Source organism: Phaseolus vulgaris, chromosome 5 (assembly GCF_051622355.1).
Source record: "Phaseolus vulgaris cultivar YP4 chromosome 5, ASM5162235v1, whole genome shotgun sequence".
Classification (NCBI taxonomy): Eukaryota; Viridiplantae; Streptophyta; class Magnoliopsida; order Fabales; family Fabaceae; genus Phaseolus; species Phaseolus vulgaris.
The window spans coordinates 36,035,993-36,180,171 of record NC_143502.1 but is presented as its reverse complement, the minus strand read 5'-3'; the positions used below and the strand labels follow the sequence as shown (position 1 = coordinate 36,180,171).

General features: G+C 33.0%; 12 protein-coding genes and 1 long non-coding RNA gene across 28 annotated transcripts; 4 read left to right on the top strand and 9 right to left on the bottom strand.

The window, feature by feature from the left end:
- Positions 1-4,732: 4,732 nt before the first annotated feature.
- Positions 4,733-5,293, bottom strand: LOC137834365 (late embryogenesis abundant protein At1g64065). The gene has a single exon (XM_068642421.1). It carries the CDS (start codon positions 5,291-5,293, stop codon positions 4,733-4,735), a length of 561 nt encoding a protein of 186 aa, XP_068498522.1.
- A 49,666-nt stretch (positions 5,294-54,959) lies between these two features.
- Positions 54,960-62,216, top strand: LOC137835540 (syntaxin-132). Of its 2 annotated transcripts, none has more exons than XM_068644090.1 (13): positions 54,960-55,180; positions 55,739-55,852; positions 56,046-56,102; positions 56,177-56,225; positions 56,777-56,865; positions 56,967-57,040; positions 57,126-57,168; positions 57,252-57,312; positions 57,443-57,468; positions 57,558-57,635; positions 57,958-58,038; positions 58,126-58,191; positions 58,305-58,721. In XM_068644090.1, exons 1-13 carry the CDS (start codon positions 55,163-55,165, stop codon positions 58,467-58,469), a joined length of 921 nt encoding a protein of 306 aa, XP_068500191.1. In that variant the 5' UTR covers positions 54,960-55,162; the 3' UTR covers positions 58,470-58,721. The 2 variants fall into 2 exon arrangements, with proteins under 2 accessions (XP_068500191.1, XP_090158326.1); XM_090302200.1 differs by lacking the exon at positions 58,305-58,721 and adding an exon at positions 61,859-62,216 and having other exon boundaries at positions 54,998-55,180.
- A 2,213-nt stretch (positions 62,217-64,429) lies between these two features.
- On the bottom strand, positions 64,430-65,231 carry LOC137835541 (uncharacterized). The gene is made up of 2 exons (XR_011085100.1): positions 65,044-65,231; positions 64,430-64,871 (listed from the first exon to the last, which is right to left on the bottom strand). It is a non-coding gene; the product is annotated as an uncharacterized LOC137835541 (long non-coding RNA).
- Positions 65,232-65,715: 484 nt separating this feature from the next.
- On the bottom strand, positions 65,716-67,059 carry LOC137835539 (transcription factor CPC). 3 transcript variants are annotated; one of them, XM_068644088.2, is made up of 3 exons: positions 66,878-67,059; positions 66,141-66,252; positions 65,716-66,052 (listed from the first exon to the last, which is right to left on the bottom strand). In XM_068644088.2, exons 1-3 carry the CDS (start codon positions 66,924-66,926, stop codon positions 65,962-65,964), a joined length of 252 nt encoding a protein of 83 aa, XP_068500189.1. In that variant the 5' UTR covers positions 66,927-67,059; the 3' UTR covers positions 65,716-65,961. The 3 variants fall into 3 exon arrangements, with proteins under 3 accessions (XP_068500189.1, XP_090158290.1, XP_068500190.1); XM_090302164.1 differs by having other exon boundaries at positions 66,141-66,222; positions 66,878-67,055; XM_068644089.2 differs by having other exon boundaries at positions 66,141-66,228; positions 66,878-67,054.
- A 12,446-nt stretch (positions 67,060-79,505) lies between these two features.
- Positions 79,506-82,373, top strand: APO4 (APO RNA-binding protein (DUF794)). The gene is made up of 3 exons (XM_068644087.1): positions 79,506-79,706; positions 79,798-80,047; positions 81,072-82,373. The coding sequence occupies exons 2-3, from the start codon at positions 79,803-79,805 to the stop codon at positions 81,832-81,834; spliced, it is 1,008 nt and encodes a 335-aa protein (XP_068500188.1). The 5' UTR covers positions 79,506-79,706; positions 79,798-79,802; the 3' UTR covers positions 81,835-82,373.
- Positions 82,374-89,262: 6,889 nt separating this feature from the next.
- Positions 89,263-90,012, bottom strand: LOC137834364 (Ubiquitin-like superfamily protein). The gene has a single exon (XM_068642420.1). The coding sequence runs from the start codon at positions 90,010-90,012 to the stop codon at positions 89,263-89,265; it is 750 nt and encodes a 249-aa protein (XP_068498521.1).
- Positions 90,013-105,948: 15,936 nt separating this feature from the next.
- LOC137835533 (peroxidase 39) lies at positions 105,949-108,060 on the top strand. The gene is made up of 4 exons (XM_068644079.2): positions 105,949-106,430; positions 106,524-106,712; positions 106,852-107,014; positions 107,310-108,060. The coding sequence occupies exons 1-4, from the start codon at positions 106,227-106,229 to the stop codon at positions 107,726-107,728; spliced, it is 975 nt and encodes a 324-aa protein (XP_068500180.1). The 5' UTR covers positions 105,949-106,226; the 3' UTR covers positions 107,729-108,060.
- A 658-nt stretch (positions 108,061-108,718) lies between these two features.
- ATXR2 (histone-lysine N-methyltransferase ATXR2) lies at positions 108,719-114,755 on the bottom strand. Of its 4 annotated transcripts, none has more exons than XR_016520897.1 (15): positions 114,518-114,724; positions 114,374-114,449; positions 114,000-114,085; positions 113,576-113,910; positions 112,533-112,645; positions 112,403-112,434; positions 111,835-111,986; positions 111,238-111,325; positions 111,102-111,141; positions 110,919-111,005; positions 110,657-110,726; positions 110,505-110,574; positions 110,081-110,157; positions 109,310-109,366; positions 108,719-109,092 (listed from the first exon to the last, which is right to left on the bottom strand). XR_016520897.1 is itself a non-coding variant. In XM_068644078.2 (15 exons), the coding sequence occupies exons 1-15, from the start codon at positions 114,599-114,601 to the stop codon at positions 108,982-108,984; spliced, it is 1,455 nt and encodes a 484-aa protein (XP_068500179.1). In that variant the 5' UTR covers positions 114,602-114,755; the 3' UTR covers positions 108,719-108,981. The 4 variants fall into 4 exon arrangements, 3 of the variants coding, with proteins under 3 accessions (XP_068500179.1, XP_090158288.1, XP_090158289.1); XM_068644078.2 differs by having other exon boundaries at positions 110,919-110,973; positions 111,093-111,141; positions 114,518-114,755; XM_090302162.1 differs by having other exon boundaries at positions 110,919-110,973; positions 111,093-111,141; positions 112,533-112,658; positions 114,518-114,752.
- A 4,600-nt stretch (positions 114,756-119,355) lies between these two features.
- On the bottom strand, positions 119,356-124,202 carry PEX22 (peroxin 22). Of its 4 annotated transcripts, none has more exons than XM_068644085.2 (9): positions 124,026-124,202; positions 123,796-123,935; positions 122,942-123,178; positions 122,804-122,851; positions 121,735-121,791; positions 121,543-121,644; positions 120,854-120,919; positions 119,994-120,095; positions 119,356-119,852 (listed from the first exon to the last, which is right to left on the bottom strand). In XM_068644085.2, the coding sequence occupies exons 2-9, from the start codon at positions 123,913-123,915 to the stop codon at positions 119,748-119,750; spliced, it is 837 nt and encodes a 278-aa protein (XP_068500186.1). In that variant the 5' UTR covers positions 123,916-123,935; positions 124,026-124,202; the 3' UTR covers positions 119,356-119,747. The 4 variants fall into 4 exon arrangements, with proteins under 4 accessions (XP_068500186.1, XP_068500185.1, XP_068500184.1 ...); XM_068644084.2 differs by having other exon boundaries at positions 124,082-124,199; XM_068644083.2 differs by having other exon boundaries at positions 123,796-124,074.
- Positions 124,203-126,638: 2,436 nt separating this feature from the next.
- Positions 126,639-128,205, bottom strand: CYCP2;1 (cyclin p2;1). The gene is made up of 2 exons (XM_068644082.2): positions 127,580-128,205; positions 126,639-127,223 (listed from the first exon to the last, which is right to left on the bottom strand). Exons 1-2 carry the CDS (start codon positions 128,002-128,004, stop codon positions 126,947-126,949), a joined length of 702 nt encoding a protein of 233 aa, XP_068500183.1. The 5' UTR covers positions 128,005-128,205; the 3' UTR covers positions 126,639-126,946.
- Positions 128,206-128,758: 553 nt separating this feature from the next.
- LOC137835535 (uncharacterized) lies at positions 128,759-136,955 on the bottom strand. 2 transcript variants are annotated; one of them, XM_068644080.1, is made up of 14 exons: positions 136,745-136,955; positions 136,327-136,472; positions 136,081-136,214; positions 135,725-135,763; positions 135,499-135,591; positions 135,247-135,363; positions 134,487-134,582; positions 133,409-133,522; positions 132,739-132,792; positions 132,413-132,460; positions 131,896-132,046; positions 129,943-130,108; positions 129,650-129,719; positions 128,759-129,187 (listed from the first exon to the last, which is right to left on the bottom strand). In XM_068644080.1, the coding sequence occupies exons 2-14, from the start codon at positions 136,403-136,405 to the stop codon at positions 128,930-128,932; spliced, it is 1,419 nt and encodes a 472-aa protein (XP_068500181.1). In that variant the 5' UTR covers positions 136,406-136,472; positions 136,745-136,955; the 3' UTR covers positions 128,759-128,929. The 2 variants fall into 2 exon arrangements, with proteins under 2 accessions (XP_068500181.1, XP_068500182.1); XM_068644081.1 differs by having other exon boundaries at positions 136,624-136,920.
- Positions 136,956-137,559: 604 nt separating this feature from the next.
- On the top strand, positions 137,560-142,049 carry BBX10 (B-box type zinc finger protein with CCT domain-containing protein). Of its 6 annotated transcripts, none has more exons than XM_068644074.1 (6): positions 137,560-138,038; positions 138,416-139,004; positions 139,558-139,779; positions 139,886-140,232; positions 140,651-140,815; positions 141,450-142,049. In XM_068644074.1, the coding sequence occupies exons 2-5, from the start codon at positions 138,420-138,422 to the stop codon at positions 140,775-140,777; spliced, it is 1,281 nt and encodes a 426-aa protein (XP_068500175.1). In that variant the 5' UTR covers positions 137,560-138,038; positions 138,416-138,419; the 3' UTR covers positions 140,778-140,815; positions 141,450-142,049. The 6 variants fall into 6 exon arrangements, with proteins under 6 accessions (XP_068500175.1, XP_068500178.1, XP_068500174.1 ...); XM_068644073.1 differs by having other exon boundaries at positions 137,745-138,038; positions 138,243-139,004; positions 140,651-141,172; XM_068644072.1 differs by having other exon boundaries at positions 137,852-138,038; positions 140,651-141,172.
- Positions 142,050-142,802: 753 nt separating this feature from the next.
- Positions 142,803-143,472, bottom strand: BBX31 (B-box type zinc finger family protein). Its single transcript, XM_090302522.1, has one exon. The coding sequence runs from the start codon at positions 143,363-143,365 to the stop codon at positions 142,991-142,993; it is 375 nt and encodes a 124-aa protein (XP_090158648.1). The 5' UTR covers positions 143,366-143,472; the 3' UTR covers positions 142,803-142,990.
- Positions 143,473-144,179: the final 707 nt, after the last annotated feature.

Genomic DNA, 144,179 nt, shown 5'->3' with positions numbered 1-144,179 from the left:
ATACATAATTTGGAAACTTTTTTTCACATGCATGATTAGTTTTTGGATTACATAATCATAATCCATAAGTTTCTTTTAACTTTCAGATTATGTAATTTGATTTTTTTTTTTAAACGTGTGTCCGGATTACATGATCCAGAAACTACTCTATGAATGTGGCATAAGAAGAATAAAAAGATATTTTCACATTTTGTATTTTGTATAGGGTGAAAGAATAACCGGAAGAAACAATCCTTTGAAGTTTTCACTTCAAGGTCTAATATTTTATATCCCATAAATATTTTTGTTTACAATCTTTTATTATTACGGAATGAATATTTTGAAATTCAAATCTAAATTTTGAAATATCTTTTTTCTGAAATGAGAATAAAATGGGCAAAAATATTTATAAGGCAAAAAATTACTCTTTTAATTGAAAGAAATGTCTACTAAATAGACTTTCAAACTCCACTGCGGATTGGGGGTTTTGGTTCCGTTTTCAATTCAAAATTCTAATTTTTAAACTAGTATAAATTTAATATATTTTATTTTTGGTTAATTTTGAATATTCCTCGTATACGTTACACATAATACTAGAAAATTGAAAAAAAAATCCTTATAAATTTATTTGCTTCTATTTTTTTAAAAAAATTCAAAGGTTTAAAATAATTTGGATCTCATCTTTACACATCAATGTAAAAAACTAATACATTATACTAAACCTATTTTTCAAGGTTAACAATGTTTTTCATCAGAATTTGATCCTTTTAGTTTAAAGCTTTAAAACCATAAAAAGAAGGCGGAAAGAATGATAATTAAATGAGTTCACTTAACAACAATAATAATAACTCAGCTATCAATTTCATGACATTGAATATGATATAAATATTAATTATTAAATGTAAAACTTATATGTAATATTAATTAAGTATATATTAACTTTCAGTAAAGTTAATCCTATCTAATTGACTGACAAAACTTAAAACATTACTCTTTACATTTTTTTATTAGATTTAAACGTAAGACTAATAAGTTACTTAGTAACTTATTTAACTAATTTATAAACAAAAGTATGTTGCAAGTACTTATTTGAGGTTTTTAATTTATAATGATTTATAGTGGATTACTTTTTAATTTTTTATAGTTCAAATTAAAAAAGATTTAATATTATGAATTGAAGTAATCAATATTTGATTACATGAAAATTAGATGTGAAAATTGTGAGAGAAAAAAAATTAGATGTAGCACTATTTTAAATTGAGAAATAAAAAATAAATAAAAAATAATTTTGATTAATACTCATTACATTAACTTATTTAAGATGACAATAAAAAATTATACAACTTTTAACAAATAAATAAAATTAATAAAAAAGTTTAACAAAAATGTACTAAATTAAAAATTCTAAAATTATAATTACTTAATAATATATTTTTATTTAAAACACACAAATTTTATTTATATAATAAAATTTATGTAATTATATCCTTATGCTATTTCACATTTTTCAGCATATATATTATATTATATATAATATCCTTATTCTATTTATATTATATTATCAAACACTCTTAATCTAATAAATTATTTTATGAACTCAAAATTTATATGTCAAAAACTTATTATCGATTAACTTATTAAGAAGTCTTTGTGAATCACAACATAGAATTTCTCTTCCGCAACATATATTAATATTCAATGAAAAAAACCTCAAATTTTAATTAAGAAGTATAATAAGTATTGATCCGACCTCAAGTTCCTTGGGCAGCATTACTAAGATCAATCACTGCATCTAAGGTATTGTCTGCTTTGAAGGTCGGTGTTCCGTCACGGTTTTGTTCTTAAAAGACACATTGGTGGGTTGAGGGAAGATGGAGTATATAAATTGTCATTGGCCTCGACTCCTGAGCGATGTGAGACTATATTGGCATACGAGAATAAGTATAACTTATACCAATACATTAAATAAAAATAAATTTTAGAGACAAAAAATGATTAATTACTATTGTGAAGTCATGGGCCGATCTGGTTGGGAAGGTCTGGTTGAGAAGGCCTTTTAGCTTCATGGGCTTACGCCTGAGGCTGAGGGGTTGTGAGGTCATGGGTCGATCTCATTAATAGGGCGAAACGGCTAGGAGGTCGATCTGGATAGTTAATGGAAGAATCTCATTTTAAAGAGGGAAGAACATTAACAAGGGCAATGGACTGGATACGCGAGATAGAGAATAATGAGGGAATAATGGTTGGAAAGAAGACTAGATACATGAAAGACTTAGTATAAGGGGGAGGAGAGGTTGGGCCAGAAACCACTGTTTCTAGTTAAATTTTATTATCTAAATTAAGAGACGCATCTCTTGATTAGAAAAACTATATTGACTAAATTAAATATTATTTATAAGCTAAAAAATTAGTAGTATCTAAATTAATTTTTATTATTAATAAAGAACTATAAACTAGTTTCTAAATTGGTATATGAGTAATTACCAAAATTTTAGTAATCAATTATTTTATATTCTAAAATTGGTAACTAAAATATTTAAAAACTAATTAAATATTAATTAATTAATTAGATACAAATTTAAAATTTAGTTTATAAATTATTATGAATAATACAAATTATTTTAGATATCAATAACTTTTTATTTATAAAATAATGTCTAATTTAGTTAATATATTAACTAATTATTTTTTATTTAATAATTTTTTAATTTTATAGTTTAAATTAAAAAAGATTTAATATTATGAATTGAAGTAACCAATATTTGATTACATGATGATATCATGTGAAAACTAAACACAGTGAAAATTGTGAGAAAAAAAAACAAATTGGATGTAATACTAGTTTAAATTGAGAAATAAAAAATAAATAAATTTCTAAAATAAGTAAAAATTAATTTTGTTTAATACTCATTACATTAACTTGTTTAAGATGACAATAAAAAATTATACAACTTTTAACAAATAAATAAAATTAATAAAAAGTTTAACAAAAATGTACTAATTTAAAAATTCTAAAATTATAATTACTTAATAATATATTTTTATTTAAAACACACAAATTTTATTTATATAATTATATCCTTATGCTATTTCACATTTCTCGACTTTTGAGGAGGGAAGTGGATCCCCCTTGCTAAGGAGCTTTTTCGGGCCTCACGGTGGGCGCCAATGTTCCGACCTCAAGTCCGTTGGGACGCATCGTTAAGGTCAATCACTGCATCCGAGATATTGTCCGTTTTGGAGGTCAGTGCTCTGTCATGATTTTGTCCTTAAAAGGCGCCTCAGTGGGTTGAGAGAGGAGGGAGTATATAAACTACCATTGACCTCGACTTCTGAGCGATGTGAGATAACTTATACCAATACAAGAAATTATTAAATAAAAATAAATTTTAGAGACAAAAAGTGATTAATTACTATTGTGAAGTCATGGGTTGATCTGGTTGGCAAGGTCTGGTTGTGAAGGCCTTTTAACTTCATGGGCTTACGCCCGAGACTGATGGATTTTGAGGTCATGGGTCGATCTCACTAATAGGACAAAACGGCTAGGAGGCTGATCAGGATAGTTAATGGAAGAATCTCATTTTAAAGAGGGAGGAACGTTAACAAAGGCAATTGACTGAATACGCAAGATAGAGAATAATGAAGGAATAAAGACTGGAAAGAAGACTAGATACAGGAAAGACTTAGTATGAGGGGGAGGAGAGGTTGAGCCGGAAACCACTGTTTCTAGTTAAACTTTATGCTCTAGATTAAGAGACATACCTCTTGATTAGATAACTATATATACTAAATTAAATATTATTTTATAAGCTAAAAAAGTTAGTAGTATCTAAATTAATTATTATTAATAAAAAATTATAAACTAGTTTCTAAATTGGTATCTGAGTAATTACCAAAATTTTAGTCATCAATTATTTTATATTCTAAGATTGGTAGCCAAAATATTAAAAACTAATTAAATATTAATTAATTAATTAGATACAAATTTAAAATTTAATTTATAAATTTTTATGAATAATAAAAATTACTTTGAATATCAATAATCCTTTATTTATAAAATAATGTCTAATTTAGTTAATATATTAACTAATTATTTTTTATTTAATAATATTTTTTAATATTATATTTTTTCTTTTAAGTTTTTTCCTTAAATATAATAATAACTCTATACTTTATTTGATAAGGTGTTACCGATAATTGAAGAAGTTTTTTTTAAAGTGTTTTGTCTTATATGGTATTAAAGAAACATTTTTCTTTTTTAAATTTGTATCAATCAATATCGGGAATTGTACTTCATTAAGCCGTTTAACTTTTAGATGAATAAAAAAATTGACATTAAATATATTTATTTTTATACTTATTACATATTTACTCTACAATTTCTATAATTTATTTGATATTTTAATATTTACTCTACAATTTCTATAATTTATTTAACATAAAATATCTACTTTCTTGTAATTTTACAACACCAGACACTTCTTGAAAGAGTTAAGAACAAAGTTAACATCAGTTTTCTTTAACAAACAAATTGTCCATGTTCCATGCCCTAATAATCAAGAACAACACAGCACAAGCACGTATGAATGTATTAGAGGCATATCTCGAATGCTAAAGTAAATATATAATCCAAACTAATCCCAAAAATAAAATAAAAAAAGACAAGAAGAAACAACATAAACAAAACTTTAGTTAAATGAATTGAAAAGAAGATCAATAGTACTTGTGCTGAAAAGCCCTTGACTATAACCAATCAAAACTTGATTTTGGATATGCAATTGCTATTAACATTACTAGAGGCTATATTCATGGAAAAGTAACAAGTGCAATAAACCGTCGCCTTCAATTTGAAAATCTTGAACATGCGAACTTTCCCTGGCATTGCAGCGGTTGATGTGAAATTCAACGATCCAGTTAGAACATCTGGAAAAAAATTGGAATCAGCGACCAACTTTTGTGGCATGAAATTGGCCGAAGTGGTGACAGTAATCTGCTCTCGTGCTGGCACCGACTCTCCCTGTATTGGAACTTCACCCACAACGGTATCGTGAAAATTCACATAACCAGTGGCTTTGGGGTATTCAAAGCTTCCATAGTTTGGATTCTCCATAGTGATCACCATTCCCAGACTCACATTTGAAGTCAAATTGCTCATAAGGGACAAGTCAAAATGTTCAAGACCAACAGGTTGGACGATGATGTCAGGATCCCTGGGTTTAAAAACTGTTAAAAATAAGGTTACAGTGGCAATTGCAACAATGATCAGAAGGACTAGAGACAAGGCCAAGCAAATCTTGAGACCTTTGTTAGCCATGGTTTATGATTCTGGCTGGCTAGATGGGTATTACTGAGTGAGGGACGAGAAAATTCAATTCATACAAGTTTGAGATTGTGTGTTGGATTATATAGTGAGTGGGTGGCTATTTTATAGATCTATAGAATGATTTGATTCAGGGAGATCCTAAAATTGATTTTTTTTTTCTCATGATTAAATTGGTATTTTATCAAAACAAATATTGGGTCAAAACGTTTGCACTTGATTCCTAATCTGAGAAACCTAACGCGTAAACAAACAAAAATCCATATTATATGTGATCGAGTTACATGATCAGTTTTTTGTACCATACAGTTCTTTTATTTTTATTATTCCGTATTTGGCGACTAGTTAATACATACGTTTTGCGTTTTGCGTTTTGCAGGCCAATACAAAATGAAGCATAATACAAAAATGCATTTATTTGACTATTATTGCAATACACAAATAGGTGGCGGAAACAATAAGAAAAATCCAAAACTGTGAAAAAGAAGAGAGCGTTACTCTCATTGCCTCAATCATGTTCTTTAATAAGGATTATCTAGTATTAAATATATAATTAATGCAGAAAGTCCTTAGATAATTGTTGAGTAACGGACTACTTCTAAATCTATTTGTTGATGTTTAGTTTTGTAAGATTGGTTTGAATCTATTTTAAGTGATGAACAAGATGTTTACGAGCATCTTAGTAGTAGATATAGTTGAATTTATTCTCGTTGTTATTTTCTTATAAGAAATCAAATTGATTTCTAAGTTTTGAGCTGAAAAGATGGATAAAGAGAAATCATTAACTGAAAATAATGAACTAGTTCAAATATCCTGCAGAACGTCCTTCTAAAGTTGAAGTGAACGTCAATAAGATGACCTCCAAAATAGGTTAACCTAATTAAAAATAATGATAGTAACGTACATCAATATAATAGATATATTTTATTACCACCGCTAAATACAAACAATGATTAATCTGATTGAATTTTTTAAATTTAATGCATGAGTTTGGTCTAATGTCCCATTCTTTTGTTTTCTTTATTTTATTTTTCATATGTGAGATGAAGGGAGTGTTAACTTAATATAGGATTTAGGAGTGATGGACAATAATCCTTACCATTATTTTTATTCATAATTTGTAAAATGTATTCTTATAATTGTTTTAATTTGAGAATATGTTTAGTAAGATTAATAAGGTAGCTAATAGTTTAATAATTTTATAAATTATTATTAATTTATAAACTAGTAAATATTTAATATTAAAGTAGTTTATTGAACAGAAAAATATAGTGTAGAGAAAAATAAAGCTAAGGCTGAAATTTTAATTTGTCTGATGAGAGAAATTTTTAAAAAAAAGTGACAAGATTATTTGATTTGAACCGTGGAAGGAAAAAAAATTAGACAAACTTTATTCTTCATAAACACAAACTTTTCATTTGGTTTTATGGTTTGGGTTGAAAGGAATTCATGCATCATATTAGAAACATGAGTTGTGCAACCATAATCAATCCACCAATAATTATGTGAAACTTAGTTTGATTCAAAACATACATAATAAGGATTATCTAGTATCAAATGTGTAATTAATGTAGGAAGTCCTGAAATAATTGTTGAGTAACGGATTACTTATATATCTATTTGTCCATGTTTAGTCTCGTAAGATTGTTTTGAATCTATTTTAAGTGATGAACAAGATTGTTTTGACTTAGGTCTCTCCTTTGAGGTTATTTTCATGTCGGGACTTAGACATAGTATTTGACCACAATACTCTTCATTTTTTAGTTCCATCAAGTAGTCTTTAGTAACATGAAAGATATGTTGCAATATTGCTGTTTTTATTTTCTATATTTATTTATTTTTACATTTTTCTTCTTCTCAATTTTAAGCATTAAGTGTAGCAATTACATTAGATTTTTTTTAGGATTTTGCATTTAGGCTAGATAGAAACTTCAATATTATTTGTGCGTTCAATATTAATTAATAATAATTGAATTTGATTTTTTTATAATTATGTCCTGTATTTTTTTTACTTGAAATTAAAATAATTACATCATCAATAATAATGAAAACAAATACTAATTTATGTTTATAGATTCAACTTTTATGTTGTTGTAGAGTTTAATTTTTTATTTTCTTCATTCTTAATTTTTTTTTTAAATTAAACATTTTTAATTTATTACTTTTTTATTTTTATTTTGTAAAAACTCATTTTTTATTCATTAATTATATTTCTAACTATTTTAAACATTAAAAATACTTATTTTTTAATATATTTAAAATTAAAATTATCAAATATATATATATATATTATTTATTTATTTTTGAAAAGGTGTTAGATAGGAAAATAAAAAATAAAAGGGTGTTAGATAGGGAAATAAAAACAAAAGGGTGCTAGATAGGGAAATAAAAACAAAAGGGTGCTAGATAGGGAAATAAAAGTGTAAATGATGCTAGATAAGGAAATAAAAGTTAAATGGTGCTAGATAGGGAATTGAGCCTACACTTTTAAGTGGGTTATTAACAAACAAAATGTACTTAACTATGCAATGCCACATCTACTTTCATTAAAAAAATTACATCAAAATAATAATAATAATAATAATTATAATAATTATAATAATTATAATAATAATAATAATAATTATAATAATAATAATAATAATAATAATAATAATAATAATAATCTTTGCTTAATTTTTTTTTTTTTTAAACTAGGATTCATAAGATTGAGGAAAAATATCTTTGATGGAGAATCATAAATTTGAGCAACCAACTCTAATACTACATGTAAAAAAATACATACATAATGCATAACAATACACATCATAAGGATATTTCAATTATGATTCTTACACATCATATTCAATTGTAATAGAGAGAGACACTTACCTCCACAATAGTCTCTATATGAGCAGTTTCTTTAATATCTTTTTCTCAATCTATCTTTTGCAATTCCTTTCTTTTCATGTTCTTGATTGATGGTCCGTCAACAACTTCCTTACAGAGACCGAACTCGTTTTTATTCTTTATCAATCTCCATTAGATTAGGTCATTATTTTTTTTTTTTTTTAGTAATGAGTTTGATTTTTATAAAAATAATTATTCTTATAAATGTTGAAATACTTGGTTTTACCTTATACAAATTTCCCATTTTTCCAACAGTTGTTTGATGAAAACAGGTTTGTAAAAGCACCCAACTATACATAAATGTTGAAATGCCTGTTTTTAACCTTTGTATTTCTTTTAATTCCTATAAAGTTCAAATCACAATTTTTAGTTTCTAATATTTATTTTTAAACAACAAATAATATTTATTTTATAAATCTTAAGAATATTTTTTAAACTATCACATAACATTACGTTGTAATATTATTACATGTCACTTTATCTTAATTTTTTTTTTTAAACACAAACGGTTATCATCATATAATAATACAGATAAACATATCAAAATTTTATTTTAGAGAGACAAAAATAAAAACAAATTACAAAACAAAAACCAAAACTAGTACGCATGGTAAAACCGTCTTTAAGTCTTTTATTTTTTTTTTAGTTGTTGTTCTAAAATAGAAAATACTATTTTTTTCAATTTATTCAAGTTAAATAAAGGAAAAAATAAATACAAACAAAAGAAGTAAATTTACTAATTTTTTATTTTTTCTCTATGACATCTAATCTTAATAAATTTTATTTCTTTCTTTTTTTCATATTGTTTAATATTTGGTATAGAAAATATTTATTACACGTTATATTAGAAGATGACGCAAAAGACTTAAAAGGATTTAAAATGTTACAATTAAACTCCGAATTAAAAATAAGGAACAATTTGTAAGTAAATAATCTAAATTTTTTAATTTTTAGATGCTGATATTCCTTTCTCAAGTGATCTACATACCATGGTATTTTTATATATCAATACATTATAACATTTATATTGAAAAAAATTACGATACGTAGAAGTTTGTTTTACTAGTTATGCTAATCTAATTATTAACTAAGAGTAAGTTAAATTCTTAATTTATATAAAAAAGATAAAGAATCAAAAATTGGAAAAAAGACCTTAAAAGATGAAGTTAAACTCATCATGAAAGCAGTATTTGAGTTTTAAAGTCAAATTTATCAGTCTTAACTTGTAGTAACATAAAACTTGAGCTAAGGGTAGTGCATGACATTTTTCTCAACTTAGAGAAATTTAAGATTGAATGTTTTGATGTGGCTTTAATTAATTAACATAAAATATTAAAGGGAGTTAGTGTCTTTTTGTTCAAATATAAGTTTTTCTTGAGTTAGTTGATGTTGTTTAAATGTTCTGATTTTTAAAAAAAATTAAGACTTTTGTTTATAATCTTAATTGTAATAGTACTCCTGGTCCGGATGGGTTTGGTGATGTTTGTTGGGATATTATTGGAACAAATGTTTGCAATGTTGTTCAATAATTTTTTAAACAAATATGCATTCTCCTTGGAATGAACAGTGATGTGATATATCTCTTATTCCTAAGATTCAGGATGCTGACTCCATTAAATATTACACGTCAATTGTTGTTGCTAATTTCAAATTTAAGATTATTTCCAAGATACTAGCGGATAGGCTTGCACTTGTGGTTGCTAGAATCATATCTCATAATCAATATGAGTTTGTGCAGGGTAGACAGATTCAAGATTGCATTGGTATTGCCTCTGAAGCTATTAACATGCTTTCTAAAAAGGTTAGAGGAGGTAATGTGGCTTACAAATTTGATATTCATAAAGCCTTTGACACTCTGAGTTGGAAGTTCTTATTATTAGTTTTAACACGCTTTGGTTTTCACCCCTCGTTTGTCGATTGGATTAGTACAATTCTTCATTCAACCATGCTTTCTATCAAAATAAATGGCAATTTGGTGGATTTTTTTTCCTTGCAGTAGAGGTGTCAGACAAGGTGATCCTTTGTCTCCTTTACTTTTCTGTCTTACAGAGGAAGTTCTTAGTAGATGTATCTCTAAGCTTGTGAATGATAAGAAAATTTTACATATGGCTAGTCCGCAAGGTTATCTCACTCTCTCTCATATTTTATATGTTGATGACATATTTGTTTTCTATAGGGGGATATTAAGTCTCTTAGAACTTTGAGTATTTTTCTTAAAACATATGGTGATTTTTCTGGTCAATATGTTAATAACTCTAAAAGTAGTTTTTTCAGCATGGATAATTCTGTAAGATTTGTCACCAAAATTCAATGTATTCTTTCTTGTAGTCATGGTTGTTTTCCTTTCAATTATTTAGGAATGCCTATCTTTGTTGGTGCTCCAAAGTGTCGATTTCTTCAACATTTGCCTAATAAAGTCAAATTGAAGCTAGCATCTTGGAAAGGTAAATCCCTTGGCATTATGGGTCAGATTCATTTGGTCAATATAGTGATTATTGGATTTCTAGCTTATAGCTTTAATATGTATAAATGGTCTATTTCACTTCTTAACCAAGTTGCGCAGTGGTGTCGAAATTTTATTTGAACTGGTGATATTCTGAAAAAAGGCATAGTCACCGTGAATTGATATACGATTTGTTTTCCACTTGATAATGGAGGTTTGAAGATTAATAATCTTCATCATGAAAATAATGCATATCTTTTTAAGTTTGCTCAAACTTTGCTTATAGCAACAGGTTTTGATATTTTCTCTTGAAAGTCAGGGTTCTTAAATCAAAATACGAGTTTAGAATGGTTTATAGATCTTGCATGAAGCACATTTCTTGCACCTCTACGTTTTTCTTCTTGCACCCCCACAACTTTCTATATCTCGAAATTGACCTTGACCTTTTATTTGAAAAAGGGCACTGTGGTTACCAGAAATCGAGATCTGGGAATGGGCTACGGATTCATCAATCGAAAACTGAATCATTTTTTTTTCGGATGAAGGGGTGTTCTGGAAGCAAATTTTGCATAAACTAATGATTTCTGGATTGTTGAATCCAGAAGCCTAATTCTGTTACGGATTGGTGGATCCGGAATGCATTTTTTTGAATTATGGATTTATGAATTCAGAATTGATGGATCCGGAATGTTTTTTTGAATGATAGATTTTTAAATGTGAAATGCATAATTTAAATTACGGATTGGTGAATCCAAAAGTTTACCGAAAGTGTCAATCCGAAATTTTTCCAGATTTCATAATTTGGAATGCAAAAAAAAAAAAAGAAGTTTAAGTGCATTTTATGGTTTTTAAAAAATAGTAAAGACAGAGTTTGGTCTTTGCATAACATTGTAGGGGTGTAGAAAGAGAAATGTAGAGATAAAAGAAGAAACTACCTTTTTATAATTACCAAAATGTCTATGTCACATAATCACTTAATTCATGTTTTAATTTGGAGCAAGCACTTGGATGACGAAATATCATTTTCCAAAAAGGATTTATCATTAAGATGACATTATCATTGAGATGACAACAATTGGCGGATTCATAAGGAAAATCCTTCTGGTGCTTCAGTTTGGCCCTCGATCGAAGGAACTTACGCGTGGAGGAATCGCTTCGTTGCACTCTCTGCCCCGTCTACGCGACTGTGTTATCTGCAAAATCACCCTCAAAACCTTCTCTAGGATCTCCAAACGCGACCTGCAAAACACACAGACGGCGCCTCTAGCGGCCGTTTGCACTCCGACGATCAAGTTAGATCACAAAACCACCAAATGAGAAAAACTAGTAGTGTGTGTGAAAACTCTTCCTCTCTCTTTTCTTTCTCTCCTGATTCTCTTTTATGCCTCTCTCTGTATCTGGGCCTAACATAATTCTGTTATGCCCCTCTGGCACGTGTCAGAACCCTGTTATGCTTTCTGAGACAACGTACCTCCAGAATCGGTAGAGTGTGAGTGTTTGTGCGTGTCCGCGTGTCTCTGTGCTTGGCTGCGCTTGTCTGTACCTTTAGCGGTACGGAGTGCACCTTTATCTGGACCGCGCCCTTCTCAGATGATGACACGTGGAGGCATGCGACTCACATCTGACCATACACGTGTCACTACTTGAAGGGCTCTAGCGCTTCTCTTTGTGTGCTAAGTCATTCCCTTGCGGAGTAACTTAGCATATTTCTTCCATCTGGGTAAATCGCATACTCTCAGGAGAACGCCAGGTGTGGCTGGTCTAGGCACACTCACCAAACGTTGCTCTCTGCGTAAACGGCTTACCCTTCACGGTGTCACGCACATAATGGGTTGAGGGAATAACCAATCACTGACCAGTTTGCTAGCTCCCTCAGGCCACTCTCGTGCACCATTTCCTGAGATGTGCTCATGCGAGGTCCATGCGTAACGCTCTTGCTGGAAACCTCAATCCCAGTTTAACTGCGTGTAACACGGGACCCCGATGACCATGCACCCGATGACTGATCAGTGCTCTATTGCTTCTCGCGTTCTGCCCCCAGGCGTTCATCTGGGAACTGGTCTGTTGGTGGCCACTTGGTTACTGACCACCGATCACCGTTCTGGGTGATCTGTCCCCTGACTTCTCTGCCGCCTGATCTGTCGGTGGTCACTTGGTTAGTGACAACCGATCACGTTCACCCTGATCTATCTGTCACCTGTTGCACGTGTCACCCTGCGAGTGGTCCACGTGGTTATCTTCTGCTGACGTCATCGACTACCGATGACCGACCGGATCACAAGCCCCCTAGTCTCGAGCTGTGAACTCGTTCTCAGCGAAGAGACTGAGTGGTCGTGCCCTCGGTCCACGTGGCATGTGGGACCACCTCACGTGCTGCTTCTTTAACGTTACAACTTCCTCCCTTAATCTTGCGACGCGTGGACGCATCAACGGTCAGCGTGGAGTGTCGCTAGCGCTTCTCTTTTTCAAATAGGCGCGCGCCTTCACTGTTTATTCATCTTCTTCAACCAACTCTTAGACTTTCTGCGAACTCTCTCTCTGCGCACCCATCTTTCTTCAAGTTTTCTGCTTCCAAACCTCTCGCGATCACCCAAAGGTATGGTTTTTCTTCTTCCTTGGTCCACTTAGGTTACTTTCACCGATTGCATTCATCTTTCTCGTTATCATGCATTCATCTTCTCTGTTTTCCCTCTCTCGACCCGCGCTAGGGTTTTTCGCGTTCTTGCTCTGATTTCTGCTTCTCCTTCTTCCTCTTTTCACCTGGGCATTTCTTTCTCCTTCCCCTTCTCTGTTTTCACCGAACCATTCATCATTTCCTCTTCTTCCATTCATTTTGACTTTCGTTTTTTTCTCCATTGCAGCTATCTCGCGATGGCTCGCTTGAAACAAACCGTTCGCATTATTGCCTCGTCTTCTGGTGCACAGCCTTCCGCAAGTGCGCCAGCTCCACCTCCACCCGTTGCAACCTCCTACCATGACAACGCCAGGGTCTACAACTGGGCCCCCCTGGCGTTGCTTGCTGAAACCTCCACCCTACTACCCCAGGGCCACCTCACATCCCTGCTGAGCAACAATCCCGATGAGCCTTCCTGTGCCATCGACAGGGAAAACGACTTTAACATCCAAATCCGCATTCCTCCTCGAGGGATGCCCATCTGCGCGGACGATAGGGCCACCAATGGGGTGCCCTTCGTCTTCGTCTACTCTGCCATCTTCAAAAGGTTGAAGCTACGCCTGCCATTCACCTTTTTCGAGAAGGAGCTGATGATGGAGTTGAACGTCGCGCCCTGCCAACTCCATTCAAATGCCTAGGCTTTCATCCGGGCATTTGAAATTCTCTGCAACTACTTCGGGCATAACGCCTCCGTGGACGTGTTCCTCTATTTTTTCGAGGCGAAGAACCTTGGGGACAAGTCCTGGGTTAGTCTGAACGGGGTTGCTGGACGGGTGCTCTTGGGCCTGTATCAGCAATCCTTCAAAGATTGGAAGGGCAGGTTCTACATGATATCTGCCACCCCACAAATTCCAACGTTGCTCGAGGGGTACCCCTCTACTACGTTCCTGCGGTTGAGTTCAAGAAACCCTGGGACCTCGAAGCCATGGCCCCCTACGAGCGCGAGCTATGTGGGCTGTTCCTGGGGGCCAAGTACAACTCTGCACGCCTCATTAAACATGAGTTCGATGTGTTGGCCCTGAAAAAATACATAGGTAGCTCTTCTTCTTCCACCTCTTAGGATACTTGCACATTCTCATGCATGATTGCGTACATTTTGACTTACTTGCATAACTAGGCCATCTAACTCTTCTTTTTCCTTTCGATGTAGATACCATGTCAGGGAAGGATAGGAGGAAAGCTTTGCTGGAGCTCGCCAAACTCCGGGGGGCCAAAGGGACTGGCTCCTCTTCTTCCACCACCGAGCCTATTGCAGCCCCTCCTCTCTCGGTCCACCAGCTGAAGGCCCCGAGCAAGGAAGGAAAAGAAGGAAGCTGGTGAAGGCTTTTCCTTCATCTGCTGCTGCTGCTCCCTCAACAGAAGAGGAGAGTTCTGGCTCTCCTCTTGTACACCGCAAGAGGAAACTGCCAGCGGTTGAGGGGGCCTCATCTCTTCAACCTGGGGAGATCGAGGTGGTGGAGGTAGAGGAAGGTTCACCCACTCCTCCCTTCACTCAACCTGCCCCAGTGCCTTCGTGCCTTCCCTCTCCCCGTCAACAACCCTCTCCAGTTCCTCGACCACCATCTCCCCCCCCAGCAGGCCAATCTCTTGGTCAATCTGCTCCTCCTGTTGGGGGCGCTTCTACTCATTCGGGGGGTCTCCCACCACCACTGCCAACCTCCTCTGCTGCTGCTGAATGTGGTGGGTCCAGCTCGCGACCAAGCGTCTCTGGGGCTAGCCACGAGAATTTCAGCCGGGTCATCACCTTGGTTCGACAGCTCATCAGCAACCGAGAGCTCGTCGAATGGAGCGGAGACAAGGTGGACATGCACCTGGCTAGGCAGATGGTGCTCTCTTTGGAATTTTCCACCCAGCACCGCAAGTAACTAGCCCTGGAGAAGAGGGTAAAGGAGCTTGAGCATGACAAGGAGTCACTGCAAAGTGACTTCGAAGCTGCCCAAGGGTCCGTAGATCTGATGCGGGGCATGGTGGAAAAAGCTAGGAGGGAGTACCTAGCGCAGGTCCAAGAGACCATCAAGACTGAGATCTTGATGGGGCAAGTCGTCAACTCACTGGACTGCGAGGTGGTGCAGCTGCGGGCCGAGACCTCCTCCCTACGCCAACTGAACTCTCAATTAGTGGGGGAGCTCGAGTCCACCAAGGAAGCGGCCGCTACTGGGGAGAAGAAACTTGAGGAGGTGGTGGGCAAACTGTCTGAAGCCAAGGGCCAATTGGAAGAAGCTACCTCTTCCCTTGCTGCCCTTACCACCGAGAAAAATGCTGCGGAGGCCTCAAAGCAAAAACTGGAGGCTGAGAAAGCCGATCTTATGAACGTGGGTGCTGACGCCCTTACTGACGGATTCGAGCTGGCGCTTGAGCAGATCCAATGCGTTCTCCCAGATTTGGACCTCTCGCAATTCAGCATTTATCACGAAGTGGTAGATGGAAAGCTCACCCCTCCTCCTTGAGCTCTTCTCTTTTTTGTAAATTTATACTTCTGCACAACTTTTTTAGTACTTGGAATTTGTATAAAACTTGGTGTGAATACATACTTGTTTCAGCTATAAGCTCCTTCTCTTGTACTTTCTTGAGCTTCACCTTTCTTTATGCACACGACTAACTGTTAGCTAGCTTAGGTTCAGCGCGATCTTGTACTCTTTGATCTTGGCCTCTACTTTGATCGCGACTAACGACTTCCTTAGCTTTGTCTTTAATAGCTATTGTGCGTTGCTTTGTACCACTAGCCAATCACTGACGACTCATCAGTCGTCATTCTTCGGTCTTCACTTAGCTTCTCTGTCGCTCTAGCGCTAAGTGCATAGAGGACTTTGACATCGATCGCTCGAGGTGATGCCTCGTTTTGGGGAAAGAAAAGTGTTTCTCGCTAACCCCTCTTACCTTCCCCAAGGTCATCACCCTTTGGCGGATTGGGTCGTTCATTCCCTGCCTCACTCCTGGGGTGAGAAGGGTTTCAAACTAAGAGCCTTACTGGGCCAATATTGGTGTATGCCAAGTGGGTAAGGACATTTGTCAAAATCTTTCCTTTCCCTCTCTTGGTCTTACTAGCACCCCTGGCTTTTCAAACCCTAGTCGCCTGCACTCACACCTGGGGTGAGGAAGACTTAGATCAGTGCCAGTACTCGCGCCTAGGGCGAGTAAGGTCTAACCGATCACCTGCACTTGCGCCTGGGGCAAGGAGGATTTTAACTTTAATACTTGCGCACACTTGATATGCTGGAAATCTTTTCATTGGGTGGCCTCGTCAAAAACCCTCCTTAGGGAAAAAAGTGCCCCCTTGTCTGTTCAACTGTTTCCACTATATACAAAGTATGTATCTTTAGCGCAAGAACGCAACTACTTTACAACTTAACTGAAGTAAAATTTTAAGTGGGTGGCATTCCACGTTCTGGGGATTGCTCCTCCCTCCAGAGTCTCTAGCCGATAAGCTCCGTTCTCCAACGTCTCAACCACTCTGTACGGGCCTGTCCACTTTGGAGACAACTTGTTCTCCATCTCCTTTTGATGCGCCTTTCTCATCACCAGGTCACCTTCCTGGAAGCGCCTGAGCCTCACCTTAGAGTTGTGCCTTCGTTCTATTCTTCTTTTTACGGCTTCAGCACTGACTCTGGCTTCTTCTCGCACTTCGTCCAGTAGGTCGAGATTCACCTTTCGCTCTTCATTGGACTCTTTAGCAATGAAATTCAAGAATCTGGGGGAGCTCTCCTGTATCTCCACGGGAATCATGGCGTCTGTCCCGTAGACAAGGCTGAAGGGTGTCTCATGGGTGTTGGACTGTGGGGTGGTATGATAAGACCATACGATTCTGGGGACCTCCTCTGCCCAGCCTCCTTTAGCCTTGTCTAGTCTTCGCTTCAGCCCCCTGAGCAGTACTCGGTTGGCCGACTCCACCTGCCCATTGGTTTGTGGGTGTTCCACTGAAGCGAAAACCTGCTGTATCTTTAACTCCTCACACATCTTCCTCAGCTGATGACTCGTGAACTGGGTGCCATTGTCGGAGACCAACCTCTTGGGTATTCCGAAGCGACAAATGATGTTCTTCTAGACAAAGTGCTCGACTTTCTGTGCGGTGATGTGTGCAACTGATTCTGCCTCCACCCACTTGGTGAAGTACTCGATAGCCACGATGAGAAACTTCATCTGCCTTATCGCCAGGGGGAAAGGTCCTAGGATGTTGATCCCCCATGTGTGAAATGGCCATGGGCTATGGATGGACCTCAACTCCTCAGGAGGTGCCTTATGCCAGTCTGCGTGAAGTTGACACTGTTTGCAACGCTGAGCAAACCTCACGCAGTCTTCCTTCAGCTTTGGCCAGTAGTACTCCGCGCAAAATATCCTACTTGCCAAAGCGCGACCACCTACATGGCTTCCGCACACCCCCACGTGCAGCTCAGACATGAGTCTGGTGCATTGCTCGCCGTGCACGCAGATCTGCACAGGGTGAGAGAATCCAAATCTAAAGAGGTTTCCATCAATTAGAGTAAACTTACTTGAGCTCCTCTTTATCCTTTTTGCCTCTGCCACGTCAAGTGGGAGTACACCATCTTCTAAGTACAACTGGTACGGCATTACCAACGTGTCGGGTTCCTTCACCGCGCAGACCTCCATCGACTCATCGATCTTCGACGGTCGCGCTCTCACCCTCGGCGCTTTCATCATTTCTTGAGTCAACGACCGATGACCGATCGTCAGACGCTCCATGGATTTGTACACATGAAGTACCTGGTTGTCTGACACGAACGCTCGCGGTACCTTCAAGGTCTCCTGAATGACGGTCCTCTGCTTCCCCCCCTTGCCTGAGCTGGCCAGCTTGGCAAGCAGGTCTGCTCTGGCATTTTGCTCTCTTGGCACGTGCACCAATTCAAACTCGGTGAAGGACGTCTTCAGGAGCTGTACATATTTCAGGTAGGCTGCCATCTGGGAATCTTTTGCCTGGAACTCCCCTGTAACCTGCCCGGTGACTAGCAAAGAGTCGCTTTTAGCCAGCAGGTTTCTAGCTCCCATTTCTCTTGCTAGCAACATTCCTGCGATCAGGGCTTCATACTCCGCCTGATTGTTGCTAGCCTTGAAGGCAAAGCGGAGGGACTGCTCGATCAGTACCCCGTTTGGGCCTTCCAAAATGACTCCAGCGCCGCTCCCCTGCTGATTAGAGGAGCCGTCCACCGATAACACCCATCGGAAATCTAAACCTTCTGCAGGTGTCGCGATCGACGACAGCTCGACCACAAAGTCCGCGAACACCTGCCCCTTGATCGGTCCTCGGGGCTCGTACTGAATGTCTAATTCTGACAATTCCACCGCCCACTTGACCATTCTTCCTGCTACGTCAGGTTTCTTCAGCACGTTTTGGATGGGCAGATCCGTCATTACCACCACTGTGAAGCTGTGGAAGTAATGCCTGAGTCTTCTTGCTGAAAATACCACCGCTAGGGCAGCCTTCTTGAGGGCCTGGTACCTTGTTTCAGGGCCTTGCAGTACCTTACTCACGAAGTACACAGGCCTCTAGGCCTGATCTTGCTCTTGCACCAGGACTGAGCTGACTGCTCTCTCCGTCACAGCGAAGTATAGACGAAGAGGGGTGCCTACCTGTGGTTTACACAAGACTGGTGGGCTTGCCAAATACTCCTTCAGCTTGATGAAGGCCTCCTCGCACTCCCGTGTCCAAAGGAATCTGCTGTTGCGTTTAAGACACTGGAAGTACGGATGACCTTTCTCCCCTCCAGCAGACATAAACCGGGATAAGGCTGCCAAGCGACCGGTGAGTTGCTGCACCTCCTTCACCGTCGTCGGGCTCCTCATTGCCACGATCGCTGCGCACTTCTCTGGGTTAGCTTCGATTCCCCGCTCTGTTAAGAGGAAACCCAAGAACTTCCCAGCCTCCACGCCAAAAATACACTTCTCAGGGTTGAGCTTCAGCCTGTACTTGGCGATGGTGGTGAATAGTTCCTCCAGATCGGCTGCATGGTACTTCTTCTCTTGGGACGTGACCACCATGTCATCTACATATGCATGTACATTCCTTCCCAGCATGGGCGAGAGCACCCTATCCATGAGTCGCTGGTAGGTAGCCCCTGCGTTCTTTAGTCCGAATGGCATGACCTTGTAACAATAGCAAGACCGTTCAGTCATGAACGTGGTCTTGCATTCATCCATCGGGTGCATTTTGATCTGGTTGTATCCTGAAAACGCATCCAAGAAGCTGAGCAGCTTCCCCCCTGACGCGCTATCCACTAGAGCATCTATACTGGGTAAGGGGTAAGAGTCTTTGGGGCATGCCTTGTTGAGGTCAGTGAAATCCACACACATCCTCCATTTGCCATTTGATTTCTGCACCAGCACCACGTTCGCTAGCCACTCTGGGTACTGGATCTCCCTGATGTGTCCTGCAGCAAGGAGCTTTTGCGCTTCGTCGTGGATCACTTTCCTCTTTTCCTCGTTGAATTTCTTTCGCCTCTGTCGCACAGGTCGAACCTTAGGATCCATTGACAGACGATGGCAAAGGAAATCGGGGTCGATTCCTGGCATGTCGGACGCTGACCATGCAAAGGCACTCATGTGCTTCTCGATAACACCGACAATTAGCTTTCGCTCTTCTTCAACGAGGGATTCCCCCAACTTGAACTTTTTCTCCCTTATGTCCACTTCAACCCATCCTTCAGCTGGGTGAGGCCTTCTCTCACTTGCGATGACCGCCCTCGCGATCCCTGACTCGCGAGGAGCGATCGCGCCTTCCTCTTCTTCTTCAACCTAAGCTACCTGGGAGCCCCTCATCGTAGCGTTCTCCATCCTCCGAGCGCCCTGCGTTTCCCTAACCACCGATCGCTCTTTGCGCACACCAGGTGGTGGTGTTGTGGTGATGTGACATACGCTTCTCTTATGCTTGAGGCTGTTCTCATAACAGCGTCTAACCTCAGCCTGATCCGACTTGATGGTTATTACGGTCCCCTCCATCGACGGCAGCTTCATGTGCCTCGTTGATGGTATTGCGCCCAATCTATTGAGTGTTGGCCTCCCCAACAAAATGTTGTACGCAAAAGGGGCGTTCACCACCAAGTACTTTATCCTTTCGGTGCGGGATGTCGTTCCATCAGTGAACGTTGTCCTCAGCTCCATGTACCCCCGCACCTCTACCTGATCCCCTGCGAAACCGTAGAGACACCCGGTATACGGCCTTAGTTGATCAGGGGACAACTGCAACTTGTTAAACGTCGGCCAGAACATGACGTCTGCCGAGCTTCCTTGATCTACGAGCACTCTGTGCACTCGTCTTCCTGCCGCGATGAGGGAAATGACCACAGGGTCGTTATCGTGCGGGACAACGTCCCGTAGGTCAGCTTTCCTGAAGACGATATCTACTTCAGGGTAATGGCTCTCGTCTACCGAGTTTACCGCCATAACCGATCGAGCGTACCTCCTTCTCTGTGACGCGGTGCATCCCCCACCAGAGAAGCCTCCCGCGATTGTTTGCACTTCCCCGTGCACAGGGACTTCATGCTGCTGTTCTCCAGCCTGGGATCCCGACGCGCGATCACCCTGCGGCTCGCGCAGGTAATCTGCCAGGAATTCGGATTTCACCAGCTCTGCCAGTTGATGTCCCAACGCCAAACAGGAGTGGAGTGTGTGGCCAAAGGCCTGGTGAAACTCACACCACTCATTCTTCTTCCTTCCAAGTACCTTATCTGTCTTCTCCGGCACTCGTAGTCTCGCTGCTACAGCAGGAAGGGCGATGAGATCCGCCAATCCCACCATGAAATTGTATCTTGGGGGTGTATTATTCTCCCTTGCACGCCCCCTGCCCTGGTCCTTGCCTGGCGGATAGGGACAAGGTTTTCCCTGCACCCTCTTCCCCTCCTTGGCCTCATGCACCCTTGCTTGCTGTTGCGGTTTCCCTTGCCCTCCACGCGGTCTTGGTGGCGCAGCACTTCCTCTTTTCTCAGAAACCTCTGTTTCTGCCACTATGTGCGCCACCGCGCGTCGTCGAATCTCTGCAAAGGTGCTGGGATGGCTCCTGATGAGGGACTCACTGAAGGGACCAGGCAACACTCCCTTCTTAAACGCGTGCACCAGCATGTCCTCATCCTTGCTGGGCAGTCTAACCACTTGTGCTCCAAAGCGGTTGAGGTAGTCCTTCAGCGACTCGCCTTGGTACTGTCGTACATCGAACAAATCATATGACACCACTGCGGGTGCTTTGTTAACGATGTACTGCTCAGTGAAAAGCTTTGAAAACTGAGGGAAAGAAGTGATATGTCCTTCTGGTAGGCTCACGAACCATTCCATGGTGATTCCGCTTAGTGTGCTCATGAACATTTTCAGTACACAGCGTCTGAGCCCCCAGACAACATCATCTGAGTGTGGAACGCCGTCAGATGCGCCTCCGGATCTTCTACCCCTGTGAACGACGCCTTCACTCCCACCAGGTTGGGAGGCACCATGGTTCCCATGACTTCAGGGGAGAATGGCATGGGGAACGCTCTTGGAGGCGACGGTGGCCTCGACACCCTTTCCTCAACCGCGCGTTCCTTCTGTGCCTGCAACGTCTTCCTAGCTCTTCATTGACGCGATTCAGCTCGTCGTTCCTACTCTGCGACGCAGCCAACTCCGTCTGCATCCTCTCTTGTTCAAATCTCGACGCCGCGGCGTTGTCCTGCAACGTGCGCACCATCTCCAGGACCTGCGCCATTGTCACAGTTTCTTCGTCAGCAGATGGCGCAGGTGATGGTTGTCTGTTTCTTGGCATCTTTCCCTAGCAAAGAACTTGGCAAAACTTTGGTAAGCTTCAAAAACTGTGGTGTATATGGGACCACGATTCACTCGGGCCCCACGGTGGGCGCCAAATGATCCTGTCGACAACTTGCGCGTGGAGGAATCGCTTCGTTGCACTCTCTGCCCCGTCTACGCGACTGTGTTATCTGCAAAATCACCCTCAAAACCTTCTCTAGGATCTCCAAATGCGACCTGCAAAACACACAGACGACGCCTCTAGCGGCCGTTTGCACTCCGACGATCAAGTTAGATCACAGAACCACCAAATGAGAAAAACTAGTAGTGTGTGTGAAAACTCTTCCTCTCTCTTTTCTTTCTCTCCTGATTCTCTTTTATGCCTCTCTCTATATCTGGGCCTAACAGAATTCTGTTATGCCCCTCTAGCACGTGTCAGAACCCTGTTATGCTTTCTGAGACAACGTACCTCCAGAATCAGTAGAGTGTGAGTGTCTGTGCGTGTCCGCGCGTCTCTTTGTACACGTGTCACTACTTGAAGGGCTCTAGCGCTTCTCTTTGTGTGCTAAGTCATTCCCTTGCGGAGTAACTTAGCATATTTCTTCCATCTGGGTAAATCGCATACTCTCAGGAGAACGCCAGGTGTGGCTGGTCTAGGCACACTCACCAAGCGTTGCTCTCTGCGTAAACGGCTTACCCTTCACGGTGTCACGCACGTAATGGGTTGAGGGAATAACCAATCACTGACCGGTTTGCTAGCTCCCTCAGGCCACTCTCGTGCACGATTTCCTGAGATGTGCTCATGCGAGGTCCATGCGTAACGCTCTCGCTGGAAACCTCAATCCCAGTTTAACTGCGTGTAACACGGGACCCCGATGACCATGCACCCGATGACTGATCAGTGCTCTATTGCTTCTCGCGTTCTGCCCCCAGGCGTTCATCTGGGAACTGGTCTGTTGGTGGCCACTTGGTTACTGACCACTGATCACCGTTCTGGGTGATCTGTCCCCTGACTTCTCTACCGCCTGATCTGTCGGTGGTCACTTGGTTAGTGACAACCGATCACGTTCACCCTGATCTATCTGTCACCTGTTGCACGTGTCACCCTGCGAGTGGTCCACGTGGTTATCTTCTGCTGACGTCATCGACTATCGATGACCGACCGGATCAAGATCCTCATCTCTTTGGCCTGAAATTAAACAGTTTTATTCTACTATACTTGATTATACTTCTTTGACTATTGGTACATGTTCTTTTATTAATTTCTGGAATGATAAATGGTGTTCTACTACTTTTTAACAAATATTGCAGGGTTATCTGATGGTGCTAGCATTTTGGATACAATATCTCATTTTTGAACAGGTTGTGATTGGAATACTCCCTTATCTTTACAACAGATGCCTCATTTTTTTAATCATAACATGGTTAGGGAGGAACAAAATATTCCTAATTGGATTCTAGACGAGTCTGGTCGTTTCACTCTTAAACCTGCTATGACTTTTTTCTTGGAACCAGGAGTTCTCTGTGGTTGGGGTAAATTCATTTGGTCTTCATCTATTCCGCCTTCCAAAACTCTAGTACTCTGGGAAGTTTTTCATGGGCGACTAACTACAGATCAACATATTCATAATAAAGGTTTGCATATATGTTCTATATGTACGCTTTGTGAAAAGCATGAGGAATCTATTCAACATTTATTTTTTGAATGTTCTAATGCTTTGCATATTTGAAGTTGGGTTCAACAGATTTTTCTTACTTCTCATTTCTCTAATAAGGATGATCTTCTTTCTTTTATTAAGAGTGATGATAGTCCTTTGGTTAAATTGATTAAGCTTGTTGTGATAACGTTTTCTATTTAGATGATATGACGTATGAGGAATTGTGCTAGATTTCAGGATAAGATTACGATTTCTAAGGCTATTTTGGTAATTAAAGATTTAACTTGTCCAGCGGAAAATTCGTCTAAAACTTCAATGAAAAAAGATATGTTGGATTTCAACGTGATTAATTTTTTTGGTATTAATACTCGTAGTGGTAAAGTTTTTTGTCCTCTTCTTGTTAGATGAATTTCCTTCACTAGACTGAGTTAAAATTAGCACTGATGGGCCTGTTAGGGGGTATCCTAGTCTTGCTACCTGTGGAGGTATATTCCGTGGGAGAATGGGGGAGTTTATTGGTGTTTTCTCTACGTTTCTTGAAGTTTAGACTGCTATGGTTGCTTAGGTTTATGGAGTTATACATGTTATGGAGGAAGCTCAAAAGATGGAGATTACTAATGTCTGACTTGAATGTGATTCTGCCTTGGTTTGTGTTGTGTTTACTGCTAGGACTAATGTTCTGTGGATGCTTCGTAATCGAAGGAATACTTGTCTTAATTACTGTGGGAAAATCAGGTTTAGGGTTACTCATATTTTTCACGAAAGGAATGTGTGTGCTGATAAGTTGGATAATTTAGGATTTATTCATAGAGAATCATTTCATTGGTATAATAGGTTTCCATCTAGTCTTTTCTTAGACTTCTTTATGAATTGGTATAATCTATCTTTGTATCGTTTTTGTTAACATATGAGTTTTGGTATAGTCTCCCCATATTTTTGTATTTTTTTTTCTTTTTTTTAATAATAATACTTTTTTCATGTGATGACAAATGATTGTTTTTACTTGAAGTGTCAGTCTAGCTGAGATGTCAAGTTGCATAGTGATGCCTAACATGAGATCTTTTATAAAAAAAAAAAAAAAAAGAGAGAAGAAGATGTGGTAAATGTAAAGCTTCATTTTTCCTTCCTTAACCTAGTTTCTTCATTTTTGTATTATTTTGTTTTTATATTGTGAGTAGCTAAATCCTTTTTAATTAGGATTAAATGTAACTACATTAAACTCTTTTGTATATTGTTGATATATATAATCTTATTTATCCTATTAGTTTTTTTTACATCAATTATATAAAATTCATTAGTTGTTATAAAAAGGATCAAACATCCAATGAATCATGTAATTAGGAATGAATTATTATCATTCCTTTAGTCATTGAGCTTAAAACAAGTTACTTTGATAAATTACTCAAGGATTATAGCTGAACAAATAAATTTACTCATTTTCACTCAGGGGTTGAGGTAAAGTTAATGATTTTCTTATAGTGCATGTTAACTCAACTATATCATATTTTTCAAATTAAATTCAAATTAATGATTCAATGTTTTTATTTCCATATGAAAAAAAAGGATAATTCATGTGATTGTTAACTAAACTCCACATTTGTTTTTCATATATTATCTCTTATTGGTAATATATTTTTGAACAATCTCTACATAAGAAAAAAAAACATTTATGAAAATTCTATTATCTCACACATTTTTAAAAATGTCATCCATCACTCCTATCAATCTACCTATTATCTCACTTTACTAAATTTATCATTTTTTTTCTTAAATAGAAAAAAAATTAATTGAACTTAGTATGTATTATTAGATCCAAAAAATACATATCAAATTGTATAATCTTATATTTATTTTCTAATAACATATAGTTGAAATGTAGAATTTAATATGTACATCTGATTCACATGTTGGGTATGAAGTTAGGACCAATTGGGTTGGACTGACAAGACACCATGTTTAGTGAGTGAACTTAATCATTGTGTCCCCTTTATGATTTTTATTTAAAGAGATCATTGTACTTGTAATTGCTGTGTAACAGGACAAAATGAAAACCTAATAGTCGCCCGTGTGGATGTAAGTTGCAGTTGGCGACCAAACCATGTTAAATCCTGTGTTGTTTATTTTCTGCAGTTGATTCGTGATTATGTGTATTGCTTCCGCGCGCGTTTTTTCCCATCAAGTGTCATCAGAGCTTGGTTCGTTTACATACTAGAGATCCGATCAGCATAAATTAATCGACTCGAGATGTGAAAATTGCGGTAGCAGCAACGTCCCAAAGCTAGGGTGTCGCAGGGGTTGCAGTAGTGTCGTAGAGCTAGGGTTTCGTAAAGGCAGTACCAACATCACAAAGCTATGGTTTCGCAGGGGTTGCAGCGGCGTCCCAAAGCTAGGGTTTCACAGTGGCCTAGAATTCGCGACAGCCCAAACCTGCGACTCGCAGCAGGCGCACACAGTAGGTGGTGCGACTTGCAGTGGTCTGGGTTGCGATGTTGTGCAGGTGGCTTTCTCGCAGTAAGGTCGTGTCCAAACAGTGCAGCGGAGTGTGCCAGTGCGGTGACGGATCGCGTTTCGAGGCGAACAGGTGCAGATGCTTGCGGTGAGCGAGACGGCACAGAGGTGCAGTGCGATGATAGTGACAGAAGACGTAGGGTGGCACGTGCATTTTTCTGCTGGTGCAACAGTGACAATGCAATGCTAGGCGCGGGGTATGGTTGTTTTTCGCTGCGATACGGAGTTATGACATTTCAGTTACTGAGCACATCAATATTCGATCTTAGCTAGACTTACGTCAGTGGGCATTCAGTTCGATGATGAAGTTCAAGGATGAAGTTCAAGCTTTACTACTGCTATTGTCTTTGCCTGACAGTTGATCCAGAACGGTTACAACAATTGTCAGTTCAGCAGGATTCGATGGATTCACTTTTGAGAAGATTCATGATATCATTCTTGGCGAGGATGTCCGAAGAAAGAATTTTGGGAAATTATCTAGTGAATCGCTATATGTCATCAGAGGTAAGAAAAATATCAAAGAAAGTGAGAGCAAGAACAAAAGAAGGAGTCAGTCAAAGACTCGGGATTGCCAGGTGTAACATGTTGGAACTACAAGGAGGTGGGGCATTTCAGGAATCAATGCCCAAATGATAAACAAGTCAACATTGCAGAAGACTTCGTGGACGAAGACCTTTTAGTCTGTTGCGCGGATAGTAGTGTGGATTCCTGGGTCATGTATTCTGGTGCTTCATTTCATGCTACCCACAACAGTGAAGCATTGCATAATCTACTTATTGGAGACTTTGGAAAGGTAAGACTAGCAGACAACAAAACTTTTGATGTTATGGGCATGTGTGACATAGTGTTGAAGATACCAGTTGGTTTCTGGACTTTGAAGGATGTCAAAGTTGTTCCAAGCTTGACGAAAAGTTTGATTTCTGTTAGGCAGTTGGACGAACTGGGACATGAAGTGAAGTTTATAAATAAGAAATCTTGTTATGGCTTGCGGGAGAAAGAGAGGTTCGTTGTATATGGTCGGATCACCGTTTGAGGGAGTGAGCATCACAGTTTAGAAGATAAACAAAGTCTAATTCACAAAATCTCGACAAGAGAGAAACCTAGAGCCAAAGGTCAGATTCAGGATGAACGAGCATGGAAAGGTTCAGGTAGACCAAGGAGAGGTACTTATGGCAGTGGGAGCACAGGTCGTGCTTCAGCTGAGGTTCCTAGACGACAGTGGGTTAAGAGAACCAGTATTTCAGCTGTTGAAACATCTCCAGAAAATTTCTTGTTGAGTATGGAGTATGTTTGTTCTCAGGCTATTCCAGGATCCGAAAATTCCTGTAAGTGGGAGCCGGTAGGAACAGAGAACGGGGTCAGTGACTGACGTGTTGAAAGGGGAGTTTTAAAGAAGTCTTCAAAATGATTAAGAAAGCTGGTGGCAACTAGAGGTGGAACATTGAGTTCCGTCGACAGATTACAAAAGTACATGTACACAGTTGAAGTGCAGGTGAACATTGTTCTGTGGCTTCAAGTGGGAGATTGTTGGGTATGAAGTCATAACCAATTGGGTTGGGCTGACTAGATACCATGTTTAGTGAGTGAACTTAATAATTATGTCCCCTTTATAATTTCTATTTAAAGATATCATTGTACTTGTAATTGGTGTGCAACAGGACAAAATGAAAACCTAATAATTGTTTGTGTGGATGTAGATTGCAGTTGGCGACCGAATCACGTTAAATTGTGTGTTGTTTATTTTTTGCAATTGATTCGTGATTATGTGTGTTGCTTTCGCGTGTATTTTTTCCTATCACATACATAACAAATTGTACCATAAAAGAGTACTTTGAGTTCAAAAGAGAAATAAGATTTTTAATAGAGAAAAATTTATATTTCACGTGGATGTATGGAGGTGCGGAATAACCCATTGAGGTTGGAGGGAGAATTTGCCTCTTTTTCTCGTCTTTCGGCCCTTCCATATTGGGTATTTTATGGATTTTGGGCTCAAGCACGTTACTTATCTCTTGGTCCAGATTTAGGTTTGTATTAACTTCATAAAGAAAATAGTTTCGGTAAGCAGAGGTTTCGTGACAAATTGAATACAAAATATCCTCCAGCTTGCATAAGGAGTTTCATGTGAGTATTTTTGTTCATAGGGTATGATTGTGATTTATATAAAAACAGACAAATAATAGAGTCTTAAATAATATTGTTCTTTATTTTTTAAAAATAAACATTGATTTTTTAATCTTTTTTATTTTCAATGAAATGACATTCATATATCTTATTTTATTTAAAATTAGCATATTCGTTAAAACATAAATATAAAATGATGAAAATTAAAAGTTAAGGTTTTAAAATATAAAAATCAAAAGTTAAATAATTATAAAATATAAAAAATCGAATAGTTAATTGTAGGAAAATTATTCTCTTCATTTCCTTGAAAATATAAAATTAAACTAATTTCAATTTTTGTTCATGTTTTTGTATTTTAAATTTTTGATAATTTATAATAATTTTTTTTCTTTTTTATAAAATAGTTATTGATTTTTATATTTTTTATATTTGAAATTTTAATTGTTTAATTTCTATAATATTTTATTTAACTTTATTAAGATATATTAGGCGAAATCTATTTATTAAAAGTATTAGGAAAAAATTACTTATTTAAAAAACAAAAATGATGGGAACTTTATTTTATTAAAAACATAATATATGTAAATGTTTATATTGTTATCACAAAGGTTGATATCATCGTAATATTTTCTTTCTTCCTAATAGTCGAATAGTAGTTATTGAAAATTTCCTTTTCATGCTTACGAAAATAAAATACGGTTTTAAATAACTAAGAAATGGATAAGATAATAAATATGTAAACATGACCTTCATCTCTTTATATTATTTTTAGTGTCTTAAAATAAACTTATATTATCATTAATTTTTAACTAATTGAGACATTGATAAGTTTACTTTATAATTGAACAATTTTTAATAAATGGAAATATTAATATTTTAATTTATAATTGAGTAATCTTCAACAAAATCGCATGTACAGAAATTTTTATCTATGTTACTTGATTCTTATAATAATTTATAGTGATACTTTAATATCTCTAATAAAGATACAATAAATTTACCATCATTTATATGTTACCTAATTGACGTTAAATAATATATTTAAAAAATTATCTTTACATTTTTTTTTTAAATAGATTGTAAAGTAGTAATAATTATCAAAAGAATATTTTTTTGATAATTTATAAAAAAAAAGACCAAAATAACAAAAATAATGTATTGACACCTCCAACAAACTCTAACAATAATTTAACATAGCTTTTTTTCTTTACCATTATGAAATTTATTTTTTTAATGATTATATTGCATAAAAAAACAGGTTGCGAAATGATTGTTTAGCTATTAAAGATTTTTTCTTGTTTGAAGAGGAGTAAGATATCTTGGAGTTAATGCGAATAAACTTATTTCTATTATTAGAAATTAATTAAGTTAAATTTCCTATAAAAAAATTACTTAACTTGAAACTAAAATTAACTTTTTATTTTAGCTGAAATTAAACTTAACTTTTTTTTCTCTCGTACGCGTAAACCGTAAGATTCAATTTCTTGTCTCAATCCATTTTTAAGTTATAATTATTTTATGTGATTTTATTTATTTATTTTATATGAAAATAAGACAATATGAAATAATTAAAATTATCAATATAAATAGTATAAATATTATATATATAATATGTTTTGAACTATAATTGGAGTTTTAACAGCAGTAGAAAAAAAAAAAACACCAGACCCCCACCATTCATCCTTTCTTCCTCTTTTCTCTCATCTTTTTTTTCTCTCTTATTTTTTTCTCTCATCTCTTCCTGATCACGTCATGCGGTAGTTGAGGAGTAAGCTACATTTCTAAAACATGATCATACACTTTCATCTCAACATAATTACTTGAGATAACACGATCATGATTCATACTCTGAACCAAAAAAAGATAACACTTGTTCAAAACCCAGTAAAAGCTTCCCTAATTGACTAACTAGAACCCCAAATTTTGATTATTATTATTATCATAGAAGGGAATGAAAGAGAGAGAAAAAAACATTGAAAAATTCTAATTAGCACCTCCATAAGTCTGAAGAGCTTCCCCACTTAATCTGCAAATCCTCCACTTGTTCAAGACATCAACACCCATCTCTTCATAAAACCTAATCGCATTCACATTTCAATCGAGCACCACCCACTCCACCCTTCCATACCCCATCTTCACTGCCTGTCTCGCCACCACCACCAACAACGTTCTCCCAAACCCCTTTCTTCCCAAGGTACATTTCTACCCAATTGGATTTTCAAACAGAGTAAATTCATTTTTACTCTAAAGATATTGTTATAAAGTGGACTTTAAGCCTAACTCAACCCCATAAAACCGACTCATAAGGTTGAGGTTTGCACCCACTTATATACAATGAATTGTCCTCATCTCTAGTCGATGTGGGATCTCCATCCTCACGCCGAGAGTGATAGATAGGAGCTCGTGCGTGGGATAACATATTATGGGTGGTGGCCTGATAAACCCAACAAATACTCGCTAGGATAGACCTGAAATGACTCTGATACCATATTACCGTTAATGAAGATGAATATTCCTTGTCTGATGTGGTGCATCAAATGGAGCACACGAAATCGCAATGGAGAAAGGGAGGTTCTGATGAACCCTAATTGCAAATGAAAAAGAGACAATGACTTAAGCATAAAAGAGGAAAAAGCAGAGAAAAGAAAATACAAAAGAAATTCTTATTTACTTGTATATTAGAGAGTAAAATACATGGTGTATATATAAGAAAAAGATTAAGACCTAGCTGAACAGAAAAGGAAAGTTGGGTCAAACAAACAAAGCCCAATAACTTAAAACAGACAAACTAAATATGTTAACACCCCCCTCAAGCTGGGGAGTAGATATTTGTCAGCCCAACTTGGATTTGAGAGTAGAGAATTGTGCGGAAGCAAGGGGCTTGGTGAATATGTCAGCAACTTGAAGTAATGGCCAGCAGTTTGAGGAGACCAGAGTTAAGTTTTTCACGAACTAGGTGACAATCAATTTCGATGTGCTTGGTGCGTTCATGAAAGACTTGATTGGACGCTATTTGAAGGGCAGATTTATTGTCACAATACAGGGTTGCAGGCTGGGAGAGAGGAAGATGTAAATCCTGAAGGAGGTAAGACAACCATTGTAGCTCACATGTGGTGGTGGCAAGGGCTCTATACTCGGCTTCGGAGGAGCTGCGGGAGATAGTTGGTTGTTTCTTTGATTTCCATGATAATAGGGAGTCTCCTAAGTAGATGGAATATCCAGTGACAGATTTGCGTGTGGTAGGACATGTTGCCCAGTCAGAGTCACTAAATCCACAGAGGTGAAGTGAACTAGTATGAGAAAAATATAGTCCTTCACCAGGGGTGCCCTTGAGGTAACGCAAAAGACGTGAGACAGCTTGTTGATGATGAGTTGTGGGTGCAGATATGAATTGGCTTAAATTATGGACAGCAAAGGCGGTGTCAGGTCGCGTGTTGGTTAAGTAGATTAGACGTCCAAGAAGTCTTCTGTATTGGAAAGTTGCATCATCATCAAGAAGGAAGCCTTGATCGGGAGAGAGACGGGAGGTATGAGTCATAGGAGTGGCCACAGGTGCAGAGTCAAGCATGCCAGTTTCGTGAAGAAGATCAAGAGTATACTTGCGTTGACTTAAATGAAGACCAGAACTATTGCGAGCAATTTCCAATCTCAAAAAGTAAGTGAGATGACCTAAATTTTTTTATCTTGAAGTGAAGGTGAAGGGATGCAGTAATTGTATTGATTTCCTCCGTGTCATCGTTAGTTAAGAGAAAATCATCAACATAAACAAGAATAACAGTGAGTTTATCGTTATTATATTTAAGAAAAAGAGAATGATCAGCAGCAGAAATAGAGTAATTATTTGATAAAAGAAAAGTAGAAAGTTTGGCGTACCATTGGCGACCAGCTTGACGAAGGCCATACAAAGACCGTTGAAGCTTGCAAACATGCTGGGGAGAAGGAAGAGAGAGGCCAGGTGGGGGGGGTCATGTATACCTCTTCATGGAGATCACCATGAAGAAAGGCATTATTGACATCAAGTTGTTTTAAAATCCAATTTTTGGTAGTGGCAATAGCAAGAAGAAGGCAAAGGGTAGTGAGTTTAGCAACAGGTGCAAAAGTGTCTAAGAAATCAAGTCCTTCAAGTTGGGTGAACCCTTTGGCAACAACTCTAGCTTTGTGGCGCTCAACAGTGCCATCAGAATGGTATTTGATTTTATATACCCATTTACAACCAATAGTTTTCTTTCCTGGAGGGAGAGGGGTAAGTTGCCAAGTATTGTTAGCAGGAAGAGCTTGAAGCTCATCTTGCATGGCAGATTGCCAAGAAGCATGTGTGGAGGCTTCGTTATATGTCTGAGGTTAAAGATGAGAATTGATAGAGGAAATAACATTTCTAAGATTGGAAGATAAGAAATTGTAAGACAAATAATTATGAATAGGATATCTACTACTTACAGTGTTGGTTGCAGTGTGGAAATCCGCAAGATAGGCAGGTTGTCGGTGAGGACGAGCTGATCTTCTTGGAAATTGGGGTGAGGTGCTTCCTGAAGATGCAAGCGGTGATAATTCTGGTGGAGGTGCAATGTTGGATGCAGGAGTAGAGGCACTATTTGTTGGAAGATCAGAGGATAATGAGGCTGGTGGAGGGACAATATTGGGTGCAGGAGTAGAAACACATGGCTCGACAGGAGGTGCAGTATTAGAAAAAAAAATCAAAAGCAGAATTATATAAGTGGGTGCAATCCTCAACCTTATGAGCCGGTTTTATGGGGTTGAGTTAGGCTTAAAGTTCACTTTGTAACATGGTATCAGAGCCATTTTTGAGCCTATCCTGGCGAGTATTTGTTGGGTTTATCAGGCCACCACCCATAATATGTTATCCCACGCACGAGCTGCTGTCACTCTCGGCGTGAGGGGGGTGTGATGGAGATCCCACATTGACTAGAGATGAGGACAATTCATTGTATATAAGTGGGTGCAAACCTCACCTCATTGAGCCGATTTTATGGGGTTGAGTTAGGCTTAAAGTCCACTTCTTAATAGATACCTTATTCTCTATTTTTCTCTATGATATAGTCATCAATCTTAGTGGGACCAATTGAGAAATGTGTTTTTCTCAACTTGATTAAGCTCATACTAAAATTTGATAATATTTGGATAACTTGCTCTAGGTTCCTAAATTTTGGAGTGGTTCGCTGTTTGAGGTAGAATTTCCATCAGTAGAATTCCAGTTAAAGGAAACTAACTTTAATTTTTTTATAGTACCCTAGGCTAGAAGATATGAATGTGGAGGGGACGTGGTCTCAATATTCAATTTCTCTTGTAGGGATGTTGTTTGTTTATATATTGTGTTGTTTGTTTATATATTATTTAAACTTGTATAAATATTAGATTTTGATAGTTTGGAATGTTAAATATTGTTTTTGATGTTGGAAAGGTTCTTGAATGTTATGAATTTTAAATGTTATGTTGAATGATATGTATTATATATGAATGATGGAAATTGTATGAAATTGATGTCATACATTTGGGAAAATGTATGAGTTGCTGTTTGATAGCATTAAGTATAAAAAACCTATGTTTAACAAAGACCCTCTAGCTTCACTAATTATCTAAGTCATATAGACTAAGATATTAGGTGGTGAGAGGGGGTTCATACACACCAGAACTTACCCTGATCCTTTCTCTTGGATTCGCTGGTAATCTTTGAATCAGGTGTTAGTCTCTGGTAGGGGCATACTTAATGAGTCTTCCGGAAGACGAAGTGGGATTGAAATGAAATCCAACGATTGTGATTGAAAATAGATCCATGTGTGGTCTATATGAATGATGAAATTGATATTGAAATTTTATATGACAACATTCAAAGAAATGTTTATAAATGATTAGTTTGATTGGTTCTTTTTGTGTGAATTAAATATGTTATGGAATTTCTTTTCATTAACTTACCCTTACTTTTCTTGTTGTGTTCTAAACTGCGATGATTGTACTATGTACACGAGCAGATGATCATACAGGTGTCGTAGGGTCTGGAGGGCTTTATGATGTAGTTTTGAACCTTATATTGTTAATATTTGTATTTCTATAAGTCATAATCTTGTAATAGAAATATTTTGAAAAACTCCAAGTCTGTATAGAAATCGATAGAACTTGTATTGTAATAGTCAGATGTATTTTCTGGGGTGTTACATTTAATGGTATCAGAATGGTTCATCCTTAAGATGACTTGAGGGTAGTGAGTTTATTTTGTTTCTCTTGCGTGTAGATTTTTGTTTAAGTATAGCTTCAAGACTTAATTAAAAGTTTCTAATAGGATGTTTAACAAGTTGTTGTTTGAAATCTTTTTGTGTTTGAGTCAAACTAGTTGTTATGAATATAGATGAAAGTATTAAGAATGAAAATAATCTTGATAAAGTAATGAGGGTGCACACTCATGACTAAATCAAGATGATTTCCTTTATTAATTCTAAAGTATAGTATAATTTATATATATATATATATATATATATATATTGGGATGGTTATTTCTATATTATGTGAAGTTGACATTGAACAAGGGTTTATTTTATGGAAATAAATTTAATCATGGTAAGTGTTTGGTTGTAAGTTTTAAAGCGATCTTTTCAGCTAATAGTTTTGCACCAACATTTATTTTAGTGTAGTATTTTATATATATATATATATATATATATATATATATAAATATACATGGCAGGTGGTTGTTATTACCGATGGACTCAAATTCTAAGTGAGTTTGAGACGTCTGTCTTTGAAGGATCTAGATATAATCTTTGGGAGATGAATTGACTTTATGTCGATCACATTCTTTTTAATTGTGATGAATAGAAATGCGACATCTTCAAATTGGAATAATATGGAATGAATAGTTGCATAACCAGTATGGAACGGGTCACAGATTAGGGTAACTTGTTCATAATCCAACTTCAAATAGAGATAAATAATACATGTTATTAGAGAAGTAGTACTTTGACAAAGTGGAGTTTTATATGTAGTTTTCTAGAGCAAGTGTCAAGGTTGTCTTCAAAGAAAAAAAAGTGGAATTTTCTTTGGTCTAGTGCTTGAACAGGGTTGGCGCTAATGACACATTATAAAAAATTATTTTGGAGAAAATAGATTGTTGGGTTGAGTATGCTACCATGAGGAATATCAATATTGTTGGTGAAAAAGAAGGATGAGGAATCTAGATTATGTGTGAATTTTTGAAAGATAAACGAGATTGTTGAGGGATGATGGTATGATGGATCAAGTTGCATGAAAAATCAATGTTTTTCATCCTTAAGATGACTTGAGGGTAGTGAGTTTATTTTGTTTCTCTTGCGTGTAGATTTTTGTTTAAGTATAGCTTCAAGACTTAATTAAAAGTTTCTAATAGGATGTTTAACAAAGTTGTTGTTTGAAATCTTTTTGTGTTTGAGTCAAACTAGTTGTTATGAATATAGATGAAAGTATTAAGAATGAAAAGAATCTTGATAAAGTAATGAGGGTGCACACTCATGACTAAATCAAGATGATTTCCTTTATTAATTCTAAAGTATAATATAATTTATATATATGTATATATATATATATATATATATATATATTGGGATGGTTATTTCTATATTATGTGAAGTTGACATTGAACAAGGGTTTATTTTATGGAAATAAATTTAATCATGGTAAATGTTTGGTTGTAAGTTTTAAAGCGATCTTTTCAGCTAATAGTTTTGCACCAACATTTATTTTAGTGTAGTATTTTATATATATATATATATATACATATATATATATATGTATGTATATATATATATATATATATATAAATATACATGGCAGGTGGTTGTTATTACCGATGGACTCAAATTCTAAGTGAGTTTGAGACGTCTGTCTTTGAAGGATCTAGATATAATCTTTGGGAGATGAATTGACTTTATGTCGATCACATTCTTTTTAATTGTGATGAATAGAAATGCGATATCTTCAAATTGGAATAATATGGAATGAATAGTTGCATAACGAGTATGGAACGGGTCACAGATTAGGGTAACTTGTTCATAATCCAACTTCAAATAGAGATAAATAATACATGTTATTAGAGAAGTAGTACTTTGACAAAGTGGAGTTTTATATGTAGTTTTCTAGAGCAAGTGTCAAGGTTGTCTTCAAAGAAAAAAAAGTGGAATTTTCTTTGGTCTAGTGCTTGAGCAGGGTTGGCGCTAATGACACATTATAAAAATTTTTTTTGGAGAAAATAGATTGTTGGGTTGAGTATGCTACCATGAGGAATATCAATATTGTTGGTGAAAAAGAAGGATGAGGAATCTAGATTATGTGTGGATTTTTGAAAGATAAACGAGATTGTTGAGGGATGATGGTATGATGGATCAAGTTGCCTGAAAAATCAATGTTTTTCATCCTTAAGATGACTTGAGGGTAGTGAGTTTATTTTGTTTCTCTTGCGTGTAGATTTTTGTTTAAGTATAGCTTCAAGACTTAATTAAAAGTTTCTAATAGGATGTTTAACAAAGTTGTTGTTTGAAATCTTTTTGTGTTTGAGTCAAACTAGTTGTTATGAATATAGATGAAAGTATTAAGAATGAAAAGAATCTTGATAAAGTAATGAGGGTGCACACTCATGACTAAATCAAGATGATTTCCTTTATTAATTCTAAAGTATAATATAATTTATATATATGTATATATATATATATATATATATATATATATATATATATATTGGGATGGTTATTTCTATATTATGTGAAGTTGACATTGAACAAGGGTTTATTTTATGGAAATAAATTTAATCATGGTAAATGTTTGGTTGTAAGTTTTAAAGCGATCTTTTCAGCTAATAGTTTTGCACCAACATTTATTTTAGTGTAGTATTTTATATATATATATATATACATATATATATATATGTATGTATATATATATATATATATATATATAAATATACATGGCAGGTGGTTGTTATTACCGATGGACTCAAATTCTAAGTGAGTTTGAGACGTCTGTCTTTGAAGGATCTAGATATAATCTTTGGGAGATGAATTGACTTTATGTCGATCACATTCTTTTTAATTGTGATGAATAGAAATGCGATATCTTCAAATTGGAATAATATGGAATGAATAGTTGCATAACGAGTATGGAACGGGTCACAGATTAGGGTAACTTGTTCATAATCCAACTTCAAATAGAGATAAATAATACATGTTATTAGAGAAGTAGTACTTTGACAAAGTGGAGTTTTATATGTAGTTTTCTAGAGCAAGTGTCAAGGTTGTCTTCAAAGAAAAAAAAGTGGAATTTTCTTTGGTCTAGTGCTTGAGCAGGGTTGGCGCTAATGACACATTATAAAAATTTTTTTTGGAGAAAATAGATTGTTGGGTTGAGTATGCTACCATGAGGAATATCAATATTGTTGGTGAAAAAGAAGGATGAGGAATCTAGATTATGTGTGGATTTTTGAAAGATAAACGAGATTGTTGAGGGATGATGGTATGATGGATCAAGTTGCCTGAAAAATCAATGTTTTTCATCCTTAAGATGACTTGAGGGTAGTGAGTTTATTTTGTTTCTCTTGCGTGTAGATTTTTGTTTAAGTATAGCTTCAAGACTTAATTAAAAGTTTCTAATAGGATGTTTAACAAAGTTGTTGTTTGAAATCTTTTTGTGTTTGAGTCAAACTAGTTGTTATGAATATAGATGAAAGTATTAAGAATGAAAAGAATCTTGATAAAGTAATGAGGGTGCACACTCATGACTAAATCAAGATGATTTCCTTTATTAATTCTAAAGTATAGTATAATTTATATATATATATATATATATATATATATATATTGGGATGGTTATTTCTATATTATGTGAAGTTGACATTGAACAAGGGTTTATTTTATGGAAATAAATTTAATCATGGTAAGTGTTTGGTTGTAAGTTTTAAAGCGATCTTTTCAGCTAATAGTTTTGCACCAACATTTATTTTAGTGTAGTATTTTATATATATATATATATATATATATATATAAATATACATGGCAGGTGATTGTTATTACCGATGGACTCAAATTCTAAGTGAGTTTGAGACGTCTGTCTTTGAAGGATCTAGATATAATCTTTGGGAGATGAATTGACTTTATGTCGATCACATTCTTTTTAATTGTGATGAATAGAAATGCGATATCTTCAAATTGGAATAATATGGAATGAATAGTTGCATAACGAGTATGGAACGGGTCACAGATTAGGGTAACTTGTTCATAATCCAACTTCAAATAGAGATAAATAATGCATGTTATTAGAGAAGTAGTACTTTGACAAAGTGGAGTTTTATACGCAGTTTTCTAGAGCAAGTGTCAAGGTTGTCTTCAAAGAAAAAAAAGTGGAATTTTCTTTGGTCTAGTGCTTGAGCAGGGTTGGCGCTAATGACACATTATAAAATTTTTTTTTGGAGAAAATAGATTGTTGGGTTGAGTATGCTACCATGAGGAATATCAATATTGTTGGTGAAAAAGAAGGATGAGGAATCTAGATTATGTGTGAATTTTTTAAAGATAAACGAGATTGTTGAGGGATGATGGTATGATGGATCAAGTTGCATGAAAAATCAATGTTTTTCATGTAGACAATAGATTCAAGTATCTGAAACTTTAAGTAAAGAGTGAAGATGTGTATAAGACAACTAATAGATCCAAATATGATCGATAAGAATGAGTAACGATGTCGTTACACAAAGGCTAGCATAAAAGCAAAAAGTTGTGTGGATTTAATTGATTGTTACAGGAAGTTAATTAGTTACATTCAATATTATAAGAATCTTAAGTAATTGTTTGATTAAAAGAGACTAGACAAGAGACAAAAGATATTGGTGAAGTTATTAAGGGAGTAAGATTTCAAATTTATGTATCATCTTGGAAAGGAAAATTTGGTTGAATCTGTCATAATCAAGGAGGCATTTCAAGTGTCAGATGTAATTTTAAAAGATTCAAATTAATGGAGTGTAACAACTAAGTGGACTGAGAATTTCATTATGGAAGTAAAGGGGGAATTATGAGGTTTAAGATAAGTTGGTTGTATTTGCAAATAAGAGGTTAGAGAATATAGTCTAGTATAAAAGTTTTAAGAATGATTTAATGTGCATCAAGCATAGCTAAGATAATATTTGAAGAAGTTTTCTTTTAAGGTTCAACATAAAAAGGAAATGGCTCCATAGGTCATTCTTTGTCTGACCTATAAGAGACTAAAGTTGAGTATCAAAGACCTGGGATAATGTTAAAACCATTGGACGTGACTAAGTAGAAATAAAGTTTTTTTTGCTATATGTGTGGTTCCTTTTCCACAGACAATGAGAGTACATAATGGAATCTAGATTGTGGTAGATCAAGTAATGAACAATGCATAATTCCTTTGGAAAAGATGGAGGAGTTTTGAAAGATTATTAATTTTAGTGGAAGTATTATCCTGGGAAAGGAAATGTTGTAGCACATGGTTAAAGTCACGAGTAGACATATGTATCAACACTTAAGATTATATGGTTAGAGTTGAGTGGAAGTTTCAACAATTTTAATTTGAAAGTTGTAGTACATATGTTATAACTAACAAGTTTCTAGAAAAAGTGAGAGTAAGAAAATTGGTGAAATTGAATTTGAAGATTATTATGTACCTAGGAAACTAAAGATTTTATGTAGGAAATGAATGGTATATTAAGATTTAGAAACAAAATATGTGTGCTAAGGAAGAAAAATTGAAGTAGATGGGTCATCTAAGAGTCACGAAAGCAAGTTCAATGACATCTAAGTATGACTCAAGGGCATCAAGATTTAAGGAAGTTTATTTGGTGACATTGAATGAAGGAAGATACAGAAGTATGTAGCTACTCGTTTTTTTTGTTAAAAACAAAATCAAAGACCAGACAAATAATGACTAGGAAATATGTTAACATAGTTTTGACATTCATGGGATGAAAGTCAAATAATATTTCCATGAATTTTATCACCTACTTGTCATATATAGTAAGGAAAAATGACTCTATGAGTAATAGGGGATGGATTAATGAAGACTACGCATGTTCTACCTATGGAAGGGAATTATATGCTTGAAGTTATGCAGATAATTGGGTGAGTTAAGAAGTCTCAGTTTGACAAAATTGGTGAAGAGGTCACATTGGGTACTGTAACTAATGTTAAGAAAGTTTGTGTTTGGCTAGGTTATACTTACCTTTTCATAAGGGTGAGAATGAATCCTTTAGCACATGGTATTGGGTGGAGTTAGATGGTGGTAGATCTTACTCTTAGTTCTAAGTAGAATCACCAATAATTAATGCTGCACATCCTTCTGATTATGAGAATATTATTGCTCGAAATTGAAGAACAAGATGAGCTAGTGATGTTGACACCTACATATGACCATTATAAAGTAAAAGAAGTTCTCCCAATAAATATGGGAATAATCCGTTTTGATTTAGTTATTACCTATCCAAGGTTCTATGGATTCCATTTCTTTGGAATTTGGTGTTGCCTATATTAGTATAAGCTTGGATTGGATAACATGAGTGTTATTAGAGATATGTTTACGAAGAGGTTGGTGTGAGATGTCTCTGTTCATGTTAGAATACAACAAAGTCGTGGATCGTTGAGCTAGGTCACATGAAAATCTCTCAAGCAATTTGACAAGAACCTTTTAGCAGAAATATTGCAAAATACTCGAAAGTTAGGGAGTTGACCTAGATCTTCTATTTAAGATGGAGGAAAAAGACATCGACGAAACATTCATTGATATGCACCAAGAGGAAGTTAGTCAAGTAAAAAAAAAAAATCAACATATTTGTCATCACCCCAGTTATCAGCAATTGTGAACCAAATTTTGAGAACTATGATGATTGTGAGCCAAACATTATTGTGGATGTAACATCATATTTGATTTTGTACGAGGATCATTTTATTATGGATGTAACAAGATCGTTGAGACATTAAAAACAAAATAAAATTTAAGGAGATCAATATTCTAAATTCTAAATAAATAAAAAATATTAGTTAATATTAATTAGCTCTACTCCACAAGGTCTTTCTCAAGAGGGAGGGAATGATGCGGACATCCAAGCCCAAGGGCCACTCACAACAAGATTGGAATATTAAAATAAAATAATATTATTATTTTATTTGGAGTTAGGATTTGAACTCAAGACCAAGTACAGAGTATCAACCTAACCACTGGGACAATGATCATTCTTGAAATATAAGGATTGTAGTATTGTCTTATTTTCTTACAAACAAGAAAAGACCTTTGTAATTTATACACTATTGGAACTCAGATTAGGGGGACGAATATTTTGATAATTTTAGAGAGTGTTTCTCTGCTAGGGTTTTTCCCTGTATCTTGCGATCTTATCAAGAATCCAGTAATTCTTGTGGCGATCATCCTTAGGCTTATCAAACTTTGTTTGTGGCGCCTTCCTTTATCCAGGTTTTTATTGTTACTGTTTTGAATTTATTCCGTTCCGTAACCCTAAATTCCCAATTTTATTGTCATGTCTATTTGGATTCATATCAGTAAGTCTAGAAGTGGTGTGGGGTCGTACTTGAGTTAGATGCACTCTCTGGCGGTACCTCTTTAAACTGAAGGAGAAGAGATACGTGAAACACTGGATGGATGCGTGATGACAAGGGAAGGTGGAGCTCGTAAGCCACCTTTCCTATGTGACGCGCAATCTTATAGGGGCCTGAAAAACGAGGAGCGAGCTTGGGTGAGTAGCGTCGTTCGACAGAGTGTTGACAGTGCGGTTGCAGACAAAGCCACACCCATTTGCCGACAGTGAAGGAGCGTTCGGTGCGGTGGTTATCTGCTTGGGCCCGCATCCTGATGAGAATCAAATAAAGGAGGCTTTTATTAATGGAGGAAGAGGACATCCACCCTCACATTTGAAGTTCTTCCTTCTAGTCTTCTCAAAATTAAAAGAAGAAATAAAATAAAGATGAGGCCCAAGCCCAAAGCCCAAGCCCAAGCCCAAGAAGGCCAAAGCCCAAAGAGCCCAAGTCCATCCCATGAGGGGCAAGGCCAAGCTTTGAAATACTCTTGTATAGTTTTAGGAGGTTTGGTTATTAAATAAAGGTGTGTGAAAATGTAAAATAAAGTCACATTGTCCATGTGACTTAGGAGAGTGGTGTAGGTGTAGTTTTTGGGAGGTGTCATAGTAGAAAAAGGTCACACCTCCCATGTGACTTGTTTTTGGTGGGAATTTCAAATGAGTTTATTTGAAATTTCCCACCTATTTTTCAGCACCTTAGGCTATAAATAGAGGTGCTTCCTTTGTAAAATTCAGATTTGATTTTATCTAAAGAAACTATACTCAAAATTGGAGTGAGCATTTGGAGAGCTTTTGAGCTTCTACTCTAATCTTATCTTGAAGGACCATGGTTTCCTCAAGTGGCGGCTTGCACACTCATCTAGGAGCATCCATTCTTCTAGTGGCGTGATCATCCAACCATTCCTCCATCTTCATGAGCATTCTCTTCTCCTTCCTTTCTTCTTCTTCAATTTGTTCATGTAGCCTTGAGTTTTGAGTTGTTTTTGTTTTGGTTCCTTTAATTTTCCAGCACCTATTTTCTGTTTGCTTCTTAATTCTGTTCGGTACTTTTGTTTTTAATTCAATTCTGTTCGGTCTCTTCTTTTCATTCTCCTTTGTTGATTCAATTTGACAATATTTGGTTCATCCAAATGAGTTTGGGATTTGGTACTTGTTATTGGTGAGTTCTTGATTTTAGAACCATGATCCAACTTCTAAGAAAGTGCCTCTACATTTTCCAGCTCAAGGTGATTCCTCAAAGTGTCAAGAATCTTGTTCTATGTGGCTATTGGAATCACATCACATCCGTTGGCGGTTGTGATGGAGATTTATCTTCAACTGGTGGATGACGATGGTGTGCTCGTGTAGGAGTTTCGAAATCGTGGTGTCCGTTTAGGGTGTGTGAAGCATGTCAATGGCAATGGGCGACGGTCGTCCATATAATGCGTGGAAGGGAGAGGTGTCAATGGAGGAATGGTAAGACGTATTAGACGAGGTGAATAAATCTGTACCATGAATGGGGGTGGTGACTGGCGAAAAAGCAAGGTAAGCTTCTAACCCCCTATTCAATACATCTGTTTGACCATCGTTTTGAGAATGGTATGAAGGATTGAAACGAAGTGTTGTTCCTTGGGCTTTGAACAAGTTGTGCCAAAAGGTGCTAGTGAAGATAGGGTCACGATCTGACACTATGCTCGTGGAAAGTCCATGTAAATAGAAGATCTCGGTGGAGAACCTCTGGGCGAGGCTTTGGGCCGTGTGATGAGTGGGTAAGGCCAAGAAGTGGACGCACTAGGACAGACGGTCATAGATCACCCAAATTACAGTGCGGTCAGCAGATGCCGGTAAGTGCGTAATAAAGTCCATAGAGATGTTTGCCCATACTTGATGTGGTATAGGAAGGGGTTGGATTAATCCTTGTGGTTTTTGTGGCAGGTACTTATTTTGTTGGCACATCGAGGAGTGTTGTATGAACTCCTTGGTGTCTCGTGTCAAGCCTGGCCAGTAGAAGGATGCAACTACCTTTGACATTGTGGGTTTCAAACCAGAGTGTCCCCTATGGGTGAGTCATGAAGCTCACTGATGATACACTTGCGAAAATCTTGAGTTTGGGGAAGGAAAATCCGGTTGTGGAAGAAGAGTAGACCTTGGCTGGTGGAGAATTGATGGGTAATGGTTGGTTGCGGGTGAGTGAAAGTATTAAATTTTTGCCCTCTGTGGTGGTGAAGTATTACCACAACTCTTTGAATATGGTGGGGATTGGGGAGGAGACGACTAAAAATACCAAGAGAGTTGGCGGGATAGTGCATCAGCCACAACATTGTTTTTTCCATGTTTGTATTTTATTTGAAAGTCATACCCTTGAAGTTTTGTTGTCCATTTTTGTTGTTCTGGTGTCTGAATTGTTTGTGATAGCAGTGTATTGAGGCTCTTTTGATCTGTGTAGATTTTTAAATGGTTTCCTAACAAGTATTGACGCTATTTTTTGATTGCTTTTGTGATTGCATACATCTCTCTCACATACATTAATGCTGCTTGGAGACGGGGACACATCTTTTTTACTGAAGAAGACGATTAGGTGACTGGCTTGGTTGAGGACTACTCCTACAGCAACCACAGAGGCATCTGTGTCTATAGCAAAAGGTTGGGTGAAATCCGGAAGATGTAAAATTCGATGAGACCGAGGAATGCTCTTAAAGTCAGGGGCCACTCCAGCTTGGGAAATGATGCGGCCTAAGTAACTGACTTTTGAAGTAGCAAAATTGCATTTAGAAAGCTTAGCAAAAAAAAAACCGTGTTTGTAACAATTTCATAATAAGCTCTAAATGGACCAAATGGTCCTATAGTGCGGGGCTGTAAATAAGAATGTAATAAAAAAAAAACTAAAACAAACCGTTAAGAAAAGGTCGTAATAGATCATTCATGACTGCCTGAAATGTGGAGGGAGCATTAGTCAAACCAAAAGGCATAACTAGGAATTCATAGTGTCCATCCATGGTCCTGAAGGCTGTCTTGTGAGTGTCATTTGGGTTGAGCCTAATTTGGTGGTACCCTGAGTATAGGTCAATCTTGGTAAAAATTGTAGTGGACCCCAATTCATCTAGCAATTTATCAATAATGGGTATGGGAAAATGGTCATGGATGGTGACTGCATTGAGTGCTTTGTAATCAACACAAAAGCACCATGTCCCGTCTTTCTTTTTTATGAGCTGTATTGGGGACGAAAAGAGGCTGGTACTAGGTTTGGTGAATCCTTTCTGCAGCATCTATGCAATTAAGTGGGTGATTGTATGTCTTTTAGGGGGTATCGATACGAGCGTACATTAATTGGACTTGTGTTGGGTAAGAGGGGAATGTGGTGGTCATGGGGTATTGGTGGGGTAAACGTGGGGTGGTTTGAAGATTGACTGTTGTTTGCATAAGATAGTTTGAATGGATTGGGGTAAATGGTAAAGTGGGGATGATGGTGTTTGCAAGCTAGTTTCTAGGGAAATGGGGATCAGGGAATGTGTGTCAACTTATAATAAATGAAGTGAAGCAATGGTGTGAGTGGAGATGTTGTGGCAAATCTGATGGTAAGTATCTTGTGTTGGGGTTGATGGGGTTGTAGCTGTGAGGGTGATATGTTTATTGAGGTGGGTGAATGCAATGCTGGGGATTGCAAAATCTGCTTGAATGGGGCCCAACGTGTGCAACCATTCAATTCCTAGAACTACATCAGCACCCTCTTAGGTAGGAGATAGAAGGGAATAGTGAAAACTGAGGTTTGGAGAGATATCTGTACCACAGGACAAATGCCTTGACATGTTATGAAGGCACTGTTTCCCACCATGACTCAAAAAGGTGGACTAGACTGAATGGGTAGGTGTAAGTGTTTGACAATACGAGGTTGAAGGATGTTGTGGGAACTGCCAGAGTCTATGAGAATGATAATTGGTAAATTGTGGATGAGGTCTTGGAACTTTAGAGTTTGGAGGGAGAAATTTCCTATGAGAGCATGGGGAGATAAGTGGAAATGGACCATGTCTTCTGTCTGGTCGAGATCAGGAGGAACGTCTAGAATTTCAAGGACTGGTTCTGTGACATCTAAAACTAGGAGAAATCGTGAGGTGGAGCATTTGTGACCTGGTAGAAATTTCTCGTCACAATTATAACACTACCACAATAGTTACCTTACTAACTAATACTCAGGGAATTAATACTAGGGTAAAAGGTTCTCTACTTTATTTCCAAAAACAACATCACTTGTATAGTGATGTTTAGGTTACAAAATTTGGGCCATTAACATTTACTATTAGCATTATCCTAATTCATTATGAAGTCTCTCATCCACAAAGGCTGTTTGGTTTGTCTATTGTGTCTTTCTTGGGACATTAGGTTCTTCTCTATCAACCACACTGGTAATTAGTTCTACTCCTCTGTTTCTGTTATTTGATTTATTGTTTTATTCAGAAAATTAATGCTGATAAATATTATGTTTTTTGGTGTTGGTTGAAGTTATCATTTGCCGGCATCATGGAGTGTGTGGAGTTTTCAATCAATAATTACTTGTAAGATTCATTTTTCTACTTCTACTTCCCACTCAAATATTATTGTGGGTGTAACATCATATTTTATTTTGTACGATGATATTTTTATTTGGGTGCAATAAGACTATTAAGACAATAAAATAAAATAAAAATTAAAGGAAACCAATATTCTAAATTCTAAATATTCTAAAGAAAAACAAAATATTAGCTCTACTACTCTGTTTTTTGTGATTTGTTAATTTATTATTTTATTAAAAAAATTAATAATGATAAATCTGATGTTTTGTGGTGTTTGTTGAAGTAATAGTTTCCGTCACCAAGGAGTTTGTGGAGTTTTCCACCAATAATTACCTATAAGATACATTTTATTTTATTTTTACTTTTGCTTTCTACCAAACAATATTGTGTGGTGTAACATCATATTTGATTTTCTTCAAGGATCATTTTATTGTGGGTGTAACAAGATCTTTGAGACAATAAAAACAAAATAAAATTAGAAGAGTCCAAGATTCTAAATTCTAAATAAAAACAAAATATTAGTTAATAATATTTTTATTACGACAAATTGGTAATTAACTCTACTCCACTGTTTTTGTGATTTGTTAATTTATTGTTTATTCAAAAAATTAATGTTGATAAATTTGATGTTTTCTAGTGTTTGTTGAAGTAATAATTTCCGTCACCAAGGAGTAGGTGGAGTTTTCCACTAATAATTACCTATAAATATATTTTTCTACTTCTGTTTTCTACCAAAAATTATTGTGGGTGTAACATCATATTTTATATTTTGTATGAGTATGATTTTATTGTGGGTGTAACAAGATCGTTGAGATAGTAAAAAAAATAAAACTAGAGGAGGTAAATATTCTAAATTCTAAATATTCTAAATAAAAACAAAATATTAGTTCTAAAATATTCGTTAATAATATTTTTTATTGACTATCACACTGGTAATTAGCTCTACTCTTCTGTTTCTGTGATTTGTTAATTTATTGATTTCTTCGAAAAATTAATGCTGATAAATATGATGTTTTTTTGGTGTCGTTGACGTTATCATTTGCGGGCACTAAGAAATGTGTGGAGTTTTCCATCAATAATTATCTGTAAGATTCATTTTTCTACTTCTACATTGACGTTATCATTTGCGGGCACTACGGAGTGTGTGGAGTTTTTCATCAATAATTACTTGTAAGATTCATTTTTCTACTTCTACTCCCCACCCAAATATTATTGTGGGTGTAACATTATATTTAATTTTGTATGAGGATATTTTTATTGTAGATGTAACAAGACTGCTTAGACAATAAAAACAATAAAAATTAGAGGAGACCAATATTCTAAATTCTTAATATTCTAAATAAAGCCAAAATATTATTTAATAATATTTTTATTGATGACAACAGTGGTAATTAGCTTTACTTCTCTGTTTTTGTGATTTGTTAATTTATTGTTTTATTCAAAAAATTAATGTTGATAAATCTGATGTTTTTCGGTGTTTATTGAAGTAATAATTTCTGTCACACCAAGGAGTGTGTGGAGTTTTCTACCAATAATTACCTATAAGATACATTTTTCTACTTTTGTTTTTCACCTAAACTGGTTGGTTGTAATATCATATTTGATTTTGTACAAGGATTATTTATTGTGGATGTAACCATATTTATGAGATAATAAAAACAAAATAAAATCAGAGGAGGCCAAGATTCTAAAATCTATATATTCTAAATAAAAATAGTTCCAAAATATTAGTTAATAATATTTTTATTCTAACAACATTGGTAATTAGCTCTACTCCTCTATTTATGTGATTTGTTAATTTATTGTTTTATTCGAAAAATTAATGCTGATAAGTATGATGTTTTTTTGGTGTCCGTTTAAGTTGTTATTTCGGTCATCAAGGAGTGTGTGGAGTTTTCTTCCAATTTTTTTACTTCTGTTTTCCATCCTAACATTATTGTGGGTAACATCATATTTTATTTTTAATATTAGTTAATAATATTTTTATTGACGACCACACTGTTAATTAACTCTACTCCTCCATTTTAGGGATTTGTTAATTTAAGGTTTTATTCGAAAAAATAGTGTTGATAAATCTGATGTTTTCTGATGTGTCTTGAAGTTGTAATTTTGGTCTCATGTGTGGAGTTTTTCACAAATAATTACCTATAAGATAAATTTTTCTACTTTTGCTTTTCACCCAAACACTATTGTAGGTGTAACATCATATATTTATAATTTGTACGAAAATCATTTTATTGTGGGTGTAACAAGATCGATGAGACAATAAAAACAAAATAAATTTATATCACTGTAAAGTTTCTTTGTTTAGATTGTGCTATTTCAAAATAAAAGTCCTTTTCAGAATCATATTATTAGTGAAAACAACACACAATAACATCTATCCATTATCATTTGATAGTCCATCATCCTTGAAAATAACAAGTAATGTTTTGCTTGACAGAACCATACATGCTTCGCCTGGAGGAAATACTCACAGATTGATGTGTTAAAATAATTGTTCATAGTTTCATAACCATTACAATAAGACCCTAATCAAATGCATATATGTCAACACAAATACTTCATGATCTACACCGGATGGCAAAAAAAACTTTCTTTTTTAACTTCAATCATAATAATTGGACAGAAAAATCTGAAAGGATTAATTTAACTACACAATGCACAATTGACAATTTCACGAAAGAAGACTATGAAAACACAGAATTGATACCATGGAGAGTGTTTGGGACTTTGTTGAGAGGCAAAGAGTGTTTGGGACTTTGTTGAGAGGCAAAGAGTACTGAATTCCAAAATATTAGTTAATAATATTTTTATTGACGACAAAACTGATAATTAGCTCTACTCCTCTGTTTATGTTATTTGTTAATTTATTGTTTTATTCAGAAAATGAAAATTAATGCTGATAAATCTGATTTTTTTGGTGTCCGTTTGAAGTTGTCATTTCGGTCAGAAAAGTTTTCCACCAATAATTACCTATAACATAGATTTTTCTACTTTTGCTTTCCACCTAACATTATTATGGGAAAACATCATATTTTATTTTGTACGAGGATCATTTTATTGTGGGGTAACAAGATCACCGAGACAATAAAAACAAAATAAAATTAGAGGAGACCAATATTCTAAATTCTAAATAAAAACAAAATATTAGTTAATAATATTTTTATTGATGACCACACTGGTAATTGACTCTACTTCTCTGTTTTTGTGATTTGTTAATTTATTGTTTTATTCAAAAAATTAATGCTGATAAGTCTGATGTTTTCTGGTGTCGGTTGAAGTTATCATTTGCGAACACCAAGGAGTGTGTGGAGTTTTCCACCAATAATTACCTATAAGATACATTTGTCTACTTTTGTTTTCCACCCAAACATTATTGGGGTGTAACAAAATCATTGAGACAATAAAAAAAAATTAGAGTCCAAGATTCAGAATTCTAAAAATTCTAAATAAAAACAAAATATTAATTCCAAAATATTAGTTAATAATATTTTTATTGACGACAACACTGGCCATTATCATGTTTAACAACATTGACTTGATGTATAAAAACCACTTAAATTTGACTCAGTTGAATTTGTCTAATGGATGAAGGTGGATACGGTACATGTAAAATTATGAATATTTTAAATTTTTGAAATATAATATAATGAATAGAGAAGTGTAGTGTGGAAGTAAGATCATATTTTATTTTGTACGATGATCACTTTTATTGCGGGAGAAGGATCATATTTTATTTTGTATTGTGACCATTTATTTTTCTATATCATGACCATTTATAAATAAATAAAAACCGTGATAATTATGATAACAAATTTCTTGTCTGTCAATTTAAAACATTCATGACTCTAGTTATAATCGATTGTCACAACAAAATTCTTGTATCTCCCTGTGCAACAGATTTTTTTGCCTCTCCCTATCTAACAAATTTTTTTGTCTCCTTGTCTTCCCACCTCTATATCTTTACACACCTAGACCCTCCTTGTCTTCCCACCTCTATATATGAATACACCTAGTTCCTCCTTGTCTTCCCACCTTTATATATTTACACACCTAGACCTACTCAGGGTGCTCTCATAGTGGAAATAGTTTCTCCTACTAGGTGTTCCTTTTCTCTCCTTCCTCCCCTTCCCGCCCACTCTCGGGCCACCTACTCCCAGGCGGTGATGGAGGAAAATGTGACATGGTTCCACAATAAAGTTTTTATTTTATGTGATTATGTGGTTCCTAGTGCATGAAAAGTGTGACATGGCATCACAATAAGGTTATTGTCGCATGACTGATGGTCATGTATTTTGATATATTTATAAACAAATTCAATAGCTTCCTCCATACCCATTTATATATATTGACAATGTCTTGAGTGCTCATCACATAAAAAATGACCTCTTCCCCTTCTTCACAAGCATCCTCCATAATAACCTTGATTACAACCCACACACCAAAGATGTGATTCAAGAACACACACCTCCTTTGGCAAACAACATACAACAGATCACATAACACCCTTTGGATCTGCACATAACACGTTTACACAATATTACAGTATTCAAGAGAGAAAAGAAATGATCACCACCTGATACAGATTGAATTCTCAAATATACAAAGCAATCTTATTCCACTCTTTTGATAAATCCAAAGCTTGAAGTAAATCTTGGAGAAAAATGATTTGAAAGATTTAATCTTATATCATAACTACTAGAGTGTAAAACAGATTATTTAAACTCCAAATGGCTGTTAAAAACATTTAATGTAAAAGTCAAATCAATTTTGAATCAATTAAAACAGATTTACCAAACTTAAAATTTTTTGTTAAAGATTTAAAAAAAAAATCGGTTGAAATGTCGAAAGAACCGATTGAATTGGTTTGACAGCAAGGCCAACTAATTTCAAGGTTTGTCAAAATATGTTTAAAAAACACTAAGTGTAAAACAACCGATTGAAACGATAAAACAAGTTTTTTCACTTCTTTGGAAAACACTCTTTTTCAAAAGGATTTGATTTAAACCAACTTTGGATCCTAACTAAAAGTGGATTACAAATTCAAACTACCCATAACCCACACACACAAGCAGCAGCAAAGCCTTCAACCAATCTTCATAGATTTGGAGATATCAAAACCTATCTTCAACAAGATATTCTCGCTTGAGCGAGAATGCGTCAGACAGATTGAACCATTTTATGTTTTTATCATTAAGTCCATCAACGTGACGCAGGAAGCCACCTAACCCTAGCAAATTAGGTTAAATAGAGGGTTGGAGACTCAACCCTAGTGTGTCAGATTGAGAGGAAAACACCATTGAGTGAATTGTAACCAATTGGGAGAATGGAAAGTGCTAGAAGTATGCGTGGCTAAGTCTCCCCTTTGGGATTGGGAGTAATATGTTCAAACTCTTATATATTGAGGTGATATTTAAATATGATACTTTGTTCTTGATTGATTATTGGTAATGTTGTTTTGCTTCTAAAGAGTTGTGACATGTTTGAGAATCTTAAATCTAACTGGAAAGTATTTTTAGGGTTTTGACCTAAACAAAAATACTTAAAATATTTGAGTGCTAGAAATAGACTTGAAATGTTAATTGCTATTAAGGTCTGAACTTGATTCTAAGTTGCTTTTATAATTATGCGAGGGATCGATATTTAGGGAACATTCTTAATAATTTTATATGCGAGAAATCAATGTAAATGACTTTTATACGGGCACCAATTTCAATCAAAGAACATAATGTTAACATGCTAATCAAAATACATAAGAATGAAAGAGATAAAACATAATCCCTATTTTTCTAACTTGAAACAAGCAATTCTTATATTGTTAATATTTGTATTTCTATAAGTCATAATCTTGTAATAGAAATATTTTGAAAAACTTCAAGTTTGTATAGAAATCGGTAGAACTTGTATTGTAATAGTTAGATGTATTTTCTTGGGTGTTACATATTTCATTTTTTTATCATAGAAGATTTGAGTTTAAATCTTCTAAATAATGTTAGTTTAAATTTTGTAAATAAAAATGTAATTAAAAGATAAAATCTTTAAAAATGATGGATGAATAGGACTTTTTAACAAAAACTAATCATCAGTAAATATGATAAATATTTTACATAAAAAGATAATATTAATTAATCAATAAACATTATTATCAAGGTATAATTACCTTTTTTGTTTCTACTTTAAGGGCCAAAAGTCAATTTGGTCTAGTGATTTTAAAAAAATCAATTTTGTTCTAAAGTTTGTTAAAAAAACATACAATTTGGTCCATTATGATAAATTCGTATTAATGACTTTAATTGGCAATGATTTGACACGTAGAATGACCCTGCTACACATGTCTCCACGTGTAATCCAATGTGTTTTCCAACATACTTCTTGTTCTTCCCTCAACCCAACTTCTAAAAACTTTGCGTTGGCAAAAACACCCTTATCCCACCTCCACGAGACCCAACACAATCTTCACTTTTGTCATCGTTACTACATGCCCTCTTTCAACGGTAACCACAAACTTCTCGTCATCACCACGACCATCGTTGTTCTCGGAATCAGCACGAGAGCCACCACGACAATTCCCTTTTATTTCTCCTTTTTTTTCATTTTTCATTTATTCTTCTGCTTTCTTCTCTGGTCGCCAACAACACTATTATGTGTCCCCTCAACATCACGGTGCTTCGCGTGGTGGGAGATCCATGAGTATGAGGAGGGACCTTGCTTTGAAGATGAAGTTAAATCTCCCTCGTTGGATAGCATGATATTGGATGAGTTGGATTTTCCGTTCAAAAACTACATGAGTGATAATTTTTTTCATTTGAAAATCCTTGCCTTCTCGAGCCTCCACCTCTCCTCTTAATTTGTTGAGATATTTTGGGCATAAAAGCTCCAGCATATTAGAATGAATATTTGATAGTTCTATGCACTTTTGATAATTGTTGTATTATTAATGTTTTTTGTCTTTTTGATGAGATTCTCTTTTATGTTGTATAAACCTACTGGATGAACTTTGTGTTATTAACAATAATTTGTTACAAGAGGAAAATAATGGGTTGAGAGTCTAAATAGAAGAAAAAAAATTAGGGAATATGTTTTTTAGAAATTGGGTTGAGGATGAAGATGAGGGACGAAAATACACGTGGAGATATAAGTTACTTTGTGTGTCATATCATTACTAGTTAAAGTTGTTTATGCAAATTTGACATAAGAAACCAAATTATGTATCTTTTAACAAACTTTTAGACAAAATTGATTTTTTTTAAAAATCACTAAACCAAATTAACTATTGACCCTATTATTTATCAAACTCCTAGATCATAAATGAATAATTAAATATTTAATTGTATCTTCTTTAGGAAAAAAAAAAAAGAATGCACTTGACAAAAATATATTTCTCTAATAACAGAATCATGTGCCAAAGCTTTGAAAAAAGGTCCTCACAAGTCAAAAGTCAAAACCATATTATACTTGTGATAGAAATCACTGAGTGCTAAATTTCCAAAAGATGAGAAAGAAAACATGGAATCTGAAGCAAACAATGGAGGCAAGTTCATTTTTTGTTTTAAGCATTTTGTTGATTCTAGCTGGATACAGTCTGAACAAATAGAAAAAGTGATGTTCATTCCACATTCATCGCAGAGGTTTCAGGTTGTCCAAAAGCCATGCCATACTGAATAAGTCAATTTCATATATCTATTGGTCCCTCTGTTTCTTCCTCCAACACTTTGGAATACCTCTTTCCTTTAACTTAAAATATATATATATATATATATATATATATATATATATATATATTCTTCTTTAAATAAGATCAATTGCCTAAGTAAGTTCATTTCTTCAAAAATACCTTATCAATGAACAAAAGCAAGAAAACATTTTGCATAAAAAATGACTTGAATCAATACTTTCATTGTTCTTCAAAATTACAAGGACGGGATATTTTTAATATCTACAATTTTACGAATATTTGTTAATTTTTAATTTTATGCGAAAGTATTTATTTTAATTTCCAGTATAAAATGGTTAACTATGTACAAATTTAATGCTAACAAAAAACGAGTTTCGCGAGGTATTAATAGTTTTTTATAATTTTTATTAGGTAGAAATTATTTTAGGTATACTTTTAGAATAATTATTATAAAGTCAAAAAAGTTCAAATACGACAATATATAATTAAATGATATTGTAAAAAGTATATTTACTTTAGTAGTTAGAAGTTTGAGTAAATTGAGTCTATAGATAAGTCTCGAAACTAGATATTTAAAGAGATATTTACATATTCATTGACAAAGTTCTTATATCAATTAACTTGGTTTGATACTGAATATTTTAGAATTAAATTTATTAATAACTGAAATTTGTGGAAGGAAAAATAACTTTCTATTTACAAATTTTGAAATTGAAATACTTGTTTGAAAGATAATTATATGATTAGTAAATTTTAATTATATAATAAAAAAGGATAAAATTGTAAAAACAAAGTGCCTTATTGGATCAGTTTTATAATTTAATAATTTGATAATAAATAAAAAAAGTAAATAACAGACAATCTGAAGGAAATGGAGGCATTTATTATTTTTAAAGACATTGTTTGAAACATAAAAGAAGACAAAGAACAAAAACAAGAAACATTGTGAGAGAGTTCGTGGGTTTCCCTGCCTTGCTTCGCTGTCGTTTCGCCGGCCAAAGACACAATTATTGCCGTTTCACTGTCTACTTTGGACATCTCTTTCTTCTCTCTGAGTTTGATTTGATAATTCACGATGAATGACCTTCTCACTGTAAGTTGATGTCTGTAATTCCCTTTTTCGATTCCAAAATTCGATTTTGATCACTGGGTCTTGTAGTTCTATTGCTAAACTTATTGTTTTTTCTGTTCTAATTTTCTGCCATCTCAGTGTCAGATTCATACTCTGTTTTGTTTTATTTTATCTTCTTTAAAAAAACGACATTTAGAGGTGCCCAAATTTTTTCCTTGGATTCTAGTGTTATACGAATAGGAATCATCGTGTTCTGATATTCTAAGCCGTAAAATTCAGTTCGTCGCTGAATCGCTATATGGGTAGTGTAAAATTTCCTAAAGGCGGTGTCTTGCTTTAACTCAGATCATACTTATCCCCAATTAGATTTCAGGTGGTTATTTTGTTTGTGGCATAATTTTTGGTTTTTGGATTTATTCTGATAGTGATTTTGGTGTTTTTCTTTTGTTTTGTAACTGTTAATTAATTGGACATGAGTTATGTTTAGTACAATGTTGTTGCTTTATAAGATCAAAGTCTAAGGATAGTTTTGTTTTTCTTTTTATTCTTGTCATTACTATTTGACATTCGTTCTTGCAGGATTCATTTGTTGGTGAGGCTAGTAATGGCCATCCTTCTAGAGAAAGTGACATTGAAATGGGACAGGTTCCGAGAAGCAACTCTGATATGGGAATGGAAGCTTTTAATAAGCAGGTACACAATGTGCACGCTTTTTATTGTGCGGATATTATTTTAGAATAGGCTGGAAGTCGAAAGATACTGTTATCCAAGGGGATAATAGAACTGATAAGTTTTTGCTGTTTCCATAGTCAACTTTTTCTTCATGTAGTTTGTTCAATAATGCAGTTGATACTACATGTACTGATATTCTTTGTTTCGATATTAGATCCATGAGGCTGATAAACAGATCGATAAGCTGGCTGTGCTACTTCAAAAGTTAAAGGTATCCATTATCTTCATCGTTTGTTACTTTCCAGCAGCAAGTTCTCATTTATAAGCTAAGAGTACTTTTTCCAGGAAGCTAATGAGGAATCGAAAGCTGTTACAAAAGCATCTGCCATGAAAGGTGTGTTACAGATGCAATGTTATTTTTTTGGTTACATCAAGTGCAATGTTTTGTTTTTTAATTGAAATAATCCGTTTTGAATTCAGTTGTGTGATTTTCTGGTATAGGTGCTGACGATGTATTAATTTGGGTGTGTAAGGGACTTATAACCAGACACATGACAATTTTTTTAATATACTGCATTTGTTACTAACATTAAATGTGAGTGAAATTTGATACTCTTTAGAACAAGGAATAAAATCTGTTACTAAAGCATGTGCCGTTAAGTGTGTGTTACGATGTAATGTTATACTCTAGTTGAACCATCCATTTTGAATTTCGTTGTAAGATTTTCTGGTATTGGAGCTGAAATTGTATTAACTTGGGTTTGTCAGGCTGCTATAGCCAGACAGACACATGGCAAATTGTCTTTCTAGCAACAATGGCAAGTTAAATAAATATTTATGCTTCAAATTTTACGTTTTTGATATACTTCTTTTGGTTCTTACAATGTATGCGAACAAAACTTAACAGTGTTTATAAGACTAATAAACCTATAACATTACTTTCAGGTATCAAGAAGAGGATGGAGAAAGATATTGATGAAGTTGGAAAGATTGCTCATGGTGTCAAAGCAAAGATAGAGGCTATAAACAGAGATGTATTGAGCTATTGGCTGAATATTGTTTTTATTAGAGGTCAATTTATTGCAAAATTTCAGACAAGTATGAAAATTATTTGATCAGGAATTGTTTTGTGCAGAACCTATCCAATAGACAAAAGCCTGGCTGTGAAAAGGGAACAGGTATAGACAGAGCAAGAATGAATATGACAAAGTAAGTTGGTTGTACATATCTTTATTCTTGTACTTGATAAAAGGACCCACTAAACTGAATTATTTACTTTTCCTTGAAACCACAGTGCCTTGACTAAAAAATTCAAGGATCTCATGACAGAGTTCCAGGTATGTTTAGTTTTTAACACCTAACACCAGAAGCTGTTTTTCCAACTTCATGTCTGTCTTCTCATCAATGTGTTATGTTTTAGACTCTTAGACAAAGAATACAAGATGAATATCGTGAGGTTGTGGAGAGAAGAGTTATAACAGGTTTGAACATTTCAGCCCTGTGGTACACTATGGCAGTACCATTGCTTCTTCTTTTTTATTTTATTTTAAACTTATATATTAGAAAGTGTTTAATCAAGTTCACTTTGTGATTACTTGATTTGATTTACAGTTACTGGGACTAGGCCAGATGATGAGGTGAGCTTAACTCATGAGTTTGTGATTTGAGATGAGATATTCTCTGCATATAAATTTTTTTTGTAATTGGCCATCATTGACTGTGCTAGACAATTGATCACCTCATAGAAACTGGAAACAGTGAGCAAATCTTCCAGAGAGCAATTCTAGAAGCAGGCCGAGGACAGGTACTTGGTTTGTGAATTTTTACTGGAATTTATTGAGTCCCTTTTGAAAAAATCAACATATTATGTTATGTTTTCTGTCTTCCTCTTTTCTTGGAAAAATTGTGTTTTGTTATCTTTCTATTTACATTAACTTTATATAGTAAAGTGAGTTTTCACATTTTTATATCATGGCCAAAGATGATAATTTTTTTTCAGTGGGTTGGGGAGGAGTAGTCAAACATTTCAATTGTTTTATTTTGGAAACACATCTGAAATTATTGTAGTTATGATTTTGCATCACTTGTGTGGAGAATTAAAACTTAAGAAAACCTGGATTTTGCAGGTAGTAAACACAGTAGAAGAAATTCAGGAGAGACATGATGCTGTGAAAGAGATTGAGAAAAAACTTCTTGATTTACACCAGGTTTGCCTAAACGAAAATCTTAGTCTTCTTAAATACTTAATCTAGTTGTAAGGATGCCATGTCTAATTCTATTTTACTATTTCTCAGATTTACCTTGACATGGCAGTCTTAGTTGATGCTCAAGGAGAAATTTTAGATAACATTGAAAGTCAGGTTTGTTCACTCTCAACCTCTTACACCCTTGATCTTGTGTTTGTTGTATGCATGTGTATGTGGAATACAGGGCATATTTAGTTTGGTTTTGCGTTAATGAGAGGCTTGTTCAGGTCAACAACGCAGTCGATCATGTCCAGAGAGGGACAACTGCACTTCAAAATGCTAAGAAACTCCAGAAGAACTCACGAAAATGGATGTGCATTGCCATCATTATACTGTTGATAATAGTAGCTATCATAGTTGTGGGTGTTCTCAAACCTTGGAAGAGTAGCTAGGGCACTTGAGTGTGTGGCCCTGTACCTTTTGTCCATAACATATGCATGTGTGTCAAAAGGACATCTTAGAGCAGGATTTTCAAGCCTTCTTATTTTGTATGATTGAGATGCTTGTGTTGTGTGGTGTGACTGATTTCTGAGTACATTCATTGTGGTGTCTCACAATATAAATTCATATTCTTTGTAGCCCTCAAAGGTTTATCAGGATCTTTTGTTTCCTTGTATTATTCTATAAAGCTGTTTTTTGTGTCATTGTCCAGTTGCATTCTTGCATTGATATTCTTCTTGGAAAGAAAGCACATTCTCAGAGAACATTCATTATTACTTCCTAGTTCTCATTTTTGTCAGCTGGTTTAAGATAGTGTGCTCCTCGGTAGTTTACCAAAATACAAGGTTGTCCTAACAATTTTATTAGCGTACGTAATAACCTTTGTATAAACGTGAGAGTAATGAAGAGTTCCATTTTCGTTGGCTAGGAATGAGTGAAGGTGCACTAAAATTGGTAAATCCCTGTGGAAATATTTCTGCTTATGCTACACATAATGTGAGTATAGCTTCTATAGGTATTTCAAAAATAAAGCCTCACTTATTGATATCTTTACTTCAATTCACCAACTTCTTTTTCTTCTTTCACAAGTTTCACTTTCCACTTGTTAACCTTCAACATCTATCTTACCTCAATTCTTTGTAGGATGTCATGTATTTCATCATCATCTTCTTTTTCTTCATATAATAATAATAATAATAATAATTTTATAACCATAATTTTTATTACTATTATTATTATAGGCACTTATGTGCATATACATTATCCTCTATATCTATAAATTAGAAAGTTATCTAGCTACTTTGTTAACTTTTTCACATTCAATTTCATTTAAATTTTACTCTCTCAGGTAATTATGAATTACATTCTTCCTCTGAACAAATATTTGTGTTGTTCTTAGAAAAAAATCTCCTAGGATTTTTCTTCTTATTTTATCCTTATTTAAATTTCTTCACCTCTTCATGATTTCTTCATATTCCCTTGATTACTTCATATTTTTTATTTGATATAATTTGTCTCTCTTATATCAAACTGTTTTTTTATTATAATTTCCTAAAAATAAATCATCTTTGTCCTTTTTCATTTGTATCCTAATTTTAATTTTAATTGATTTATCACTATTTTAACTTTTTATTTTTATTTAATTTCTTAGCTAACTTAGTTTTAATTTATTTCATGATCTTGACCACATTGATTGTGCCTCGAAACTAATTAAAAAGTAGTCATTATTGAACTTGAATTACTTTTATTTATTAACAATCACTATATTTAGATATATTTAATATTTTCCTGTAAACAGATTTAGTAATTTCTATTGATTTGATTTACTTTAATTAAATAATATGTTCATCTTTATCTTAAATAATTACTATAATAAGAAAAGTTATATGTTGGATTCAACCTATTGCAATGCAAATGTCAAAATATTTTTTTTATTTGAATTTCAAAAGAAAATGCATCTGTAAAGTTTAGCTCTTGGACTCTTGCTTGATCATCTACTGAGTTATTTTCAATTACTAAGAGTAAATAATTTGCGAAAGTGATAATAAGACTATTTTACTAATATTTTTGGTGCGGATTAGAGAAATAGAGTAGATGGGAAAAAAAGGTGAGTGGAAATATGTCAAAAAAAGGGTAAACATTAAAGATATTTAGGTGAAGAGAAGTGAAAAATATGGTAAAAATAGAAATAGGAGTGAAAAATAAAAGAAACACTTCAGTATCTTGCTTGAAATTTTCACCCACAAGGTGGGATTGACATAGGATTAGGGATAATTTATTTTTTCTTTTATGATGCTTGAATTATACTTTCTATAATATAAATTTTAAATTGCTTTCAATTGTGAAAAAATATCATAATAAAAAATTTATTTTTTCATCAAATATTTATTATTATAAAAACTCTTACACTTTATACTTGTTTCTTTTCATTCTTTTTAAGACAAAACTTACATGATATTGTAGACATTGTTGTTCAACCATATTTATAGTTTTATCTTGTTAATATACAAAAAAACAAGACTTTTAAATATAATTGGAAAACAGTATCTAAGCACCTACAATATGAGTTCTTTTTTTTCCTTCTTTTTATTCTACCTATCCAAATAAGGAAAAAAGGACTCACTTTTTGGCTTATTTTTTATTCAAACAACACTTGTTATCACTTTATATTTGGGCTATTTTTCATTTTAGAGTTTTTGATATTTAGATTGTGGCATGTAAGCAATAGAAAATTAAAAACCATAATATACTAAGAAACAAAAAACTTGAATTATACAATTCTTCACTCTTGTTGCTTTTTAATCTCTGCTAAAACATCCAATACATTACATTGTAGCCTCAAATTTCTACCATGGATGTACAAAACCTAGTCATAATCTTGTAATTGATTATACTTGTTTTATACTTTTGCGCTTATACTATTGTCTTCCACTGTTTCATCTTATAACCATGAAATTTTAAATATTTGAATTTAATAGTACAAACGTGCCTCTTTTTCGATTCCTATCTTCTTTGCATATGAGCATCCTAAAAATATTTAGTAAAAATCAAAAGAGCAACAAAGCACTAAAATTGATGTACGAAGTATGATAGTGGTTACATTTTTAAACTCCAAATTGCACTTCTCATTTTTTTTTGGATTTTCACATCCAAACAGAATGAAAAAATACTTCTGGATTTTAGCATATGAAAAACATTACTCTGTTTCAGATTATCATATCCGAAAGATACATCTCAGTTCTGAATTTATATATCCATAACTGTCTTATTATTTGTGTTACAGATATAAATATCCAGAAAAATAAAGGTAAAACAGATATTTTCTTGTGTTGGTAATTCGTCTATGGAGGGAGAATTAGCCCATCTTATATGTTAAAGTATGAATGCTTTAAACGGTAGAAAAATTTAAAGTTGATTCCATTGGTCAAAAAGAGTTATGACTATTGTGTACATTAAAGGCGAGTACCATCCTCTTGTTTTGAGTCTTGAATACTTACCAACTTTCTTTTACTTGTGCAGAGAATTATTCCTCCCATTACTATCTACCAGTTATGCATAGAGTGTCACTGTTACTAACACTGATTTAAATCATTTTTAAAAGATTTATTGAAGCAAATTTAGTAAAATTACTCCCAGAAAAGATACAACTGACTCTGACAACCTATCAAACCTAGATATAATCATGTTAACTATTTTTACTGGAGGAAATAATTTGCACCAGTAGCATTTTTATGTTTATTGCTTGGAGAAAATAATGTAATTATTGCTTCAGTTGCAAAAGAATTTGACTACTAGGAAAAGATACTATTTACTTTTTAAAATGCCATTTTGTAATGGACAGGTGACAAACGCAACTGATCATGTGAGACTGGGTAACGACGCTCTCCAAACTGCAAAAAGTCTGCAAAAGAAGTCAAGAAAATGCATGATGATTTCCGTTATATTGCTCCTGGCCATCGCCCTCATCATCGTACTCGCTGTTTTGAAACCATGGAAGAAGTGACCAGAAGAGAGGAAAGTAATTTTATTGCTTAGATAAAAAGGAGAACAGAAATATAGATGTTGCACATTTAATTTTCTTTGAAGTGCATGAAAACCTTCCATTGTTACTTCAACTGTAGTACTTCTACATTGTCAAACTAACTTTTAGTGTACGCTTGCACGGCTAATACATAATAGGCTGTCCACTGTTTCTTTAACTCTGAATGATTAACAAGAGCTTTTATCCATTACTTTTTCGTAAATAAAACTACTCAAACATTTCCCAATACATCACTCTGATTTGCCAGCTATCAAACTTAGTTAATCTACCCATATTTAACTACCAATGCTAAAGTTAGCTGGTTGTGTAATTATTGGTTAAATAGGTACGTTAGTTGCTATATTATAAGTATTTGAGGTGATGTGTGATAGGTGTAAATGACTACTAGTACTATTCTTCTTCTCGTGTAAACAAATGATTGATTTGCTTTCAGGAGAATTAGCATTTGAGGTAATGCATTCAAAATTTGAGTATGCAAACATATGAGGTAAGCTTGAATTGTTGACTCTGTTAAATTAGCCATTGATTGTATAAACAGCAATGGTTGAGAATAATTAATCTTGTGGTCGCAATTACTGTTTAGAAACACTGGCTTAGTGGTGGAGCTTCTTTAGGGTAGAGGGGGGAAGCTGTTATACCATCATGGCTCCTAACTTGTCATCTCTTCCATGTTGATATTAACAAGTCATAGTATACACAATCTAATTGTCAATTGAGGTATAATTGATGCCAGAGACAAAATAGTCTCATGGGCAGCATAAGCTAGCTTAGAGACAAGTAAAGCCAGGAAACCCCTACTTTCATACTGGCTGTTCCTTTTTTATATTTACTAAGACTAACTAAAGAACTTCATCCATGGATTCCATGTTTCTGTCATCGAAAGATAAAGAAAGGTTTTCCATCTTTGGAATCGCCGTAGCTTCTTTACAGCAGAACCCCCCTCTAAAGTTTGTCTCTAAAGTAAACAAAATAGGGGCGTACAGACCCTTAAATTAAAGTACATAAAGTTCATGATGCACTTTAAAAGTAGAAGAAGAGTAACCAAAACTAGAAGGTTCTTATTATGACTTCTAAAGCCGAGAATTGTTCAATGTCTTGAAATTGAACCTGCCTTCTTCCAACTGTTAGTTAATTTCCTTATATATACTTATCCATCCAGAGCTCATCATTACCCCCAAAATATTCGGCACTATTATAACTAATATAGTGAGAGTGAGAGCTTTTGTCAGCAGAGAGCATCTAGACCTCAAGGAAAATAATTGCCAAGAAAATTCTCAAATCACAAAGAATAAGAGGTAGAGAATTTCAACAATCAGAGTTATCTAAATCATTCTCAGAGTGATTTAAAAGGCCATGTAGCTATTGCATGTTTGTAGCCCATAGGGTTAGAGAATAGAACTTCAGCATCCATTCGGCTAGACACTAAGTAGTGGACTACCCTTGAGTTTGATATTTTCATATAACTAAAGAATACAGTAAAAGCATATACGGGAAAACTTTAAAACTCTGAGCTGCTATTACCCACCACTCACCAAATGGTCCCAAACTCAACTGTCTATTCTTACCCAAATGTTGCCTCCAGCTATATGGCAACATATTTCACTTGCATTTTTTTCTTATTAAGTTTCACCCATCAATTAAAATTTCTTAAATCAACAGAAAGAACTACATTTGTTTTCAACTAGGCATGTTGTCTAGGAGCATATATATTCAACTTTTCAGAACTTCATATCTTTCCTAGATAATACGGTGAGACACGGAAGCAGAAAATCATGTTCTGGATAGGCATTTAAAACAACTTTTATCACTCAAATCAATCTGGATTTCAAGATAAAGGAAATCCTAACTTTTTTTACTTCATATTATCTTGGGTCATCATGACTTTCTAAGTTGGATTTTCCACAGTATACATACGCTATACAGTTTATTTGCTACCATGACATTTAGTAGGCGACCCAGCACATGAAGCGACATGAATAACGCTATTTAATGACAGCAGTATGAGTATCATCTAACAATCAATACCATACAGCCATGTTAAGCAGATACTCATATTGATTGTTAAGGGACGGGAAGATAGCACGCAACAACAAACAATCATATGTCAAACATCAACCAGCCAATATCCAATATTTGAATTCACTCATTGAAATCATAAAGATCCATCTATAAATAAAAAAACTAGGGGGCAGTAGAAACTCAATGTTCGTCATCTGAAGAAGCAGAAAATACCTAGCATGAACAAACTCAGACATCTAACATGTTGGGATTTATGTAGCACGGCCGAAAAATTCCAGTTTGCAAAAGAGAAAGGTGATTTTGACAAAACAAACATTGAACTTTTAAGTTAAAAAAAGTAATATGCATAGATAAATTTAAATGTCATGTATAATAAGTTTATTAATTTTCATAATAATAACTCAAAAGTTATAACCAATAATAATTTAGAATCAGTTGATAATATAAAACTCATCTATTAAACTAACAAAAAAAACTCTGTACAGGGTTGAAAATTTCATACTAAGTTTCATAACAAACTTGCTTTTAAGAAACAAGTTTTCAAACAAACCTTCTGTACTTACCAATCAACATCTAACAAAAACCCATTTCTGCAAAGTGAAAATTATCCAACACCAAATTTGCAAAAGCTAGCCCATATTCAACGGTTTAGGGTTTTATATAGACCTTTCCAGTTTTAACAACTTTCTCCCCCTCTCTCTCATGGATAAAAGGAGCTATGTTGAAGTTAACTCTCATGAAAATTATCCAAAAGCCATAAATCGATAGAGTAATTGGCGAGATCCCGAATTTCCTGAGCAACTCAACAGCATATGAATTAGATCTAGTTCGATTTCAGGGTTAGTAAAACATAGGTAAAGTGAAAATTGCAGATCCATGACAAGACAAACATTGAATACAGAAACACTAAATATAGAAAGAAAGAAAAAAGGTTAGTTGGAAAGGTTAGAAAGCGATACGAAAACCTTGAAAAACGTGGATTGTCATGTTTGGTTAGAAATTAGGTTTTTGTTGCAGATGCTTGATAATCAATTCCCAAGTTCTCACCTCATCCACCCAGATCGCCCTGTTTGTGACAGAAATCGATAAAGAAAGAGAGAGAAAGTGATAGTTAATTTTAAATTTTGTTGTTTGTAGTAACACTTTATTATTCAAATTGAATCCTCTCACCATCAAAGCTATTTTAATACATTACTACTGGTTGGGTCAAAGATAACATCAATTTATATATTTATGATTTTTCTAATTTTACATTTTTAATAAATTTTAACTTGTTTATATTTATAAGGAAACTTTTAGGTGAAATTATTAACACCTTATCTTTTAGGTGTGTTCCATTCAACTCGATACCGAACGATATGGGACCTACCGCTACCACCCATTTTGTATATATCTTAATCTTTTGTAGATATGAATTGAAAAGGATCATTCAATTCATCTAACGCTTAAAAAAACAAATGGGGCTTATTGGTTAGAGTTAGACTTAGATAGATCAAGAATGACCCAGCTGAATCCCTATGCATTTCTGGTATCAAGAGTTGGACTTGTTCGATTAACACAAAGATGCAGATGATAGAGAGCCAAAATGGTAAATGAATAAGAAAGAGAAACGAAGAAAGTGAACACCACTAATGCGATTCAGATAAGACCAACCACCGAGTAACATTTCAAAATGGACAACTATTACACAAACCAGTTTTTATAGTTGTTCTTCCTTTCTTTTAGAGCCAATACAAATACAAATACCTATAAATAAATAAGACCAACTTTAATTCAGTTTATGTCCCACAAAATCACTCACTCCCACAACTTAACACTAATGTTGCACCCAAAATCTTGTTGCTCATCCTACACTGAACACCAATAAGTAGTACTCTGCCACTTCATTTACTAGAACTCGAGAGTTTCGAAGTCCAATACTTCTCTATTTCCTCTGCTGTTCTTCCAGGAATTCTTCCAGCAATTAAAGACCACCTAAAAAGGAACACATTGTTTTACAACCTCCATCTGCATGTTTAAAAAGGGTAAGAACCAAAGCATGTTAACATGAAAAATTTCTCACCTTTTCCCAACCAGTTTATACATCCTGGTAATAAGAGTTTCCTCGTCTTCAGAAAACTCAACCTTGGAAGTTCCACGCTTCCCTGAATCTAAACAGATTCTGTCATCTTTCACTAAAAAACCATGCAGAAAAGTATCTACTCACCAAATTTTTAGTTACTGTGTCAAATCTAAGAGACTCACATTATTTCTATTTGATACGTGTAAACACCATTTTTTTTTATATTTTCATATATGATGAGTGTAGTAGTTTCCACTTTTCCACAACCATATGCATGTCAATTAATAAGTGGTGTTTCTCATAAACTCTAGAGTGTGTTTAAGTACCTTTTCTAGCAACAGCTATCTTGTTTTCCAATTTTCAACTTCAGAAGTGTAATGTTAACTCTAACATGCAACTTAGAAAAGAAAACTTATAGCAAAAGCAAGTTAGCAATCCAAGAAGAGTGTGAAATTAGATTCCAAAAGTAGTTGGTGTTCCATGAGAAAAAGACTAAAAGAGTGACCCACAAGAAGCACTGGAGTGGATAAAACTGCAAAGATTAATGGGTGTGTGTCCCCTCAAATTTGCAGATTAGCCAACAACCCTCCTAGTATCATTCTATCAAAGAAAGTATTAAATGCATTTAATATCATAAAAATGAAGTAAAAAAAATCCATTTTCTTTGCATGGTAAGTACATCTCAAAAAGTTGGTGGATGAAAAGAAGGAATAGAGTGTAGAATGATGCATACATACCAGAAGAATGTGAAGAAGTTTGAGTGGAAGAGGTATTGGAGTCAGCCATTGGAAGGAGGTGGTAGTTTGAGTGTGGTGGAGGATGAAGTGTGTGTTGAAGAGAAGGAGTTTTGTTGAGAGGTATTAATAGAAGGAGAAGAACAATGGTTGCTGTTGAAGATTTGGGAGGGAGAGTGGAAAGGAACAGAGAAGAACGGTAGTTGAAGTTGGGGTGGAGGTTGACCATTTAAGTTTAACTTTGTTAGGTAGTTGGACAATTTATTGTTAGTTGAAAACTACTACTTCTGTACTTAGTATATCAGTTAACTGTAATATTCTTACTAGGACTTTTTTTTCTTTTTTTTTTTTTTAAGATTCATCTTTTTTTAAAAATTTAAATCAATTTAGTTATTATAAAATAATGATGTTTCCAATTTTATCACAGTTTTGAAATTTTTTGACAGATTTAAAACAGAAATATATATATATAAGTACTATAAACATAATGAAAAAATATTTTTAAAAGTGAGTCTAATAAACAATGTTGAGATTTAAGAGGGGGTGAATTAGATCTCATGATGATAACAATTGTTCAAATTAGGATTATTATCGAAAAGTTGAAAAAAAAAATATAGTATTAGGTTTTCTTTCAATTGCCTTTGAAATTCATTTTGCATCTAATTTCATCATATTTATTATATTTTTTGTTTTTTTTTTGTAAGAATTGTCCTTTTCTGATTGAAGATAAGTCGAGTTTTGGAGGAAATTTTATATAGGTGAATTTAATGGAACAAGTTTTACGTTTTGAATGAACAAAAAATATTCTAAAATCAAAGTTGGTCGAATTTTGGAAGAAGCAAATTAGCCCAAATTTAAAAGAAGAAACCAACATTTTTTAGAAAGATAAAATATTAAAACGAAACTTAAAAATAAGATAAAAAATCAAAATATAGTTTATTCTGAAACTTAATAAAAGTTATATATCGTTTTTTATTCAATGATATTTATTAATAATTTTATATTTTTAGTAAATTTGGACTAATAGTTAAAATATCTTATCAAAAAGTATTATTAGAAAGTATCTTGTCAACATTTTTGTTTTTATGTAAAAATGATATCAAAGTTTATGGGTCTCATTTTTTATTTAACAAATCTATACTTGCATCATGTCAAAGAAAAAAAATCTACTCACTTTTTGGTTACATTCGGAAATTTAAAACATAAACCAAGTTCATTTTTATTAAATATTAAAACAGATATAAAGATATAAATTTAATAACTACTTTATACCACCGAAAGATTAATTTAATGAAAAAAAACATTAAAAAAGAGACTTTGTTAACGAATATTTTTAAATGAATTAAATATATTTGATATTTTCTTGATTGTTAAAATATAAATATTTTCTTAAGTTTTTCTTGCTTATCTGCTGTAAAGCAAAAAAACCTAAAATAAATAAACTATCCGATTTTTCTCTTTTTTTTTCTCCCTCTTTCTATCCCATTATTATAAACTTTATTGTATAACTTTTATGAGATAAATAAAAGTATTCAATTATTTTGGACATGAAGTAAATGAACTCTGTCCTCGTATTTAATTATGAAAACGTGTTTGCCGCTACAAAATATATTCCTAAAAAAGTAATTATATTATGTAGACCACATATTTAATAAATTGTATACATTTTTTTATACCACACAAGAAGTGGAATTCAACACTTCTCAAACCAATGATTTTTTAATATAAAATTTATACATTTAAATACTAAAATGTATACATTTAAAAACTAATCACTGCTTTCAAGAACAAAGCTGCATTTGAAATCTATTAAAATCTATGACAAAAAATATATTAATAACATTTAAAAAAAAGTTACGTTTTAAATTTAACCAATAATTTAAAGACGTTAATTGATATTTTATAGTCTATTAGTCTATATACAATATTATGATGGGAGAGCAATGAGTTTGTAGATTGTGGTGGTAGTATTGTGTATTATAATTAGATGAGAATTTGTAAGAAAAAATTTACACAATTTTAAATTTGTAAAATTACTTTTAGCTAAAAATTAGAGGCAAGTATATGAATTAAAGTAATTTTATGTTAGAAGTCTTTATCATATAAAACTTAAACTCTATTGCAAATTTATTTTTCTTGTAGTCTAATGTGTTTTTAAGAATAAAAATAATTTGATTTAAAATAATTAAATTTTAATTTTTTTTGTCAAGTTGTGAGTTTGAATAAAAATAATAAAAAGGAAATTGTGTATTTTGGGATGATAATTTATACCAAAATGACTTAGAGGATTATGAAACTAAATTTATAATAATTTGACCTTAAAAACCTGAAATGCCTTTAAATTGGAAGACCAACTCTAGATGCAAAGGGTCTTAAGCTTCCTCTTCCCACTCATTCAAAGAATAAGTTAATTTCTTCTTCTATTTTTTTTTTCAAGAGGATTATATGACTCATTAAAATCTAGAATGAATTCGTCTGAAATTTAAAAATATTTATTTAATTTTTTAATACTTTTTTACTATCAATTTAATGATTCACCATTGAACCAAATTTTCAACTAGTTTCCTAGCATTACTTATGTCTCCAACATTGCACCCAAGTAGTCTTTATAAAATAAATAAATAAAATATATATATATATATATATAATTTATTTGAACAAGAGTTCCCAAAGTGTTCATAACAATTAGTGAATGGGGCAATTAATCAATATTGTTTGGAGATTAAATAAATTTAATAAAACGATATTTTTTTTTTTTGCTAAATATTGTTTCCTCTTACGTGCAAAGCTCCAATTTAAAAAGTCCACTTAGACGTTCCATTTTCTTAAGTGGATAGATTCCTATAGGGTTATAAGATAAAAGAAATATAGTAATCATTTTTAAAAATAAAAGTGATTTTTTTCACAAATAGAACGTTGTCACCTTTAAAATTTTATTGCGTATTTATTCATTATTGAATAAGTTGATTTTTAATACTAGGTAAAAAAAATGTTTTTTATTTAGTTTGTATGTTGAAGGATCAATAAGAGATATTAGACTCGCATAACAATTCTAAATCATTTGGTTTGATTATGTTACGGATGTCGATACTTTCTCGACATCTATGACAATAATAAAGTTAACTTGCATATATTAGTCATATTTTAATAATTAATTAAATTAATAAGTAATAGAAACTAAATACTTATATAATATAATATGATGATAAGTATTTGTGTCTTCTTATCAATCTTAATCATTCAAACTTAAAACAATCACTATATAAGAGTCAACTTTCTCAAATGAAACTCTAATTTTAGACATATATTCTTAATTATGATCGATATTAATTTAAACGTGAAATATATTTGTAAATAACTTAGGTCAAGATTTGGAAAACTTCGAGAATAAAAAATCTAGAAATCTGAAAAAATATAAGGAACTTTTGCCTTATAAGTCTATTTTTAAGACTTTTTCTCAATTTCTTATTTTTTTCGTATTATTTTTTGTTGTTTTGTTAATTAATAACTTATTTACATTTGTGTAAGACTATAGTGTAGCTTATTTTTTTTGTTTTAATTTGTGTTGTTAAATTTTGCAGTATATTTCAATTTTTATTTTCACATATTCTTAAAAAGTTTGGGGACTTATTTCTATTATATTTATTTTACAATTGATGGTTCATATTTCTTTTGCACACTCTTGTTTCTATTAATTAATTATGCATTAATATAAGTTTAATTCGACACTTTTAGACACATAATTGAAATGTCATCCACAAAAAACTTAAAAGATACTCGTGTCTTATTTTCACTCCTTAATATTTGTTCTTGTGAAATATAATTCTTCCTAGTTTACGAGTCTTTCACTTAATTTTTTTCGTTGCTTGACAATTCTCAGCTCAATAAAAAAAATCGTGATGATTATGCGCACAAAGATTCAAAAAGAAAAATTGATACTCTTTTATTTGATTTTCTATGAAGCACCTCGTAATGTTTTTATTCCTCAGTTAGACAAAGCATAATAGTTTTACTTATAATATTTTATTAAGTCACATGTATAGGTATTTTGCATAAAGGAAAGTTTTAGACCTTTTTCCATAGTTTCTCCCACAAATAAGAATTGAAATGTAGCAAAAAATATAATTGGAAAATGTTCTACAAGACTGTAACAACCTACAAAATCATTCATGGTATTAGTCGAGAGTATCTCGATGGATAGTTAAGTCGAACTTTCGATAACCTCGTAATACCCTCAACGAGATTTATAGGAGTGAAGCAGCGAGAAAATGAATTGTCATGACTCCCAACCGTTAGATTGTTTTTCACCAACCAAGATCAAGTGACCCTTCAAATCTCTAACAAATGCGGATCCCAAGGCAGTTTAAGCATTCTAGGCTTTTAGCATATATCAATCTACTCAAGTCCAGGGACCAATATACTCTTCCACCAGAGTTCTTGGAGTTCTTGGTAAAGAAATGAATTTTTTTTTAAGACTCTTCGTACTCTACTCGAGCATAGAGGCTACTGTATTACAAGGTTACTAAGATAAGCCTTATTGATAAGACCCAAACTCGGAACAAATATTTTTAAAAGATTTATGACTTTAGATTTTGGTATAGATGTCAACTAGTTGTTCTATGGTGAAAATGAGAAGCAAATGGATAAGATTATTTTTCAATTTTTTACTAACAATGTAACAGTCTATTTTTACGTGTTTTGGGCGCTCGTGAAACACTAGATTTGTTACAATGTATGTTGTTCATTCATTGTCATAGTACAAAAGAAATGACTACTCATAAGGGACTTTGAAATATTGAAGAAGATAAGTTAGCCATTAAATTTCAAATGTAACTGTGGTTATTGCTCTATATTCAGTTTCCCAGGAACTCTTTGATATTGTTCCTTCCTCTTTGATTTTCAAGATATGAGAGAATTCCTAATATATGCACTAAAATTAGTCACTGATTGTCTTGAATCATTGTAGGTTTCCCAATTACTATTTAGATTAGCAGAAGTGCTAGAAGAGAAAAATAAACCAAGACTTTGAACTCCTTTAATATATATGAGAATTCTAATTGTAGCAGTATAATGAACAATTGAAGGTTTAGCAAGAAGCTAAGAAAGTTGCTACACAGGTTATGTCAGGTTGGGTATTAGTGAGATACACAGGCTTTCTAATCAATCTTCTGTAGGTTTGAACATATGTGAAAGACACACTTCTAGTAAAAGACAATTAAGAAAGATTATTAATAGGAGTGATTATAGGTTTGTAGACTAAAAGACTTGCATCTATTAACAATTCCAGTGCATATTTTCTTTGATGCACTAATATCCCTTTCTTTCTTCTTGCTACTTCAACACCAAGAAAATATCTTAAATCCCTATATTCATGGATCTTGAATGTCTTATTCAAGACTTGTTTGATTCGATCAATCTCTTCTTTATAATTTCCTCTCAATATTATATCACCTACATGCATCAATAATGTTGTAAAAGATCATTCACAATAATTAATGAACAAGGAATGATCACTCATAGATGGAGTATATCCCGTAGAATGTAAAAAGGATGGCAATTTGGAAAATCACTCTCTGCTAGCTTGCTTAAGGCCATATAAAGTTTTTTTTTTTAATTTACAAACTAGTCTTGGTTGAATAGAAGTCAATCTAGGATGAGCAACCATGTATACATCTTCTTTCAACTCTCTATGTTAAAAGACATTGTTTATGTCTAATTGTTTCAATTCCCAACTATAGATAGAAGTTAGAGAAAGAAATAACCTTATAATGGTCATCTTTACTACTAGAGAGAAAATATTAAGGTAGTCAATGACTTTTGTTTGTGTGTATCCCTTTGCCACTAGCATTTCTACCTTTCAATAGTTCCATTAGCCTTATACTTTTTGAATACCCATTTCCAACTTATGGCAGTTTTGTCCTTAGGCAGAAGAGCAACCTCCCACTTTTGATTTGATTTAAAGCAAATACATTGAAGCAAATCACGAGCACATTGTTTGGATCTTTATGTTATGATAGCACTTTGTCAACAAATAGAAGAAATCATCTCTCGAAGACTAGAAATAAAAATTATGTCTCCTTGTGAGAACCTTTCCTTTAAATCATTCCATATGTCAAAGGAATTGTCCATACAGATGATGCTATGTGACATGGATGGAGAAACAACCTTGAATATCTAAGAAAGACCTAGTATATTGGCTTTCTGCCATGCTAGAAACAATGAGTTGGTATGGTGGGAACTTTTATTGTTCCATTATGAAACCTATCTTGTTCTTTGAAATAAGGATAATTTGAAATGAATTTGACCAATGATGATAATTTGGTCTTTCAAGACTATTAGAGACGATGAGAAAGAAAATATTATCAAATAAATTAACATGATAAGGTGAATTAAGATCTTGTGAGGGATCAACAACTCCAAACATAAATAAATGTAGCAACCGAAAATGTGAATAACCTTTATCTTTATCTGTCTTTGTCTGTTTTAATTCTAGTATTTATTGATTGACTCTTTGTTTTTCATTCTCTCTCTTTAGCTAGACCTAAAATGAGTGTATTGCTTGTATATATTCAAACTATTTGTTTTGATTTCAATAGAAATAATATAAGAGATATTCATTCTCAAATCCTTTGTCTTCCTTTTTCTCTTTTGTTCATCTCTACTCTATTTTATAATATGGTATCAGAGCTCTGATTGCTACATTTATCCATGGGTGAAGTTGTTGATCCCTCACAAGATCTTTGTTCACCTTATCATGTTAGTTCATCATATAATCATTTCTTTCTCATTGTCCCTATTATTCTTGAGGGACCAAACTATCATCATTGGTCTCGTTCAAATGAGCCTAATTTCAAATAACAAAATAGGTTTCATTGATGAAACCATAAAAGCTCTCAATCATACTATCTCATTGTTTCCAACATGGCAGAGAGCCAATATGTTGGTTATTTCTTGGATTCTCAAGGTTGTTTCTCAATCCATCACACAGAATCATCTGTATAGACAATGCCTTTGACATACGAAATGATTTAAACAAAAGGTTCTCATAAGGAGACATGATTCGTATTTTTGATATTTAGAAGATGATTTCTTCTTTTAAACAAGGTGAGTTTACTGTTACAAACTATTTCACTTAGCTAAAAATTCTTTGGGATGAACTTGATCTTTTCCACCCACTACCTACTATGTGCTTGCAATGCTCTTATGAATATTTCTAAATTTAAAGCAAAAGACCATATTATTAAATTTCTAAAAGAGCTAAATAATAATTATTTGAATGTGAGAACTCAAGTCTTATTAATAGAGTTTTCTCTCTCGTTACACAACAAGAAAGGCAAATTTTTGGTGATCAATCCAAGGCAATGATTTCAACTAGCAAAGGAGGTTATAAAAACAATGTTACAACCTATGACAGAGGTGTTGGCTACGGAAAAGGAAGTTATGGAAGAGGATATACTTCCAAAATTTGTAGTCATTGTGGAAAGACATGGCATACCATTTATACATGCTATAGAAAACATGGTTTTCCACCTCATTTCAAGTTTAAAAATCATAACCATGATTAGAGTCATACTAATGCAATTTTTTCAGAATACAGATTTTAATAATAATGAGCAGAATCATGAAGGTTCAAAGTCAGGAGTGGAGTCTCAACAAATTGATTTTACTCCTAAGCAATATCAAACATTGTTAACTCTTTTACAACAGGCCACATCCAGTGACAATGTTTCTAATCAAGTCTTTGTTATTCCTTCCAGCATGACAACGCAAACTGGTAATAACTTTATTTCTTCCTTCAGTTTTTGGATTATCGATAGTGGTGCTACTAATCACATTTGTTCATCCTTGACTTATTTCACTTTATACCATCAAATTAATCCTATTTATGTCAAATTACCAAATGGAAATCAAGTAATTTCCAATTATTTTGGAAGTGTTTTTCTCAATCAAAATCATGTCATAGACAATGTTTTGTATATTCCTTACTTTTTTTTTAATCTTCTTTCAGTAGCAAAATTGATTGATAAACTATCTTGTGTTCTTACATTTAAATCTAATGGTTGTCACATTCAGGACAAGAACTCTCTGAAGATGATTGACTCTACTAAGAGGCAAGATAAACTTTATATATTCAGGATCCCATCTGATCAGAAACTTCAAATCAAACCCATCAAATCTACACACACCATCAATATGGTTAATGTCAGTGATCTAGAAACCCTTTGGCATTTTCGATTAGGTCATATTTCAAATAATTAACATAATAACTTTCCTTTTGTTAAATATAACAAATATTTTGTTTGTGATGTTTGTCATTTTGCAAAGCAAAAAAGACTTTCATTTCCTATTATTGCATCTAAATCAAAAAAATGTTTTGATTTGATTCATGTGGATATTTGGGGACCATACTCAATACCATCAATTCATGGTCATAAATATTTCTTGACCATAGTTGATGACTATTCGAGGTACACGTGGATTTTCTTTTAAAACAAAAATCTGAAGTTGTCAAGATTTTGGAAAATACTGAAGCAAAATTTAATGGATTATAGGTGTTTGGTTCTTTATTTTATGCTAGCACTTTGTCAACAAATAGAAGAAAATTTGATCCAAGGGCAAAATGTGTTTTTTATTGGTTTTAAAAGGGGGACAAAATGATATATTTTGTTGAATATTCAATCAAGAGACATTTTTGTGTCTAGGGATTTTGTCTTCTATGAATATGTTTTTCCTATTAGAGGGTTCAAGATACTAGCAATGAAACTAACAGTCCTAACATTCATGATCAATTTTTTTTTACTGAAGATCAACTTGTTTTGAGTCAGCCATCACAAGTTATTCTTGCACCCTATGATAATGTTGAAAATAATAGTAATAATAATTGGGAATTAAACATTAAGATTCCAGAAGAAGCTTGTTTCCGTATAGACCAAAACTTCAATGAAGATCATGACATAAAACAAAATTTTGAATCAAATCAGTTTATCTTCAAGAGTTAAATATCCTTGAAATTTTGTTTTGTCTTATAATAATTTATGACCTTCTTACACATCTTTGTTAGGTCTCTTTCTTCAGTGTTGAGCCAAACATTTATTCTGAAGTTGTGAAACATGACTGTTGGAGAAAAGCTATACAATGTGAGATATATGCTTTAGAGTCAAATCAAACTTGGGAGACTGCTCTTCTGCCTAAGGACAAATTTGTCGTAGGTTGCAAATGGGTATTCAAAATAAAATATAAGGTTGATGAGACAATTGAAAGGTATAAAGCAAGACTAGTGGCAAAGGGATACACACAAACAAAAGGCATTAACTACCTTGATATTTTCTCTCCAGTAGCAAAGATGACCACCATAAGGTTCACTACAAGAAAATCATGAAATAGAAACCAATTTTTAGAGACCAAAATAATTAGTTGTAATAATAACTAAATTAGAGACCAATTTAGAAACTAAGAAAAAATTGGTTTCTAAATTAGTTTCTATTATTGTTAAATAGTTTCTAATTGATATCTAATTAACAACCAAGGGTTTAAAGACCAAATTTAGAAACTACTTAATAATAATAGAAATTAATTTAGAAATCAATTTTTTGTTTAGTTTCTAAAATGGTCTCTAATTTAGTTACTATTGCAACTAATTATTTTGGTCTCTAAAAATTGGTTTCTATTTCATGATTTTCTTGTAGTGGTTGCTTCTTTCTCTATCTTCTATCCATAATTAGGAATTGAAACAATTAGATATAAACAACGCCTTTTTACCTGGAGAGTGTTGAAAGAAGATGTATACAATGGTTGCTCCTCTTGGATTGACTTCTATTCAACCAGGAAAAGTTTGTAAATTAAAAAAGGCTTTATATGACCTTAAGCAAACTAACAAAGAGTGGTTTTCCAAATTGTCATCCTGCGGGGTATACTCAATCTAGGAATGAATTATCATTACTTGTTTATTAATTCTTTTGAAGAATATTTTATAACATTATTGATATATGTGAATGATATAATATTAACAGAAAATGATAAAGAAGATATTGCTCGAACTAAACAAACATTAAATCAGACATCCAAATTAAGGATCTTGGATATTTAAATTTAAAATATTTTATTGACTTAAAAGTAGCATATTTGATTAACATAACAAACTTAATCCATTAAATTTCTCATAACAAATCGATTAATCTTTTCTTCATAATCAATTATGAATGTTAAACTTAATCAATTAGACATGTTGCTTTCTTAATATATACATGAATTGTTATAATAATTTACGGTTTGTTTATAATTTGTTTATAATGAATTATGTGTTAATTTTGATTAAATACTTTATGCATAACCCCTAAACAATAAATCCTAATTAGATACTTTAATTTCAGTGTCTCGAGCATGTCCACATCAAGATTGAGAAGGTTGAAGACAGCATTCATGAACTTACAGATTCTATACTGTAGTGTTCACCTTGATGAACAATTGTTATTGCAATTTCATTTTAAATTTTGTGGTTTGTTTATTTTATATTTTTATTTTGAGATTCATTTATTTTTATTGTTATCAGCTACTGTTTAGACTTGTTTATGTAGTTGATTTCATGTTTCATGCATGATTATTATAAACTATTTTTTTTATAAGCACGCTATTAATTATAATTACGAATATTTTTTTAATTACATAATAATATTTGGATGTAAAAATTAATTTGTCCAATATTTTCTTTAATTAAAAATTTACTTCACAAATATATAAATACTAAAAATCTTTTCATATAAACTTTTATATTTATTTTAAAACAAAAACATACCCAATTTTAGGTAGGCCCTTTCGATAAATGATTTTAAATCTTTTTTATATTTCAGTCACATTAATCAAATCTTCTACAATTTTTATTTCAAATTCACTACTTTGAACTTATTTTATGTATCTGTATGGACAAAGTGGACCTAGATTGTACTTGAAACTGGTTGTACAATTGTTGATGTGTCGATTGCCTCCTCACTCCTCACTTCAAGTCTCCTCCTTTAATTGTTGGTGATCGGTCAGGGTTGACCTAAAAAAGGTACCCTGACAATCAAGTAAGTACTCTGTAATAAAAGTGTATAGTGAAAGTTGATTGAAACGTACATTGCACCTTTGTAGAGAGTTTATTTATTTATAGTGTTTAGTCATGAGTCTTTGTTTTGTTGTAATGGACCGAATATATCACATATCACTGATTTATAGCATGATTCCTGGTTTATAGGGAGATATATTGGTATTTTGGTATATTGGTATGTTGGAATATTGATATATTGGTATATTAGTATATTTGAAGAATATCTTTAATAAATCAATATCTTCCACTAAATCAGTGTTAGCTGGTTTCTCAGGGATATACATGATTATATGATTAGTAGGAAGTTTCCATAATTGTTGTCATTTATTGAGCGTCTTTAATGTATATTAATGTCGTTGGTCGATTACCGAGATTGAATGACATGGTTTATCCAGTGCCGACCGGTACAATTTCCATACATTCAAACAACTAAACTTTCCACTCATTTTCTACTAATTTTCTTTCCTTTTTTACTCGTGCCCCAAACCAAACAAAGCCTTAATTCTTGAAGGATATTTAAAGAAATTTTTTCTAGAAAATCATCATCATAATACATGATTAATTTAAAAAAATATTTTATAGGTGATTAGAATTATTAACTAATTGAAAATCCTTTTTACTTCCAACCCAAACCAAAGAAAGCCTTAATTTTTGAAGAAGTTTTAAAGAAAAATTTCTAGAAAATCATCATCATAATACATGACTAATTTTAAAAAATATTTTATAGATGGTTAGAATTATTAACTAATTGAAAGTTATATTATATGTAACTTTTGAAATGGTAACTATGATTTTCCAACAATTTTAAACGGTTCTAGTCTAACCTGGATTTAATTTAATATTTATACAAGATCAATAACTTAATTATATATGTTTTTAGTTTAAGATCTAATTAAAAAAAGATATTTCAGGCCTATTAACTAATTTATTTTTTTAATTAAAATCAATATTTATTTCGACAATCATTAATGGTTTTAGTTACGAAAATAAAGTTACTATTATTGGGTTAATGTTAACTTTGACATAAAAAAAATAACACTTTCCTTAATTATATTAAGTCTATATTTTTCTTTAACAAATTTCTTTAATTTAAAAAAAATAATTTATGTCTCATATTATACTAAGTTAAGAGTAAATTAATTTACATTATCTAATAATAATAAGATATTAACAAAAACATGCGTCAAAGTATATGTGTATTCTAATTTGTATTATATTAAAATAATTGTAATTTTTTTAAAAATATATAATTTATAAAACTGTTATTAAAAATATTGAAATAATATTTAAGTGCTTGTTATTTTCAAATAGAAAATTATTTAATTAATTTAAAGTAGAGAAAAGATTTTCAATTATTTAAAGAAAGAAATTATTTTTATTTAGTAAAAAGTAAATTTTTATAGTTAAAAGATAACATAAAAAAATTATAAAAAATATCTTTTATACGATAGTATAAATTACATAATATAAAATTAATTTGTGTTTTACTTTTTATTACTATTTTTAACATATTCGTGTTTAAAAAGTATTTTTTGCCAAGATCAAAATAGAGATGTTTTTTAGTTTTATTCTCAAATGTTGTGTCGCCTACAAAACATTTGCTACGTTCAAATCTTACCACTGATCCGCAACACGGCTACTCCATCTTCTTCAATCCGCATACATCAATCGCAGAAAAAGAAGAAACGATCCAGAATACGTAATTGAACTGGGACTTTGATTCTTCGTAGCTCGTCTACGTCGTACGAGGTAGGTGTTAACTTCCACTGGATTTTGTTGATGACGTCCAAGTGTTCGATGAAATGCCCGTCTGAAAAGAATTTGTGTTTTTCCATTGCAGGTTGAATGGAGGGTCTGAGAAAGATGGCGCGGTGCGGTTTCGTGTTCTCCGGTAAACTTCGGCGGTTGTACGGCACGAAAGTGGACCTGAGAAAGCTGCGGCCGATGATTCTGAAGAGAATCGATAAACGGGCACAGGGTTACCCGGTTCGCGCAATGGTTCCGGTTGCCAACGAGGTTCTCCAAGCCAGGAATGTTCTCATCCATGGCATTTCTACCCTCCTTGACTTCCTTCCTCTCACGGCTTGCAAGTGAGTCAATTATTCTTTTTTTTTTTTTTGGAGTGGGTTGTGAATGCATTTTGATTTACACTAGTGATGCACATTTTTATTGAGTATAATTTTGATATGTAAAGATAGTAGTCGACTTGAGCATGTTACCTCTCCTAAGGAGTACCTATGTCTGTAGCAAAAAAAATGATCTTAAATGACTTTTAAAGTATTTTTACGAGACACGGGACCTCCTGTCAACATTTGATGACATTTTAAAAAGTCTTTACACTATTAGTGTATTTTAAATAAATTCCTTTTTCTTATTTAGTGCTGATCTGATCTGATACTAGTAGAATATTTCCAATTTGTTGGTTTTATATTAGAGCTTAATTTGAATTTGAGTGTTACAAATCAGACAAAAAAAGAAGAACATTAAGCAGTTTCTTTGGTTCTTAAATGTGATTATGGTTATTTTTTAATTTGGCACTCGTGCTTTATTGTAACTCCATGACTTTACTTTCTTATAATGACAAAAACGAGGTGAGTGAATTTCAAAACTATTGAATATTTATAGGGATCAAGTTGAAAGCTTTTGTCGTATAAATTTGATATTGAAAATGGATGTTAACAACAAGGACCATGCAACTCGATTTTATTTTAGTTCTAGTATTCGGGACTGTTACTCTAAATTTGATGTGGGTGCTTTTGCATTAGGCAGCTTCTTCTGCACTGATATGTCATCAAATAAATTTGTAATCTTGTTCATACAATCATTGATTAACACAGGACTTGTTTTTATCCTTTTTTTTGTTGGTTTAAATATCCATTGAAATAGTAAAATGATGGAATAAAACGCTGAGGTTTTCTTGGTAAAAGAACTGAAGATTCATAACATTAGCTCGCTATAATATATGTGAACAAACAATTGTATTTTTTCTGGTGGTTATAAATGATAAATGCTGTCAGTAACGACGTCTTGGTTGTTTCTACTTAAAATGATAAAGTTGTTATTGTAAGTCTTTTGTGCAGTCGTATTCTTATCTCTTATATAATTTATTTGTAGATTCTGTCCAGAGATATATATTGGTGAGCAGGGACATTTAATTCAGACTTGCTGGGGTTACAAGCATCGTGCCAAAAACCGGGTTCATGAGTGGATCAAAGGTGGTTTGAATGATATACTTGTCCCTGTTGAAACATTTCACCTGAACTACATGTTCCAAAGTGTTATTAGGCACAATGAAAGGTTTGACTTTGATCGCATTCCGGCTGTTGTTGAGCTGTGCTGGCAAGCAGGGGCTGATCTCCAGGAGGAAAACCTTAATTCAAGTAGCTGGAACTTGGAGGCTGCCAGTGAAAGTGTGCCTGAATCCCAACATTTGTTACCAGACGATCTTGCCTCTACAGCTAATAAAACATTAACTGCTTGGGAGACTCTTAGGTCTGGGGTGGAGAAGTTGTTGTTGGTTTATCCAGTAAAAGTTTGTAAATATTGTTCTGAGGTTCATGTTGGGCCATCTGGCCATAAAGCTAGGCTCTGTGGGGTTTTCAAGTATGAGGGTTGGAAAGGAGCTCACTTTTGGATGAAAGCTAATGTGGATAACTTAGTGCCCCCAAAGATGGTATGGAGACGAAGGCCTCAAGATCCTCCTGTACTTGTGAATGAAAGGAAAGACTTTTATGGGCGTGTTCCAGCTGTATTGGATCTGTGCTCAAGAGCTGGTGCCGTTGTGCCTAAAAAGTATAATTGTATGATGAAGTTGCAAGGTTTGTCTGGTCCTGCCAATAATATTTTTTTTGGGATCACTAGAGAACCAAACTTTTGAAAGCAACAGTAAGTTGAATTGTAGGTCAGGTCGGACTCAGGGCCTGGGTCAGTGACAGTTTAGGGCGAAATCTGACATGTCATTACTTCCAGCTGCAATTTTTTTCCATAAGTTCAAGGTTGTCTAGCATATCTGATTATGAATCCATGTGCCTCTTCTTATCTTGCTGTAATCTTCTGCTGCATGTAGCAAGCTAGAAATTTGGTTCCTATATCTCGTATCACCCAAAATATTTCTGCAGAGAAAATCAAAATCTCTACATATATGATGTGGCAGGACTTATTGGACCGGCTCCTCAGGTGGAAGCAAAAGATATTTTCGTGTCCTACTTCTCCATCAAAGATCCCAGTTATTTATCTCGTTTGACTAATTTTGTCCTTTGAGTAATCACAAGTCCATAATAATTCATCCGGGAAATATTGCATTGTGTAAATGTTTGTAACAAGTACATTGCTGTAAAAATTTGAAAGGGCTGTGTAAAACTGAAATTTCTCATTTCTCGAGATACTTTCCTAACAAAAGCGTTTATTTCCTGTTTACTATCAACTATCTACTAGTTTAGTTATTGTTTATGACTTCTGGTCGAAATCGAGGAATAAGATTGTAATAAAATACATATACATGTCTAACAAACAATATTGAAATCTTTTTGGATGATTTTTTCATCGATAGATATAACTGTACATTTTTTTTTGCGGATGACATCTTTCCATAATGGATGTGATAGTTGGAGATTTTGTATTAACTAGAAATAAAAACATTTGATAATATATAAGTTGGTGTAAACATTACTTTATGAGAGTCAGTGTTGTAAGATATCAGGTAAATTTAAAGTCCACTTCTTATTTTAACAATGTTAATGAACTTGAAGCTGAAACATTAACTTTAGAAAGAGAGAGTGGGTGACACTTGTCCCTTTATCTTCTATTATTGAAGGTTTGTTTATAGGTTCAAATATGTTTAAACATCGAAGGTCAATTGTAACTCATCTAGTTTTCCCTCTTATTATATACTTTTTTTATGATTAAGCAACCAAAATCAAAACAGCTAATATCTCGAATATGATAATCCTAGTAATGTCAATAGACTTAGTGGTGAAATATTAACACTAGAAAGACCAATAACAATCTGTTAGGCTTTTGCTACTGCTGGTGCGTTAGGGTTTTGAGAAAGGGGCACCGTTTGAGTTGCTTCAGGATTAGGGTTTGTATTGCGTGGAGTGCTAGCATTGGGCTCGAGGCGTGGGGAAGCTGCACCATCTGTGAGTGGGACACGTGGCACACTACTGTTGGCTCCGTCAGGAAGCGTGTTCAGGCAATTAAGAGGCGTGGGAAGGGTTTGCTGGTGCACGTGGGGCTCGAGGCGTGGGGAAACTGCACCGCTTGTGAGTGGGACACGTGGCGCACTGCTGTTGATTCTATCAGAACGCGTGTTGATGTGATTATGAGGCATGGAGATGGCCTGCTGGTGGGGCGCGTGAGCGTGAGGCTCAATGCTAGCTAAGTCCGTGTGATTTGTGAGTGTAACACATGGCGTGTTTTCATTGGTTTCCTGGTACGGTGAGTTCAGAGCGTTCTGATTTGGGTTGGGAGATGAGTTAAGTGGTGTTGGAAGTGCCAAGTTCTTGGATTTGGTAGAAAGACCCGAGTGTTCTTCCGCAGGTCCTTTGAAAGGTCTGAGCAGCGAAACGTGAAAAACTGGGTGGACTCGCGCCGACGATGGCAGTTGAAGCTCATATGCGACGGAGCCGATGCGGCATAAGACCTGGTATGGGCCTGAAAAACGCGGGCCAAGCTTTTGGTGTGTTCGTCGTTCCAATGAGTGTTGTCGGTAGGGTTGTAGGCGTACCCACACCCAGTCTCCTGGTTCAAAACTACGGTTTGTGCGATGACGATTAGCTTGGTCACACATGCGCTGGCGTGTGCGACGCAAGTGCTCCCCGAGGTCGTGGAGGATGATGGTGTGCTCTGATAGTGTCTCGTGGATGGAGGTTCCAGCGTTTGGGATGCTTAAGAAGTCAACTACTGTGGGTGGTTTTCGACCGTACAACGCATGGAACGGGGAGGTTCTTATAGCCGAATGGTACGTTGTATTATGCCAAAGTTCTGCCAAGTGAAGATATTTGTACCACTTGTTTGGTTGGTTTCCCACAAAACATCTCAGGTAGGCCTCTAAGCCGCGGTTCAGTACCTTTGTTTGACCGTCCGTTTGGGGATGGTATGATGAACTAAATTTTAACGTTGTTCCTTGTGCTTTGAACAGGTGCTTCCAGAATGTGCTAACAAACAAGGGGTCGCGATCTGAAACGATGGTTTTTGGTAGTCCATGGAGGCGACAAATTTCTACTGAGAAACGCTTGGCTAGTTGTTGGGCCGTGAAGTGTGTGGGCAAAGCGATGAAGTGCGCATATTTTGTGAGTCTGTCGCACATGACCCAAATGACCGAGTGTCCGGCTGAGACTGGAAGGTGAGTAATAAAATCCATTGATATATCCTCCCATAATTGTTTTGGAATTGGTAATGGTTGCAGTAAACCCTGAGTTTTGGTTGGCATATATTTATTTTTTTGGCTTATATTTATTTTTTTGGCATATGGAGCATTGTTGGACAAAACGATGGACGTCTTTAGTCCATTTCGGCCAGTAGAATGAAGCGGCTATGCGTTTGAGGGTTGGTTTGATGCTGGAATGGCCGCCATAAGGGGAAGCATGAAACTCTGTCATAATGCGCTGACGGAAATCAGTTGATGCTGGCACGAATATTTGATGGCGAAAAAAGAGTAAACTGTGGCTAGTGGAGAACAGGTCTGGCTGTTGTTGACTGCTTGTGCAAGCGTGGACCACTTCCTGGCCTTTTGTGGTGGCAAAAAAGTTTGGAGTTCTTGAATAAGTTGCGGGATTGGGGACGACACTGCAAGCAGTATGAGAGTGGAATCCTGACCTTGCCTTGAAAGAGCATCAACCACGACATTTTCCTTCCCAGGTTGGTAAATAATTTGAAAATCATATCCCTGCAATTTATCAGTCCATTTCTGTTGTTCTGGGGTTTGAATGGTTTGGGAGAGGAGTGTGTTTAGGCTCTTTTGATCTGTTATGATTCTGAAATGTTGTCCTATGAGGTATTGACGCCATTTTTTTACTGATTCTGTTATGGCATACATCTCCTGAACATATACGGAGGAAGCTTGGAGCTTGGGATTCATCTTTTTGCTGAAAAAAGCCAGTGGTTGTCCTGATTGGCTAAGGACGGCTCCTATGACAACTGCTGAGGCATCTGTTTCGAGCACAAAGGCAGCTTAAAATCTGGAAGGTGTAGTGTAGGCATTGTCTTCATCTGTAATTTTAATTTTTTGAATGCTTGTTGCGCGAGCTCAGTCCATGTAAATTTGTGGTGTTGTAATAAGTCGGTGAGAGGAGCGGCGAGAGTGGCGTAGTGATTTATGAATTTCCTGTAAAATCCAATGAGGCCGAGGAAACCCCGTAATTCCGTGAGTGATCGTGGTTGAGGCCAATCGTGTATGGCTTTGACCTTCTCTGGGTCTGGTTGGACTCCCTGAGCAGAAATAATGTGACCCAAGTAACTAACTTCCGCGGTTGCGAAACTGCATTTGGAAAGCTTGGCAAAAAATTGTTGAGTGTGTAGCACTTCCAATATAGTTTGTAGGTGAGCAATATGGTCCTGCAAACTTGGACTATAAATCAAAATATCATAAAAAAAACTAAGACAAACCGGCGGAGGTATGGTCTGAGAAGATCATTCATTGCTGCCTAAAAAGTAGAAGGAGCGTTAGTTAAACCAAATGGCATGACTAAGAATTCATAGTGGCCATCTATAGTGCGGAACGCTGTTTTGTGAGTGTCTTCTGGGAGAAGCAGTATTTGGTGGTACCCTGAGTGTAGGTCTATTTTAGTAAAAACAGTAGTTGAGCCTAACTCATCGAGCAGTTCATCAATTGTGGGAATGGGAAAGTGGTCACGAATGGTGGCTGCATTTAAGGCTCTGTAATCCACACAGAAACGCCATGTTCCATCTTTTTTTTATTAAGAGCACCGATGAAGAGAATGGGCTTGTACTGGGTTGAATAATGCCCTCTTGCAACATTTCTGAGATCAATGTTGTAATAACTTACTTGTGGTGATGTGGGTAGCGGTATGGTTTCACTTTGATTGGTGGGGTATTAGATAACAGGGGAATATGGTGCTCATGTGGTCTCTGTGGAGGTAACCCTCTAGGTTTTTGAAAGATACATTGGTATTCCTGAAGAAGGGATTTGATGGGTGAGGGTAGGTGGGATAAAGGGGATGCAGGATTATCAATGGTAGTGGCTAAGGTTGTATGGGAGCGGTGTTGGGTGTCCACCGATAGAAGGTGTAAAGAGGAAATAGAGTTATTGGATAGATAGTGGCAAAATTGGTGATAAGTGGTAGCTGATGGGTTGGGTGAGTGGGTGGCTTGCAACGTAATATGTTGGTTGTTATGGGTAAACTCTACGCTGGGGATTGAGAAATCTGCTTGGATGGACCCTAGCGTGCTCAACCATTCCACGCCCAAAACAACATCCGCACCTTCAATGGGAAGAAGGTGAAAGGGAATAGTGAAGGTAAAGTTCTGGAGAGATATGCCCACCAATGGACAAATACCCTGACACTTAATGAACGCATTTCCAACCATTACCGAGAGGGGTGGGTTAGGGGATATGGCTAAGTTTAAATGGTGGGCAATACATGGTTGAAGAATGTTCTGGGAGCTTCCCGAGTCAATAAGGACGGTAACAGGGAGGTGATGAATTAAACCTGTGAATTTAAGGGTTTTTGGGGAAATAGTACCAGATAGGACTTGAGGTGAAAGGTGGAAGTGAATAGTGTTGGTGTGGTCATGTGTGGGGGAAATCTCCTCCTTGGGTTCAGCTAGGAGTTATGGGTCATCTAAAAGGAAGCTTCAAAGCCCTTGTGAAGGATTGTCAATCTGTGAGTAGGTGGTTATTGTGTAGCCATTTAAACCATGAGAGAGTGTCTCCCTGCATATGAAATTCCACCATAGGAATGCGTTGGTCCAGGGGGATTTGATAGAAGGAGAAATATTGGTCTGCTTGAAAAAGTCAATCCAGTGGATTTGTACCATCAAAGAAGGATAGGTTGAGTGTTGGTGGTCGTATGGAAGGGGTGGTGGATGGTTGCTGGTTTGAGTGATTGGAATGAGGGCTACTTTGCTGGTTCATGTGTGGAATTTTAGTCTCCGTTTGAGTCAAGAGAGCAACCTGATCCAGGATGGACGTGAAGGTAGAGTGAAGGTGGTCATTCTGAGCCTCTAAGGTAGATTGTATGCTAGTGTTTTCTGCCAGTTGGCTTTGGATGTCGGTGAGATTTGTTTGGATGTTGGCTAATGCCTCGTTCAGATCTTTTGATGGAGGTTGGGGGGCCATGGTAGGAACAATGAAAGTACCAAATTGTTAGGCTTTTGCTACTGCTATTCTAAAACTAAGGTTTACCAAAAACTTCTCTGCCTTCTTTCATATTACTTAGTCCCCTATAAGGGTAAAAAAGGGTCATGAGCCTTACAAAACCTTTCAATAATAAAAAACATAATAATAATAAAATGACAGACATTTCCTAAAGACACATGAGTTTATCCTATTATAAAGTTTTTCATCCAATTGGGTTGTCTTTTTGGTCTTGTGCTTGTGTATGGGCCCAGTCTAACACAATCACGGTAAGTGAATGGAAAAAAATGTTGTTAATGCTTTTTTCCATTTTATTCTATATTGTACTTTATTTATTTTTATTATAAAGTAATTTTTAACATATCAATAAAATTAATTAATTCAGTTAAATTTGTTAAAAAAATGTTATTAATGTATCAAATTTCTTCTCATTAGTAATTACTTTTAAAATTATCTTGTTATCCATTAAGAAAAAAACTTATGATAAATCTAATATTTCATAAAAATTATAAAATGCAAAATAAATTTACCATTGATTTCTTCTAACATTTGTCTTGTACTAAGGATCAAAGGAGTATTTGTTTTGCTTTTCAAAAATAATTTGTTTTTATAGTTTAGATTACACATCTCATTTAGCCTAGATTTATCCCATCATTCAGTTCCTATTAATCAGTTGCCATTTGCCAGTTTTTATTGTACACTGATGTTTGCAATTCTAAGATTGGTTTGGTAATAAGTTTAATGAAGGTAAAAGAAAAGAAACTTTGTAATTGGACTTCTATCTACCCATTTTTATGTGAAATGACAAAAATATCTTTAAATAAAAGATAATGTGGATAAAAATACATTCTAGAATTTTCTTTTCACAATACTTTTCTAGATTTTGATTTTTGGAACACTTTCCTAAATTTTAGAATTCTTTTTCTAGAATACGTTTTTAGATTTTGTTTCTTGGAAAATGACATTATTAGAAAAATGAGATTTTAATTTTCAAATTTTATTTCATAATTTTATTTCCAGAACACGATAATTTATTTTGAATTATTTTTTCATAATAAAAATTTTTAGTTCTGGATTTTCATTTTTAAAATAAAAGACATTTTGGAAACTTAAAAGTGTATAAAGTGCATATTCAGAAAAATTGGGTGTAGGAAGAATTTGACGAATGATTAATGCATGTTATTTTGGAAGAATAATGATATACAAATATGAACTCAAGAGATCGCCAAAACGTGTATGAGAATTCTGATAATAAAAAATAAAATAATACTAATGTTTGTTTCATTTCATCTCGACGAAATATTATGTGTTAAATTTAACTATTTTATCTTGATATTTATTCTTCTTAATTATAGTGGTTGCATCTGAACATACGAGAAATTTTTTTATTTTGTCTTCATTCTGATTTTCTTTATTTTGTCCTCAAAGATATTTTTCGTAGAAGAGAAGCCTAAATTGTTAAAAATGGTAGCAGCCACTTCAGATTGGCCGCTCATTATTCGTTTATTTCGTCATTTTGTACTCAATTTAATGGCAGAGATTCCCACAAAATTCAGTGATTCTCCTTAACAAATAATAAACAAGCAAAGCCAACCAATATTGCACTTCAAGCTCTACTATTCTGAGGTTGTCTGTGTTAGCTATTATCATTCATTTAATCAATTTTAAAAGAAAATTTGAATTCTAAAGTTGTAAAAATCTGATTAAACATTTATTAAATAATGACTTTTCTCTGATGTTTTTTCTTTCAATATGATCACTGATGCTACTTATGCTATCTGTTGCTGTTGCTGTTAGTTAACCAAGTGAATGTGATTTATGTAAATTGGTGAAAGTAGCAAACGGTATCAAGAAATGACAGATTCTTTCAAAAGACATAACAAGCACACTAAGTAAAATAATGTTGTTTAGTCTTTTAACTCTGATGCATGAAACTGATAATGTAAAAAAAGTTTCAACACTTTATAGTTAGTATACCTAGGATTATGTTCATGCATATCCACTACTGCTAACTGTCCCCTTAAACACATAGAGACAGTCTCCATTTTCAACTCCATGCCACCTGAGGCTACAACTATCACGCATGATCCTCTGCCTGTGTATAAACAAATAGTCATCAGCAGGCAGAATCTTTCTGCTTATCAGTAACTGCTTCAAGTCATTCACTGTGTTTGCATCCCTCATCTCCAATGGAATGGTGGCTGCATTAAGCAAGCTAGAGGAAGTTTGTACCACCAAGCTTAACTTCCTTGTGGGAGGTTCATCTCTTGATCGATTCATGGTCTTGAGGAACACAACAATTTCAGAAAATTCCCGAATGCTATATTCACTTAAGGTTCTAAAATCTTCATCCAGTTCAGTCCCTGAAAAGTAGAGTGTCATTCTTTTGATGGGGGTGCTATCAAGAATGTGAATTTTTTCCTTCAAGCTGCGAACAGTGTCAGTTCTGTCCACCTCAATGTTGAGCTTTTTAGCTGAAAATTTCACTGTGATTTGCATTTTGTTAGGGTGTGGCTCTACTGGTTTGATGGTGAGGTCAATTTTTGTACCTTCAGTGACTATTGGATAATCATCCATGTCTAATCCATCAACTAGTTCCCACCCAGTAACTGAAAGGACTTGTGAAGCCACTGGAACCCCATGAAGTTGCTCTATTTTCCTCTTGATTGCTAGAACTGTTTCTTGGGCACCAACTTCAATGAAAAATTGGTTTGCTCTTGTGACAATAGCAACTCTCATTGTGGAGCCTGATGCTTTTGGGCAGGAAAAAGGGAAACGAGAGCAGAAAGTTAGAGCAGCTTTAATTTACACAAATAGTACGTCCAATGTGTCAGTAACAAACTATGAGGACAATTAAAATGATTGGTTAGCCTCATGAGATTCTGCATGCAAAAGGATGTAATTTGTTAAAAACATGTTAAAGATATGAGCATTCCACAACTTTACAGAATGTGGGGCTTAATCTCAATTCACGCAAAACACCTCTCTATATTCTCAGCTGTCTTTGAAACTGCATTCTCCCAAATTGACTAGTCACTCTGTAGTTATAAGGCACAAAGAAAACATCAGAATGAAGCAAGAAAAGCTAGAATTGAGTTTTATCACAAGTTTTCAATTTTAGAATCAGTTTGCCATTTTGGGATAAATACATGGCTGTAGAATTGTAGCATATATTGAGATTTTTGCACAAATTAGTATATTAATCAGCAATCATTCTGCTATAATTTAGGTGGTGTTCTTGTAGCATATTTTACAACTTAGAACTTCCAAGCAAGTAACAAATCCTAAATTCTGTACATTCTTCTCCTACTTATGCTTACACAGTTCAATTAAATGATTAGGGAACTTCAAGTCAATTTTCTTACCATCATGATAGTTGCTTAGGTCTCTCTCTGTTAGAAAAACACATTGTTCATATTTGAAATTTGTGTGCAGGATATTGAAACATAGAAGAAAATCACTTTGGTTTTATTGATTAGAAATACTAAATAAAGTACAAACTAAGTATTTATCCAACATATAAGACTAACTATGTTGGCTAACAAACTATCCAATATAATTGAATTAGTTGTAATTAACTTTAAGCTAACTAAAATATAACAAAATTAGTTCTAACTAACTATAAACTAAGTACAATGAGTTAATACTCTCTCAATACAACTTATATGTCTCTAATGCTCAACTTGAATTAAAGATAATGAAAGATAGGAGTTGTGACTAGTTTTGTTAGTAAGTTGTTAATCTTATTTGATTTGACTTGAATTTGATTTGATGGGAAATGTATAACTGGTTTTGAATTTATTATATCTCACGACGGAAAAAATCATAAATATTGTAGACTTGTTAATAACATGCCCAATAATGTTTTATTGGCGTAAATTTAAGACCATAAACAACTTGGAATTATATGAAAAAAGATTATGAAACACTCAACTCATAATGTTTTTTCATCTTGTAAAGCTAAAGAAAAAACTTTAAATATTTAACCTATAACTTTAGAGAATCTATCATTAAGTTCATAAGAGAAGAAAACAACATATATTATCTTATTGAACATTTTTAGAAAAATGTTGAATTCCTCCATAAACACGACTACACATAAATTTCAAATTGGTAAACGAGTTGAGTAACATGTAATAAAACTTGTGAATAACAAATCAATTTCTTTCTATCAGACCATTCTTCCTTACACTCTAAAACTACTTCATACACCTCCTGTTATACTAAAATAATAAAACTAACCTTTTAAAATCTTCACATTTTTCAAAAATATTATCTAAATTACAATAAAAGGCTTCCAGAAATATTTCAGAAAAAAATTGATTTCTAAATGAAGAATCTAGAATAAACTTTAAAATACATAATCCAAAATAATTACTTCATATTATTCGTTCCAAAATATTCCGTAAATTTATCATTACATAATCACATTTTCAAAAAATGCTTTTCCAGAATATATATATATATATATATATATATATATATATATATATATATATTATATCATATATTTTCACAAATCTCACATATTTCTTTTTGTCACCAATCCACTATCTTCCCTTCCCTTTTCTTCCTCTTTATTTTTGTGTCATTTTATTTTTATGTACAATTAGTATTTACATTTATGAAACATTATTTCTAGAAATACTATTATATAATGATGGGTTTATATGAAGTGTTCCAAAATAAATAATTTGAAATAGTTAAATACTAATTCTAGATATTACAATTCAGAATTTTTTTTGTTAGACTGAATAACACTTTTTGTAAAATGTAACAACATTGATAAGTTATTTTTATTATTTTATTATTTTATTACTTTAATGGAAAGGTGTCAAAAAGCAATCATGGGGTGGGGTGCATGAACCAATTTCTCTGAATTGATATGTGAAATGTCCACTGATTTGTTGGAACCGGTTTTTAAGGTTCAAACATATTCCTTTAGGACATGCCTTCAACAAGACATAAGAAAAAATTATTAATGTATAAGACTTGTTCTTGCAACCAAAAATTCTATGATTAAAATTTAAACATTAAATTTAATTTAATCTCATGAAATGATTAAGATTTAAACATTAATTTAATTTAATCTCATAAAATTAGTTTATACGATCATGTTCTATATGCTTATATATTATAAATGTTTTTATTTTTATTTAATGTAGAATTTTCAACATAATCTCTCATATTAGATTAGTTAATTTATATGTAAGAACATATATTGAGAAGAGAACAAAAATAAGGTGCAAATTGAATATTTATACAACATACAGCAGACAACATAATACAATTAGTTTAACTAACTATAAACTAAGAACATTAAGTTTGGGTCAATCACCTCTAAAAGAATGATTAAGGAGTTTTCATGTAACATAGATAAGTATAATAATAGAAAATAAGTACAAAAAAGTGCGTTACATACGTGCAAGTGCAGTGATTGATGGCGGAGTAAATCCAATAGCAGCAACAACAACTTTACCCTGCAGCTACTTGTAAGAGTTTTAAGACTACAAAGCAATTTAAATATATAATAAAGAACATATTACATTGACACTACTTAAACCTTTTCAAATTATATTTAAAACATTACACCTATCTCTTAGAAAGTGTAATAATTTTTACTCATAAATTAAGTATTTAATCCTTTTAGGTATTATTTACAAAAATAACTTTATTTGCCATTTATATAATGCAAATATTTATTAATGTAATTATTAAATATAATTAATGTACTTATTAAATATAATTAATTCAATAATATTATTAAATATTGTATTTGGTAAGTATATTATATTTGTTAAATTAATAAATAGAATACAAATTTATTAAACATGTAGTTTTTATTTGAACATACACAAAATAATGTACTGTTATTAAATAAAATAACTATTACAAATAAACGTGTCTATCTAATTGAGTGTTTTTGTTCGAGTCTACTCAATTTGTCTAAGTCTACCCATAATTTCAACTTTAAACCACCAAAATTTAAAGAATTATGTACTAATTCATTCACATATATAGATTATGAGAGAAAGTTATTAAATCATAAAATTATGATGTCATTTATAAAATATATTCAATTAATATTATATTCGTTAACTTTAATATATATATTGAACTTATTAAATGAGATATGAATATATATATATATATATATATATATATAATCTCTATGTATTTATCACACACCTCCCTTACACACAATATCTTAAGTATTATTTTTTTAAAAAAAATTATCTTTAATTTTAACCATGTATTTAAAAATATCGTTTAATTATTAATACTCATAAAACATGTTTTAGTAAATTGAGTATTGTAAATAAAAAAATGTGATTGAGATAGATGAAATAGCTAGAAATGGTCAGGTTACTCGATAGAAATTATTCCCAGACAAAACTGGTAGACACTTTGTGCAAAAAATGTTATTATTAAAAATTATGGTTCAAAGCAATTATAATATAATTCATATTTCGTAATTTTAAAACTATGTAAATATTTTTATATGTTATAAATGAATTTAATATAGTATGTTTCCAATTATGTGTTATTTTAGGAAATGTATAGGTAATTAATATACATTAAGATTTATCATCGACCTTTGTTGGTGAAATAAATTATTGGGCGCATAAGTTTATTAAATGATTCATACGAGTTAGTGATAAAAAAATACTTAAAATAAATAATAAAAGCATTATTTAATATTTGAGTTTTCTTCGCTAATTCTCACTTTCTTTTCTCTCACTTTCCACCTCAACAATTTTTATTTTTTTTTTATGTTTTTTCTGATTTTTTTTTTTCAAATCTCATTTCTTTCATAATTTGATAATACTCTATATTAGCTAAGAGTCAGAGGTCATTTCTACCTGTTAAGGTCTTTAAACATAATAAGTTCTTATTTATTAAAGATTTTGTTTCTCTTATTTTTCTTATGATGTTGCCTTCAGGATGGGTTAGTTGTTAAAAGTGATCATCTCAATTTCGTTGAGTTAATACTGAAATTTGGTGATGTTTAGATACCTTGTTCTAGGTATCTAGATTTTGAGGAATTTTCTTCCTTGATACAAAATTTTCTTAGAATAAGAAATTTTAGATAGGGAAATTATTTATATTTTTAATAGAACCTTAGGATAGATGATTTGGATGAGAAATTAATCTAGTAACTTGATTATACATGATAAAGTATAAAGTTTTTACTAAATTGAGTTTTTTATTGTTTTGATGAGTTTATGAGTTTGAATGATTAAGATTGAATTGAAAGGAATGAAGGATGATGTTTTAACAAATCATGATTTTGAATTGTTTAGAAATTGTATTATTAGAATAATTTTTTTAAAAAATATGAAAGTAGATTTGATTATGTTGATGAAGTTGATTTTCTGATATTTTCATTCATGCGAGTCAATTCTCACTAATGCTTTGTTTGGATTAGAGAGTGAATTTGAGATGGTTTGAAAGGAAAATGTAAAGAAAGTTATAATGCTTGGATTAAGATAAATAGAGTGGAAAGTGTAGGAAAAGTTTATGAAAGTTTGTGAGTGATGTGATGGGGGTGATTAAAATTATATTTTTTTTAATTGATAAAAATATAAGTTTACAAATTTATCCTTATATTTTAAAATTATTAAAAAAAATAATTTGATTGATTTATTTATAAATTATAATTATTTTTAACTAAAATATTATTTAAATATTTATAATTATAAATATTTGATAAAAATTTATTTTTATATTAAATAACATTATTATTTTTATCTTTACTCTTTCGTAATTAATATAATTATTATATAAATTTATTTTTTTATTATTACAAAATATTTTTTATTATTATTTATATTTATAATTTATTATATATAATATGATTTATCATAAATTATTTTATTATATAATTTTAATTATATTTTTTATATTTAAATTATAATTCTTTTTAAATAAAAATAATAATAATTTTAATTTAAAATAAATGGGTAAAACAGTAAATTAATATTAATTAATTAAATATATATATATATATAACTTTCTTCGCACATTTGCGAATAAAGTTTTAAATGCAAAAGAATTCTCGATTTTCTTGTTTTTTAAATGTATAGTAAATAGGCGTTTTTCCACTCTCAGAAACAAACGGAGTCTAAAGCATAAATAACGTTAAATTCAACCTTGCTTTTAGCTCTGTTTTTGCTCAAGTGAATAAATTGTCACTAAAGAGAAAACAACATTGAAAATCAACATACCCTGCCAAATTTTTGCTTAATATATATATATATATATATATATATATATATTCTTTCTTTTTTTCTTCTTAACTCTTCAATGGATTGAATTGTATATGAATGTTTATTTTAAAAGGAAAATGAATATTAAGTTGTAAATATAATTGATTTTTGTATTTTTGTTTAAATGAGTTATATTGGATGATGATACTTATTGAGATTAATAAAATTTGTATGAATTTGTGGTCATATATTTGGGATTATATGTGTAACTATTATTTGATTTGTGTTTTAAGTATTGACACTTATGTCGTAACAAATAACATTTTACTTCACTGATGATCTAAGTCATATAAACTAATATATCATGTGGTGAAAAGTTAAGGGGGGGAGTTCTTGCACACTATGACATATGTTGATGTACGACTTAGGTTGTATTGAACTTATTTGAGATTTTTTGGATGCACAATTTGAGTTGTATTGAACTTACCCTATGAGTTATTGCACACCATAACATACACGATTTGAGTTGTAATGAGCTAACCCTAATCCATTCTATTAGGTTTATTTGTAAATCTAAGTTTTATGTATTTAATCATATGTGAGTCTTTAGTAGGATATACTTAATACAACTTGTTGAATACCCTTGATTGTATAAATTCATGTGGTATATATTGTTGTTATTTGAAAGAATATAATTATATATATATACAATATACAAAATTAAATATTAGATACATTTATTTAATAATTCAAAAAATATTTAATTATACTATTAATAACAACATATAATTATAAATAATAAAAATAATAAAATAAAGTTATAATGTAAACAAAACATATATATTTATATAAATTAACAAATATATATAATAATAAATATTATTTTCATAAATCTTAATATATTTAATAAATTTATTTCAATTTAAAACAAAATTATTTTTTATTATAAAATAAGAGTAATTATGAATAATATATATTAAAAAAAACTCAAACCTACACAACAAAATATATCATAACTCATTATTAAAATATTTTTTAATAACAAGAGTAAATTTGTAAACTTACATTTTATACCTTTAAAATAATTTTTAAAATAAATAAATTCAAATTTCAATAAATCATCTTCACAAATTTACTCTATCATCCTTCAATCCAAACAATCTTACACCTCCTCACTTATCCACTTTTTTTTTTCTTTTTCACATCTCTACATCAATCCAAACCCATTAATGAAATCATAAAGTTGGAACAAATGTTAATATGAATTATAAGAAATATTGTTTAAAGTATGTAAAATGTAGAAATAATAGCACAGAAAATTAAAAGAAAAAAATAAATGCAATTTATTCCAATTTATTATGTACTAAAGGGACAGCTTATCTGAAAAAGGTTTCAGAATGATGCGAATGACCTTACACCTTACTGCCACTCAAAGAGATGCCACTTGTTTCTCCTTTTCCAACTATCTTACTTAATTTCTTTTTATCTTTTTCTCCTAATAATAATAATAATAATAATAATAATTATAATAATTATAATAATAATAATGTAACATTCCACTTCAAATTTGAGAGCCACACATTCAGTACACGTAAAATGGGTTATGATGAAAGTTTTACGTTACGGTTAAGGATTTACATTTTTAAGCATTGTACTTGCTGTGAGAGCGTCAAAGTTCATCCTTTTGTTTACGTATATTGTTTTTGTCCAGTGTTATTCTAATATTTCACATTTACATTTTAACCTAAATGTATTATAATATTGCATTCTTTTTTGTAGTTTTAACATGTTTCACTGTTACGAATTGATGGAACCAAACAAGAAATGGCTGTTCATTGTCCAAACATGCTTTTTGAGTCATGTAATGTTACTTCAGGAAATTTCTGGAGCGAACCATTTTTGGTTTCATTCACTCATATGATACAACTTATTTAACACTTCACAACGTACTAATTACACCTCCATTTTAGAAAAAAAAATCTAAATTTATACGATATTGCTTACTTTTTACTCTTTATTATGAATTAAACTTAATTTATTATCATAAATTAAAAAAATAGGTAAAATTGTTTCTATTTATATATTGAAAATTGATTTTATCTTTAATTAATTTAACATCCCTAAATGATTTTCATACATTGAAATATCTAATCTTGAGTTTGAAATTAAATATTTAGGGATAGTCCAAGAGTAGATCTAACGGTAATGAAGGTTGTCCAACCAACTAAAAATAAAAATCTTAAGGTAAAATAAATATGCAACAAATTAGGTATTTTCATTTTTTTGATTATATATACACATTAAATATGGTTCATCAATAATATAGCACATAACAACTGTATAAATAAGTGCATCAAACAAAAACAAAGTAATCAATCCAACATTTATTACACAACAAATACCATGACACTTACTTAAACTTCAGAGTATCGTTTACCATACCTCGACTGAAAGCCAAAACTTGAGACTTAAAAACGAGAAAAGGAAAAAAAAATGAAGGACAATCGAAGAGGAAAAATCAATTGTTCAACAAAATTATCCTTAACCTTGTATACAAGAACAATAATCCTTAACCTTGTATACAAGAACAATAGACACATAATATACTAACAATAACAACTATTATTAGGATACATATTAAAAATGAATTTTAACTTAACTTATCTTTAAAAAAAATATTTTTAAGATTAAGATTACTCTTTAAATTGATTTTATCTCGGATTTTTAAAACATTTATTATTAAATAACAGTAATGTTAATATTTGTATTAACTCATCATATTTTACTTTCGATCAAAGTTTATTCCTCTTGTTTGTGGCTTTCTGTGGAACTAATCTTCAAAATGAAAATTTGAATACTGAAATTTTAGCATGTAAGTTTATCCTCACTCACTGAGTCACATAGCAAAGATGCTTAAACCAATTTTACAAAACAGCTTATGATGTAGGTCATTTTTATATATCAGAAGATTGTAGATATTATTAATAGGAAAAAAAAGGTTTCTTAAAGAACACTGAGGGTTTATACGAATAAATATAGTTACAATTTATGGAGTGGTGTCCAAGTTTCCTAGTATGGAAGTTGTTCTTAGTTAAGATGATGTTTCATACAAAATGCAAAGTGAAAAGTTAGATTTTTGGAAGTTGTACTTTTATCTGTCTTTGTTGGAGGAGATTCCATTATGTTCCAATGGTTACATCCTATGCATTTTTGCTGGCAAAGGTAACCCTTCTACACTTTACAGTCATAATCTGTTTCAGAAAAGTATGCAAGTAAGCACAAAATATTAGACTTATGGGACAAAAAGATGGAGCAAAATATATAGATTTTATTTTATAATTCATGAATTTAAAATGAAATGGAATAAAGAGATAAAGAGTGAACTAAACCATGATTTATTCTATTCTTTAAGCTAACTTCTACTTAAAGTGTTTGTACACTAAAGAATAAGTTTTATTTTATTTCTTTGTAAAATATTATAAACAAGTATTATTTCTTATGGTATTTTTTTATTGTTTTAGCTTCTTTTTTTATCAAAATATTTTAATATTCACTCATAGTAATGAAAACGTCAAAACATTAACTTGTCGAAAAAGAAAAAAATTATTTATTTATAAATAAATAGAGTTTTGCGATTAAAACAAGACATTCCCTTTACAATGGCTAACATGTCATAAAAAATAAATAAAAAATTTACGTAAAAAATATATTTTCATTACAATTAAATAAAATATTAAGAAAATTTATATAATCTTAATTTAAAATTGTAAAAATATTTTAAAAATAATATAAAATAGTGAAATACTCTATTAAATATTTTATTTTCTTTAAAGTGGTATTTTAAAAATAAGACACTTGAGATAAAATTATTTTAGTACAACTGGAGTGTTAAAGTGCAGTCCTCTGCAGACAGCCATGAAAGTGGTGTCAAGTCTCTAAATCTTAAAATGGATAGAATCCTTATTCTCAGTTTGAATGATTGGTTGAGTCTCATCTTTATGAATTTAGCAGAAGATATGTCATAAATATAAATACCTGCATTGAAAAAAAAAATTCTTAGTTTCAATTTTAAAATTATAAATTTATGACATTTATTCGAATTTAACACACGAAATTCACATTCATTTCCATATATATTATTTAAAAATATTTTTATGCTGTATAATACTGCAAGGTTATAATTTTTATAATTTTAATTTAGGTAATCAAATTTTAAAAAATATAAACACGGTTAAATTGGTTCAGATGTTATATTTAGACATGAGAAACCAAACCAAAAAAAAACTATCTTTTATCCAATTTTATGTTGCATAATTTATATTTTTAACTTTTGAAGTTATTTATCGAATTTCCCTAATTTTATCATTTTAATAGTAAAATTTTACTACGAAAACAATTACCACACAATAAGTGATCAATAAAACCATCTTTTATATTTTTTCATCTATATTTCCTATTTTTTAATTATTATTTTTAACAGACCAATGACATTAAATTAATCCTGACTAGGATAAAGTTAACTCAATTAAAGAAATTAGCCCCACTATAATTAATTAATAATTTAAAAAATAACATTCTCACTCCTATTTGCTATTATGAATCCATTCATTGGGACTAACAACTGCTTTTGCCTATTGAAATTAGGATTCTACCCATTGGAAAAGAATCATGCCAATAATTCTTTGCACTTTCTAATTGGATTATTTGAGAGACTCTCTTATCACTTCACCTAATATATATATATATATATATATATATATATATATATATATATATATTATTTTATTTTTTTTATTTTTATTTATTTATTTTGTATTTATCTTTTAAGTGTTGAAAATTATTACTTTTAATTTTAATTATTTAACTGCTTTTTTTAAAATAAAAAAGTTAGATAAATTCCAAATGATACATCCTAGTCAACATGTTACTTAAAAGAAATTCAAAAAATCATAAAATAAAATGTTAATGATGTTTTGTCCTATAATATAAAGTATATTGAATTATCTACGGACTGTAGTGGATGAGTATTATCTACGGACTGAAATTAGTGGGTAATTACTGTGTGCGTTATCCACAGACACCTCTGTTCGTAGGTAAATTACCTACTCCCAGATTACATATAAATTATTTTTCCATAGATAATACTGATTTACCTACGAATTTTGACTGTTACCTACGAAATTCTTCCGTAGATAAATTAAATTTTTCTTGTAGTGAAAATTATAATATAATTCATTGTATAAATTCAATTTAAATTTTTTAGACAGAAAACGTTTTTCGGTATTTTATTAATTTCAAATTACAATAAAATTTTATAAATATAAAATGTTTTACTAAAAATTAAAATAATAAAAAAGTGTGTTAAAATATTTAGAAAGGGTAATATAAAATAATTAAAAGAATATAACAGAAGAAATGTATTGCAATATTAAGGATAGAAACGAAAATAGTCAATACCATAAACTAACCAAAGTAATTTAAATTTACATGTTAATAAATAAATTTAATCAACAAATTTAAATAAAATTGTCAATAAGTTCCGGAAAAAGAAAATGAAAAATAAAATTATTTTAAAGTTAAATTTTTTTTTATACATTTAAAAAAAATTATTAAATAAAACTTTAAAGATAAAAAATAATTAGTTACTATATCACTATAAAAAAATTATTAAATAAAAATCAATTTTAAAAACAAAAGGTTACTAATTGATAACTAATTAGTTATCAAAGTTTTAACTATCAACTTTATAATCTAAACAATTGGTAGCTTCAACATTGGCATTAATTAGTTATCAAAGCTTTAACTATCAAAGTTAATTATATACCAATTTATATATTTAATAATAGTATAAACTATTCTTTTTTATAAAGTTTTTATGTTAGACATCAATGCAACTTGACATCTCAGCTAGGCTAACACCTCAAGTAACAATAATCATATGTCATCACATGAAAAAAGTATTATTATAAAAAATACAAAAATATGGAATACTAGGTCAAAACTCATATGTTAACAAAAATGATACATAAGTAGACTATACCTATTCATAAAGAATTATAAGAATACACTAGATGGAAGCCTCTTATACCAATGAAATGATTCTCTATGAATAAATCCTAAATAAGTCAACTTATCAACACACGTATTTCCTTCATGAAAAATTTGAGTAACCCTAAACCTAATTTTCCCACAATAATTAAGAAAAGTATTTCATCGATTACGAAGCATTCACAGAACATTAGTCCTAGCAACAAAACGCAGTAGAAACCAAGGAAAAATCACTTTCAAGCCAGACATTAGTAAACCCCATCTTTTGAGCTTCTTCCATAACATGTAACTCCATAAAACTCAACAACCATAGCAGTCTGAACTTCAAGAAATGTAGAGAAAACACCAATAAACTCACTCATACTCCTAGGGAAAATACCTCCATAAGTAGCAAGACCATGATACCCCTAGCAGCCCCATCGATGTTAATTTTAACCCAGTCGGGTGAAGGAAACTCCCATTTAACAGGAAGAGGACGAAGAACTTTACCACTACGAGTATTAATACCAAAAAACTTAATCACATTGAAATCCAACATATCATTCTTCATTGAAGCTTTAGACGAATTTACCACTAGACAAGTTAAATCTTTATTTATCGAAATAGCCTTAGAAACCTCAATTTTATAATGAAATCTAGCATAATTCCTCGTTCATCATGTCATCCAAATAGAAAAAGTTATCACAACAAGCTTAATTAATTTAACCAAAGGACTACCATCACTCTTAATAAAAGAAAGAAGATCATCTTTATTAAAAAGATGAGAAGTAAGAAAAATCTGTCGAACACAACTCCAAATATGCAAAGTATTAGAACATTCAAAAAATAAATCCTGAATAGATTCATCATGCTTTTCACAAAGCATACACATAAAACATATATGCAAACTTTTATTCTGAATATGTTGATACGTAGGAAGCCGCCCATGAAAAACTTTCCAGAGTACTAGAGTTTTGGAAGACGGAATAGATAAAGACCAAATGGATTTATCCCAACCACAGAGAACTCTTGGTTCCAAGAATTAGAACATTCAAAAAATAAATGTTAAATAGATTTCTCATGCTTTTCACAAAGCGTACACACAAAACATATATGCAAACCTAACCTTTATTTTGAATATGTTGATATGTAGGAAGTCGTTAATGAAATTTTTTTCATAATACTAGAGTTTTGGAAGGCGGAATAGACGAAGATCAAATGAATTTATCCCAACCATAAAGAACTCCTGGTTCCAAGAATAATAGAAACTATTTTATATACAAATAATTTATCCAGTCTCTCAACTCAAATAATATATAATTTAGTCAATACAATGACTAAATATATATTTTTTACTAAATTTAGTTTTTATTTAATAATTTTATTGTAATGTATTGACTAATTATATATTATTTTAAAAATTAATTAAATTTTTTTATTAATAATAAAAATTAGTTGTAGATAAATAAAGTCATATAATTTAAATAACAGAATAAAAGTGTAATTAAACAAATTATAGAAGTTAGTGAGTTATTTGATGTATTATACAAACATTTTTCTGCTAAAAAAATACAAACACTTACTTGGCTCCCTTGAAAATATACATATACATTAAGTGTTAGGAAAAATTTGCCCCCAATGGTGACAATTTGATGATCCACAAATTGATAGTTCTTTTATTTAGGAATATATGTAAATTGTCTGAATCTGAATCTATAATAGTTCTAAATATTTACAGAACTTGAAAGGATATCTTAGCAGATAATATAATATTTGAGAACAGAGAGACATTGCACAACACCACAACGACATTGGTGTCTTCACCTCCTGCCGACACCTTTTCATGCTCAGTCAATAAAAAAACAATTATTCTTCTACTATTAGTTAATGATTAAATACTTCTAAAAATAAGAGAAGAAATACTAAAACTAATGATTATAAATCTTATTACAGTTATTGCTTGTTTTTAAAAGTGAATTGTCAACTTTGTTGGTGCATTATGATTTTGGGTTATCTTTGATATTTTATTGGGAACAAGATGATTTGATTCCATTTTGCTTACTCAATTATCTTATAAACTCTAAGATATAAGAGTTATTAAAACCATATTTTAATCAAGATTTGGACCAATTGTATGAATTATTATTCGTCCTTTTGATTGTCAGGTTTGATATAATTAGAAAATGCCTTAGAAATCTCATATAATTAAAAATAAAATTATAATATAACATTAAATTTTATTTTGTAATATATTTTAGTCAAAATTTGAGTCTATTCTATGCACTACTTGAAGCTATAAAAGGCCTTAAATTAAAATCCTGAATATTGTACTAGTTTTAATAGAAATCAGATTAGAAGCTATTATCGAGCAACAACTCATTGAAAACCCTGGCTTAACGAATTAATCTTTGTTTTTCTACAACTTTATTTTTTCTTATGGACAGAAGAGCTGTCATTAATTTATAGAGGAAATACCGAAAACGTGGTTGATAAAAAAAGTTAGCATGATTTAGGGGTTTCTAGGTTTTACTTTTCAGCAAAGCATGGTTCGATGTGCACATGATCTGGAATCTGCTTTAAATTAACTAACATACTTGCTTTATGCAAAGTGGGACTATGTATGACATGAAACGACCCCACTGCACTAAGGTTAAGTGCACTTATTTCAAACAAATTCAAATTTTTGAAATAAAGTAGTCTAATTTTTTTTTAAAATTATGATTTTGGATAATTCTTTTTCACAAGAACCGATAAATTGTATTTCAAAGATGTGATTTTAGATTGAAAGTCGTTCCAAAATTGTATATATGAAGTACAATTTCCACTATAATATGTATTCAAAAGGTACGATTTATCTATCTTTTAAATTTTTTTTACCAAAAATCATAATTATTGAAAAAAAAAATACTATTTTAGTGAAAAAACTTCATTTATCTCTTCAATTTTTACATATTTTTGAAATTTGACCCAAGTCAAAATCAAATTTTTATAATGTATTTTTTTCCTAAAATTATGAATTGGAATTTAGGGTTATTTTTGCTTTAGAGAGAATTGACTCGCTGGATTAAAAATATCATAAAATCAACTTCATCAATATAATCAAATTTACTTTCAAATATCTTTTAAAAAATATTCTAATAATACAAGTTCTAAATAATTTTGAAATTTATTTCTTTCACATTCCTATTTTTATAGTGTATTTTTTTTTCTAAAATTATGAATTTGGATAATTTATTTTGTTACAATGAGTAAGTCGTATATTAAAAATACAATTTTAAGTAAAAATTGTATTTAATGAATATAATTTTAGAGTATAAGTCATCCTAAAGTCGTACTCATGGGATACGACTTTCACTATAAAGTCGTATTTTATAAATACAACTTACTCATTTTTGTAATTTTTTTTTACCCAAATCATAATTTTTTTTAAAAAAAACACTTTGGTGAAAAAACCTCAAATTTACTTCAACTTAAATGCCTTCATATCTTCATTCTTTATACCCATTTGAAATTTGACCGAAGTCAAATTCTATGCAACTTTAATTTGTTAGTCATCATGATTGTGTTCCATATGGTAATTTTGATTTGGGGTCACCACAATAATAATGCTGATATCGAACTTCTCCTACACTTGCCGTGAGGTAACAGCAATCTTAAGTTCTTGGTATTATTAACTGGGAAATGTAAATTAAACGAATGTTTCTACTTTACTACACAAAAGAAGAACTGAAAACCTGTTCATTAAACAGTTCTTCACTGGTTTATTGTTACACTACCCGAAAGTAGCACGTGGGAACCACTCTGATCTCTCTAAATACAAAAGGGTTTACCGAAAATGTTTGTCTCTATCTTTGTATTATTACGTATTTAACGTATGTTTATGACCATAATGAGATTTTGATCATCAATTTTTTTTTCTACAAATCACTATATAATTCACATGCACGTCATGGCACATAGGTGGCAGCAGGTAGCCATCGTTAATTTAATTGAACAATGGCTGGCTCAAAACAACTAAAGTAATGAACTAATAGTATATAGGAGCAGGTAAGTTTTTTTTGTTTATTCTCAAATTTCCTCACTGAGATATTCGACAGATACTTGATAATATATGTTAAACCATCACATACTGTTCAGTCTATTTAATCTATATACATTGTTTTTACACTAAGATTTGACTATTTTATTACGAACAAGGTAATTTTCTGTTATGTAAGAACATTTTATACAAATTAATCTTGCCTTACAAGCAGATTAAAGCAACAAATTACTGTTGAAAGAGGAAGAATTGGTATGGCATCCTAAGCTTGAAGAACGTATGAAGAATCATTGTCTTTTAAATTACCAACTAAAATCAAATTGACGTGTGCTGAAGTAATCAGATTTTCAACTATGAGAACTCGCTATGTTTGTCCTATAAGGGTGCATCCAACTAATCATTATTTTATTAGACAAGATACAATTATTACATGCAAATGGATGGTAAAGTGCATGTAGCATCACCTTATGGCACATGTTAGTTAGCTTCATGGACCATGTCAATGATTTGTCACATTTCTTGTAACCTAACCTTAAGGACTATAAATCACTGGCCACTGTTGTGGAAACAGCAGCAGAGAGAAATGCAATTTCCTCTTTCAAGAAGCATCTGAGTGTTATATTGTTCATATCATATTTAGTCACTAAGCTTCTTGGATTTCTGCTAACTACCTGAAAATGGGAAGTCACTTCAGGTTTTTGAGTCTTTGCCTCTTAGCACTAGTTGCATCAACTCATGCTCAACTTCAGTTAGGATTTTATGCTAAGAGCTGCCCAAAAGCTGAGAAAATCATCTTGAAGTTTGTTCATGAGCATATCCACAATGCTCCTTCCCTAGCAGCTGCATTGATCAGAATGCACTTCCATGATTGTTTCGTTAGGGTATGTGGTTCAGTTATGCTTTAAGCTCCTTTCATTTTTACTTTAGAATGTACTATGTTGGGTGAAGTAGCTAACTAACATGAAGCATTTCAGGGATGTGATGGATCAGTGCTTCTGAACTCAACAACCAATCAGGCTGAAAAGGATGCTCCTCCAAATCTCACAGTCAGAGGATTTGACTTCATTGACAGAATAAAGAGCCTTGTTGAGGCTGAATGCCCTGGCGTGGTCTCTTGTGCTGATATTCTAACTTTGACGGCCAGAGATACTATTGTAGCCACAGTAAGTGCTCAATTTCTATCAAGAAAAGCTGAAGTATAAGCACCAAAGACTTCTGCTTCATCTTTTTCTTGACACTATCATTTTGATAACAAAAATGACTCATTCATTGGTTTGTGCCATTACTGACATGGGCTTTCAGGGTGGACCCTTCTGGAAAGTTCCAACAGGTCGAAGGGATGGGGTCGTCTCTATCTTGGAGGAAGCCAGAAATAACATTCCTGCTCCATTTGACAATATCACCACCCTGCAAACACTCTTTGACAACCAAGGACTTGATTTGAAGGACTTGGTCCTGCTCTCTGGTACTATTTATTAAACAATTTCCTCAGCATTATTGTTGAAATATACCAAAATATGTGAATGGATGGTTTAGTTTTTAGGAATTTGTTAATTATGTTTCAAATCTTCAGAACGTTGCTTGGATAAAGACAGATAAGGGTCTTGTTCTTATCATTTAGACTTAAAGATATTAGTAGTTTGTTTTTAAGCCTAGAATGCTGTTAGTATCTGAATTTTGTGCCCCTATAAAAACCAACAAATTGGAATGACTTGTGCATTGTGCTTGTACTTAATCACCAAGAGTTCAATTTGTTTCAGGTGCTCACACAATTGGTGTAGCTCATTGCTCATCATTATCGAACCGCCTGTTCAACTTTACTGGCAAGGGTGATCAAGACCCCTCACTGGACAGTGAATATGCTGAAAATCTGAAAACCTTCAAGTGCAATGACATCAATAAGTTGAACACCACAAAGATTGAGATGGACCCTGGAAGCCGCAAGACATTTGACCTTGACTACTACAGACAAGTGATTAAGAGAAGGGGACTATTCGAGTCAGATGCTGCATTGCTGAATAATGAAGTTACTAAATCTCAAATCATCGAATTGCTTCAAGGGTCAATTGAAAATTTCTTTGCTGAGTTTGCCGACTCCATTGAGAAAATGGGAAGAATTAAGGTGAAGACAGGGACAGAAGGAGAGATCAGAAAGCATTGTGCATTTGTAAATAGCTAGGAATCTTGTCTTGTTCATGGATCAATCCTGGTAAATCTTGTTAATTTATTTTTGGGTTTGGTTATTTGTGCTATGCCATGTGGTGTCTACAGATAAAAGACCCCTTATGACATGATTGTTGTACTTTTATGTGTGTTGGAATAAGTGGGTTCATTGTCATTCTTATCTCCAACTTTGCTGGTAAATCATGCTCTTCTAATAAGCAGGAGAATTTAGAGGGGATTTCTTCTCCTGCACAGAGCAGGGTTAATGTATTTTTGTGTAGTCTTTTTTTACTGATGTACTTTTTTCACTGTAATTGTCAATTAAATGCAATTTTTCTTTTTATTGAAGATGATTGCTTATTTATTTATTCCAAAGTATGCAAACAAGGAATGTGAAAGAATAATCCAAAGCAAAAGCAACCCAATCCAATATACTTGTGAAGATGTATTTTATGAAAATTATTTATTCTGGTTCAGAAATTTTGCTTGGCTATCGATTAATTGATTATTGATTAATAACATTTTTCATTTGGTGAATGAACTAAAATGTTTTTAAGCAAAAGAAAAACAAACTTTGTTAAGCAATAATTCTTAAAGGTAAGATAAAAAGAAAAGGGAGATGTGAACATTACTATGATATTAGTATAATTAATTCTTATATTATAAATTAAAGTTTCAATTTTAAAACGTGAAGATATTTTAATATATTTTTATAATACATTATTATATTGTTTAACGCTCGTTTATATTTTAAAAAATTCTCACTTAATAATCAAGAACTTAGAACTTTTCAAAAGCAATATCTGAATTATTTTCAGTCACAATTAATTAAAATAATATTCATATAATCAGCGTGTAAATCATATTCCTGTTAACAATCCTTCATATTTTTTAGAACATAGCAAATAGTAGCCACAAGTTTTAACAAAAGTATATTTCAAAATTATTCATAGAATTTTTCTAACTGCAGAACCCTTAGACCCTGCTAGCATGTAAAGGCAGAAGCCAGTGAAGAAATCATTGTTTAATCTAGTGATAGAGACATGTTCTGTATAAATTTTTAAAAAGTATCTATCTTTCTGCCAACAAGTTCCAATTGTTTCTATAGATGCAGGCAACTCTGTGGACATAATATTTGAAAGGACTCAAATTTCAAGACAATGAGAAAAATCCCCTAACAATTGTCCCCTTTCAATAACATTCCTCCTCTTTTCTTAAGCATATAAACTTAATCACAGTTAAGGATTCTGAGTAAGTATAGTTCAAAAATTATGACTCTTCTTCAATGCACTTTGGACACCTGCATCTGAAACCATAATCTGCAAGGGATGCCTGCCTCTCTTCAAATGGAAGGTCCTCATCAACATATGATATGGTTATCTGCAAGTCCCTTCCATGTGTTAATTAGTTGAACATGGCAATATATACAAAAAATTATAAATTTAATGTGGTAAAATTCCATATATGCTGTCACTTTTTCTAGCTAGGTATCATAAACATCCTTGTCATTTGGGTAGTAAAATAAAACAAATTTGAATTGAAATATTTTGTTAAAAGTTATTAAACTGTTAGATATTGGCATTAAGTATACAGCAACCTCTTCTCCTTTACAAATGGACCTCTGTGCAATTATTGTTGCTTGGCCATCTTTATCCTGCATGCACAATATGTAAGGTTTTAAAGATAAATCTTTATTATGTTTAAAGTCACAAACAAAAATACAGCATAGGTAAGAAAAAATGCCCTGTATTTTTTCGAGGTAAGAACAAAATCACCACGGGCTAATGAAATGAGAAGTACAAGAAAACATGTTGAATCCAATAAAGAGAAATAAAGGTGAATTTAATAATGGCACAAACAACAAACAAGTAGCTGATAGTTTGCTCTGAAGCCAGAAACTAAGTTGTTAATTAATTGTTATAATAAGATTAATATTAGAAACTGACCATGACTAACTAACTATCTCATAAAAGTCAACTCCATGAAGGAGAATTATCCTAGTTTGATGAGTAATTTAGTCATATTCTTGGATTATGTGAGATATCTAAACAATATTGTGCACGCAATTTTCAATAGTATGAAAAACCAACATGCTTAACTAACGCAACAAGCATGAAAGGAGAACTTCAACCCATCAAAATGCTAGGGGATTTTGTAAACAGACATGGCAGGCACATGTATAAAGGGAATTCTCATTTTCTTTTGCATGTTAAAACTAAAACAGAATCATGATAATAGATATATAAGGTCCAAAAAATTACTCTTATCATAATTTCTGACATCAAATGAAGTCAAGAAGAATGCAATGCAATCAACTTAAACCAAATCAAACAGTAAATAAAATAAAGATCGTTTTGCCCCCACGTACCTCATCTCTTTTGAAAGCTTTGGCATTAGGACAACAGGAATGGTTCATGCAGCTTTGCAAAGGAAAAAATGCAGTCCCTAAAATAAAAGTTAACAACTATTTAGATTTATCACTCAACATTTGAAATTAAAGATCAAAATGAATGAGGATATACACCACAGAGAAGGAAAATGATACACAGAATTGAAATTGCTCTATATTTTTAAATAGCTACATTCTCAGGGTACTTGAGAGACCCCGAAAAGACAAGCTACTCTCCTCTCTTGGATTCCCTTCCTTTTTATAACATCCTACCCTTTGGTTAGTTACCTAAGCAACAGTTAATGTTCTGTTGTATTGAATAATGCCTATTCTTTCCTTGCTTCAAACCTATTCCTTCTCTCATAGATCCTGTTCATTGGAAGTATTATGATAAAATTAGTACCTTCGCAACAAATAGAATAGTCTTCACCAAGTGCATCCAGAATCGGTTGTGTAATTTTCTCAGCCTCTTCCTGCCATTAATGTCAGAAAAAGAGTAAAAGAACTAATACTTTTTTAGATGATGTAGTAAAGCACGGTGAAATAAAGCCAAACCTTGTTAGGATGTGTCAGATCATCAATGTATAAAAAGTAATCCTCCACCGGAGAAGCCACAACCAAATCACTGGCAATATAAACTCATGATTATATCAGTATGATCTAAAATTTAAATTACAATTCCAGTGCTCAGTTTACTTCAATGACGGCTATACCTATAATGCAATATTTAAGCATTGTTTTAATGGAACCAAACAAGACATAAAATATGGGTAGGAAGAATGGAACTAAAACAAAGCTCCATATGGTAAGCTCTTACAGATTATTCAGCTCAAACATGCCGATGATATGCCCATAGATTTCAAGGGAGAATACTGGAAAGCGTCAAGGATTTAGCCGTTTAGAGCTAAAGTTTCAGAAAAAAATGAAACTGTGTCACTGACTGGGCATACACATAAAGAATACATCACAAAATCAGTATGTGTAAGGATACATGGCTCACATTCCTTGTCAAATATGGCTGCCTTAAGAAGTTGCAGAGACTGAAACATCAAATTAAAATGCATAAAATTAATTATACAATAAGCATAAAATCAAGGAATATATCATTTCCTACCATGCACTCTGAAGAATCTCACCTCAAATGCCAACTCTTTGATTTGCAGCCTGAATGAAGGTTCGTCAGAAGAATCCACATCATCTGGCAAAGCAATACAGTCCCACCACCTACAAATACTTCGAAGTGACTTGTCATCCAGAGTTCAAATAAAATCCTACAACAATTATCAACATCAAATGGAACAGGAAGATTAAATTATTCTTTTGAACAATGAGGTTGATATATTATTAGATCAGTTTTACAAGGTGGTTTGTTGGAATGAGAACTATACTTGCATGAAACAGTGATAGCAAATCAAAGTTTTACAAAGGACATATTTCACTCTCTAATTTAACTAAAAACAGAAAATAAAATATCTATGATTTTCTCCGGCTCAACTCAATGAAGATGTGATGTATACACAATTTCAACAATCCTACAACACATGAATATGCGATGTAAAATATATATTACAAATATTTTAAAAAAATTTATTACTTGAAACCATGGTGCAGTGTATGCCAGGTATCATGCATATATGTCAAATACTTTCCTCAAATTTTAATGATGCATCAGGAAAGCATTAGCTTCTGTATTAAGGCCTCATGTAGAAAGAAATGTAAAGTTAGTAAGTTACCTTTTCTTGTGTCCCATCGATATAGGCCTCCAAGCTTCCAAAAGAAAAGATAAACTTCGGTCGTTTGAAGCACAGGATGTATCATGTTTCACTTGTTTTTCAAGACTGACTGCTTTTAACTTGCGATACCTTAATATGGTTGAAGAAATAGCCTAGTCACAAAATCCAACAAGGCGTCAGATAAATATAGAAAACTTATGCAAGACTGATGAAAATAGCTTATTTCATAAGTTGAGCATCTAAAATACACAAGTCTGTATAATGTCAAATTAAAGACTAGATTACAGAGAACAAAAAGATATATGTAAAATATTAGATAAAGGGAGCACAAGATTTTGAGGAAGAAGCACTGTCTCCTGAAAGTAAACTTTTCACAAGAATGTTTTTCTGTTTGATTTGATAGATGTGTTGGCATTTACTATATAGTACGTACTAATCCTTGTTGAACTCTAATGACAATAATACCTGGTATTGTTGTCAAATATGTGTGCATAAATATCATAAAAGTGCGTGTGCATTTTTCAAGCAGCATTCAATACAAGAAATTCTGAGAAAAATTAAACCTCACCTTGGCAGCAAGGATGAATATGTCATTTGTTTCTGGTAGAAAAAGGAAAGATATAAATAAGCAAGAAAAGAAAAAAGGATCAGAACAAATTTAGAATGTTTAAAATTATTCACCCCAATAGGAGTCTTACCATTAGCATGTTTGATGAATTTAAGGAGTGCCTCTCTACGAGCTGGATCAGAACTCTCACCAGTACAGAGTAGCAAATGGGAGGATTCCCAATCAGCCTCTGCACATGACATGCTACAGGTATTGACTACGCCATCAGAAGAGATTATATCATACTTCAAAACGCGAAAAGACTGATGTGCACAACAGATATCACAGTAACCACAGGAAGTTAAAGTTAAGAAAAGCCATCGCGTGGGAAATATTTTAAAGTCTAAATGAATAGAGCGACATGGTGCTGTTTGTAAAATTGGGCACATAAAACATTGTGCAAATCTTTAAGGAGTCCAAGTCTTTTTCATTTTTCAATCTAATGGACCTTTAAAAGTTTGTGAGAATGGATAAAAATAGTTGTCTGAGACTCAGTAGGCCAGAATCGTTAGTGTTAGTGTAGTACTTGTCTTTATGTAGTTATGTAGACAATTATTTAGGCAGATATGCATAAGTAAATTTTGTGTGTGAACTATTTCTGAATTTATGCAGTTATTTAGACAGTTATAGAATGGTATGACAGATAGTGTGATGCTTTAAGTGTATGGAGCTTGGGGAGGTTATTTGTTGGGCAGTTTTACTAATTGCTGAATGCAGAAGGAGGAGATTCCTTGTTAGGGGGAAACCCTGTACTGTGTCTTGAATGGTAAATGTGGCCTAATGACAAATTGTTTCAATAATAAATACATAATTCAGCGTGCTTACTCTTGAGTTAATACAATCCCACACAAAAGATGTATCAAAATCAATGCTCTAAGTAGCTTTCTTATTATATTCTTGCTTTAGAGTATATATATACAGGAGGTTTACTGGTAAGTGGTCTCTGTACAGTAGCAAAGTGTCAAACTATCAAATCTTCAATCAATTTTACTCTTAAATAATTACATGAGAAGAAATTTTAACATGTTTTCACATTAATCATTTATCCTGCTGCTTGGCTTGGCAGTAAGCTTTGACAAAATAAAATCATTGTATATACTCTATTTTTTCTTCTTCAAGCAACCATAGTCTTACCTGCAATAGTAAGCTTCTTCACATCCACGAGGGCATGGCACAGCTGGCAACAAGGAGAACTTCTCTGAGCAAGGCAACACCAATTTACCATTCATTAATGATTCCACAACACCTTCAGGGAGAGGAACCTTAGTTTTGGAAATCCCAGAAGTACATTGCTGAGTGTTCTCTTCTTCATCAGACGAATCCATTCCATGAAAGTGTTGTGAAGAGTTTCCGGCATCACATCCATGACTCTCATTGGCCCTTAGTTGCTTCATGTAAAGCCTCCTTCCTATTTGAAGTTCAATGGAGCCAATAAAACGAAAGCAGAAACTACAGACCAAACAATCAATCTGCAAAGCATGGTAGAAAATAAGAGATAGAAACAAACATCTATAATATATGGCTAAACAAGAGCAGAAATAGTGAAAATAAAACAAACCTTGTTGAGGGAATGTTGAACCCCTACGAACATGGGATCCTTCAGAACAAGTTCTCCCTCTTTGAAGTCCATGTCTGCATAAACACCTGCAGTCCTCCAATTGCAGAACAAGCACTCAATATAAAACATATTAAAACAAGAATAAAAATTTACATGGTCATTGAATCACAAATCGTTTTTGTTGATTTTTTTTCCAATAAATACCTTAAAAGTCACATGAACAATTATTTCTGAATGGGTTATACTTCATAGCGTAAAACTTGCATACAACATCAACTCATAAGACAAATTGAAAGAAGTATATATAAATTTAACAGCTTTTAATGCAAACATAATAGAAATGCACGCTCCTCAAATCATTGGAAAGAAAAAACCTTTTCCAAAGTGGCCATCCTGTTTGACTGAGATACCAGTGCACCCTCTTGAAGACAAAAGGTTGTGATAATATTCCTGAATCAAGAGCAGAACAAAATGAAGAGAGTTGAGAAAGGGATCTCACAAATGAATGAAGAGATTACCTGTATTTGACGTGGTGAGGTAGGAGAGAGGAGAGCAGAGATTTCAGAGGCACACGGCAACCCAATAGGGCAAATGGGTTCCATTGAAGGTTGGAAGAGAGTGAGAGTGAGAATGAGTTTGATGTCAGCAGCACAAAAGGGTCACAAACACATGACGGCGCTCAAAAACAACATGGTACCACCAATAACAATAACATCAGAAGGTTTTAATATAATTATTGCTGTGTTTGTTTTCAATGCCAAAATTATGTTGCAAATAAATATTATGTGCAGGAACAAGAAACACTATGATTTTTATATTCTTTAATATACTGATTTTTTTAGTTTTTCATACTTTACATTTGTTTTTAATTTGATTCGTATATTTTACGTAAATTCTTTGACAATGTCATGCGACCATATCGAAGTCTTAAAAAAAAATTGATATAAGTAAAGAACTAAATTGAAAGTAAAAAGGGCGAATGAAAGAACTGAGTATATGATAGTAAAAAAATATTGAGAAAAATATTTTCAACTCAATCTCAGTGAGACTTCTTCTATAAAGTAGTCCATATTATTGTATTTTTTCTTCTAAAGTATTTATTTCATCGTAATAATTGTAACACAATTATATCTATTTTTCTATTTATTGGTCACAATTATGTCTATTAAATCAATCATTACTTTTGATATATTGTTTGTTTTGAAAATCGGTGTTTTATTATAATTTTGTCTTTAAAAATCTTTAGTGAGTTAAGGGAGAAATATATATTTAAATTGTTATTAATATGTGAGACTATATTGACCGTAACAGAACAAATATAAATGAGTATTTTTACTTATTTAATAAAAGGTTTTTTTTTTCATGTTTCCGGGCAAATTATCAGAGATATCCAAATTATATATTTAAATTGTAAATATGATGTAATGGTTGAGGTTTTTTTTATATATAGAAAAGGTGATTAATTTCATGAAATCAAAGATAAGATTTAGCAAATGCTTTTCTTGTCCACTATGTAGCTTCATTGCAATGCACTTTTAAGGCATAAATAATAAAAGATATACATATTTGAAGCTAGTCAAAAACAGTGTAAACACGTGTTTAGTAGTGTGAAAGTACTTATTTATTGTTATTGTGTATACTAACGCTACCAATATGGTTAATTCACACTCTTATATATCACGCTCAACAAGTTTAAGGACTAATTATAAACTAACTAATATAATTTGAAAGAGTGCAAAGTATATTTTGTTAAGTTTTGATATCTTTTTTTTTTTAATTTTGTTACGAAAGAGTCACAAGCATTTTAAAAATAGAAAAATCTAAATGTTTGGGAGCATCTATACCTATATATATATAAAATGAAGATTCCTCCATAACTATTTTTTATATATAAAAAAATTATTTTATTTTAGTTATTTTGTAAATATTAAAACAGTTAAGTTTTTTTTAAAGTAAAACAGTTTTGAATTTAGTTTTTTGAAATATATCTTTATTTCTTTAGTTTTCACTCACAGTTACTTTTCAATTTGAATTTATATTTGGAATTTTTATTATCATTTTTCTCTCCTCCCTCTTTCTCACTTTATCTCTTTAGTTTAGATAAAAAGATTCATTATTCAAGATAAGAGTAAGAAGAAGAGCACGCATCCCACGTTAGTCTCTATAAGTGAGTCTTCTTTTCTTGAACGATTAGGCTTTGGACAAAGGGAATCCCTAGGTGGCTTCCGATTATACCAATAACAAGAATAATGATAGAGAATATGATAGAGAATTGAGAAAAGGAAACAAGGGCATATATTTATTCATATATCAAATAATAGTTCAATACTCTATTTATAGAGTACTAAAGATTACAAATGATAGAGATAAGTTATGCTAATTAAATTCCCACTATAGATAAATGAGAAATGATAGAAACACATCACTGGGAGGACTATCATGTGAGTCATCTTCCTCCATCTCCATGATGTGAAGTTGTAATTTCTTGTGTACCCTACTATTCTCCATTGAGTAGGGTTCAACACAAAAATAACGAAGGTCTCTACGTTCTACTATGAACTCCGGTGGTAATTAGTGGTGTGTTGGTTTGGGTTTAGGGGCCGCATTGATTGAAGTGCTGGACCCAAGACTCCCCTATGGAATTTGGCCATCGAATTGCTTGAATTAGTTCCTTCATACGCCTTGGCCAAGGTAAAGGCATGTTGTAGAGACTTAGGTCGGAACATTCTTACCATCATCTGAATTTCTTTCTTTAATCCACCAAGGAAGCACCTTAGAATATGATCATCTGATAACTTCAATCTTGTAATGATTGAATTGAACTCTTCATGATAGGCATCAACTGAAGTCTTTTGTCGTAGACGCAACAACTCAACCATGGGATCATCACCAATTGCACCAAACCCCATGTTGTCATTGGAGAGGCCATGGGGCCCTTCTCCTCGAGATTGAGTAAGTAATTCCTGCATGGTGTCTTTCATAGAAAGAGTCAAGGTTTCCTTTTCGCGAGTTCCAGAAACCTATTATCCATCCTTTGGGAGATTCGATCTTCCATCTCCTTAATCGCTTGAGCGAAGTGTGTTGAATCTGCCATTGAAAGTACTGGAAGGTCCTAGCTGATACCAATTGATATGAATGATCGTGTGTAGAAGCGTCTAGGTCCTCTCGTAAGAGATTTCGAAGAACGATTAGGTTTTGGACAAAGGGAACCCCTAGGTGGCTTCCGATTATACCAATAACAAGAATAATGATAGAGAATCGAGAAAAGGAAACAAGGGCATATATTTATTCATATCTCAAATAATAGTTCAATACTCTATTTATAGAGTACTAAAGATTACAAATGATAGAGATAAGTTATGCTAATTAAATTCCCACTAAAGATAAATGATAAATGATAGAAACTACTAATTAAATCCCAACTAATTAAATCTCAATATCTAGTAATTAAATCTTAACAACCCAACAATAATATTAATAAAATCCCAAAACTTTAGGATATAACAGTTATCTTGACACCATTGTTGATGTCGGCATGAATGCGTTCTGAATATGACATTCTTGCGGAGAGAGAAAAAGAATTAGAAAATAAATATTTTCTTAAGGTTTGTTATGGAATTTCTCATCTTATTTTTTTTTTTTCATTATTATATTTCTCTTTTTTAGTTTTATGTTAGTAACAACAAATCAAAATTAGTGATTCACAAGAATGATGACCTTAATTTCCTTAAGCTATAGAGTTAACTTGACATCATTGTTGATGTGGGCATCGACGGGAGGATAAATGCGTTCCGAACATTCTTACAGAGAAGGAGGAAAAGGGATTAGAAAATAAATATTTTCTTAAGGTTTGTTACAAAGTTTCTCATCTTATTATTCTTTTTTTTTCATTATTATATTTCTCTATTTTAGTTTTATGTTAGTAACAATAAATTCACCATGATGACGTAATTACTTTAAGGTACATAGTTATCTTGACATTATTGTTGATGTGGGCATCTACGGATGAATGTGTTTTGAATACGACATTCTTGCGGATGGGAGGAAAAGAATTAAAAAATAAATATTTTTTAAGGTTTATTACGGAGTTTATCATGTTATTCTTTTTTTTTTGTTTTCATTATTATATTTCTCTTTTTTAGTTTTATGTTAGTAACAACAAATCAAAATTAGTTATGTTTATTGTGTTATAAATTTAAAATTGTTTAATATATTTTGTACTGTAACTTAAATATTAAAATAGTAGGTTAAATTTCATAAATGATGAGAAAAAAGTTTCTATCTTATTTTTACTTAATGATATTTAATATTTAAAAGATATGAATACTAATAATAATATACAATATAATAATAATAAAAAAAAAATGATGCACATACGTTTGTTTCCGCTAATTCTAATAATGTTGATCTCCATTTGACTTTTATAATTAAAGTATTACTAATAACCCAATTTTCATCGTAAAACTAGTTTCCATCATATCTACCTATCCTACTAGAAGAAAGTGCCCATCAATAGACTTGTTTGAGAAAAAAAAAACTCATACTATTAATTTTAAGTAACCAACCAACACCATATTACAAACAAGTCAATACAATATCAAAGAGTATAAAAACTATATCACATTAGTCACACAAAGGACAAATCACACGCAAATTCTTCCTCAATACCACGTTTTCTTCCCACATATATACTTTAGAAAACATCAAAACTACTCCTTTTTACTGGAATTTTATTTTATAATTTTGGAACTTGGAATCAGTGACTTTTCATATTATAGAATCTGAAAGTTAACATTATGATTTTGTGCATTAAGTTGTAGAATTTGAAATAAAGAAAATTATATGTGCATTCTAAATTGTAGAAATAAAAAAAAATAAATAAAAAAAATAAAAAATATATATATATATATATATATATATATATATATATATATTCTAGATTGATACAACATACTACAAATTGATTTGAATAGATCATTTTAAACTGGTGAAATATCAATCTCCACGTAATTTTAATTTTATTATAGTAGGATTCCCTCTATTTTCATCGTAAAAGTAATAATGAAATTATACAAATAAACTCGTTTGTAAGATTCCACATGTCTTAGCAAATTGGACCCAATCAAGACCACTTTATACTTAAACTTAAGATTTCTTTTGACTAACATTAATATTGAGATAAACAGTTTAAAGATTCACTTCATAAACTATGTATTTTCATTGGCCAGTGTAGTTCATTTTAATGATACCAAATAAAGTATAGTGTTATTTGAGCCACGCTATTGATTTTTATTGGTCATGAGGTTTGTTCTTGTTACCAACTATGAATATAGACCAAAGTTTACACAATCAAGAATGAACAAACATCTTTCACAGCCACTTTGATAGTTGGAGGACAATTAGGGATATGATTCATGATGGTATCTCGTAATGAAACAAGATAAAATACAAACATCCAGTAAAACTTGCCGCCTTGCCAGTTTAAAATGTCTGGATGGGATACAATGTAAGGCACAAATTTCAAACCAAAGAAAAAAAAAAAAAAACTTCTTCAAAGCATCTTCATAACTCAAGGTATTCCACCTAACTAGAGTGAGAACCTTAAATATTCAACAAAAAACTAACTTTGTTCTCATACGTCTAGAAAAACTGAAAAAAAAACTTGTGGTGAATGTGAAAACCAAGATGCACGTAGGAACAAACTAGGAAACATTTATGAATAACATTTGATCTTTAGTGGTTTTAGAGTCATATGGATCCAAAGAACTGTTCCAGAGATGGAGCACTGAACACATTTGCAGCAGTTCTTTCGGCTTTATAAGGAGATACATGAAGTTGATACTTGATAAACCTCTGCAACATAATTCGTTGTTAATAGTTAGAGGATAAAATTAAGCATTGTGATACTGTAGCTTCAACAACAATAATGATAGTAACATATGTCAGTCTGAATTTGACTTGAGGGATAAAGTTGAGATGTATATAGCAACATACAGCTAATTGAGAGACAATTTCAGGATTTGAATCAATATGCCAGTCAGGTTCCAATTGCCTAACAAATGATGACCGTCCATTCTCTGTGCTGCAGAACAAAACCTGCATGAAGGTGGCAGAGATCAAAATAGAGTACATAAAAGTTATTAAGAAACGCAAGAGCAAGGTAGACAGTAAGCATTGAGTTCAATTCATGGAAACTGAAAGTATTCATAAGATATATACAGAAGACAATTGTGTTCTACAAATCTGGATTTGTCAATGTCTATTTGTTGCTATTAATTTATGCAACATTTGTCTCCCCCTTTTTCTTGATTGTTGATCAAGCATACATAATTTTTGAAGGGAGGGAGAAGAAACAGTCCCAGCCAATGGTTTCAGAAATTAGGGCTTCACGGACCTCTTAAGAAAACTAATAGCAACATATGACCCCGAAACATATTTTACCATCTATCTTTGGTATTCTCGACATTAATCAAAATTCTTCAGTGAAAAGATAAAAAACTAAATGTTCTCTCTCTAAGTGTACTCTTTAGATTAGCATAGATGTCCCTTAGAACATATCTGATCAAGATGTTTCTTAGAACATATCTGATCAAGATGTCTTCTGCAATACAAATTTTTTAATCATAGAGGAGATCTCTGTCTGATAATTTTAATACATTTTGAATAAAAATGAAATAGATACTCCCATATGGTCCATCAACATGTGTATTGTATACAAAAGGATGTTCACATAGTGAGAAATATTTGTTTGTATAAAAAACGGTTGAGACAGAGCCCAGAAATATCACAGCAAGAAAGTCATTAAGTTTTACAATGAAAAAAATAGTGTAACTGCTTCATGCTCGTTCTCATACCTTGTCCTTGACCAAACCACCTGAAGTGAATACCCCTGCTTCTTCCAATGCTACAAGAACTCTTTTCTGAAAAAATAGTCCATATATAAAGTGTTTAAACATTTTAACAATAAGACATACTACAAGGTGGCAGGAGAGCAATTAGAACTGAGAAAATTTAGTTTGCACCTAATACTAACATCAGTAAGATATGTACCATCTCAACAACTTAACATTAGCATGATGCCATGATGTAAATAAGAGTTAACCCCCACTTTAGTTTCTGCAAATGTAAGTCAGTCACTTTACCTTCTGACTTTAAAACCTCAAGTTAATTTTTTTTAAAAAAATCCTTCGCAAAAAGTAGTGTAAATTGCATTATTGTAGAAATAATAAATTATATTAATAACCACTGTGTGGACATTTTAAATGGTCTTCTAAAAAAAATATATAAGGACTAATAGCAGAAAATTACATTTCAATTTATAGGTAAAATAATCTTCATTTGACATTAAGGACTAAAATGAATCATGTTGCCCCAAGCAAACTATATAATATGGTTGCTCACTTTTACAAAATTGTTTGGTTGTGAAGAACATTTTGAGAAAGTAAGAAGGTTTTCAGCATGTAATGTGAAGTGTTAAGTAATTCCATTATATTCATCAGATAAGACACATTGCGGTACTGGTATAAGCTGACAAATGACGCACCTCACTTTCGTCGTCCAGAACTCGTTCCATGAGATATAAATCGCAAAATTTTGTTATTTCCAATAATACTTCTAGCACAGAGGATCTCACAGTGGCTTGTTTCTGGCAAGAAACAGAATGAATAACATCGGTATCTTTCTCTGCATTGATGTCATAAAACAAAAGTGTAAACAAAAGGGGCAAATTCATCACCTGCAGTTCCTCTGGAATACTTTCCTCGAGGATCACTCCAAGAAGACGGCAAGTTACCTACATAGTACATACACACATTGGCCTAACAGTTAGGAAGCATTAGTCACATGCCAACATCTAATAACTAACAACACTGGCGTGTAACAAATGTTCCTCATTTCATCACAAGTCAATCAAATTATAACAAAAAAATGTGGCACAAAGAATTTACGCAACATCTCTTATTCAGGTTTATCATATGAATAATAATAGTATATGACTATTAGCACCACCTATAATATAAACTTTTAAAATTTGGACTTATATGTTATAATTTGACCAAAATCTCTAGTTGATGTGAGATCTCCAACATAGACAAAATAAAGAACATAGAAATAAAATTTCCACATCAAAGTAAGCATAAGAAATAGCTTCTATTTCTAAATAGTTTTATTAACAACCTTCAATTTTAGATTAAATTAATGAGTATATATATATTTTGTGTTGCACTCAGTAAGGAGATTATCATCAATCATTGAACTTCAAAATTAAAATTGAAAGACTGTTGATAACTAACAATTCTCATTCTATCAACAAGAGATCTTTTTTTAGGAGCAATTTGATGTCATCACTAGCCCACCTCTACCTCAAGATAAACTGCAATTGAGAACCCCTTATGCAAATCTACAGCCATTTGATTATCAATCAAAGGGAAATTAGAAAGTCACGGGGCACACATTTAATAACAATGGCTAAAGCACTTGACGTCATCCTCTCATTCAGTTTCTGTTAAGTTTATGTAAGAATGAATAGCAATGAAAACAAGAACAATTTACAACAATCTTCCAAAACCGTTTTATTTCAGACTAAAAAGAACTTAAAAAAGTGATTGCCCAACCCGTGCAAATGTCATGCAAATCGAATCTGTAAAGTTATGACAGTTTTCATTATATTAAGATCTAAGTGGTTGTCCAAGATAGAGGTTTCTTATGATCACAAGAAACATTGTTTTCTATAAGTCCATAACAACAACAAACTGTGTATGGCCTCATTAGTCCACAATAATAACAGAAAAAACATCTTCCATTACCTTTCTTCCTTCACTCAACTTCTGCCTAACAATCTGCCCCAAGGTTGGCTGAAAAAGTTGAAGAAAAAGCAAGCTCAGAATTGCCAATCACCCTTGAAGCTACCAAACTCATCCAAAATGGAAAGCCAAAAAATCTACCTTGTCTGGCTGGAAGAACTCATCAACAACATTTTGTGTCCTTGAATCATCTGAGGGTGAACAAGCATCTGAAGGAACCACCGACAAATTCGAATGTGTAGTGACTCCAGGATTGCTAGAAGAAGCACCTTGCCGTTTTTGTTGCCTCCGTTGAGACCCGGAGGGAGCTCTCAACAGCCTCCATGTGAAAACAATTGCAACAGCAAGACCAGCAACTGCCCCAAAAGAGCGTATATCCTAATACCCAGCATAGTATTGCCAAAATCATTGGAACAGACATGTTCAAAACAAATGCCAAAACAACACTTTGATCATCTATAGCATACACCTTCACTGAAACAGATAAGTAGCACCAGAGAATAATCATCATTTTCATCTTCCCTACTCTATTTTTAAGCACCCGAAGCACCGATTTTAACAAACCTATTATGATGCATCAGAAGAAACTTCTTTTCTTTTCTTTTTCAATTTTGACAAAAACATAAAAACCATCCCTTTCTACCCACACCCAACAATAAATTAACTAGGTAAAAAAAACCTAGTTGAGTTTTATCACCAATAAATAAACTTTGAGAGCTAGAAATGAGAATTACACAAACCCGGATCACAATCATTCATTCAGCGATAAAGGGTCAAAGAGAGCACCCAAATCGAAACTTCAAACAGAGTGAATGAAAGAAAAAACAGGAACGAATAATTACGAATTAGGCAAGCGACAATTAGCAAAAAGATAAGATTTTAATATCAAATCAGATCCAATCGAAAGACGGGCCGATTAATGAATTTAAAAAAGAGTAAAATTGAGGTTAAAGCAAGGAAGCGAGTATAGAGAGAGAAAGGGAGAATAGAAATACGAGGTTGTGGAGAGAGACAGGGAAAAAATTGGAGATCTTGAAAGTGACATAAGCTCCGAAGCGTTTGATGAGGTGGATGAGCTCCTGTTTGGAGGAGTCACCGTTGCCGCCGGTAGCCATGGCTCGCCGTCGCCGGAATGCTGAAATCGGAGGGAAAGTTCAATTGCTGAGTGGCGATCAGTGTGAGGATTTTGCAGAGAAAAAAAGGAATGAACGTTCGAAAGCCAAACCCAAACAGATTATTTGTTTGCGTCAACGACCGCTATAAGCTGCCGTCAGAGCTTACCGATTTGCTCCAAATTTCTCAATTTAACGTTACGTTCTTTCGGGAAAATTACCAAATTTCATGCTCACATTTCTCATTTATTTATTGCAAATCAAATGCATTAAAAAATCAATTTAATTAAAGTCTTCCAGTTTTTTTTTTCTTGCGGCACAGTTTTTATTTATTGCACCACAGTTTTAATTTCTATTCAATGCAAGTAACTACATTTTATATGATCATTTGTGGATTTTTATAAGATTGATTTCAAAATTATTTGAAAGCTGTGTGTATAAACTAATTTTTTTAATTATTGGATAACTCGTGAAGCTCATTAATTTTCATTACATTTATAACTGTTTTTTAAACATCTATCGAATTATACGGTTTTTATGTAAGTATAACAATTATTTCCAGTCTTAAATAAGTCAATAAAAAATTGTATCTTAAAATAAAAATAATAATAAGTTTTAAAAGAATCAAATTTGACTCAATGAAAAAGTTGAATTATTAAAATACTTTAAAAAAATATAATTGTATATTTTTGTAGTGGTAAAACACTATCTGTTCATAAATTGTATGAACTATTTGCCGCTATAAATTTAATATTATATATATAATAGTTTATAATTGAAAAAAAAAACATAAGACACAAGAGTGTGTGAGTGAAACACCAGCAGAAACTGTTTAAATTTGTTTTCAAACTACAGCAGATTTATTTTCAAAGTCGAACATACAAAAAAGAAAAACTTTTGACAATAATTAGTTAATAAGGCGAAAGAAGACAAATATAAAAGCTTCCCATTTCACATAATACTTTTTTCTTTCAATGGGTTCGAGACACATGAAAACTTATAATATAATAAAAAATTATTTTATTTTTTAAAAGTGATATAATTAATTTTTTAGTGGCTACATTTCAGGTTAATATTTAATTTAATATAGTGATTTAAAAAAAAATTAATTTGGTCTCAGTGTTTTTTTAAAAAGGTACAATATGATCCTTTGTTAAATTTCCACCAACAACTTAACTGTTGATGACGTGGCGCGCACAATGTTATTGGTTTGCATACATGAACTGAACAAAATTTTAGGATTTTGAAATTTGAGAAAGAAGATTGAGAGAGAGGGAGGCGGTGACGTCTATGGTGGTGGAACCAAGGGAGGTGAAGACAACTATGGTGGTTTCGCTCGTGTTTCACTCTCTCCATTTGTGATCGCAATCACCACCTGCAACCGTTTCGCTCGTCATCGTCGCACTCACTGCCGTCGGAGTAGTTGCCTTCACCGTTAGTGTCCACCGTCCCTCCCTCTCTTTTTTTAGTGGGGTGGAGTGATTGTTATTTGAAGAGTGAAAATGACTAACAAAACAAAATAGCATTTTAAACAATTTACATCATCATTTGCTAGTGAATTGGTTGATGATGAGATTTAGACATAGAAACCAACATATATTTTTCTTCCATTATTTTGTTAAGTTCCACCTCTGCCTCCACGTTCACCTCCACCTTCCTTTCCCTCAATCTTCTTTCTCCAATTTCGCTCAGCTCAAATCTTAAAATTTTGTTTAGTCCATGTGCAAACCAATGTCATCAATAGTTAACACCATTAGTGAAAACTAAACGGAAGAGACCAAATTAAACATATTTAAGAAACCTTATGACCAAATTGATTTTTTTTTAAAACCACTATATTAAATTGAATATTGATCCAAATATAGAGACCAAAGAGGTAATTATACCTTTAAAAGTAGATACCTTTCTTTTCCTTTTATTTATTTGGCGCAAAACTAAATTATTAGGGATGAAAATACTTATTCTCATACTTAGTCAATGTATAAATAATATAATTCTTTATATTATTATACTGTTACAGTAAATAGTATTTTACTTTGTACATTACATAAAAACATTTTTATTTTTTAATAAGTAAATATTTATATATGTTCAAATATAAATCATATTTTAAATTTATAATGAATAATATATAATGAAATATAAAAATAACTTTCACTTTTTATTCTCAACCTAAATTACATTCATTATATTCAAACTGACCTATTTAACTATACTCAAATTGCCTTTCTATGTCTAATTGATAGAGCAATAGCTGCACTCTTCAAATTATCTATTCTAATTTATAGTGTATGAGCAAATAATTTTAGTTTAATACTCATTCATGTCATAAATTAATTTGATATTTGAAATTCTGATTCAACTCAAATTCAATTTCAAGATATATTTTTCCGACCATTCAGCATCTTTTTAAACTGATTAAGAAATCCGATAGTAAAAACACTGGAACAACATACAAGAAATTACTAATTTGATCACAAATGATATTAGGTTTGAACTCTGTGTCAAAATGTACTGAACTTTCAATTATTTCAATCAGGAGAATGTTAGTATACCTTTTTCAACACAATTTTTTGTGTTAAGATTTAGGAAGTGAGAATCACTGAAATTTGTATTTTTCAATAATTTTCAGTTTTGTTGCGCATGATCATGATCTACTAGTTTCTTAAAGTTTTGTTCCAAATTAATCTAACTGGACTCAAAAGTAAGTAAACCCTATACAAGGATTGTTTCCTTTAAGGATTCCGTAAATTTGAATTAAGAATCTTTTGATAACATTTCACTTTCAAGAATAACAAGCTTTCTCTAGAAATGAAAAAGAGAGAAAATTTTTTGTTGTGAAAGCCAAGCCAAATTGATAGAGTTGGTAAGAATGATATCACGTAGTGTTTTTTTTTCTTTTGCAGGAGGCAGAAGGTATGAGAAGCTATGACATGGACATGAGATAGAAGAAACGAAATTGGGGCATGAATGATCAAATTACTGGGAGGTTGTGAAGAGGAAGGGAAGGACTAAGAAACAACCAGCGATGATGTCAGTGTAGAATTTGAGGTGGGGAAGTGCTTTGTTTATCTTCAACGGATATTTCAGCCTCGAGGTCTTCCATAGCCTTTGGTGTCAATGACTTTTCAATCTTCATGCCGGTGCCATTCACAGCCATCTCTTTTTCTAAGTGAAAGCAGTAGCTCTCAAAAACTCCAGAGCTCACAACAACTCTAAAATCCAACAGAAAGAGTAACTCTAACTCAAGCTTGTTCAATTCAGCATTGCTCACTCCTCCCACTCGAGCATAAACGGCGTTGTTATAATGTCTACAACTCACAAAAGCAAAGAATAAGGCACAATAATAGACAACCGGAATAAAGACAATAAAGCAATTGTCTAATTGTAGGGTTCATGAAAGTGTAAGCTATTAAAACTCATCTTCACTTTATTCAGCTGTGTTGCTCAACACCACATCTTATGAAAAATGCATAAGATCAAGGTTTTAATTTAAAGACTGTCTGATTTCGGCAGTGTTTATCTGTAATTTCTCACAATATGAAGAAACGCAACTTGAATGCAATTTAAAGCGTGGCATAAAATAAATGGTATTTGGAATTGTTCAAGAAGATTAGGCCATAATCATAAGAAAATGTGAGGAGGAAGAAATGGAGCAGGGACTCACTCATCATCCAGCATCTTGGAAGCGACCATGACACTGGTAACTAGCAGCCTGTGCACATTCAAGGATGTGACAAGGGAATCAGGATGTCTATGTGCTAACCTGTCTATATAGACATAGCCAACCACGAAACAGGAGGGGCTACAGTTAGTGTACTTGTATATCCTCTCCAAGTACTTAGGTATGCTTATGTTTGGTGCTCTTACGCCATGAAAAGTATTCAAGCTGTTACCAAGTCTTACTGAGCTACAGTTCAGTCCATCTAGCTGCTGGTTCAGAACATCCACAAGCTTTTCATTGCGAGCTAACAGCTTCTCTAACATGGAAGACAGGAGAAAGAGCACTCTGGGCAAGTTCAGCTCGGACAAGCTGGTTTCCGGCAGCAGCTGCCGACCATGGTTGCTGTTGTATCCACCTGCTGTTAACATTTAGGCCATTCTTGGTGGTTTCACCAAAGGTTGTTATACTTGGAGATGCCCATGGCTACTATTTGAGTGGTTAAAGACTAAAGGGGGCGTTAGTTGTAACCTGCTCGTTATCTAGTTTGGGGAACCACTCAGACTGTATGCCTGACGTGTGTGGCTCTACCACAAACGAAATATTAGGATTGCGATTGAAAGTTTAGCATCCTTTACCTTGTAAATCTCGAGCCACTAATATTCTTAATCGGGGGTCCCCACCCCACCCTTGAGTTGTCACAGGATAAAAACAAGGCATGCACGAGAATACAGTCTGGCAACGCAAACTTTACTCGCTTGGTTCGCGTGAAAACAAAACTGGAGGTAGATCTTCGTACGCCACAAATACTAGGCCCCTGTGAAGGAACTTTTAGAAGCATAAATGTCGAAGCAGTGACCGAATAATGTTAATTCAGCTACTTCATAATAGTTACATGATAGCTACCGGCCAAAAGGCACGGGCAAAATCATGTTTTGCTAGTGTTGGATTGTAGAGTCGGTTAAGGATCCATGATGCAGCCGACTTTTAATCCAGAGAGACCACTAATAATACTACTATGTATTTAAGGATTGTTGCTTTGCCGTTTTACGATATCAGATTTTCTTTTGCACCCTTACGAACACCCGACATATACTGGCCCATAAATAAACGATGCTATTAACCAGAAGTCTTGCTATACGTGATAAAACAGTTGTAGTATGGAATAAGATATTGCTGGAGCACAGTAAGAATAAACTTTTTTTTTTCTTTTTTGTGAACAAAGAATGACATTTAATACCGAGGGGTAGCCAAGCCAGTGGAATCATAAGGAATGGAGATCCCCCTATCATCAAAATATTTGAAATATACCTTGTATGATACTGCCAAAGTATTAGGCATCATATTCTATCTAGTCTATACACTGTAGTTAATGGAATGAAGTAATTTCTCTTCATCGTTTGGGATTTCTTTGGGTGAGAGATACGGGTGTGATTTGGAATTCATCTTGTTCCACTCATTTTCAACACGGAAGAAGATCCACTGGAAGCGGCGGAAAATCTCCAAAGCAGCAATTATGAACACGGTGAGGTAATTATGACGAAGATGGGCAGACAGCTTATATGTCCACGTGCAACGCAAAATCAAATTGCTTCCAATCACCCAAAAGTAAACCTGTATGTATATGTAAACAACTTCAGCACATTGAGAAAACAATCTGTTCTTTGTTTCGGTTCTCCACTCTTACTCTTACATAAATTCAGTAAACTGGCTAGAATCACATTGATAAGATTATACGCATATGAAGAATTATCATTAGTGGTTGAATAGATATTTCCTACAAGAACGGATGGCTTATTGTGAAATGAGGATTCCATGGCCTATTTAAAACTTTATAACTGCAAAATCATTTTTATCTTCTTATTTTCGTGCTCTGTAATACATACTTGATCTCTTCATACACAACATTTTTTTCTTGACAGCCCCGAGTCCCATGAATGTTAATATTTTGATCTCTTTAAATTCATTTTTGTGTAACTCCGGTCCCACTGTTTACCTTGAAAAAGCAATATAACGACAAATTCCAAGGGAAAAAGTACTGCTGAACTCAAGCTATTCTCATACAACAAGACTTACCCATCTCCTTCCGTGTAACATATGTGAGAACAGATGTGGCTTGTTAAACTTGAATATTCGAGTGAAGCCACTGTCAAAAGAGAAAGCAAAAATTAGATCATAGAAAGTCAAACGACAATCATCAGATCCAGACAAACTCACTTCCGGAAAAATAATAATTTCTTCTATTCCTTAAGGTGTTTTGGCTAAGATATAAAAACATTACTGACAGTAGAATCTACATCTCTACAGTTAGAAGCTTAACTCAAAAGATACTATTAAAAGTGCATATAGTAGGACAAACACTGGCATACCTTAGGTCCCAATCTCGATTTACATCCCAGTAGAAGGAGTATGACGAGTTCAAAACACCTGAGAGAAGCCAGAGAGGCCTATAAAAGTTTGTCCACCTCTCAGGGAAGACGTGATATTTAAGGGCTGAGAGAAAAATCACTGGCACTGCAGTCGAATATTTGAGAGCTGAAACCATAACCGAAAGAAATAAATATCAGTGCAAGACAATAAAACCATCTATTTGAAAAACATGATAAGTTGTTCATTCATAATTAAAGAATTTCATCTTCAATGTAAAAAGATATAAAACCAGCTAAAAACATACAAACTGCAGAATGATTATAAACAAAATCAGAAAAAATAAATTAACAGGACTTTTCAAATTTTTTACATAATCACATTCTCAATATAATATAAAATCATGAAAATTGAATTATAAAATATGACCATGTAAGGACGAGAAGTCTTAAAATTTCATCTTACAAACAGCACAAAAAAGCAAAATACAGAGAGTCATTAGTCCTTGACATGAATATTTTATGCTTCCTTCTGTTTCTTCTTTTGATAAGAATAGAACAATTTTGAAAAATCATAACAAAATCTATATGTCACATCAAGAAAACTCAGCAAAAATGTCCCATTCTATATTATGTTACACGCAACAACCTATAATCAAATTATGAGAATCAATGCATCATATTGGGTTAAAAAAAAGCAAGCTTGAAGACTTTAAAGCTATGTAGCATAGACACTAACACGGACACAGAGATACATATAATTTCTAAAATGTAGGATACGGGGACACGAATCTATATATTATATAATTATGAATTATATAAATTGACAATAAAAATTTATGTGTACAAATATGTTTCAGTTTTTTTTATAGTAGAAAGATGTTTCTCATGGCTAATTCAAAAGGATTTGTTCCTTATTTTTATAATCGTAATAAAATTTTATACAATAAGTTTGATTTTTTAGAAAATTAATGTATTTCTCTTTTTTAAAATTGTGTTAGAACCGTGTTAGTTTTTGAATTAGACAATTCACCGATACGTGTCATACAAATGTTGTACGAGTGTCGGTGTCCGATACGTATGTCCGACACGAACACACCATTTAAGAGGCGTGTTCGAGCCTCATAGTTTAAAGTACAGTTGAAAGACTATTTCATGTGCAAAAGATGATTTCAATATAACAAAAATGTCCTAAGTTCACCAAGCAAGTTTTTATTAGCTTAAAACATATATAACATCACATTTCAATGACACAAAATGAGATATTAGAAATTATTAAAACAGTATATTAAGAAAATTTCAAACAATATGCTCATGAAAGTTGACATAGTGACATTGCATTTAAGTCACTAAATAATTGTTAGAACTCTCACATCAACTAGAGATAAGACCAATTTACATTATATAAATGTGGGCAATCCTCACCTTAAAAGTTGGTTTTGTGAGAATGGATTAGACTTAAACTCACTTTCTAATATGATATCAGAGATTATCCAAACAAGGCTTGTTGGCCTTAACGTGTCACCCGCGATAGGGTTACTGTTGGACCACCCACAAATATCTAATTCCACACATGAGATGTCATGTATCAACATACGAGGGGTTGTGTTAGAGATCCCACATTGACCAGAGATAAGACCAATTTACGGTATATAAGTGGAGACAATCCTCATTTTACAAGTCGGTTTTGTGAGGATAAGTTAAACTTAAACTCACTTTCTAATAATAATATTGGTAATAAGAAATGGAGTCCTAAACACTTGGAACCAAAGCATAAAATAAATCAATGGAAACATTCCCTGTATCTTAAACTATGTCTGATACAATTTTGACAATTGACACAATCATACGTTTGTGATAAAATACCAAACAGGAAAAAAATGTTCTATATTACAGAAACTTTCAAAATTTAGAGGATCACGGAAATAATAAGTTCTAAAAACACAGAATTCTTACCATTCAGAAGACTAGTTTTCTCTCCAGTATCTTTGTACTGACGGAGGCATTGGTTTAAGCGGAAAAGATAAGGCAAAACAAGAACCAAAGGGATTGCAACAGAGTGGCTGCCACAAACAGAATCAGCTTCCAACCAAGCAATCGTGGCAACCTACAAAAAAAATAAAATAATGCCATCCTATGTTGACAAATGAAGCATCGACAGAAAGAAAAAACTAAATATACAAGTCGAAAAAACTATTTGTTAAAAAATAAGCTCCAGTGGAACAGAGAACAGTGAGTACCATCAAAATTGTAACCAAGTTCCAAATCTCAATATTACAAAAATCAAATATAATTTGTTTTGAATGAAATCAAGGAAACTTATCATAAATAAAAATGAATTCATCATACACGTGAACTTTATCAAGTTCTGTAATAGTCAGAATGGGATACTGAAGTTGCTAAAATAACATAAAAAAAATAAACTCTTAAACCAAGAATAGAAGACCTTAAAAGCAAATGTTCAGAATCAAACCTGTTGATGGACCATTCTACATACTGAACGCTCCAAATCAGAAAACACCTGCATAAAATTACAACCATAATCAAAATAAAATAGTTATGCATTACTAGAAACTAAAATTTAGATCAACAGATTATGTCAATTCTAAACTCTCAGGTTGTGTCAGTGTTGAACCTCTGTATCCATAAAAATAAAAATAAGTAAATGCAGGCGAAAGCATATAGCTTCAAATCTCTAAATGAAATAGACTAGGCTCAAAACCTAATGATAAAGATTAACAAGGAAGAGGAGGACAAAGGCCTTTCTACTAGAAATATAATATTGAAAAGGAAGCAAACCTTTGCCATGGAAGTTAAGATATCGGCCAAGAAAAAATCTGCAAATGATATCGCCTGTTTTAATGAAAAGACAAAACAGTTAGATCATATTCAAGCATAGTTCCAAGTTCCAACAGTATGTTAAAAGCATCAATTCATAAGGTACAGAGTAAAGCAAGAGCAAGGTTTAGGCTCAAATATCAAGTCTTAAGACTCTCAGTAAATAAAGAACAAGAATAATTTTCTTCTATGCATCAAAGTTAAACAGTGTAACAGTTCACATATCTTAAAGGAATGTTCAACATGAAGCCTCTTTGAGGGTTTTACTTGTGCACATGCACATAGTATGTTGATGGATGCACCTATCGAGACAAAGGCTGCGATAAGAAGGTTATCAATTGTGTTTATTAGACTTGGAACAGCATGTCAGCATCTATTCTATGGCTCCAACATGTTTTTTACAGGTACCAAACAAGAGGGAAGTTATATGAGTACTTATGTAACTTTCATGAAAACTGAATGTAGAGAAGCAAGTGAATATATGACTCTAGCGATCTATGTTAGAGGTTTATATATCCTGCCCCCTCATGCATATCATAAATATAAGCCAGATGCTAGAAATTTCTACTATTTGGAGAGTAATACCGTAAGAACTTACTAACACAATATATCCAAATAAGAGTGAACTTGCCTGAAATGGAAAAACTATTCTCCCAAGTGTCCTTAAGAAGAAATATCTAGATGAAAAATAAAAGATATCAAAGGGGAATATCAAAACCATTATAGCGGCAGCATATAAGAGCACCTGCAGAATAGTAAAAGGAAATTTAAAAAAATAACTTCCAGCAAGATAAAAAAAGGAAGCACAAAATAGAATTAAATGTCCATCAGTCATTTATATTGCAACAAATAAAAATATGTATTTATAAGTTATTTTCTGTATGATGATTGACCTGAGCTTACTGAGTTACTGATATTGAGTATGCTTTTTATTAACAAATGATTGAAACTGAGTTTACTTTTTCAGACTGAACAGCTCAGGTGATTTCAAACAAGCACAAACTAAATCAATATTGAATTTAAACAAAGAAATATGCTAAGTAACCATTTTGAAGGTATTTAAATAAAAACATCCAATATGATGCTAAAAATATTACCCAATATTTCTCCCTTCCTTGCTCCCACCACAAGAAAAAGAAACAGATATAATAGAGCTTTTAATACCATGATTAACAATAAGTAGATCTTTTTATGTCCAAACCTAATGTATACAAGAACAATAAAACTTTATCCCACTACGCAAGATTGGGTACATAGATCGCACAACACCATTCCTACATAATAACTTTTTGTTTCTCACTCTCTTCACTAAACTAGGGTCCTAGTCCACTCTAATAATATTAACTTATAAATAAATGATTAAAATTGTCTCCCAGTAACATGATCAGTAATCATTTGCAAAAGATATTTTGCAGGCAATGTACAACTTTATTAGATTGGTTCATCATAAACTTTTTGTTCAACAAAAGGCAAAAAGAAAATGCAAGCGAATAAAACACTTACAATATGAATTACAATATAAAGTGTTCGGTTCAGCTAACTTTAAAGAAATAATTGCATATATTTGCTTATTTTGCAAGATTTCCAAGGAAGCTTTTGAAAAATTATTTACCCAAACCTAAGTGTTACCTAACATGAACCAAATTCCAAAAAAAGTGATATCCAAGCAAACAAGCATAATAACTGACGAGTGGATGCATCTATTACACTGGTTGTGATGCAGCATATGAGACTTCTCCTTGAGAATAAAGATATATATATGCTGTCATACTGGTTGGAACAATAATTGTCATCCATGTAGCACACTGCAATAATCAATAGGAAAAACATGATTTCAGTCAATCATTCAAGAGTAATTATTGACAATAAGGAAATGAAGAGTTAGTGTAAAGAGAGAAAAATGAAATATTAGTGAAATGGATGACAACGTGGATATGTCCCAATTTAGAAATATAATAACAATAATTGAAGGCAAAACCAAGCAGACTAAAGTAAAAATTATAGAGTAATAAAAACAATTTTTTTTGAAGTATAATTAGTACACAGATCAATCATTCCAATCCTATATTTATTCCACAGAAATGAGCGCTCCTTAGTTTGGAAAAAATATGGAACAACTAATAAAATATACAATTTTATCCCACAGGGAACCCTATTCCCTCCGGTCAAAATTGTCATTCTTTGCAAACCGGAAGAGTTCAGTTTTTGTCCTTTCCTTATTTAACTTTACTAGTTATAAAATTATAGTTACGATTCTACTCAATGCTTATTTCAAGTACTAAACTTGAAAACAGAATGAACAAGAATGACATACAAGAACATTCTTGAGCAAACCAAATATTCGAATAGAGATAGTGCTATACTATTGTTCCCAGCAAGTCATGACACTACCAATTTTATTCTCCTTGAATCAGACAAAATGCTGATTTTATGTGCCAAACAAGACAGGTCAAAGTGGTGAGTTGATACCTTCCATATTTCTCTATGGGTCAGATGATTTTGATCAAGATCAAATATTTTTGGATAATTGACTCCACCTTGAGCAAAAAACCATAAGTTGATTCCCCACAGCCAAACCATCAAAGTCTGAAACATAACAAATAGATAAGACACATGATACAACAAATGTATATGCAAATGGGTGACTCCATGCAATCACACAGAGACAGTGTGTTGGGTTGGGGGGGGGGGGGGGGGGGGGGGGCGCGGGGGGGAACTAACCGCTAGAAGAAGAGGGTTAAAATACAAAAATGCTTCATAAAGGAACAAATCCCGCTTGTCTGCACTCATTATCATGACAGAATCCCATCCAATCTGCAATTTCCAACATGGCAAATAAGATTGTGGAAATATGATGAAATACTTGAGGACAGGGCACACAATCTCAATCTCAAACCACAACACACAGGAGTTGAGTAGAAACATTGCAGAGACAAATACCACTGACCTTGCCACAGATGAAGCCCCAAATGAGGAACAATAGCACCTACAGACATCTCAATTGCATTATTGAAGAAAGAAAGTAAAAGGAAAAATAAATGTAAAGAAGTAACACAGTAGGAGGACACACGGCTAGGTCAAAAGTCACATTGCAGCTTATTATGTCATTCTGTATTCAAATAAATAATGTCAACTGCCACATATTTTTCTCCCGGAAGGAATCAAACATAATTGCATTCCATCATCAAGTCAAAACAAATTTTGCGTTTATTAAAATGACAACATTAAACACATTCTAAATTATTAATTAAAAACTAACACAAAGTTCCGAACACTTTCTGAAAGGCAAAGCAATGTAAGAACCTTGAATCTCCACAACAAGGCCGGTGATGGCATCATTGAAGCAGCACCCACAGCTGTCACGCTACCCTTTGAATCATCTGCCTCCACGGGATGCAATAAACCTTCCTCGCTGCCATTCTCCCCCTCGTGTTCATCTGAGGACAGCACCGACTAGAAGTTATATGGTATTCATAGAACACCAAACCAACACAAGGAAAAACTTAAAACAACAACAGCTGCTGTTAAGGGACTTATAATTGAAGTTACCGAGATCATAAACAACTGGTCTACTCCCAGACTTGCGTAAGTGTGTACTATTAGCAGGAACTGCAACACCTCCAAACATAGATGAAAAGAAAACACAAACAACTACGCTCTTGTACCTGCACCCCTCCTCCAATTCCCCTAATAATCTGTCAACATGCGAAATTTGAAAATTAATTAATTAATAAACTAAGTAACTAATTAATTTGTGCACTTTACCAAATCCAAACTGAACTAATTAAACAAATCAACACTGCTAGTGACACAAAGCATAGCCTAAATTAACATAGGTTCATCTACCACGATTCATGCACGAGCTACATTGTTAAATTTCAGAAATCGGAAACGAAAACAATTTTTCAGCTAATCGAAGAATGAATTGAGCGTGAGAATGTCGATCCAAAGAAGTGGAAAGCCGAACCGAATCGAATCGAAAGGAGGCGTTAGTTGGAGGATGAATTGAAGTGTCCGCGTGATTACTTGCGTGGTTGTGTAGCTCGCTATTTCACATGGCGGAAAGAGGGTTTAGATTGCGAAGAACAAACCAAACGCGTAATATTTGAACAGTCACGGAAGAAGACCGGTATTTTGAACTTTGGTAATTACTCTACAAATCACTTGTAATGTGGAATAATTTTTATCGGAATTTTTGTCTTAATATATTTTTAAATGTTTATTTTTATTATATATACTTTAAAAATTATCCTTTTTATTTATTTTTATATATTTTCTTCAATTAAGTATTTAATCTTGGTATTTAATTTAAACATAGTCGTGTAAATAATTGGTTATCACTTCAACAATGGTTACATTAAAATATATCTATAATTATTTTAATTATTTGATAGTATAAACTTTTGGACTAAAAATGTATAAAAAAAATAAATTATTATATTTATTAATTAGTTTTTAGATAAATTTAATATTGATAGATTATATGCAATTGAAGATTTACCATTATCTATATTTTATTTTTCATATGTTTTACTTAAAAAATAAATGTTATAATTTTAAGATACTAAAAAGTATATTAAATAAATTATAAATGCGGCCTTCTGAAGCAACAAAGGGTTCGTATGCGTAGCCATTGGACACTGCATGTTCAGTTCATCATTACACTCAATACATATGCTAAAATAGTTTAAGGAATATTATTTATATAACAAAATAATATAACCTTTTTACTGGGGCAATGACACATGGCATAAAATAAAAGGTTGTTAAAAATCCGAATCTATCTGGCACTTTCTTTGTGTGCATCTAATAACACACAAAACCAAAATCAAAATCTTTTTCTTCATTATTTCCACATATATTTATCAAAACATAGGGAATCAAAATATTATTTGTGATATTTCATTTGCATTAATTTACACTTGAAGCACTGTCCGGATAAATCTGCTTAATTATTTGCAGTCAGAACAATGGCTGAAATTTTCTTCCACAAATCAGTCCACATCAGCAAAGAATCTATTTTCAGACTTTTGCTGTTGGCACTCCTAGCAAAGCAAACCTAATAAATAAAATCATGATTGTGTTAATGTTACTGGTAACCTTGCTAGTTGCTAGTATCTGAACGCATACATTACTTACCCTTCGGAATCTACACCACCCTTTGTTTCTTTCAGTCACATTCATGGGTTCTGGGTTTCCAGATCTTGAATAATTTTTTGTACCAGCTGGGTCTGGAGGGAAGCTTCAGCAACTTTGGTCTGGTAAGTAAGACTCATTTTATTTTATTTTATTTTGCGCATGACGTGAACAACAATTATGATGGATAATGGATAAGATAATATGGGTTAAAAAATGTTCACCTAATTTGTTCTACATGTGGCTTTATTTTTTGTTTGCATTTAATCTCAAAAGGGTTCATTTCATAACAAATGATGTTTTGATTGGTTTGATCGGAAATGGCTAAGGGTTAGGAGCAATGATTCAGATTGGAGGATTAGAATAAACAAGTGGGTTGAATTTAGCATAAGAGACTAGTATGGTGTAACGGAATTGGATTATAAACAAATAAAGTTGAGCTGTCTCTATCAGCTATGTTGGAGTTTAGTTGAGTTATGGTGAATAATGAGTGACATTGTAGGGGCATGGAACCTCTGTGTGAGTTTTGTTGGGCTGTGAGAGCTGTGGTTTACTGCAAGGCAGATTCTGCTCGTCTCTGCTTGCATTGCGATGGCTGTGTACACACTGCAAATTCTTTGTCTCGGAGGCATTCGCGTTCCCTCCTTTGCGATAAGTGCAATTCCCAGCCAGCAATGATACGTTGCATGGATCATAAGTTGTCTTCGTGTCAAGGTTGCGACTGGAACCCGAATGATTGTTCTGCATTGGGACATAGGCGCCTCACGTTGAATTCTTACACTGGTTCTCCTTCTTTGGCTGAGTTTTCTAGGATCTGGTCCTTCGTGTTTGATGTTAATTCCTCCCATGGTGGTTGGGAATTTGTTGGTACTTTGCCAAAAAGTGAGAGCTGCACTAGCCAGTGTTTGGAGCAACCTGATCACAATGGTGGTTCCTTTGGTTTGATGAGTGAGAAGTTGGATGAAATTGAATCTTGTTTCAGATATGAACCTTGGATGGGGCAATGTCACATCATTCCCTCAAATCCAAATTACACACCCTTCTGCAAGGAAGAAGCTTTTTTCCTTCCTCGAGACTCAAACCAGCCAAAGGTAAGCCTTCTACTGATTTTGTGTTTTGGTTCATTGTTAGCAATATATATGCATTGTTTTTAACTTGTAAATACAACACACCAGGGTTTAGTATATTATCAGTGCGTTTCTTTGCTCCCTCCATTTATAAATATATGTCAAATAAAGCCATACATTGCACAAGGATTAAGAAAACTCTTTAAATTGCCTCAATTATAAGTATAATTGCACTTGACTAAATTATCCACTGTTAAAGTATTTGAAATATTATCACTCCGCTAATCTCTAAAATTCCATTTAGTAAAGAACGGAAGATACTTAGAAAACAAAGAAAAATTTATAAGGGGGAAAAATTATGTCTTCTTAGTTTCTTAAAGTGACACTTCACTAAAACAACAAATATTTTGAAATGTAATATTTCACAGGGAAAGAAGAACTATAATATTGACAAAAGTGGTTAGAACATGCAATATGAGAATTAGTAAGCTCTTTTCATGTTCCTAGCAATTCTCTATTTCCCTTCTTAACCAAAGCTGATAGAATTTTTTTTTAATATTACTTCTTATCAAATTAGCCGCAGGAGTGTACCGATCTAGGAACTCGTGATGGGAATGGAATCTGTGAAGGTCTGAATGTGGACAGTGCTCCAATAAATTTTGAAAGTGCTGATGAAATATTTGGCTGTTCACAAGCTGCCACAAGATACCCCCTTGAAGATGGAGGAATGGACTGTCTATTGATGGATAAAAACATATCAGTCACCGAATCTAGTTCACTTATTGAGAGTGCCTTAGAGGTTATTTCTAAAAACTCATTTTATGATTCTTGTCTCTAAATTTCCTTATGGTATAAGGTTTACTGGTTGTGTACAAAACTAATTGTCAGCCACGTGATTGTTTAAGGCATCATCATCAATTCAACAAGATTGTGTGGCTTTTCAGTCATCCGGGGCTGGTGGATCAGTTAGTGTGATGCAGGTCATGAACAGTAATACAAATTGTGCACTTATGAATCCTAGCAGCACTAGAAACATCAGTCTGGGATTTCCTCAGGGTCAAGTTCATTCAAGCATACCTCTTCAATTAGGCAACATTGTGGGTGAAAATAGTTCTACTGAATATCAAGACGGGGGTATATCGCCAATGTTTCTGCCGGGTGAATTCCCCTGGGAATCAAATTTGGAGGGTACTTGCCCACAGGCAAGGGATAAAGCTAAAATGAGATACAATGAAAAAAAGAAAACTCGAACGTACGCACCTTTAATTCTCTACATATTTTATGGTAAAATGAAATGGAGACTCTTATTCAATTTTGTTTTACTTTCATGACAAATATGCTCATTCAAGTTTATGTGCATGCACTGACAGAGGTTTAACTGTTAGTTGTTTAAGTCACGCACTGCTAGTCACTCATTTGATTTTGTGAGCTAACAAAACAACACATAATAATTTGGCATCTAAATAACTATTTACATGCACTTTATGTATCGTAATTGTACCTCTACCGGAATATCCATGCTTCATTATGGTCTAATATTTGAAAGATCATGTTATCAGATGTTCAGACCTCATGAATTTCACCCTTGTCGTATCATTTTAGAGAGCCTTTCTTTTGTGGCGAGGGTGAGTGGAGACTCTCAACAGTCTTTGCTAATTTCTTATCTGCAGGTTTGGTAAACAAATAAGATATGCATCTCGCAAAGCGAGGGCTGATACAAGAAAACGTGTGAAAGGTAGATTTGTTAAAGCAGGTGAAGCATATGATTATGACCCTCTTGTGACAAGGGACGTCTAAGAATATTATCTGCATGAAAGATATGCTTTTTCTGACTGGTTAGTCTGTCATTGGACATTGTAACTACATTGCATTGTTTCCAACGGATATTTTGTTTATCACGCGAAAGTGGGAGAGTTTTAATGCAGCTAGATAATGATTCAAAACTTGACTGCTTAGGTGATTGATACAGATCTATTAGAGATTTTAACAGGTTAGTATTTAAAAGAAAACAAAGATATGAAGGTGTTGCAATTGGGAATTGCACAGGAAGGGATTGGATGTATCCCAAGACATTGCATTTAATTATACATAGGAAGTGTAAGAGAAAACAGGTGTGGGACAAAGGAGAGCACAACGTTTGAACAGACTTCAAACGGCATCACGGTCACTACCAATTCAGATAAACCCACAGGGTAAGATAAGCACAACTTCATACATCTAACAATCTTTTTTTCTTAGAGTTGTAAAAGGATAGAACTGAATACCCTTTTTTCTAGTTAAGATTAATATCCAAGTGCTTATAAAAAGTTATGTGTTCTAAAGTCCTGCAATATGCCTATATAGTTCCTAATTTATTTACCATTGCTTTTTCTGACAAATAAGATTAGACTTTTTATTGCATTACATAGAGTTAAATCATCTTTTGTGTTCTTTGTTGATGTTTGGATTTTATCATTCAACTATTTGCAGGCCTGCATATTCTTCCTTGCTTTGAGAGATGTACATAGTTATCCATCCTGAATTTGGAAGATGATATGGTGTGAGTGTCTAGACTAACCGTCCGGTTTAAAGAATAAAAGGGAAACTGGTGTTTGGCAAGCAACTATAGCCAACCTCACATTGTCTGCTTTGAGTTTGGTCCTTCCTCCAAGGGATCCTTCACACGAAATTATTCTGTCATCCTAAGCCATTGTTCAAGGACAACAACACCATAATTTGGAACCTCTTCGTTTATCCCATTTTCATCAGATTAGGGAGAACTATCACCTATGTACGGATTGAGATACCGTTGTTCTTGACATGCAGCATCTATTTGTATCTTTGGTATTGCCTCAGCTATTTCATTGCTTCTATGACTCTATTTCTGAGGATGATACTTCTTTCTTTAATAATTGTACAAAGAACAAACTTTCCTCTCTTCAAGGGAAGTTTGTCTCAGCTACTCCTCCGTTATTTTCTGTTACTTTCTATCTGTCTTTTCATGTTATTGTGCATAAGTATAAGTATGGAGATGCAATAAATTTTCCTATCCTAATAAAATAGTTATTGGATTTTCCATTTTTTTATGCAGTTTTGTTTATTTTGGCGTAGTAAGTTTTTCCATTTTACTATTTTTATTCCTGTATCACAATTAATAAATGCATATATGTGATTAAAAATTAGGTTAGAAAATAAGGAAATAATTAACAAAAGACACTTCAGTTGAAACAAAATTTTTAAAAAAAAAATCCATATATAAATGCACTTAAAGTTTTACTTGTAACTCCTGATCAAAGTTACAGCAAGCAGTTCAGTTTTTATATATTACATAAATAGAGTCAGAAGAATGTTGGTCATCAGAAAGAAACTGTTGCCGTTACTGTTGTGAGTTCTCTGAGAATGTAACTAAACCATAGGCTGAAGTTTTGGTCCATATGACGAGTTTGTAGTGTCAATTCAGCATGTTTACAGTGAACACCTGTGAGATGTCACTTTGATCTTCAAACAATGGAGGTTTGTGGTTGATTTACTACAGCATTATAAGCTGGCAGCATCTTTTGACAAGGAATAGAATCTAAAGAATTTGAGATGAGAAAAACCTTTGCTGTTTTTGGTGTCTGCTAAAGATTCAATCATGGAAATATTTTGAATCACGTTTAGTTTCCTTAGTATACAAAAGAATCTTGAATTTCTCTAACCTACTGCAAGTATCTGTTCTTTCATAGTTTATATACTCTTACAAGGTATAATCATTGCAAGAATCTGGCTAAGGATTGGTGTTTTGCTTGAAATAAAAATAATCATATTCAATTAACTATATCTACCAGAGATTAAAGGAAGAAATAAAACAGTATTAAGCCTTCCTTCTATTGAATATAGTTGTATTAGCAACTCTCCTTTTTCTTTAAATCATGATATTAAAAACATTAAGCACTTCTTCCCCTTATGAATGAGAAGGGGGATCACTAATCTTTGTATTACAACAGATCATCCAAGAGAAAAAAAGAAAAGAAAAGAAAGAAAGATAGAAGTTAAAACAAGAGGGAGGGGTTGTTATGCATTCTTGAACACTTTCCGTAGGTTCCTCTGTTGTTAGGAAGATTTCCTATGACCCAGTTTATGTTGGGTGGAAGAACCACCTCTAGTGATTCTCCAATGAGATATCTTCGCGTAAGGTGGTGACATGTGTTGCACAGAAAGCACCTAATGTGCCTAAGGGCCAAAAAGTTAGCTCCATGAACCCTTGTATCACATTTTCTACACAAGTATGCATCATCAGCTTGACAATACAATGAAGCCTGTAATCCACACAGCTCGCAACATTTACCACTTCTTGTATCTCTCTCTTCATGTAGGAAGCTGCTGCAGAAATCATGTTTCTTTTGTCCTTCTGCACCCTTGCACATTTTTGTAAGCTCTATGGGATAAGCTTCTTTGTAGTTTCTTGAACAAATGGTGTAGCTTGATGCAGATGAATACAAGCCTTCTTATAACAAGGGGTCATCGTTCTATGGATGAGTTCAACTAGAAAAGGACAGGGGTGCCACTTCTACACGTAACCACACGTGTCTATATTTTGAAGCCATGTGTTTTTTTCCAATTGTGCCTAAACGTCAATACGGTGATTCAACTAGTTTTGACAAAAGGAGGGAGAAAAATAAGAAAAAAAAGGGTAATGAATGATTAAGCTTAAAGATTCATTAGATGCTTGAAGGATTGTTATGAGCCATAATTTGTATTGGTGTGTGTGGTTATGAAGATTTATTGTATGGTCTAGAATTAGCACCTTTAAATTTGTGACCCACCAGAGCCCATTTGGTTGCACCTAAGGCCACTTGAATGGAAACTGATTGACTCACTGGTATTGGTTGAGAAGTTGTGTGGTTTTCTGACATGTTTTTGTCTCTCACGGTTGGACCAAAAAACTAAGTGTGCTTTCACCAGAACAAAACCCGTCCCTGTCCACATATTGTTCGTCCCTGTCCACATATTGTTCTTGAGGTTGACATATTAGTCCACTTGTATGGTTGAAACCAAATTAGCATCAAAAGGACTATTCATTAGTAGTGACCAATGTGAGTTGGTGATTCCAAACAAAGATATAAGTTGATGGACAAGAAAAAAGATGAATCGCGATTGGGTTATGATGACGTAGAAATAACTTTGCCATTAATTCTTTGGATACAAATCACAACCATTTATGTTGTGTTTGGATGAGGG

Bases quoted from the DNA above. Each gene is read 5' to 3' on its own strand.
- LOC137835540 (XM_068644090.1), top strand. The intron at 57,469-57,557 runs GTGAGCTTAACT...TGACTGTGCTAG, and splicing joins GGACTAGGCCAGATGATGAG to ACAATTGATCACCTCATAGA. The intron at 58,039-58,125 runs GTTTGCCTAAAC...ACTATTTCTCAG, and splicing joins AACTTCTTGATTTACACCAG to ATTTACCTTGACATGGCAGT.
- ATXR2 (XM_068644078.2), bottom strand. From the start codon at position 114,601: ATGGAACCCATTTGCCCTATTGGGTTGCCGTGTGCCTCTGAAATCTCT. The intron at 111,987-112,402 runs GTGAGGTTTAAT...TTTTGTGACTAG, and splicing joins TATTCATCCTTGCTGCCAAG to GCTATTTCTTCAACCATATT. The intron at 109,093-109,309 runs GTTGCTGTATAC...AGGGACTTGCAG, and splicing joins CCATTTGTAAAGGAGAAGAG to ATAACCATATCATATGTTGA.
- LOC137835539 (XM_068644088.2), bottom strand. From the start codon at position 66,926: ATGGCTGACTCCAATACCTCTTCCACTCAAACTTCTTCACATTCTTCT. The intron at 66,253-66,877 runs GTATGTATGCAT...ATGGTTTTTTAG, and splicing joins AACTTCTTCACATTCTTCTG to TGAAAGATGACAGAATCTGT. The intron at 66,053-66,140 runs GTGAGAAATTTT...GTTCCTTTTTAG, and splicing joins TATAAACTGGTTGGGAAAAG to GTGGTCTTTAATTGCTGGAA.
- LOC137834364 (XM_068642420.1), bottom strand. From the start codon at position 90,012: ATGAGAGTTGCTATTGTCACAAGAGCAAACCAATTTTTCATTGAAGTT.
- LOC137835535 (XM_068644080.1), bottom strand. From the start codon at position 136,405: ATGTTTGGAGGTGTTGCAGTTCCTGCTAATAGTACACACTTACGCAAG. The intron at 136,215-136,326 runs GTAACTTCAATT...TGCTGTCCTCAG, and splicing joins ACCAGTTGTTTATGATCTCG to ATGAACACGAGGGGGAGAAT. The intron at 135,364-135,498 runs GTTAGTTCCCCC...GTTATGTTTCAG, and splicing joins TTAACCCTCTTCTTCTAGCG to ACTTTGATGGTTTGGCTGTG.
- LOC137834365 (XM_068642421.1), bottom strand. From the start codon at position 5,293: ATGGCTAACAAAGGTCTCAAGATTTGCTTGGCCTTGTCTCTAGTCCTT.
- PEX22 (XM_068644085.2), bottom strand. From the start codon at position 123,915: ATGGCTACCGGCGGCAACGGTGACTCCTCCAAACAGGAGCTCATCCAC. The intron at 121,792-122,803 runs GTAATGGAAGAT...TGTACTATGTAG, and splicing joins AGTTGAGTGAAGGAAGAAAG to GTAACTTGCCGTCTTCTTGG. The intron at 120,920-121,542 runs GTGCGTCATTTG...CTATTTTTTCAG, and splicing joins TTCTGGACGACGAAAGTGAG to AAAAGAGTTCTTGTAGCATT.
- LOC137835533 (XM_068644079.2), top strand. From the start codon at position 106,227: ATGGGAAGTCACTTCAGGTTTTTGAGTCTTTGCCTCTTAGCACTAGTT. The intron at 106,431-106,523 runs GTATGTGGTTCA...GAAGCATTTCAG, and splicing joins TCCATGATTGTTTCGTTAGG to GGATGTGATGGATCAGTGCT. The intron at 107,015-107,309 runs GTACTATTTATT...AATTTGTTTCAG, and splicing joins GGACTTGGTCCTGCTCTCTG to GTGCTCACACAATTGGTGTA.
- BBX31 (XM_090302522.1), bottom strand. From the start codon at position 143,365: ATGTGCAAGGGTGCAGAAGGACAAAAGAAACATGATTTCTGCAGCAGC.
- BBX10 (XM_068644074.1), top strand. From the start codon at position 138,420: ATGGAACCTCTGTGTGAGTTTTGTTGGGCTGTGAGAGCTGTGGTTTAC. The intron at 139,005-139,557 runs GTAAGCCTTCTA...TTATCAAATTAG, and splicing joins GAGACTCAAACCAGCCAAAG to CCGCAGGAGTGTACCGATCT. The intron at 139,780-139,885 runs GTTATTTCTAAA...TGATTGTTTAAG, and splicing joins TTATTGAGAGTGCCTTAGAG to GCATCATCATCAATTCAACA.
- APO4 (XM_068644087.1), top strand. From the start codon at position 79,803: ATGGAGGGTCTGAGAAAGATGGCGCGGTGCGGTTTCGTGTTCTCCGGT. The intron at 80,048-81,071 runs GTGAGTCAATTA...ATTTATTTGTAG, and splicing joins CTTCCTCTCACGGCTTGCAA to ATTCTGTCCAGAGATATATA.